The 127,850-nt window shown below is 37.2% G+C and overlaps 2 protein-coding genes across 2 annotated transcripts; one reads left to right on the forward strand and one right to left on the reverse strand.

The window, feature by feature from the left end:
• Positions 1–20,642: 20,642 nt before the first annotated feature.
• LOC120631554 lies at positions 20,643–22,013 on the reverse strand. Its single transcript, XM_039901186.1, has 2 exons — positions 21,792–22,013; positions 20,643–21,546 (listed from the first exon to the last, which is right to left on the reverse strand). Exons 1-2 carry the CDS (start codon positions 21,961–21,963, stop codon positions 20,696–20,698), a joined length of 1,023 nt encoding a protein of 340 aa, XP_039757120.1. The 5' UTR covers positions 21,964–22,013; the 3' UTR covers positions 20,643–20,695.
• Positions 22,014–42,801: 20,788 nt separating this feature from the next.
• On the forward strand, positions 42,802–114,491 carry LOC120631601 (neuroglobin-like). Its single transcript, XM_039901248.1, has 3 exons — positions 42,802–43,331; positions 108,729–108,960; positions 114,060–114,491. The coding sequence occupies exons 1-3, from the start codon at positions 43,138–43,140 to the stop codon at positions 114,222–114,224; spliced, it is 591 nt and encodes a 196-aa protein (XP_039757182.1). The 5' UTR covers positions 42,802–43,137; the 3' UTR covers positions 114,225–114,491.
• The last annotated feature ends 13,359 nt before the right edge of the window (positions 114,492–127,850 follow it).

A 127,850-nucleotide genomic window follows, 5' to 3' on the forward strand; every position in this document is an offset into this window, starting at 1 on the left:
CCTTAGAGTTTAAATATAAACAGGCAATTGTTTTTCATTCTGTCATTATTCAAAAGAATATAACTTGTGTAAGTTAATAATTCTTGGTAAAATATGAAAAATTATGTTACAAATTCATCACAACATTGTTTTGTTATATGGTAGTCAATTCAGTTCAACTTAAAAATTGGTGGACTGATTTTATTATTTTCGTTCTCGTCTTGTGATTCTTAACATAATTAATATATATTTGTCGTATTGAAACATATTTTGTGTTATTAGAAAGAACGTATTATTAAATATCATGAAGCATTTTCCATTTTGAATCATGTGTACTGTACCCTAGAAAATACCATATTTGTGCTTGTTACTAGAGAGTTATATGATCTATATCCCGTACCTAACAATTCACTGGTACTTGTAGCTAATGTTCAGTAGATAATTCCACTCGCCAGCTAGCTAGCATTATGTAAGCCAGTCATAAGGGTCTCCTACAAATGCATGCAAATGGAATTCCAACCAAGAATACATTATGCGACTCAATGGAAATCTATTCCAATTTTTATGTGTCCCAATTTTTTACTTTGTTGGTGTAAACATTGTTTTGGATGGTTAGTACAAGATTTTATAGTAAAACAGGACTTTATTAGACTTTGTTGTTTGTTTACGTTGGTTCAAAATCACACATCTAAATAAAATTAATTGAAGAACGATCATGTTCTTTTACGCCCCTGACGCAAAAACTTCGGCTGTTATAATTTTGACCCGTGTGTGTGTGGGTGTGTTTGTGTTGATGTGTTTGTGCGATTTTGTTCTTGTACTAAAGCTTGAAAGGTAAATTTGTTGGGAGTATTCTGAGCCATGTTTGATGAAAATCCAAGATGGCAGATGACCTATTTTATCACAACTTCCTCAATATGGGTACCTATCCAATAAAGGGTTTGACTAGTGTAAGACTATGATAAATACAAACCACAAAATAGCAAAAAATAACGCAGAACTTTTTTTGTAAATTATGGCTGAGTACGATTTTCTTGATAAGTGTGATTTGGCCAAAATTTAAGTTCCAAAATACTATAATGAATTTACAAATAATGTATACAATCCAAAATAGTCAACCATAAACAAGGTGCCCAAAAATCTGGTGGTATATCCCCACTGGATTGGAAGGCTTATCATTTAGGCTAAATAAGCACCAGGTCTTGAGAACTGAGAAGGTGTCTTCTATGCTCTTATTTATTACTTTATGTACTGGGAACCAAAATCCCAGATTTTTTAATTTGTACGATGTAGAACTATTTGTGGAATAATACTGTGTAGAACTAATTAAATTTTGTATGGTAATTTTCCGTGGAAATTGTACTTATAGAATAGGCAGAAATAGAATTCAGATCATTAAGAAAAATAAGTAAAATAGTGATATTTACGTGTGTAGTTGAAGTGAATAGCAGAGTTAAGAGCTATAACCCGTTTCTTTCTAGTAAACGTATCCGGTAAAATCTCTTGACTAAGTAATCATTAAATGTAATTCTACTATTCATAATTAGATAGCTATTCTCATTTCAATTTTAATTAGGCAGTGCGAAAACAGCGCAGCTGTCACTGAAAGATCTGGCTTTGTACTAAAACATAGCTTTCCAATTAATTTTATTATTTTAACAAAGGTTAAGTGGGGATTGTATAAGTAAATTAAAAATTAATTAACTACTTTTCCGACAACATTATAAATATAAATATTCTGTATTCATGTAGGCCTATCACAGGCACTTATGAAGCGTTCATACATATATGTTTACATAATTATGTAATGGTGATAACTTCGTTCGACAACTTAAACCAAACGAACGAGGGTTCCTAATGTACCCTAGTCTAAGAAGAGCCCACGACAAACTTAGCCGGGTAATTCTTTTTTGTTATCACCATCTAACAGTCAATTAATATTAAAATGTGGCCTATGAAATTTGAAGAAGAATAAGCATTTTATTGCACGTATAACATACAGTAAAATAAACAGTAAGAAGTTGACCGTAATACTCAATGTAGACATACAAAGGCGGCCTTATTACTGCAAGAAATCTCTTACAGGCAACCTTTGTAGACAGGAGTTACATCAAGAGAACGGAAAAGTGCCAAGAGTGTTGTAATACATATATACATAAATACCAAAATGTTATAATTATACGTAATATATAAATATATAACATACATAATATATATAAATATTTGCACAAGTAGATTATACCACATACTGACTATAATGAACGATGAACTAGCTTATGTCTGCAACTGGATAGGTATATGTATATCCAGGTTACAAGCTTTTTAAAATAAGATCAAGATTAAGACTGGTCATGTTGTTAAGCAGTTTTAAAATAAAACATTTTTCTAACATCCAGAAACGGTTTTTTGTGGGATATTTTTTTTTTTACTTTTAAATAAAGATATAAAAAACATTTTCCGACAATACACACATCGCCATCTAGCCCCAAAGTAAGCGTAGCTTGTGTTATGAGTGCTACGATGACTGATGAATATTTTTATAAATCATTTACATAAATACTTATGAAATACAGATAAAAGTGTCTGGGCACTGAAAACATTCATGTTCATCACACAAACAATTTCCAGTGTTGGGAATCAGACCCACTGTTTTGGACTCGGAAATCATGCTCATGAACGCCACCTGCCCCCTTGCTGAGGACCTCTGGGCGATGGATGCGGGGAATCCGTCACCCGTTGGACATAAGTCCCCTCCCCTATTGTAGGGAAATTTTAGTATGTCCCAGAGGAGGGCCTGCAATGGCGGGCGAACGAACTTCACGACGAATTTAGTTATCGCCCTTAACTCACTCCTATGTCATATTTTACCTGTAATATGCGCACCAAAAGTGTCATCTATGAATAAATATGCCGTTTTGAATGAAGAAATATTTGACTTGACTTGACTTGACAAAAGCAAAAATGCGGGGACGCAGAGGGGACCGCAGCATGAGAGCATCATGGCGTAATGTTATATCACGTGATGTTCGGTTATGAAGTTTGAAATAACGGAATATTACTAGTTGGTTTGACATCCAAGGTTTGCCAAAAGATGTTTCATATCAAAACCCGCAGGACCCGTCAAGGATTGTACACCGACCTTGACATAAATGTAACCTTTGTAAGCCATTGAAACCTTGAAAAGCATACGAAAGCGTCCAGTGTTCTCCGATCCCGGAATCAAACAAAGAGATTAGGGGTACTTTATTTCGCGGTAGTACGGGTCGGGCAGACGTCAAAGGCCCTGTGTTTTTGCCATATCGAATACTGAAAAAGCGCAAAATACCGGAGGGTCTAATTAAATAGAACCATAGGTACTTAAAAGTAATAATTTCGCTTTTCGTATTTGAATATTTCAAATCAGTGGATTGCGCTGGTTATAAAACGTTTTCCAATTTCGGTAACTGGATGGGTCAACGATATCGAAACGGTCTAAACTTCGTTTTTCAACTTTTTACTTGTCAGTAAAAGCACGTTAAGCAGCGTCCTCTATCTTTATTACTTAGTCGGTAATATAGCGTAACCTAAGTTTAGTAACTTTTCGTTTGTTAATTCCAGTCTTAGTATGTATTAAAATAGAGGTTTCCCGCGACTTCCTTCTTCCTCCAATATTCTATTACAAATTTTCATCCGCTATTCTACACCCGCGCGCCAGTGCTATTCAGTTGCACTAGGCGTTGTTACTTAAGTCCTAAGAGTCACAGGCGTACGACATGGAAGAGTGGGGCCTCCTGACACAGGTATTTTAATACTTACTAGGAGGTCTCCGCAACATGTATAATTTACTAAGTAAGAAACGAAATAAAAGATTTTTATTTTATTTGTTTACCTGCCACCACACACATCACCACGTCATGGAAATGCCCACCTATCAATAAGAGAGTTAACAAGAGCACCCTTTCTGTAAGAATATTTATAACTGACCCAAATAAGTTGACCTCATTCAAAAACGATAACAGTAAAGAATAAACCCCCCAAAATTTACACCCAACGATAATAATTGTTGTACTAACTCAAGATAAAAAGTCAATACAATATCATAACAATAACCCATGTCTATGAAATATCTGGAAAAGCTCTCTCGCTAAGAGAATTTCATCAGCCAAAATAAATACGACGCTTCTTTATAGTTTGCGCTTTAATATAAACGAATCAGCAACAGATTTATAACGGGTTTAGGAAAATAAATCGATTTATTTAACATAAATTGTATGTTAAATAAATCGATTTATTTTCCTAAAAAAAAATATTAATAAGGCAATGCACGATACTGAACATAAACCATATGTAAGTAAAGAACGGTACTTAGGTGGCGAGTTAAGTACGTACAAATTAGTATGAAATGGTTTATTTGTATGCACTGACCTAATATTCATATTACGTCGGTGTTTCTATTAGATTAAGAATTTACTTGAAGAGATTTATCTAAATCGAAAAATACTTTTTATAAGCCGTGTCCATATACCCCATCTTTTTCCCATAACTGCCACGCCATAGAGCCATCGCCTTAGTACGAGATTGAGCACTAGAGGTCAATCAACCCAGTCAACACTCGAACAAAGAAATAGTCGTTCTAAATCATGAATTTGTTAATTACATTCGTATGAAAACACTATTTTTTCAGTATTGGAGACTCAGATCGAGCCCCGGCACGCACTACTAACTTATCGGAGTTATGTGCGTTTTTTTTTAAGCAATTTAAATATCACTTGCTTTAAACGGTGAAGGAAAATGTCGTGAGGAAACCTGCATGCCTGAGAGTTCTCCATAACGTTCTCAAGGGCGTGTGAAGTCTACCAAGTCTGCCGCACTTGGCCAGCGTGGTAGAATAGGACCTAAGCCCTTCTCATTCTGAGAGGAGCCCCGCGCCCTGTACTGGGCCGGTAACGGGTTGATGATGAAGATGCAGAAATCATATTAAGGCATCGTAATTATCGTAAACTTGTGATAGTACACGTAAAAGGCTCCCAAACCAACTTTAGAGTAGAGTGGAGTATCTTTGCCCTAAAGACCTCTCTCCTATCACAGAGGAAGCCTATCACTGAGGAGGCCTATCACAGAGGGGGCCTATGACAGATAGCTTATGCTGTTGCCTAGCAGTGGGACTTTATTAGGCTGAGTGTGTGTGTGTGTGTGTGCTGTGGTCTGCGTTAGATTTTGGCGTTAAATGTAGAAGGTGCAATTAGGCTAGTAGTTGCAATTTCAATTTGTCATAACTGGCAGACGGTGACAATTTCGGTGATATATATCTCCCTTAAGTGTGCCAACTGTAGGACTGGCAATGGAGCAACGTCAGTGTAGCAATCCAATTATTATTTGAGTGAGGAATATTTGGAATTCGACGTGAGTTCGAGCTACAGAATATCTCGCTGGCGTGGATGTCGTAAATTTCCATCAAAATAAGCAACACTCGTGTATGAAGCAGACTCTTGGAGCATTGGCACTGATATAAACAATCACATTTCCAGATTCGGCGATTTCATAAATTATGTATACCCCACGCCCGGGGCGAATTGACATGAAACACGCGGGCTTGCGTAAACACGCTCGATTTGGTTCCATTAACGCAGAAGAGGTGTAAATAACAGAATTAAGAATACACAGAAACTGTGTACACGACTAATATTGTAGCATCAAAAACCACTCAACTTAAGATTCGTCTCTCAAACAAACGGTTGGTCATCAAATTCATATTCAAAATTCATTTATTTCAAGTAAGCACTTATGAAACATCCAGTCTGTCTGACTCTACCACCGGTTCGGAAGGCCGATTCCACTGAGAAGAGCCGGCAAGAAACTCAGCAGATTGCGCTTTTCCAACATCGTTTTATGTTAAACAATCTTTAGAATTTTTCTGTTTTGTGAGAGATGAGAGCGGAGTGGCCTGCTTCCAAGCAGCCTTGTCGTTAAGGAATTCATCAATCGTGTAGTAACCACGATTTGTTAAATGTGTTTTAATATATTGTTTAAACTTAGGTAAAGGTAGATCTAATATTACCTTCGGTATCATGTTATAAAAGCATATACCCATCCCCACAAAGGATTTCTGTACTTTTCTCAGACGATTAAAGTACAGAAATCCTTTGTAGGGATGGGTATATCGCGGTAACATAATACAAATAATCCCTACTAATATTGTAAATGCGAAAGTGTTTCTTTTTCCATCCTGTACGCCCTAACTAAGACACCAATTAACTTATAACAACGATTTCGGATAATATTGATTATTATTTTGGGCAATAAAGAATTAAAAAAGATGCCTGTCGGACTCAAGTGTTGGGGGTTTTGGATTAAAAAAACACATTGCCGTTTTATGTAGCCTTTAAGTTTAAATAGTTTACGTAAAGCTTTCACTATTGTAAAAAGAGAGAGCGAAGTTACAGCAACATTAGCCTTTTTTATTCACAATTTACTATGCTTATAAAAGCGGACTACACAAACAAGTAAAATGAAAATCAGCATAGAACAATAAATAGTTAGAAACGCGAGCGTAGCTGGACATTTTTGGTTATTCCTTTCATAAAATATGCTTACGAAGTTAGTGAAGAACATTCAATTACACAGTGCCATAAGGCGAGTGACGGCGTGACTTTTTATTTCATATCTCTGTGTATATCTCTCTCGTATATCTCTGTGTTTTGTTATGTTTATGTGGTGTACAATAAAAGTGTATTCATTCATTCATTCATAAAAATTCAGCCTCCGTATGTTTATCTGCCACCCTGGCGCAATAGTGAACTCTGTGGTCTTATGACTGGTAGGTTCCGGTTTCGACCCACGGCAGGGCAATTTGTGAATAGTTAATTTCTTAATTGTTCTGGTCTAGTTTGTTAGAAGCTCGTTGCTAGTTGCCGACAAAAACACGTCATCTGTTCATGATCGAACGACATGTTGTCTACGTAAAAAAAATATGGGAATTAAGCTTTTAAGAATCCCTCCACTATTTTCTATAAGCTTTTGCCCAGCTGTGAGATATTATTTCATGATGGAAAAAAGTTGAACATGTAGTCATCTTCAACTTTTTTTTTTATCTTCAAGTTTTATAGTTAAAACTGAAATATATAAAATTCTAATAATTCGTCGTAATAAGAAGTTGTTTGCAATAAGTGATGAATTATTTATTATTTCTATTATAACTTAAATTTATTTTTCAAATTTTGTGTAGCCCTATTTTTTAATATAACTTTAGTAATTCGTGGACCAAGATGGTGGTGGTTCTTGTGCTAGTGGTATTTTATTTTTTAAGTAAGTCTATTTTGTTATTTTGTGCATGACTGTCTGTTGTCCCTAATAAATAATAAAAAAAAAAATGATAAAACTGTCATTTTCACACTCTTTTGTCTCTTTGAAGTTTCGCGCTATTAGGTTAATGCTCGAAAATAATAAGTCCAGGTAGGCTGCGAGCACTTAACGACCTGTGTAATTTAGATATTTCGATAGTGTTATCACTTATCAGAGATATGGAGGCTCTCCCTTGTCTCTTGATGACAAAACGTAGATTGGGTGTTGATGGTAGAACCGAGAAATTTTATATGATATAGGGTGACCATGAAATAATTTTTATTTAGACATACTTTTTCAATGAACTTCTACATATCATCATATCAACCAATTACTGGCCCACTAAATGGCACGGGTCTCCTCCTACAATGAGAAAGGTTTAAGACTGTAGTCTACCATGCTGGCCCAGTCCGGATTGGTAGACTGCATGCAGGTTTCTTCACGATATTTTCCTAGACCGTTTAAGTAATTGATGTTTTAATTGCTTAAAACGCAAATTACTTTCGATTCGAACTCGGCGCCGTGAAAGTGAAGTTGAAGTCCTACTGGGCTATCACCGTTTCTACATATAAGTACATTAAATAAAAAAAAGACAAGCGATGTTTTCGAAACATGTTGACTTTGGAGAACAGTAATTGATAAGGACGTTAAGGAACCCTGCATAATTGAATTTTGAAACTCCCGCAAATCTTATTTATAGTGATAAGGTGATAACTATATACGTTATAATCACTCTCCTTTATTTTCTGTGAGTTGTACTCAGTCATTATTTCCAAAAAACAATATAAATAGGCTAAACTTACTTCAAAAATCGAAACTAGTGAAGTTGATAAAGCATCCAGTGGTTTTAAGTATCTTCTCCTCATTTCGTTATTTTTTTATCTATTTGCAGATGTTTTAAAAAAATATGAATTGCCCAAAAATCTGCCTCCCAAAATCACGAAAATGGTTGAACCAATTCTTATTATTTTTTTGTTTTGTTATTTTTAATTCAGGGGTACTAAAATAAAAAATAACTTGCACGTTGAATACAGGTATATTCAGTTCAGTAGGTACTAATATTAATACTCGGTAGTAGATAGTATTATCTGTAACATGACAGTCGCGACTTACAATAAGCCGGTGAGCCAGTTACTAATACGACGATCAACAGAGGTGAGTAGTTTAATCCAACATATACTTACCATAGCACATTATTAATTATTCGGGACATATACAAAATCCAACTTGAATATATGAATTTACCAGCTGTTGCCCGCGTTTTTTTTTTGTTTTCCCAAATTTTAGTCAAATCGCTTCAGGAGTTTTGCGTGAAAGAGTAACAAACATGTGACCATCCCTTAAAATTTTCGCATGTAATAATTTTGTAGAAAGAAAGGATAAAATTGTTATACACCACAGCCAAAACCAAATAAATAAATACATAAAGTAAGTTATACAAAGAGTAATTTGGCAATGATGGCGCTAATAAAAATTTTAAAAATAGTACCGAAGAAAATTGCTATAGTATTGTTACCCTAATACAAGACTAGGTATTAAATTGTTCAAACTAATTTAGTTTGCAAACGTAATCCCCTCGCACGTGTGGCTGTACAGGATATTTGTTGTATAACTTCTAACGTTTCTACCTGTATTACGTTAATTATAAACGTCGTCGTAGTAAACGTTTGGCAGTAGTAGAGCTTTTCTTGACGGAGCTGTTCCCGGGAAGTGCTACCACCATCCTTATTGCAGCCACAAAGCAGGATTGTTGCCAAGCAGTATTGTTGTTTTCCAGTCTGAAGGGCTTTGTTACAGGTAATTAAGGCTCGTAACCTACGCCTCAGATTGTTCGACATACTTTTCGTTCGGCACTTTTTTGTGTCTCTCGCATATCCTGCTAAGTGCTGCTCTGTTTATGGGCGATGGGTTTCGACTTACCTGATGGTAACAGATGGCCGACCTGATGGTGGGCTATCTGTTTTGTCCGTCAATTATTGCTATAAAAAACTGGACATAAAACATCATGTTATAACTAATAAACTTAGCATATAAAATAGTGTTATATGCTGAGGTTATAAGTTATAACGTGGCACCTTTATTTAGATTACTTTAATAAACCAACAGCATATCTAGACAACGGCCCTACTGATTGTCATAGACGTCTTCTGTCATTGGAGAGAGGGTTTTAGAGCTCAAATCTTCCACTAAACGTTCTCTCAGCTGCATTTTGTATCATCAATAACTTAAAACTGTCCATTGCTGGATTAAGGCCTCTTCCATCACCACGCTGGCCAGACGGGTTGGTAACCACTGCTGCCCTTTCTTTGTTGTATTCATTTTGCAGCCTCGCACAAGTCTCGTCAAGTCTTCAATTCGCCGATACCCCAATGCCTCAAGACGAAAGTCATAAACGAGTGTGTCCTGCCTGTAATAACATATGCAGCCGAGACGTGGACACTGACAGTCGACCTGATCCACAAATTTAAAGTCGTGCAACGCGCTATGGAGCGAGCTATGTTGGGAGTCTCTCTTTGGGATATAATTCGCAACGACGAAATCCGTAGAAAAACCAAGGTCACCGACATAGCTTAAAGGATAAGCAATTAAAGTGGCAGTGGGCGGGTCACGTCTGTCGTAGGACCGATGGCCGTTGGGGCAGACGTGTTCTGGATTGGAGACCGCGAATCGGTAAGCACAGTGTGGGACGACCTCCAGCCCGCTGGGCAGATGACCTTAAAAAGGTGGCTGGAAGCGGCTGGATGAGAAAGGCGGAGGGCCGTATGTGGTGGCGCATTCTTGTAATGATCTCTGTTGATGATGATGACCCACTTATAACACCCGCGGAAAGTGGAAGGTACGTCAAGGGGCATATTGTTTATAGCACAGATTTGAAAACATACAGAGTCCTCATTCAGCCATTATTACATGCAAGGCATTGTGTCCAAAAACAGAGTGGACGCGTTGATCACAGCTCACTAATTTACATCTGCAGAATGTTGCTAGCTCACAAAGTTTTGCTATTTTTCTTATTTAATGGTAAGCGTTTAGAACATTAGAGATAAAATAATTACTGTCAACTGAATGAAACAAAAGTGACTAAACGCCTGTACAAGAATCTCTAGTGAAGTGGATTGGATTTGGATTCTTCAATATAAGTTGTGTACACGGATTCTGTATCTTCTTATTTAGGTGGTTTATTCATTACAATAAATGTTTACCCAAATTAATCACCGTGAAGGTAAACTAAGGGTTATATTTGTTTAATTCTGTTGGATCTTAGTTATGGACCTCAATTTAACTGAACAAATAAATATAGAATTCAAATGTTTCTGATTCAATAATAAACGTTTTTTTTAACTCTACTACTACGCTAATAATTTTAAGGGCCAGTCATCATCATGATAATCCCATCATCGCTTTACTGGCCCACTACACGGCAAGAATCTCCACTCAAAATTAGTAGTGGTAAGGGCCGTAGCCCACCACGTTGGCCCAGTGCGGATTGGTGGACTCAACACACCTTTGAGAATGTTATGGAGAACTCTCAGGTATTTTTCCTCACGATGTTTTCCTTCATCGTTGAAGCAAGTTATATTTCTCATAGTAGCAAAGGACGTTAAATGAATCCCACACAAATTCCCGACGGGTGTTAGTGAAAAATCCGGTTTTTTCTCATATTGTATTTGTGAGTCACACCATGATTGAAAACGCACCTCGCCGGAGAAATTCCAATCTTCCACCGCAACTAAGTGGAAATTCTTACAGCATGACGCGTACAATTTTATTTGAGATAAATCTTTATTACCTGACTGAAGAAGAGTTTTTTAGCAGTCTACTCGTTGTACATATATATAATATCATAATTTTAGCAGTCTGTACCTTTTCATCACATTAAACCATTAACGGCCCACTACAGGGCCTCCTCCCACAATGAGAAGTGGTTAAGGCCGTAGTCCACCACGATGGCCCAACATTATGTAGAACTCTAAGGCCTGTGAGTGATATTTTGATTACTTAAAACGTACATAACTTAGAAAAGTTGGAGGTGCGTGCTGGTATTCGAACTCGGCCCACCGAAAGTGAAGTCAACCCCACTGGGCTATCACCAATTCTTCCTGTTTCTTAAATAAAATTATTATACATACTTATTAGATTGTGATAAATGGTATGGCTTCATAAACAGAAGAGCTTATGAATTCAAAGGGAAACCGGATATGATTATTTTTATTACAAGCTTTTATTATTCTTTGACGGCCAATTGGCGCAGTATGCAGCGATCCTGCTCTTTGAGTCCAAGGCCGTGCGTTCGATTCCCACAACTGGAAAATGTTTGTGTGATTAACATGATGAATTTCTTTCAATGTCTGGGTGTTTATATGTTTATTATATGTATTTATATGTATTATTCATGAAAATGTTCGTCAGTCATGTAATTATCCTTAACAGAAGCTATGCTTACTTTTGGGCTGGATGACGGTGTGTATATTGTCGTAGTATATTTATATTTATTTATTTATGTATACAGGTTTACTTACAATACTTTCCTTTCCTGTTAAAGCTACAGAAAAATAATTTTAATTGCTTCTAAATTTGAACACTCAGCTCCGAAAAGGTGCGTTCATAGGTGAGTGCCGGGGATTGAATTCGGTCTCTCTGAAATAGTGGCCGGTGCCCTAACCACTAAGCTATAACCGCAATTTTTCCTTCATATCACGTCTCCACTCCTTTCATGATATGTCACGTCGCATCTTAAAGTATGTTTCCTACCGTTATAATGATAATATTAAACCGCGAAGAGCAGTTAAATGTCCTACTTCTCACATCTTTTATGAAGTAATAAAATGGAATATTAAATCCGCTTCACTTTTCAGTAGAAATGATGTGATAAAACAGGTATTTCTGAATTTTAATATTTCTAGACATTGACATATGTAGACGGATCTGCTGGACAATCTATGTACACATTTTATTTTTCCAAAGTATTAAAGTAATAAAGTAATAATTTTAATGACAATTTAAGATGGTGATAACAAAAAATAACACCCGGTTGAGTTTTTTGTGCGCTTCTTCTTAGATCAGGTTTGGAACCCTCGTAGCTTTAGTTTTATATATTCGTAAACTACGAATATGGTTATCGACATCATCTCACTACCGTGTAAACATGTTTTGTATGCATCATAAGTACCATCTCTGGGCCTACTTGAATAAAGATATTTTTCAATTTTGACTTTTACTTTCCAGGACCAGGTCTAAATAATTCCATTTTTTATTCCACTAAACGTTAGCCCTTGAACGCAGTCTCATCATCATCATCAATTCAACCAATTTACACCCTCTGCTGAACATAGGTCTTTTGTAGGGAGTTCCACAGCGGCTTCTAACGACTTGCCTGATGTCGTCTATCCACCTCGTTCACATCATTCTCACCTAGTGGTAAATGTTGCAGTCTAAAACATTAGCAAGTAACAGTAAACAGGTCTAACGTTCTATGGAGTATGCCAGCGATATTTTACTTATAACTCTATAATCAGTTTCTACGAAATCCAATAGACACCTAAATGGGTGCTACGTTATATTTTGTACGAATAAATAAACTAAAATAAAATCCACAACTCCGCAGAAACTACACTCATCATTTCCACCCACTACATACTCGTAATACAGGGCATGGGTCTCCTTTCAGAATGAGAAGGGTTTAGGCCGCCGCCACCACGCTGGCCCAGTGCAGACTGGTGGACTTCAACTCCTTTGTGAATATTATGGAGAACTCTCAGGCGTGCAGATTTCCTCACTATATTATCTTTCACTATGGGGCTCATAAGTAGGCTCAGAGTCACTCAGCGAGCGATGGAAAGCGAAAGGAGAATTTCTAGAACCGAGGACCGTAGAAGAACTAGAGTTGCCGACATAGCTCAACGAGTCACGAAACTAAAGTAGCAAAGGACAGGGCACATAGGAGCACCGAAGCGTTGACCGTCAGCCAAATAGACAGACGACATCAAACGAGTCCCGAGGAGCCGCTGGATACAAGCGGCCCAGAATCGTGGAGTTTGGAACGCCTTACAAATTACCTTTGCCCAGCAGTGGGCGTCTATCGTTTGAAGTGATGATGATGATGATCCTTCACCATTAAATCAAGTGATATTTTATAGTATAAATTCAAATCGAACTCGGTCTCTTCGGAAGGGAAGCCGAAGCCGTAACAACTAGGCTATCACATTCTACCTTAGATTTTTTTTCGGCTGAGCTAAGCTAAACTTATGACGTCATTCCCATTTTCAGTACTGACAATATCATTGTGTAAGCAAACAAATAGATTAACTATAACAATTTCGTTTGCGCCATTTGCATAGTAACTATTGTGCCCGTAACAAATTCCACTAATGGCCGTACATCGGCTACTAACCGCAAGTTAATCGAGTGGTTTCAATTGCCCCAACGAATCATCACACACACGCCTGCGCTACGTATTGGCATAATAAATTGCTTCGAATGGACCCAATTTACATGATTCTATTACTTAGGTACTGAAATTAACTAATATGTTTGGTAAATGTAAAATAAACAGGTATGCATTAAGTCGATCGCACACTCCCACGAGAGGTAGATGCGTTACAAAAATAGAAAGATTGAGACAGTCAATCGTATCAAACAGTCAAGAGAAATGTAAATCAAACATATTCTAGATTTTACGCGTCTCTTTAAATCTAAAAAATAAGCGGATAAATTACACCAATGAAGTTTGTCTGAATATTACTATTTGCATAGTTAAATTCCACTAATGACCGTACATCGGCCACTAACCGCAAGTTAATCGAGTGGTTTCAATTGCCCCAACTACCCATCACCCACACACCTGCCCTACGTATGGGTGTAATAAATTGCTTCGAATGGACCCAATTTACCTGATTCTATCACTTACTGTAAGATTGGAATTAACTAATGTTTAAGGTAAAATAAAAAAATCTGCTTCGCATTAAGTAGAATGCAGGCAGATGTAACGGTCAAGAGAAATATAATTGACTTTAAAGAAAACCAAACACATTTCATTCGTCACGTGTGACTTTAAATCTTACAAATAAGCAAATAAATTACACCAATGAAGTTTGTCTCATAATAATATTTGCGTAGTAACACAATAATTGTCCCCGTGACGAATTTCACAAATGACCGTACATCGGCCACTAACCGCCAGTGGATCGAGTGGTTTCGATTGCCCCTACGAGCCATCACCCACCCACCTGCGGTACGTATTGGCGTAATGAATTGTTCATAATTAACATGATTTGCAATTACTTACTTCTGGTTTGGAATTATGTAATGTAAAGTTTCTCACGAGAGGCATTCTTAGAACTATCTAGTGTATGTTAGGTAAATATCCAATATAAACGGCTGCTTAAAGTTAATCGCACACTCCCACGAGAAGCGTAGGAGGCGCAGATAAACATATAAATTGAGCGAGTCAAACTCAGCTTTAGCAACGTTTTTTTCATTACGTGTGACGCTAGCAGCTTTTAACTTGTGTGTAACTTGTTTATGTGCATCATCATTAATAGCCTTTAACGACCTAATACTGCTCGACTAAAGCCCTCTTCTAAAGGAAGGCCTTCCATCATCACCACACTGGGAGATGGGTTGGTGATCGCAGTAAATGGAGGATGCCGTGGCCTGTTCTCCTTTAGTCGCCTCGTACGACACCCGCGGAAAAAGAAAGGTTGGTGACAAATGCACCACACAGCACTGTCAATGAGCTGATGCATTATAGCAATGAAGTTAGTGTTACTTTACAATACGTAACCAATTACAAATTCCACTAATGGATGTACATCGGCTACTAACCGCAAGTTAATCGAGTGACTTCAATTGCCTTAACGAGCCGTCACCCACACACGTGCACTACGTATCGCGTAATAAATTACCTGGAATTGACCTATTTCACTTGATTTCATTACTATATTGCCGGATTTGTACTTACATTACGCCCTAAGTAAGCAGCTAAACGAGTTGATTTTTATCCCGAAGTTAGTTGAGAGGACGGTGTGCACAGGCTACTTTGTATCCCAGGAAAAAAACCAAGGGGTTTGTAAAAAAACGGAATAAGAATTTAATGCTGATAGCGAAATGCTACCTGAAGTTGAGGACACATTCTCACAGGGCCCCAAATTTTTTAAAAATAATTTACATAAGCAAGAGGATGGCACGCCGCTTACATTTCATTTTTCATTAGGTACTCAAAATTTTAATTTATAGATTGGACGTACGGATGTACCTTGCATACGGATGTATGCATGGGCTTTGGTGTGCGATCTGCATTAATCCGTCTAGAGGTATTTGTATTAGATAGGCTATAAACAAATAAAGTGTCAGAAAAAACGATTACAATTCTTTATGTTTGATTCGCAAGGAACGATTAAATTCCCTTTTATAGAACAAGTTGTATGAATTTAACTTTGCCTTTCTAGAATTGCTTTAAAAGTATCATTATATTTTCACTTAATATATTATGGTTATTAGGTATGAAATGCAGCATGTAACCTAAGTCCTCTAACCACCATTAACATAACTTAGTGGGTTTTCTCTTTTATGTCCTACTTGTCCTTAATAATGACGAAACATATGCCCAGCGGTGGCACTAATTAGGCTGAAGACGATGAAAACTTAATAATAAGAGCAAAATACCTATTTAAGGTGTCTAATAGCTTTTTTTACCCTTTGATGGCTACAAGCTGTATAAGAGCTATACAGCGATTATACAGCTCAAATAGCGTTACACTTTACATGTACTCCTACTAAACTATTATAATAATAGTAATAAGCTTTCGCTTGGTTGTTGGATCAAGGGTCGGTCGTCGGATACAGGAGACAGTAGTCCTTGAAACGGCGCGTATTGTGAGGAGGTTCCTCACTCTGGAGCCCTGACCGCCGGTTGCTTGGGCATTGAAAAGCCCCGCAAGCGGAGGGTGAATGTTTTTTCTTATAAATTTTTAATAGTGTTTTTTTTTAATTTTTTTTTTTTCAAGCATTGTTAAGAATTGAGAAAAATTTAAATCTATAAATGATAGAGATCTAAAATAATAATAATAGTTTTTATTAGATTAAAAGTACATTTTTTTTCTTAAATTACCCTGGACTCCCAAACTAGGATGTCCCGTGTCTTCCCATATGTGCATCGAGATTAGAGAAAACCCGAAGAATGCATATTTAGAAGTTACATTAAATTACATTATCAACATTTTATTTTATTTTATTTATTAAGGCCCAAACAGTATACTTAATACTTAAAATTAGTACAAAGAAAATAACACATACACCAATTAAGTAGCCGCTAATAAATCTAACGAAATACATTAAAATTGACAGCAAACTTATAACATAATTATGAAACTATAAAATATGTATAAACACATATTATTGACAGATAATGTAAATAAGGGAATACCCTTATTAACAATATCCATCCAATCCAAGTGGATATGTGAAAACATAAGTAGAACTTTTACGTAGAACAATTAGAAGTTAGAATTTAGAATAAAGATGTTTTTTTAACTGAGCAAGAGTTTTTCTCGGATTTAGATTTATTTAATCTTATTAAATAAATCTAAATCCGAGAAATTATTATTATAGCTTTGAGTAGCTCTATAAATGTAACTATTAAGAGCGTATTTTGATCTGACTAAGGGCAAATAAAATGGAGGGGATTTTCGCTTAGATATAATATTCTTTGGACAAACAAAACCAATTCTACTAAGTAGTTTTGGAGTATCAATTTCATTCCTTAAAATTTTAAACAAAAAACAATATCACGAACCTGTCGACGAGCCTGGAGGGGTTTCAGACAGTCTGAAGTAAATGGATTCTGCCTGGATCCCGAAAAACGATACCCCAAGTGCTTAGACAATTTGTTTTGCAAGTTATCTAACATATTAATATAAATATTGTATCTCGGATTCCAAACAACAGAGCAATATTCCAATAATGGTCTAACCAAAGAATTGAAAAGAAGTATAAGAGTATTATAGTTTCATTCAATTTATTATCTAATTATAATTAAGAATCAAACGAACTTACCTTGTGATGTTTGATATCTAATTATACGAGCGTCTTGACCGAAGATGATTACTATTTACATGCAGCAGTACGCAAGTTTATGCTGTCCTAATCACACATTTAAAGTTATTTAACATTTTTAAATCGATAAATTAGTTGAAATTTGACTTATTCTAACTTATTACCTATCTCCCACCACTATGCACCCCGCCATATTTAATCGGGTGGACAGTCATTTTTCAGAGCCCTATTTTTTCGATTGATCTAGGGATATATAAGAGGTGGGTGGGTCTGTAATCATCTTCGGTCAAGACGCTCGTATAATTAGATATCAAACATCACAAGGTAAGTTCGTTTGATTCTTAATTATACTTCGCATCTCTCCCGAAGATGATTACTATTTACATGCAGATGTTTAGAGCATCGAAAAAATACAAGAGAAAAGGAACGAATCATTTATTTATTTATTTTTTGCTCTCAATTAAGAAATGGTAGACGCGTTACCTCAATACAAACAACAATAATTAAAATAATGCATCTACAAAGTCAGTTTGATCTGTTGTTACTAGATCTTTATTATAGTACTTTAAGAAAACATTTGAGTCTTTAGTCCAGCCTGCGGCTTTCCGAATGATTTCTAGATTAACGCCTGCCCTGTGAGCAGCCGATGTGGACGCGTGTCGCGTACTATGGGCACCGTATAGGGTTATATCAATGCCACTTTTTTGCAGAATTGATTTAACCCAATGTGATAAAGTTTGGGTGCCTATCTTTTTATGTGGTTTTTGATAACTGATAAAAAGAAAATCTTCTTGTAAACGTAGAGTATAAGTTCTATCTAGATACATTTTAAGACACAGTGCTGGACAAATTTTCGGGTTTTCTCTTATATATGGTAATACAATTAATGGTTGGAAAGCATTTGGCTTTGATGTTTTTATCAGATCATCTATTTTAATTTTAATTTTATCTTCTTCAAATGAAATATTTTGAATTTTCATTAGACTGAGTGTCTGCATTCTTTGGGCAGACGCTAATGCAATAAGAGTTATTGTTTTAAGAGATAAATCTTTTAGTGAGATCAGATCATTGGGGTAATAGTTCTGTAGATAATTTAATACTAGATTAGGATCCCAAGTGGTATCGTATTTCGGCGCTGGAGGTTTTTTACGATAAACGCCTTTAAAGAATCTTTTAACGTTATCTTGACAGGTGATTTCCTGACCTAATAGAATGGACAACGCGGAACGATAGCTATTTAATGTACTGTACCCGGCCCCTGAATTAAATTTTTCAGTCAAAAATTCAATCAACTGTGTGACATTGGAATCACAATAACTTAACCCCTTGTTGTTGCAATATAGCCACCATGATTTTAAATATGAATTATATTGATTTAGTGTTTTACTAGAGAAAGAGGCCATTACAATTTCTAGTGATATGATGGGAACTCCACGTTTCAGTAGCGACTGCCTGATAATTTCCCGGCCATCAGGGTCAGATCCACATGTAGAGGGTGATGCTCCCTGAAAGGGCAAATGAGCAAATTTTCATTAGGTTGAAAATATAGAACTTCCGAAACCAGCAGACTAGTCCATATCGGATACCACGGTTGAGCGGGCCAGTATGGTACTACAACCTCTGTCTTGTCGCATTTAATTTTGTGTAAAACTTTAGAAATTAAGCTAAACGGTGGAAAGGCATAAAACTTTATGTTTTCCCATTTGAAAGTAAATGCGTCAATAATTTCAGAATTAGGATCTAATTTCCATGAGGCGTACTTCTGACATTTGTGATTTTGGTTACTGGCAAATAAATCAAATTTAGGGGTACCAAAATATTTTTTTTTTTATCTGACTAAACGCGTAATCAGCTAGTTCCCATTCAGTATCTAAATTAAATGTTCGACGAGATTCAAAATCTGCGACTATGTTCCTATTAGATTGAATATAAGATGCGAAAATATGTAAATTGCGTTTCTCGCACCATTGCCATATGTCACGTGCTATTTTGTTCAGATGTGTAAACTGTATTCCACCCATTTTATTAATATACGCAATAGCTGTGGTATTATCGATCCTCATCAAAACATTGCAATTACTAAGTTGTGACGCAAAGATTTTGAGGCTATAATAGGCTGCAAGTAGTTCAAGAGTATTAATGTGCAGTGATAATTGTGAATTATCCCAGTCTCCATGAGCTGTCTCATCATTACAGGCTGCACCCCATCCTGAACGAGATGCATCGCTATACACTGTAATCGAATAGTCTTCGATTTGAAATGAACTACTGGCAGAGTCTATGTGATCTCTCCACCATATGAAATCATCTTTTAAATGTTCAGATAAGGTTACATACTTGTTATAATTATTAGAATAGTTGAGGGCTAAAAATTTTTCTCTTTCAAACATTTTTGTATAAACCCATCCATAGTCGACTGCGGGACACGCAGACGTTAACAAACCAACATAACTAGCAAGTTTTCTGATAGTGCATTGTTTTGTATTTAATAATTTATTTGTAAATGATTTTATACGTTTTTTCTTACTAACAGGTAAAGTCAAATACATTTTAGATGAATCAAAAATAAAACCCAAAAATAAACATCTTTTATGTGGGTAAATTTGACTTTTAACATCATTGATTAAAAATCCTAATTTTATAAGTAAGTTTTTTGTTGCTTGTACGTTATCTTTACAACTCTGAAACGTATTCCCAATGCATAAAAAATCGTCAAGAAAATTAACTGATAAATGGCCTAACAAGCGTAAATGGTGGAGAACAGGTTTTAGTAACTTTGTATAGACATAAGGAGCAGTGCAGAGGCCAAACGGTAAAACGTTGAACTCAAATAGTTGATTGTTCCACATGAACCGGAGGTATATTCTGTCACTTAGAGCAACTGGTAGTAAAAAATATGCATCCTTTATATCTATCGTGGCCATGAAACTATCTTTATTAATCAATTTTATTGCAGTGCGATAGTCTTCCATTTTAAAGTGATTAATATAAATGAATTTATTTAATTTTTTTAAATTTAATATAAACCGGTGCTTTCCGTTTGGCTTAGGAACTGTAAAAATTGGTGAGATGAATTGTTTTTCAGACTGAAAACAAGTCGAAACAAAACCTAAGGCTAATAATTCCGCAACGCACTCATTGATTATGTTTATTTCTTCGGAAGAATATGACCTACTTTTGACTTTATCTATTTGATAAGGAGCACTATGGAAGGGAATTTTATAACCTTTAATCCAGGACAAAATGGTATTATCATTCGTAATCTGCAACCATTCAGACAGAAAATACTGAAGTCTGCCGGCTGTAGGTTTATACGTCACTGCGTTGTGTACCTGTTGCGAAGGAATTAGCGTCGGCGACTTGACGCGTAGTATCTCGAGCGGTGAGTCGTCGGCGGAGGCGGCGCACGTCGGTAGTCGCGCGGCGCGGGCGCTGGCGCTCGCGCCGGCGGCTGCCGATGCTGGCCCGGGTACACTCGCGTCTCGGCAGCTGGTGCTCGCGGTGCCCCCCGTGCGTTTAAAGTAACCGGGTTGCGAGCCGAGTAGATCGGTTGTGAGCGAAGCTGATTCGTTTTAGCGCTGTTAAATCTCAACTCTGATGCGGAAGTTGATATAGCTTTTGATGACTTTAAGTGTTCAGACAAATTTGAACCAAACAAATAGTTATCTATTTTTGTATTTTTAATTACGTCTCTTTTTTGTTTACTAATACAGTTGACAATTGCAAAGCGTCTAGAGAGGGATTCTCTGTAGTGAGTGTCGCATAGCAATCGCCCGGCGTCACTCAAAGTTTTTATAACTTCTTGAGAACTTTCTTTTTGAGCTAAGATCAAGTTCAGTGCTTTGCCGATGGCAGAGATACAGCTTGACATTTGATTTTGCTTTTGTTCACTATAAACATCCCTCTTAACGTTAATCTCGGATAATGCAGATTTTATTTCAGAGTTTAGAATAGGTGCTTTCATATATAAACAGTTTTCAGGTGGTAGGTATCGTTTTAGGAGATCAATTTTCTCTTCCTTAAGCAACCCGTTAGTCAAAATATGTTTCCATCGTGAAGCTAAATCTTTGTGTATGTTTTCTCCAAAAGATTTGTCTTGTGTCGGGTCTGAGCCCAATAGTTGCAATATCTCTGGATCCAACTCGTCATTTTCCTCTATTAGCTGGCCTTCCATTGGTAGCTCAAATGGGACTTCGTCTGTAAAGACGACAAACCAATCAATTTGTACCATTTGAAAAACTCACACACGCTTTGCGTCGGAGCAGTTACAATAAACTAATATTATTTCATTATTTATATTTTTATCCACACACAATATAATGCCGGGATACAATTTCCACACACGTTTTACGTCGGGACAGTACATGAAGGTTTATTTAGAGTTATTAACAAAAACAAAACAGTAGCGGGTAAGCGGGTAAAAAACTATTATTTTTGCTAACCTTGAATTTCTCGGTCACCAGCTGAAGCTTCTGTCGTGGGTGATAACAAACTATCTTGATTCGACGAGTCTTCGGACGATGACGATGATGAAATAATTCTTTTTCTTCTTTTCACTAACTTTTTAAATATTCTATTTACCATATCACTTTCAGCTCGTTTTCTTTTCCCCATTTCTTCGAACTTTGCGCAAATATGGATACGTGTGACTCGGACAACACAAAATTACTTAATGACTGTCCACCCGATTAAATATGGCGGGGTGCATAGTGGTGGGAGATAGGTAATAAGTTAGAATAAGTCAAATTTCAACTAATTTATCGATTTAAAAATGTTAAATAACTTTAAATGTGTGATTAGGACAGCATAAACTTGCGTACTGCTGCATGTAAATAGTAATCATCTTCGGGAGAGATGCGAAGTATAATTTTACACGCCACGTTTTCCATGGCCAAGAGCTGTACAATAATATGAAATGTTCGTTCTGAGCTTTTAGTACAGGCTGCTTAGAAAACCGTCAATGGCATACAACTCAGTGCTGCCAACGTAACACAGCATCGAGAATCTCACAATAACGCCAACACCGTAACAAAAACGAAGCGAGAAGTACTTGCATTGAAAAAGCTTCGCTACTATTGTTACTAGCATATTCATTACAAAGTTTTGTAGGGCGCCATCTCTACTGCACCATCATTATTAACTATCTTCTTTCTGCGATGTTTTAACTATGTATTTCATAGAAACAGGCGTAACTTTGCGTATGTCTAAGATATAATAGTAATATTAATTCACGAGATTCGGAATTTTTAGTTGACCGTTATTGTTCCGATCGTCGTTTTAAACATCTTAAGAAGCTTTCGTTTGATTGTTGGATCAAGGGTCGGATACGAAGTCCTTGAAACGGCGCGTATTGTGAGGAGGTTCCTCACTCTGGAGCCCTGACCGCCGGTGGCTTGGGCATTCAAATGCCCCGCAAGCGGAGGGTGGATGTTTTTTGTAATAAATTTTCAATAGTGTTTTTTATTTTTTTAAACTATGTTGAGATAAAAAAAAAATTAAAATTAATAAATGATAGAGCATATTAATAAATAATAAGTAGTTTCTTTTATAATTTACACTGTTTAAAACTGTTTCTCATTTCACATCCGCGTTATTTTGCTATCTGACAAACATTTCCCATTTTACGCAGTTTATGGTTAACGTTTAGAACATTAGAGGTAAAATAATTACTGCTAAATAGAGTGAAGTGACTAACCCCCTGTATGAGATACACTACTATAGTGGAGTGGTTTTTGATGCTTCATAAGTCATATACACGGTTTCAGTATGTTCTTAATTGTGTGCAAGGCTATGCTAAAATATTGCTTAGTTAAAGTTAGTTGAAGTTGTTTGTCTGGTAGGAGGATTCGGCCGTGGCTACCACCCTACCAAGAGAGGCGTGCGGCATAGTGATATAGCGTTCCGGTACGGTGTCGCGTAGAAACAGATTAGGGGATGGGTTTCATATAAAATAAATATACTACGACAATACACACATCGCCATCTAGCCCCAAAGTAAGCGTAGCTTGTGTTATATGAATGAATATTTGTTTATGAATATAATCCACATCAATACTTATAATACACAGACACTGAAAAACATTCATGTTCATCACACAAACATTTTCCAGTTGTGGGAATCGAACCCACGACCTTGGACTCAGAAAGCAGGGTTGCTGCCCACTGCGCCACTCGGCCGTCGAATTAATATAACTGCATACTCTCTAACAGGTTAGCCCGCTACTATTTTAGACTGCATCATGACTTAATACCAGGTGAGATTGAAGTCACGGGCTAACTCGTAATGGTACAAAATACAATCAAACAAATCCGCATGCAACTTATAAGTTCTTCATTGTGTGTTGTTTAGTCAAAATGTCTCGAGTATGCTTTCTGTTAGAGCGAAACGTGCTTTACGACTATATTTGAAGATCAGTGTGGTGTGACTGTGTGTAACTTCTCCGTCCTTACTAATATTATAAATGCGAAAGTGTGTTTGTTTATTGGTTTGTTTGTTCTTTACGCCCTAACTAAGGAACCAATGAACTTAATATTTGGCATAGAGTTAAAAATACGGAGAGTTACATCCCAGGGAAACAAACGGTTTTCACGGGATTTGCGGCCCACGGCCATTAATTACACTGGCAACTACTCCTTTCAGAGTTGAACACACCAATGCTGCTTGGCAACAGAAATGGGCATTGCGATAGCACTTAAATCCGTCACATAATGTTTGTTACTAGGCTGTCTATTCCATGAACTTGAAACCGGAGCATCCTCAGGAGTCGTGACTTCACAATGTATAATTGTTAAGTCATTGTAATTCAATGATTTAACTTAAACTAGCGGACCCGCGCGACTTTGTCCGCGAATGACCCGACTTAAAAAAATATTCGTATGTTGTCGCCGACTGTTTTATTTTACGACAAACGGAATCGTTGTTTCTTTAAAGTTCTTTAAACAAACAACAATTCCGTTTGGCGAAACGTTTACCGTTCAGGCATAGCACGCATCAGAATCTCGCAAAAAGGATATTTTTTGCCGTTTTTTCCCGAGATTCCAACATAAATGAATCCTGGCTAGATATAATAGATCTTATAGAATAATAGATCAAGAAAAACTAAAAAAAATCGCTATTATGAATAAACTTAAAGAAACAAATTAGTTTAGTTTTTTACAAAGCGTGTTTTTTAGTTTGTTTGAACTATTTAATTTATTTCTAGCCCCAAAGTAAGCGTAGCTTGTGTTATGGGTACTAAGATGGCTGATGAATAATTATATGAATAATATACGTAAATACTTAACCGTTACTTAACGTTACTTTCTTGTCAGAAATTATGATTACTTTAAGCCTATATACTAAATTTCATGAAAATCATTGGAGCCGATTCCGAGATTCCAATTATATATATACAAGAGTTGCTCGTTTAAAGATAAGCTTCATTTTCATAATATGTAAAGCTTATGAGTTTACAGGGAGTCTTACTCGCCAATGACCACTCACTGAACTATAACCATGTGTAGGGTAAGAGTGATAAATTGGTTCGGAACACACAAAGCATATGACGTGCGCAGATTGAATCAACTTCCTCGCTTCCCGAATGATTGATGACTACCAGTTCGGAAGTCAAAGGAACAATACCAGCGAAAGTAACGAGTTGCTAAGGAACCTATCAGGAATGTGTAACTTTGTGTAGGTACAATAAACAAGACGTGCCTTTGTAATGTAACGAGGAAGAAAAATTTTGTAGGAGAGACCGGGTAATGTTGCCACAGGGGCCACTATACACCTTCATTTTCTATGTCATTAACTCATTACCTACCTTCCCCTGAGACTGTGGCGTGCATAGAGGGTATGCCCACGGTATTTAGATGATATAAAATAAACGAAATCTCCAGTACTAGTTAAAAATACTTAGGGGTAGGCTTTTTATAAAGCTTACAATCCTTAGGTTTTTCTATAACTTGTCTGGGAAGTATACAACGGGTTCCCCGGACGTCCAATAAAGCCAACGAGAGGGACACGCCGTAGTGGTTTTTAGTTCAGGTAAACGAGTCCCACATAAAGCTTTTCCACCACAAAAAAAAAAAAAAGGTTTTTTATAACTTGTACTGGAGATTTTCTTCATTTTATATCATCTGCATACCTCTATGCACGCCACTGCCTGAGACAACGCTCCGTTAAAGGGTTAAAAATCACACTTGTTTTTCAGACTAAGGTAATCGATTACGATATCAATTATAGTTATCTGCTGCATTTTTTGTACTTTTAGCCTTTTTACACCCGTTGTAACGTCCAAACGATAAGTCAATTTTGTAAAATTTCTAGAGGAGGTAAAAATTTCTATGATGTACCTGTAACATCATGAATTTTAAATATGAAACTAATTATTTGGATAAGTGTCATCATCATCATCATTCGATTGTACCAGTGGTCTGAGAAAAACTTGAACAGAAAGCGGTTATTTTAACTGAATTATAACAGTTAGACATATAGCCTTCGCTGACTTTCTTTTTTTACACGCTTTATATTAGCTTCACTTGTATGTACGTTTGTAACCGACTTCTTTGGGCGCGATTTTGACCCACTTTAAACGGTCAGATTTCTTTCAACCTTTGTAGACATATCGAGGACCGATGACAATACACTAATCTGAAAAGATTATTCCAATTTTCACTATAAAAAGCGTTAGCTGTTACTTTTTAATGGCCTGTTTTAAGTAATAATTAGAACTTTCATTTCAAGAGACGGACACACTATATCATCTATATTTTATCTCTTTAATGGTGGATGGGTTACAGATTAATTTTGCTCTAATAAAAATAATAGATCAAGAAAAACTAAAAAAAATCGCTATTATGAATAAACTAAAAGAAAGAAATTAGTTTAGTTTTTTACAAAGCGTGTTTTTTAGTTTGTTTGAACTATTTAATTTATTTCTAGCCCCAAAGTAAGCGTAGCTTGTGTTATGGGTACTAAGATGGCTGATGAATAATTATATGAATAATATACGTAAATACTTAACCGTTACATAACGTTACTTTCTTGTCAGAAATTATGATTACTTTAAGTAATACATGTAGTAAATAATTTTTATGTATCGTTGGTAATTTTCGCGGCTCACGCCAGTAAGCACACAGTCGGTTTAAATAAATAACCTATTTATACGGCAAAGTTTACTTTTATTCGTTCTTGAAACTAATCGATTGAGTAACAAAGTGAAAACACCTACACCTACAAAGTGGTAAGATAAAAATAAAATCTCATTTATTTTTATCTCACTACCTTTGATTGGTGATTAAGCTGTCTCGATGCCCTCCTCTTTAGTGTGAGAGCCTTAGGACGTTGGTGGGGTGGCTGGTACACATTTGTATAGGTTCCTCGGGCTTCTAGTAAATTCTGCAGTCAGCACCATTGTCATGCCGTGTGGTTTTACCCGGAAATACCTTATATGACCTCCGTCCTTTTTTTTTTTACGTGGGGAATCCTCATGGATACCAACACATCCGGGGAGGTGCAAAGGTTATGTCGGACTTTTACCGACTAAACCCCTCGGCGCTCAACACGTCGCCTGGTGACTGGGTTACGGAAACGCTTTCGCACACGACCGCCCAAAGGATAGAGGCAGCCATTCAAGTTTCCACCAAGCCAATCAAAAAGACCTGTTCCCCAGCGGTCGACGTCATTAGGGGAAAGGGGAGACATCAACCCTAAAGATGCCTCTTGTGAGACTAGGGCCTCTAGGGGTTAGCCAGGGCAGTAGTCTATTGGGACTACAGTTTAATCCGAAAGCCCCCGTGACCGGGATGAGACCTACTTTTACTCGTGAGGAAATCCTCATGAATAACACCGCAACGAGGCGAGGCACGGTGGTTATGTCGTCCTCGTACCGGCTAAAACCCCACATTGTCGCAACCAGTAACCTTGTAGCTAGGCCACGGGAACACTTCAAAACACACTTTAATTATGCAAACCAAGAAAGCATCGTACAGCTTCTCAATTTAAAAGTGTAGTATGTCGAAACAGTTCGTGAAATATTGACAAAAAGAATATGAAAGCGGGTAATTAGACATCCAACTCGACATCTGGTATCTAGGCAGTCTCGTTGTGACCACGATCCATGCGTCTGTGTCGAAATATCGACAGACCCAAAAATATTATCGTGGTATGTACTTGTTAAACAATCTGTTGGTATATATATGGGTCGCAGTGAAAAGAAAAGACGTGTGCACTGTTCGACTGTCTACTTTATATTGAAATAAATTCAGAAAAACATTTTACAAGAAACGAACAGAAAACAATGAGAAAAAATGAATGACGTAAAAGGTAGGAGTGAGTGTTGGAATGAATCATAGCCACAGACTATTGCACTTGTGTTTTTGGTATATTCCAACAGTCCCCCTCAAAAATACAAGTAATCAAACTTATCATTCTAGTTAATAATAATAACAATGATTTATTTAACTTAAATTTAGATCTTCATTAAATCAATAAATTTCTTGAAAGGTATCGCTTTTGTAAACAAGTCAGCTAGTTGGGTTCCTGTGGAAATAGATTCTAGCTTTTTTTATTAGCGATTTTTTCCCTTATAAAATGATACTTAACGTCTATGTGTTTAGACCTTTTATGATTTGCAGGGTTATTGGCAATGCGGATACAACTGTTGTTGTCTTCATATATTACTAGTGATCCCTTCACTTCAAAAGAGATGCTGCTTATTAGTGACCTTATCCAGACTGCTTCTTTAACAGCCTAAAACAAAGCCATATATTCAACTTCCGTTGAAGAGACAGCTACAGAGTTTTGTTTTCGTGTGTTCCACGAAATAGTTCAATTATCAAAGGCTTTAAATACATAGCCACTTGTACTCTTTCTATCTGTTTCATCGCCTCCCCAATCGGAATCCGCATAGCCAGTAATTACCTGCTTATAATCACATTTTTGGTACACTAATTTTAAGTCAAGTGTACCTTTAATGTAACGTAAAAGATATTTTAAACATTTCCATAATTCTATATTGTTTTTAGATTGAAATCTGCTCAATATACTAATTGCGGCACAGATGTCTGGTCGAGTACACAACATTGCATACATAAGGCAACCTATTACATTTTTGCATGGTGCATCGCATTGAATGTCAGAGTTTAATGCTAAAAAGTCTAATTTACAAGGAAACGGTGATTTCGAAGGATTACATTCGTTCATAGAAAATCTATTTAAAACATTTTGTAAATATGTGCATTGATCTAAAGATATTTTATTGCTTGATCTTTGTATTCTAATGCCTAGAAACAGCTTAATATCTTTTAAATCAGACATTTCAAATTTTTGCATTAAACTGTTTTTATGAAATTGTATAATTTCCATATTCTTAGTTGCAATTATTAAATCATCAACGTACAAAAGTATATATACATTTTTATCCGTACATTGTTGATCTAAAATATATAAACACGGATCAACTTCAGAGTTTTTGAATCCCATATTTTTAAGAATATGATCGAAGCGTTCGAACCAACATCTGGATGATTGTTTTAAACCATATAATGCTTTATTTAATTTACATACCTTGTTATCTTTAGCAATAATTCCTTCTGGTACTTCCATGTAAATATCTTCTTTTAATATACCATTGAGGAACGCAGTTTTAACATCCATGTGATGTAAAAGTAAATCAAATTGATTAGCTAAAGCCAAAATAAATCTAAGTGTAGTCATCCGAGCAACTGGTGCGAACGTTTCGTCATAATCCTGTAAGTACTCTTGAGTAAAACCTCGAGCTACTAAACGGGCCTTATACCGTGTAGGTTCACCCGATTCATTGTTTTTAATAGTAAATACCCACTTACAACTAACAATATTAACATTATTAGGGATTTCAACAAGATCCCATGTTTTATTGTTTCGAAGTGACTCAATTTCACTCTGTATGGCTTTTAACCATTTATCTGTATCAGTTCTGTTAAAAACATCATTGAATGACGATGGTAATAAGTTTGCAGATACGAGCGATAAAAATGAATCTGGGTCATTCATATGCATATAATCTTTAGACGATAGTTTTTTTAATTCTTTCGCTACGTCTTAGATTGATGAACTATCTATTGTGGGGTTTTCAGGATTTTCGTTCAAAGAATCTTGTTGTTGACTTTCTATTAGCTTTACTGATTCAAAGTCAGGTATACTAATTTTTGTGGGAATTTCAATGTCTTCACTAATGCTTCGTACAGGTCGAGTTTGTTCAAAATTTAACTTATCAAATGTAACATCGCGAGCAATAAAAACCTCTTTAGTATTAACGTTAAATAATTTATATCCGTTTGGATTGTAACCAACTAATATTGATTTAAATGATTTTTCGTCAAATTTACTTTAACGACTTTTATTATGTACGTAAGCAGTAGCACCAAACATTTTTAAATGATTAATTTTCGACCTTTCACCATGCCACATTTCGTATGGTGTTTTATTTGTCAAAGCTTTAGTGGGTAGCAGATTTGTAATATAGCTGGCTGTTAAAACAGCTTCTCCCCAAAATATTTTATCTAATTTCGCACTTGTAACCAGGGTTCTAGCCATTTCGGTTAACGTACGATTCATGCGCTCTGATACACCATTTTGCTGTGGGGTGTGAGGTACCGTTAAATGATACATAATTCCATTGTCAACACAAAATTCCTTGAACTCATTTGAAAGATATTCTCGGCCATTATCACAGTATATACTAACTACTTTAGAGTTCAGAAAATTCTCACTTTTTGCAACATAATCCTTAAAACATTTAAATACTTCCGATTTAGAATGCATTAAATAAATGACCGCATAGTGGGTATAATCATCGATAAAAGTAACAAAATAATTTTTATCATCGAAGGTAGCTGGCGTTATCGGGCCACAAACATCGGAATGTACAATGAAAAGGGGTCTTTTCGGATCGATTTGTCTTTTGACTTAGCAAAGGGTAGTCGTGACTGTTTACTAAGAACACAGGCTTCACAGAGTTCATTATTGGGAATAATATTATCAATTATATGATAGTCGTCAATAAACTTTTTAAGAATATGAAATATCTGTATGTTAATGTGTCCAAGTCGTTTATGCCATAAGTTATACGAGTTGGAGCTCTTAGTTACATGTAATAAGGACTGAGGTTTATTAACTTGGAAATATAGTTTAAAAAGATTGTTATCTCGCAGACCAGATATTAAAATTTTGTTATTTTTAGAAATGTGTGTTTGATCATTTTCAAAAATAATAGTCATACCTGCTTCTTGAATACGATTTACCGATAGCAAATTATACGGAACATCCGGTGAATACAAAATATTTTCGATTGTACCTTGATAACCTGAATTAGTAGTAACATTTATTTTCCCTTTACCAAATGCAGGAACATTGGTACGGTTTTTAGCTACACCTATCTTCAATGGAGTATTAAATTCTGAATATGATGAGAAGTAATCCTTGGTATGCACTATATGATCAGTTGCACCCGAATCTAAAAGAAAATAGATGTAATTAGTCATTGAGTTCGTATGAGAGTTAAGAAACTTACAATTTGAAAACATAAAAGCGAAACTGTCCTCGGTATTATTATTGTCGTTCATCATTGTGTTTGCATTAGACTGATTACTACCGTCGCTGTTACCACATTTTTTAATTCTTTTGTAGAAAATACAGTCTTTTATTTCGTGATTTCTCCGCCCGCAATGATCACAATATAACTTCGAGATTTTGTGTGTAGAAATTCCAGGGTATGATTTTTTGTTAGGTTGTGTATTATAATAAGATTTCTTATCAAATCCAGGTCGTCGTGAAAATTTCCTTGTAGATGTATGTAAAATTTTCAATTCGGTTGTTGTAGCGTTTTTTATTTTGACTTCTTGATCTAAAAGACGGGTCTTGACAAATGCTAAATTTAAATGTTCTTCTCCGAGTGTTTCTAACGCCGTGATTACACCATCATAAGATGTGGGTAGTGTTCATAATAAATGCGATATTTTATCCATCTCGTCTAATTTTGCACCCGCGGAAATCAATTCGGTAATAATGTTATCGAAATGATTAAAATGTTGGAATAAAGTAACATCCGGTTGCAATTTTAAATTAAGTAATTGTTTACGGAGTGCCAATTGTGTTGCCAAGCTTCTTCTCTCATAAATTCTATCTAGGTCCTCCACGATGGATTTTGCAGTGGCAGAATCTTTAGCAAAATTTAAAAATGCATCGCTTAAATATTCCACTATTGTGCCTTTAGCTATAAGGTTTTTCTTCGTCCACTCTTCGTCTGGATCGAGTGGAGTTTCTCCGTCAATAACATTAAGTACTTGCAGTTCACCCAAAAGAGATCTTATGCGAAACTTCCACGTGCCATAACGATCTCCATTGAATGGTTGAATATTTCTTTTCATTCGTGACTCCATATTTAAAAATAATCACTTGTCACTGATTTTAATATTTCAATGTTTTAAACTAAGAACTTTTTAACAACGTAGCCTGGGCCCATAACCTGTTGGTATATATATGGGTCGCAGTGAAAAGAAAAGACGTGTGCACTGTTCGACTGTCTACTTTATATTGAAATAAATTCAGAAAAACATTTTACAAGAAACGAACAGAAAACAATGAGAAAAAAATGAATGACGTAAAAGGTAGGAGTGAGTGTTGGAATGAATCATAGCCACAGACTATTGCGCTTGTGTTTTTGGTATATTCCAACACAATATATTAAAAAATGTCGATTTACCACGAAAATCTTACTTTAAAATCTTTTACTCATAGTTAACATGAACGACATCGCATGTAGAAACTAGTAGATTACGTTATAAAAATACCTCGCTGCCCATAAAACTGTTAGCCTGGGTGTTGTTTATTGACGTTATACATTATGCCCAATATAAACACGCTATGAAAAAAATATTGCTTTATAAACCACTACACTTTATTCACTATTTTTTTGTTGATGGAAGTGGTAAGATGGTTATTTTAATAACGAAGGTACCTAATATATAAAAATTAAACGGGCGTAGTTAGACGGTATTATGAAAATTAAGCTTAATTTGCTAGATTCCGCGAAAAGCAGGAGAATCTGTATGGTGTAATTTATTATTTCTTCAATCCTTATAATCCACACCAAACAGATCATATCATCCAAATTACCTAGTGTTCACTATAATTCACCACATATTTTACGTAAAAAGCAGTCCGGTTTACTATTCTTCAGGAGGCGTTGCGGATATAAATTACACCTATTTACGCCTAACCGTTTTCTTTTAGACATCAATTTGACTTGAGTACCCCACTTTACTACCAGCCCTCAGGTTGCCCCTTTAGTGTACTTGTTAGCCTGTTCGACCGCAGATCCTAGGTTCGAATCCCGGGTTCAAATAATGGAAGGTTCAGATATTGAATTCCTAGCAGTGGTAGACTCTTACTCTTCTTATAAATGTTGCTCGATCTTCATCCGCATTTATTGAAAAAATTTATTAGAAATTTTAGACGGCCGAGTGGCGCAGTGGGCAGCGTCCATGCTTTGTGAGTCCAAGGTCGTGGGTTCGATTCCCACAACTGAAAAATGTTTGTGTGATGAACATGAATGTTTTTCAGTGTCTGGGTGTTTATCTGTATATTATAAGTATTTATGTATATTATATTAATAAAAAAATATTCATCAGCTGTCTTAGTACCCATAAGGCAAGCTACGTTTACTTACTTTATCGCTATTTAAGGTTACATAACCTAAAGTATTCGTCAAGAAAACGGAAAACTTTTGCTGCTTAGCTCTTTCACGTAGCAACGGGGCAACATACTTTTTTGCATAGAGACAGTTGTTGATCTGAGAGTGACATAGGCATGTATCACGTGAAAACGCAACGCGGACAAAGTAGCGAGCAAATGCTGGTGCTGTATAAATATCAGAGGCGAGTATTGCAAGGGAAAGTTTAATAATTAAATTCTTGTACAGCAAGGGTGTTCAGCAAGCAATCTTAGTGAAGCTGTATTTAAAATTGAATCGTTACCCTCAGTATTTGAAGTCTGATACTTGGCAGAATATTGCAAAGTTCAATGATATATTTTCTTTTTGCTCTAAAAGTTAGCGCTTAGGGAATTATTACAATTTCTGACAACCCCTATGGGGCAGTGGTGAGTGCTGTGGTCTTATGAGTGGAGCTCCCGTGTTCGATTCCCGTCAGGGGAAATTCGTGATTTTATGATTTCAAAATTTCGTCTAGTCTTGGGTGTTAGGCCGTTGCTTTCTACCGCCCTACCAACAAATATAGATTAAGCGTGAATCCCACCGGGTAATGTTGCAGTCAAGTCTGTAGGTGTATTTATTTATTTATACTCTTTATTTGCACACTATAAGTTAAAAAAACAGAAGGAGAATGGAAAAAAAACACAGACAGAAGCAGTATACAAAAAGCGACCTTATCGCTGAGTAGCGATCTATGCCAGGCAACCTTAGGATAAGGAAAACAAGAGGATAACAGACTGCAGGTTGTGCATAATTAAAAAAATATATACAAATAATTCCATACTAATACTTGAACTAGATTACCCAAATAAAATAATACATAATATAATAAATATTAAAATACATATATACTGTAACAGTTAATACTATTACAAGTCGTCTGTAATGTAAACTATCGTGATTTTTGTGAGGTGTAATATTTGTATAGAAGTATAGATAGAAGCTAGATAGGCTGATAGCATAGTAAGGCTTCGGATTTCCACTGGCATTTCGGAGTTATGTGCGTTTTTAATTTAAGCAATTTAAACATCACTTGCTTTAACGGTTAAGGAAGACATCGTGAGGAAATCTGCATGCCTGAGAGTTCTCCATAATGTTGTCAACGGCATGTGAAGTCTACCAATCTGCACTTGGCCAGCGTGGTAGACTACGGCCTAAACCTTTCGTGCCCTGTAGTGGCATAGGTCTTTTGTAGGGAGTTCCACAATACACGGTCCTGGGCCGCTTGCCTCCAGTGGCTCCCAGCGACTCGCCTGATGTCATCCGTCCACCTCGTTGGGGGCCGACTTACGCTGCGCTTACCGGTGCGGGGTCGCCATTCCAGCACCTTCAGAGCCCAACGTCCATCGGTTCCCTGCCCATTGCCAGTTCAGCTTCGCGACTCGCTGAGCTATCTCAGCTCTCTCCATCGTCCGCGAGTTACTCTGAGCCTTCTTAAGGCCCATAGTTAGCGACCATGTTGGTGATGATGATAGATACTAACAAAACAAGCAATTTTGTTATTTTCCAATGAATATAAGGTCCAAACTAAAAAAAAAAAAAAGTGCATAAAGTTCTGAGATAATAAACAATACACTGAATTCGGAACGTGCTACTATTTTTGAAGTCGTTAAAAAATAATAAGCTAACTCTGTATAATAATGAAACTGTTTAACAGAGTAGTTCGTATTTCGGGTAGCATTTTGTTTCGTTATACCTACTGTTGTGTTTGGGAAAATTCGCGTAATTATTCCCTTTGTTTTGTTAATGCTTGAAAGTATATTAATTATGGCGACCTATTACGAAAGCGAGACTTCTCTACACAACACTGCTCACCTGAGACCTATTGTTTCAATTATTTTGGTAAATACTGCTTTTAAGAAATTACGCTACAATAAACACTTTTATGTATGATAAGAGGGCATTGCCAATTAAACAAACCCCATTTCATGTTAGGTATAACCGACAGTCCTCTGTGCAGAGCATGCAGGCAGATGAAACACCGACTAACATGTTGCTCCGATGTGAGTAGCAGCACAACGCGCAGTATACCTTGGCTCCCCAACATCACTCCGTGAAGCACTTGGCGATCTAGGCGGCCTGCTAAGCTTCTGGAGTGAGCTCGGCTGGTTGGAGTGACCCAGCTGGGAGCCGTACCAGTGGCACTACGTACAACGGAAGGTTTCGGCCGACCAAGTACGGAGATAAATAAATAAATATACTACGACAATGCACACATCGCCATCTAGCCCCAAAGTAAGTGTAAGCGGGGTCGCCATGTCAACTCCTGAGTACCCCTACGTCCATCGGTTCTCCGAGCTATGTACCCCGCGCATTGCCACTTCAGCTTCGCGTTTAATACTTCCAAGTTCTTCGTTCAATAACCCATTTAGCCCCAAAAAATAAATGCTTAGAATATACATATAAACACCCAGACACGGAAAAACATTTATGCTCGTCACACAAACATTTTCCAGTAGTTGGAATCGAACCCACGGTCTTGGGCTCAGAAAGCAGGGTCGCTGCAAACTGCGCCAATCGGCCGTCAAATTTTTAAGTCACAGCACAGCGCAGCGCTGGAGGGATAGCAAAGGTTTAAAGGCGCATTTGAACAACGCTGTTAACCGTACTTTTTTATCGGTTATAAAAATACACTCAGACTTTAATACAAAAAACCTCATCCCCTTTCAGGCCCTTCGGAAATATAAAATATTGCTGTGAAATATGATTACGTCCCTCGTTCGAGCGAAAATTTTTATTTTGTCGCGGGAACGAGCTCCAATTTAATTGGTCTCACGTTGACAAGGGTGCACAAATAGCGTGCGACAATATTTCACACCACCTTTATACGCTATGCTATGTGGAACACCCTGTTTTCACCGCCAATAAATAAATAAATATACTACGACAATACAAACATCGCCATCTAGCCCCAAAGTAAGCGTAGCCTGTGTTATGGGTACTAAGATGACTGATGAATATTTTTATGAATAATATACATAAATACTTAGAATATACATATAAACACCCAGACACTGAAAAACATTCATGCTCATCACACAAACATTTTCCAGTAGTGGGAATCGAACCCACGGCCTTGGACTCAGTAAACAGAGTCGCTGCAAACTGCGCCGATTGGCTGTCAAGTCTTATATCTATAATAATATACAATATCTGACAATCTCTTTTGTCAGAGCCTATACACCAATCTATCGCCACTTAATTCATTTCACAAAGTCAAAAATATCTTTATTCAAGTAGGCCCATAGATGGCATTTTTGAATCGTACATTACATGAGCAATTTGTACAAGGTAGTGAGGTGATGGCGATAACCATATTCATACAAGTTTTCAACTTTCTCGTCCTTAAATTCGCACTGGGCCAGCGTGGTAGAGTAGCGCCTAAACCCCTTCTCATTGTGGGAGGAGACCAGTACCATGAAGTGGGCCGGTAATAGGTTGAGATGATGATGATGATGAAATGTCGGTTAGCAGCAAATAAGCATAGATTTCAGGATAAACACTAAACAGCTATCTTATCATTGTGTACAAAAATTGTGTTTATAATGCCGACAAAATAGAATTATTTTAACGCGATAAAACCGACTCGGAAAGAAATGTTATACTGAGTAAGCAACGACCATGTTTAGTAACTAGCGGACCACCGCGACTTCGTCCGCGTATGACTCAATCGAGAAGCTAGAATATATCTGACGCTAACATCATAATTATCGTGGCTAGCTATGTTCTTACTATTATGTTACGTTGTATTTTAGTTGAAACATACATACATACATACATCCATCCATACATCCATCCTCACAAACTTTTGCATTTATAATATTAGTAGGATGGTACGCATGCATACGATCGTTGTCCCGAATGCCTTGCGACTTACAGTTGTTTGTGAAGAGTTGTGTTCTTTATCTCCGACAATATTTATCGGATCCATTTTATAAAAGACCATTTATGCTTGATAGTATACACTTTCAAATAACAAAAAACTTATTAAAATCGGTTCAAAGTTAACGAAGCTATGTTAAATAAGTAAAATTGATAAAAAATTTCATCCCATTTTCCAGAAGAAACTTATTGTTTATCGGGATAAAAAGTATCCTATATGTTGACCCGGAATATCAGCTACCACTATACCAAATTTTATTTAAATCCGTTCTGTAGTTTTCACTTGATGCCGGGATAGACAGAAAGACAAAAATTTAAGAAAAATCTGTTTTGGACTCAGTATCGATTATAAAGCATCCCCCGGTCAAAGTTTTCAAAATATATTCAATGTACAGAAAAATTCTTGTTACAGATTTATTATAAGTACCTATAGATAAGGAATGGAAAGTAAAATAGATTGTTAAAAAGTGTCGTTAAATGTCCCCCGGATGAACGGTATATATTAGTTCCTTTATAAACTTTCATTGTTAATATCTGTACATAATATTATTTAGCTTAACGGTTTGTTTGTAAGTCTGCAATTTGAGTTTCTTTGTTATTTAATTTAAGCAACTTAAATATCAACGGTGAAGGAAAATATAGTGAGGATACCTGCATGCTTGAGAGTTCTCCATAATGTTCTCAATGGCGTGTGAAGTCTACCAATCCGTACTTGGCCAGCGTGATATACTACAGCCTAAACCCTTCTATTTCTGGGAGTAGACCCGTGCCCTGTAGTGAGCCAGTAATGACTAACCCAGGCATCATAAAATTTTGCATATTCAGCTTGCCTTCAAGACCGGCAAAACGCAGGAATTTTAAATCGTCATTATCAACTCATTACCGGGTTGAAAAAAAAAAGTGCACGGGTCTCCTCTGATGTCATGAGAAGGGTCCACCACGCAGTTACCTCACGATGTTTTCCTTCACCGTTAAAGAAAATAGTATTAAATGACTTGAACTGAAAACGCACATAGCTCCAAAATGTTAGAGGTACCGGTTATCGTACGCATTCCCCTGAAGGGGAACCCGAAGCCTTACCTGAATTTATAATAACCGATTAAAATGCAGTAGAAGTCGCAGGCATCAGCTAGTCTTGTAAAACGCTCAAAAAGCACAACCTTAAGTAGATTTCATACATTTCAAATTAAACAGTAAAAAGTACCAAGTACTCTTTGTTCGAGCGTTAAGGCCAAACTTTACAGAACTTCGCTAACTTGACAGTCTTTGCCAGTTATTCAAGCGGCGCCGCGGACAGACAAATTAATCTTGTTAATCAAGTTCCCGGAGACTTGTCCTTAATCAAGTTATATCTGCATAGATTAAACTTTAATAGTTTTCTTGTTAAACTCATTTTTCTTGCTAAATTCGGGTTTTTTTAATAAAACCAGACGAAGATTATTTGGCTGGGTGTTCAGTGCGTCACTCGTGACTGTTCATTTTATGTGTTTATAGCTATATATATTATTAACAACCCGTTAGCGACCCACTACAGGACACGGGTCTCCTCCTAGAATAGAAATAAATAAATAAATAAAATAAATATACTACGACAATACACACATCGCCATCTAGCTCCAAAGTAAGCGTAACTTGTGTTATGGGTACTTAGATAGCGGATGAATATTTTTTTTATGAATATAATACACATAACTTACAGTATACTTATAAGATACAGATAAACACCCAGACACTGAAAAACATTCATGTTCATCACACAAACATTTTGCAGTTGTGGGAATCGAACCCACGACCTTTGACTCAGAAAGCAGGGTCGCTGCCCACTGCGCCACTCGGTCGTCAAATAAGAAGGGTTTAGGCCGTAGTCCGCCACGCTGGCTAATTGCGCATCGGTGGACTCCACACACACATTGAGAACTTCATAGGGAACTCTAATGCGTGCAGATTTCCTCATAAGGTTTCTTCGTAAGGTGAATGGGCGACATAAAACGGGACGGTGGATTTTGGATACAGGTCCAGCAGTGGCCGTTGGTTGAGTTGATCATGATGATGGTAATGCTAATATAATATATCTTTCAACTATTGTTATACTTTGGGGTTCCGAGGTGCTGGAATGGCGACCCTGCACAGGTAAACGCAGCGTTGGTCGACTCCCAACGAGGTTGACAGACGACATCAAACGAGTCGCAGAGAGCCGCTGGAAACAAGCGCCCAGGACCGTGGATTTTGGAACTCCCTACAAAAGACCTATGTCCAGCAGTTGACTTCAGTCGGTTGAAGTGACGATGATGATTGTTATACTAACAAAAATGTATCGTATTCAATAATGTTAGTAAGGAGGTTGCAAGTACGTTTGTTTTTTAAAATTTTGTTTTTTATTAAAAATAATTAAATCGTTTTGTGCAGCTTAGCGTTTTTTTCGCTATTCTATGCTTCGACATTTATTTGGAAAGCCCAAACGATTTTTATTAAAGCCAAAAGAAAATGTTATTATATTGAAACGACCACCGACGGAAAATAACAACGGTGAATCATTTTTGTATATACGAAATGAAAAATGGCTAAATGAAACTGCCGGCTCTGTGAAAAAATACAAATAAAATGACAAATGCTGTAGGGACCTAAGGTACTGTTTCATTGCTGCACACAGTTCGGAATAAATGCAACTGCCGAGTTTGGAAAAGAGCAACTGCTGAGTTTCTTGCCGACTTCTTCTCGGTAGAATCTGCTTTCTGGGCCGGTGGTAGAGTCACTGCAAAGAGTCAATTATATTAGGCCTACTGGAAATAAATAAGTTTTGAAACAAATGAGTTTTGAAATAAAATAAATTTGAATTTGAATTTTGATTATGAATTTAGAATTTGAATTTTTAATTGGAATTTAGAATTTGAATTTTCATATTGATACGAATCTATCCGTGCGCATAACGAACGTTAACAAGCAACTTAGAAATAACCCTCAGCTATTCCATGTTCCAGTGATTTAGCAGGTGGTCACGCTATTTATATCCCTTTTCAGGGTATATAATCGGGGGATATAATTTTTATCTCCTGCCCATGCTAGTTGTGGGTGAATGGGCGCACGGCGAAACGTTGCGGGACATTTTACCCTGTGAAGTGTGCCTCAGTTTATAGGCGATAGTTATCCACCTACCATCAGATAAGTTATCTGCTTGGCCGGTTAATTATTCCGAAAAAAAACGTAGATTTACATACTTGTAAAGTTACTAACAGGCTGTGTTCTAACCTTTCATTTAACCTAACCCGGTCCGCGTAAGGCAAGGCCGTAAGTACAAACAAACTTAGTCTGCTCACGTATTTGATTATGGCCAGCATTGTTATAAATCTTGATATTGTTAGTAAATGTGAATCCCACCATTTCAGTTGTTTCAGCCTTAGCTTAAAACTGCATAGTCAATTATTTAAAAATCATAACTAAGCGCTTACTTGTTTTGCATCCTATTTATCATTGTATACTCCTGTAATGGAGTCGTAAGGGTCGGTCATGACGGCTTATTGGCGCAGTGGGCAGCGACCCTACTTCCTGAGTCGAAGGTCGTGGGTTCGATTCCCACTACTGGAAAATGTCTGTGTGATGAACATGAATGTTTTTCAGTATCTGGGCATGGGCATGTATATGTATATTTCAATTATTTATTTATATATATTATTCATAAAAATATTCATCGGTCATCTTAGAAGGTACCCATTACACAAGCTACTGTTAGCGGTTGCCCACCTGGCTGATACCTACGCTACGTCATAAACATGTTGTGACGTCACTAAAAGATCCATTAATATAGAATTGCTTTAATATTACTACTTTGCTTTATATAATTCGTAATAATACTTATCTAAATATTAAATGTTATCCAAATAGAATTATAACAATATATTTTGTGAAATAACTTAGCGGAAACTAATATCGTAAAATATTATTACTGGTTCGTTTTATTGTCAACATAGTAAACGGTACCTGAGCCGTATAAAAGTAGAATTACCTTCTCAAGCATTCATTCTGTATCAAGTAATTGTAGGGGGAAACTCTGCTCGATTATAACCTTGATAATTTTTTTTTTTTTTTTTCAATTTTTTTTGGAGAACGTTGGGATAGGATTACATTTGACATATAATTATATAACAATACACCTACTTTGGAGCGAAATGGCGATGTGTGTATTGTCGTAGAATATTTATTCATTTAGTTATTATTTAGTTCTAATATACTTTTTACGCTTAGTACAAAAATGGACCAAACTAAATATGTGCCTGCGCACAGAATACGCAGAAATGGATCAACTCCTTTATACCTTTTTCATACAAATTTATCCAACAAATGTTAATATTCCCACAACGCAATACACATCATTCAGCGACGCGTCTGAGAGTGGGCATGGCTATGCATCAGACAAAAAAGTTCTGACATTACTTGCGAACGAAATTGCAGTTCGTCACACACTCAAAATATTAATACGTCTCTCAAACACAGCACTGCAATAGCGTTGCGGTATGACCCCAATACTATATTGGGGTCACACGTAACGGCAATCAAAATTCGTATTAATCAAGGTTCGACGTCGAAATGAAGGTAGAATTTCAGTCAGTTCGCTTTAAGCTTCCAAAAGATATGAAATTATATGAAAATGATCAAGGTTAAACTGGACATCAAACATCGCATATCGTGTGTTAAAATCCAAATAGTCGTATTTTAATACATTAAATTCTAAATTAATATACAAGAAAAATACACACATCGCCATCTAGCATCATCAAGTAAGCGTAGCTTGTGTTATGGGAACTAAGATAGCTGATGAATACTTTTATGAATAATATACATGCATGTCATTTTCCAGATGTGGGAATCCACAGGCCCTTGGAAGCAGAAAGCGGGGTTTATGCCAACCTTAAGTTTTTAATCATCAAGTTTTCCTTAAGACTGGAGATTTTCTTCATTTTATATCATCTGCATACCCTGTGAATACCCTTTATGCACGCCACTGCTTGACTCAACACCGTCACCAATTATTTTATCACAGAGGTTCGTCCTGGAGTCGGATATATTTAATATCATTCACAGCAGGGAAAACAGAAATTTTTCCCTCAAACAACTTTTAATCCCCGGAAAGTAACCCTAAATCCTAAAAAATGTATTAAAGGTTTATCGTAGGAAACGGATTTCTTCCTAACAATTTTAATTTAAAAAATTGTCCTTAGCATCGTGTAATGAGTGTTAAAAGGACTCATATAACTTCTATATTTTGAAAGTTAAAGACATAAAAAGGCCCAGCTGGGTTTTAAGGTTTGCTTCAGCAATAAGTCACGTGGGTGAAGCTACAGGCTTGCATATTTCAGTGATATTGTACTTTTCGGTATTTCGACCAAAGTGAACGTTATGTTAAGCACCTCCCCTTCGAGAAGACAAGTTGCTTTTTGCGTATAACGTTCAGAGACTTCACGATCTGCTCGCCTCTTCCCTCCCAAATCTCATTACTAAACAATTTTCTCTTTTCACAGGTAACGCAGACGTCGCCAGATTAGATTAGATAACCGAAGATGTACTCAGTGAATCGGCGAGACATTATTTGTGGAAACACGGACGGAATTTATAAACGTCTAAATAATTTACCCGAAACGGAAATTCTTTTAGATGGAATTAAATTGAGGAAGTCTCAATAAATATTGATTGGAGCTTTTCTAAAAGACTCTTTTGAAGTATCTGTAGTAAAAATAAGTATTTAAAAAGTGCGGTGAATGTTAATAGATACAATTAAAATAACTGAACTATTTTTAACCTTAACTATATTTAAAAAATGACGCAACTAAAAATCAACGTTAAAAAGAGAAATCAATGTATATAATGAAAGAGTGACACAACTAAACCAGTTCAGTGCAACAGTGAATTTTAATAAACGAAATATAAATTTAAAGAGTGACCTAACTAAATTTTGTATTAAATCGATGATTTTTAATAAGAAGTGACGATATCGACTGAAATTGTCAATATAATAATAGTGGAACAACTACAAAGAAAAATAATGTCAGTGAATTAATAACAGTAGACTTAGTAGTATAATAATATCATCTCAAAAAGGTGTTGGTTAAAGAAACCAAATTCTGAGGTTAAAGTTCGTGTGGTGCAGAAGATGTCCATTCAGTGAAAGTGATAAGCAAGCATGGGGTGTCAACTGGGAAAGTTGGCCGCTTCGGAGCGCAGGGTCAATAATACCCAGGCCGACCTTGGCGATGGCCCTCCGCCAGCGACAGATCCGAGGCTGCCCTTGACAGCGAAACAGAAGTACTCGATGCTGGCCTCCTGGAAGGGCATCTCGAGGGCCATGGAAAAGACTGGCATCTGCATGTTTATTAAGTAAGTTTAGGATAAGAAATTTCACGTCACAGTGTACGAACAACATCTACGTTCTACTGCGCGGAGGAGAGAAAACCAAAGTGTTACACCTTATTATAAGCAACTTGGCCTTACTACCGGGCTGCCCTATGCCTTACATTTTATGGTCTGATACGGGAATTAAAACGATGACCTCGTGATTCAATTATGCCCACCACTAAACTAACAAGGAAGTTTCAGATTAATTTTCCAAAGAACATTAGAAGCAAGGGAACATTAGAGGAAATAACATTAGTCTATGGATAAAAACCAAATAGAAATAGAAAATATTTATTAGAAAAACTCAGTACAATTAATCTTTGGAATCCTGTACCCTAAATTAGGAAATCCCGTATCTTAGGGGCCAGTGCCTTCCCAAACATTGATTCAATCATTCAGATAATAGTGCACTTTAACAAAGGAAATAGTGCACTTTAACAAAGGAAACTTTCAAAGGTGTTTTGAGTTCTCTAACGGTTTAGTGAGAATAGCATGCTGACTGGAACGCATGTATATGTGTGTATTTGTGTGTGTGTGGTTATGTGTATGCGTGCGTGTGTATGGGTCTGTGCGCCCATCTGTACGTGAATGTTGTGAGTGTGTGTGCGCACGAACTTCCGTTTATATCACGATGTTTTATCGTTTCACATTATTTTATAAATAAATTTATGAAGTTTGACATTGGGGTTTCCCATAAGTTAATTATCTTATTGTCAGCTCGTTAAGCCGTCGACGGTGCCCTGTAATTACCATTTACATGTTATTATAAAAATTTGCGCCCACCAACCTACATTGGAACAGGGTGGAGGCTCAATCCTCCTATAAGAGATGAGGTCTGTCCCCAGTATTAATTAACATTAGCTGAAGAGGATACAAGTAACCATAAATATAAATAGCATGTAATTATTACGTCACTTCTTTCTTCCGTGCGATACAAATACGAGTCTTTTGTCATATAAAATTCACGTGACAAAGAAACGTGCATAATATATGAGAACGTCGCTTCTAGAGTAAAAGCCGTGTCAGTTAAAATATACGCTGACAGCCTCTGGCGTTGGCATTGAGTGTTTTCACAACTGCATGATAATCAGTACCTCAAGTTTCTTGTTTTATATGTTATGTTAGTAATATTGATGGATGAATTGTATAAACGATTGGCCTTGAATGGAATTCCTGCGGAGATTACCCAACTTAAGCGTATTATTCATAATATTTTTCTAGAGCTATCCTGTTCGCGTACAAAGAAATTAGAACTGAACTAAGCGATAGACAGAGCGATATAAACATAGAATACAGAAATATAATTATCTACGAAACCCGTTGCAACTCGTTCTAGTTATTATTACGTTACAGAATTATGTTACTTATATAAAGCCGCAATATAAATAATATATAACTAGTGTAAAGTGAAGTAGCGGTACACTGGCAATTTGGTTAATTCAGCTGGCATGAAACGGTTATAAAACCAACGATAACAGAACTATAGGTGAAGTTGAAAATTATATTGGTTTTCTACAAAAGGCTATCTATATTCAGTATGTACAGGTAGGGGCAGAATAGATATTTGCGTCTTAAATAGATCGGGTAGAGGAGATACGGGCTCTAAACGGTTACGGTAAAGGAAAAGCCTAGTGTCTCGTTGATGTTTTTTCTAGACTATTGTAAGACTAATACAGTCGCCCTTTGAAAGAGTTTAAAAAATCGTGTGTGCAGAAGGTTCTTTTTACGTGATACCTTCTACCACGTAAATAGAATGTCAAAGAGATTTACATAAACAATTGTTGTTATGATTGCGAAATTTGTTGATACCTACGAAAAAGTAATTGCTAACGCAACATATAGTCACACAATATATAGTATAACATAAGTCAATAAATGAAATTCGAATTGAAAGTTCTTAGCACTTATTTATTGTAAAGTCAACAACTCCTGAGGATGCTTCGGTTTCGGATCGAAACGTGCGTGGAGGGTACATTGCCGAAGATCTGTTTGGTGTGGAGTATAAAGATTGAAGAAATTATAAATTGCAACATACAGGTTCTTCTGCTTATCGGAGAATATATAGCAAATTAAGCTTAATTTTTAAGCACAGTTCCTAAGATGCTGGCAGCATTGTCTCTTTGGATAGCCAAGCTGTTATTTATTAGTTATTATTATTATTCTCATTGTTTAGTTTAGAGTGGTATTATAATAGACAGATAGATCGATAGATTAGATAGATAGTCCCAAGGTAAGCGTAGCTTGTGTTATGGGTACTAAGATGACTGCTTCATATTTTTTTGAATAATATACATAAATACTTATAATATACAGATAAACGACCAGACACTGAAAAGCATTCATGTTCATCACACAAACATTTTACAGCTGTGGGAAACGAACCCACGGCCTGGACTCAGAAAGTAGGGTAGGGTCGCTGCCCATTGCACCAATCTGCCGTCTAAAAAATGATTTATAAAATAAAGTTAAATAAATAAAGATTTATAGAACAAAAAAAAAAAAAGTTATATAAATAATAATTACTAGGTACATGACCTAATAAAAATTTTAAAAAGCTATCCGCTTCGTGGCTTTATCCGGAGATGCTGAGGAATTATTCATGTATCTGAAGGTTACAATATTGTCTTTCTTAGCTCTGTCCTATGTATCAATAATATATTATCTTTGAAGCTGGCACTTGCACGCTTGTCATCGATTTTCTGCAGTTTGCCGGCGACAGTCGCACTTATGAATAGTAAATAGGTGTGTCGGAGAGAACCGAAACAGAGACTTGTGTTTTCAACTGACAAGTTAGTTTAGCATATTTTATGATTGTGGAATACGAAATTACAAAACCTGCGCTAACTTTTCGAAACGCGGCGTAAATTCATGAGATAAATAATGTAGAACTTGCTCCGCTCGCGTTGTTTTTTTTTTCTGATGGACTGTTAGTCGAGCTACTTTAACATCAAAATAAAAAATCCTGTGCAATTTATTCATACACGGCAGAAGTGTAACTTCTGAAAAGTAAACGAGAGATTGAGGTGGCTGTAGAGTATCAGAACTATTAGGATAAATGTAAGGTTTCTATGTATGTCTCACTCTGTCCTATACATTTATGTTTTTGTTTCTTTATCTCGATATTATTCGGTTTCCTTGGTAACTTAAATAGGAAACATAATGTTTAATGTATTCTATCTCATTCCCTCCCACACATGTGTCGTCTATAAATCTGTCTCTTTCTTAATCGTGAAGCATTTCGTTATATCGAGTTTAAAACCACAACGGTTATAATTTCCCTTCAATAATTATTACACAAAGCAATGCAATATAACTCCGTAGTAAAGGGCGTGCGCTGTACCAAAGAGTTCTGTGGACCACCATTTAGGAATCTCTGATGTAGAACATGGTAGCAATAATTTAATTTGCTTGGAATATAAATAAATATTTTTTTCTGATGTGCACGAAATTCTCGGACACGTTCCGTAGAACTTTTTGCGTTTTTTTTTTCTTTTTTTCCGCCAGTATTCCCTTTTTTTTCAAATTTAGTTTTTGGCATAATTTTAAAATTAATTTATCAAGGAGATTAAAATATTGACACAAATAAAAAATTGATCAACAATCAACACTTATACGCAAACACATGGAGTCCGAGAACGTGTGATGTGTTCTATCTCATAGCCGGCTGAATCCTATACCTACTTTTATGTGTTAAATGGCTGCGGTTGATGATGACAAATAGCTACCAGTCGCGAAAAAAATAAGTACTTTGATAGAAAAAGTGGGTATATCCCGATATGTTAATAACCGATATGTAAATTGCGTTACCCTATCGAATGCGTTGCGTTGTGCGATTGTGGAAACATTGCATATTCATGCAATAGCATGTTTCGCGGTTGTTTTTCTTTTTTTTTTAAGAGTTCTATTGTGTGTCTCTGAGACTCTTCATCAGGTCTATGTGAAATTATAATTGGTCTATTTCAGAATAAAACTTTTCGTTCATAAATAATTGTCAGCAAATCCGTCAATAAATGATGGAGTTATGCTGGAACATACCCATGTAAAGCTCCAAGCTCCTAGGGACAGAGATGAATCACCGCCAATTTCCAAACTCCGAGCTGGTATTAAGAATTCCGATTCCTGGTACAAATTCAAACATATCATACCTATATGTGTGACCTTTACTTAAATTTTCGCAAAGTATCAGTATAGTACACTATATTAATATCATGTCTTTTATAATGTTTAATCTTTCATTCATTTGTCTTATAGTTATCCATAAATTATGTAGTTTTATCTAGTTAGTGTAAGTGGCCCTGCCGTACTAAACAGATGTAAAATAAATAAATGGCTTCATAAACTTGAGGTGATGGTGATAACTACGTTCGTTAACTTTAACCCAAAGCCAGGAGGGTTCCAAACACGCCCTGGTGTAAGAACAGTCAAAAACAAACTTCATCATCATCATCATGATCATCATCACTTCAACCGATTGAAGTCCACTGCTGGACATAGGTCTTTTGTAGGGAGTTCCAAAATCCACGGTCCTGGGATAAAAACATAAAGAGAATGGTGACTAACCAACTTAGCCGGGTTTAATTTTTATGCTATCACCATCCGCAATCAATGCTAACCACTAGACCAACGAGACGGTAATTTTCATTGAAATACGTTACAAATCAATTCTCAAATCCAATCCAATAAGTAATGATTTATTCTAACCACCTGCCAATAGATATTACCTATCATTTGGCAGCTTTTACTCGTAAATATAATTGTTCCACTAATGCAAATATTTGCTCGCATGAGTTCCATTTGCGGTTCTGGGAATCACCTACACGCCGAGCACATGTGTTCCCTCACCGTTAGAGATATAGCCGGCTTGTGGAAACAGAATTGCGGAATTCATATCTGGCCTTAAATATTGGATCAAAGCAGGCGTTACTTTGCGGAATTTCATGAAATTCCGTGATACATATACTCCGCGAAAAGCAGGAGAATCTTTAGATTGTTAATTTTAATTTCTTCTCTCTTTATATTCAACACCAAAGAAATCTTGAAATCTTCATCAACGTACTATCTACGCACGTTCGCTCCGTCATCGGAGCATCCTCAGGAGATTTTAACTTTACTTCTGCTAACTTAGCTGCATTTACCAATACGGAGTCAAAATTCCGGCTCGTTGGGACCCCAATGCCCATCAGTTCTCCTAGCTATATGCGCATTGCCACTTCAGCTTTGCGACTCGTTGAGCTTTGTCAGTTACTGGCACTGAACCATTTTGGTCGAGAAGATGTCTCGGACTTTCTCGAACGTTGCTCAGCCGTGTTGGATTAGACTTATTATGTAATCTTTACTTATAATAAAACTGTAACTGGACGGCTTATTTACATTTTGAAAATTTTAAACAGGAATCGCTTTTCATCGATTAAAAGAAAAAAAAACTCTGGTATATTAATGATCATATTGGACTGCAATTCGGTAGGGATACTTTGAGTTAACATTTAGGATATTTTTCATCCCGAAAAAGATAAGGGGATCCTTCTGTATAAGAAATTAAATATTTTATCGATGTAACTCCGTCAAACTTGAACCGATTGTGACAATTGTTTTTTAATAAGGTTGTAGGTGTTATCATTTCACGACAAGTCCTAACACTTGCACGTAAATGAGGGGTCTTGATTGCTAAATACCAGATTAAGTTATGGGATTATTCAAGGTATGGGTAAAAAGATCCTTAGAAACTGGATTTTCTTGGTAAACCTTCTGCATAAGAGTCAACTATGAGTACGATGACGTTTTAGTAAAAACCGAATGCCACCTTAAAAACTCTAAAGTCGGTTTCCGACTCAATGTTGCACGTTGCTTATGCCACACATCTCTTGTCACAAATTTGTGATGTAATACTTAATTAAAGTTATGTTACAGTACATTTATAAAGTGGATAAATAATTAAACTATTGATAACTATAAATTCATATTTGCCAGATATTTATGTTAATGACATTGAGTTGGTGGGTATTTTGATATAAATAGGACTGCATTATCGACGAACCGCACATTCCGACTCGCGCATCCGTTCCGTACGGATGTCTGTCTCGCAACCGATTGCTCGAGGTGAAAGTGTCAGTGGAAATCAGTGTCCGTTTCTGCGTTGTGGTAGTGCAGTGTAGTTCTAGGGTCTAGGATTCCTGTAAGTACACGTGTTATTATTAGCGTAGTTTAACACCCTCGTCACCTAAAGGCGAGGCCCCATAGGGCCACACCCTTTTTTTAGGCACACACCTCCCTGCATGGCAGGGAGGTCAACCGCTACCCCGGGGGCCGCCATGGCCCTCGCCGACTCCGACCTTAATCTGGAGGCCCTCTTAAAGGACCTCCAGGAGAATAACGCGGGTTACCTAAACCGCTTTAGGACTGTTAGGCCTAGAGTGTTCACGGACAGCCCGCAATCCCCGGCTCCCGCAGAGCCGATTACCGACGACCCGGTCGCTATCCCTGCGATAGCGATCGAAGAATCTACCTCCCCGGCATCATCCGAGACCGACGACGGCTTCACCGTCGTCGGTGCTAAAAAGCGGAAGCTTAAGGCTTCCAAATCCAAGGCGAACCCGCCAAAGAAAGTGGTAACGGACCGCCCAACTAAGACCCAGTCCCAAGCGCCCCGCGCAGCGCCTCGCGCAGCGTCCCAGGCTTCCCCTGCGGACGAAGACGAGCCCGAAGACTCCCCTATGGAGGAGCAACCCCAACCCAGGGATAGAATCCCACCTCTCTTCATCCGCGACAAGCTCGCATGGATGAAAATCATCCCGCTTCTTGAAGCGAACGGCATCGGCTTCACCGGTGCCCGATCCACCGCTATAGGCATTAGAGTACAGTGCCTATCCTCCGACGACCACCGTCGGCTAACTTCAATGCTCAGAGAGCATAATATAGGTTTTCATACCTACGCCCTAAGAGACGAACGCATTCTCCGCGTCGTCATTAAAGGATTACCGAAGGAGATTAGCTCCGAGGTAATAAAAGCCGACCTTTTGTCGCAAAATCTACCTGTCCTGGAGGTACATAGGATGTACAATACCAGGACGAAATATGTCTACGAGATGGTTCTCGTTTTATTAGAACTTTCCCCCGAAGGTAAAGAGATTTACAATCTCGAAAAAGTGTGCCACCTTTCAGGACTCACTATCGAGAAGCCCCATAACAGAGGCAAGGTCGGCCAGTGCCACCGATGCCAACTGTACGGCCATTCCGCAAGGAATTGTTTCGCCCGCCCTAGGTGCGTCAAGTGCCTGGGCGACCACGGCACCGCCGATTGCTCCCGACGGGACCCGACCGTCGACGAACCACCGAGCTGTGTACTCTGCTACACCCAAGGGCACCCCGCGAATTATCGCGGATGCCCAAAGGCGCCGCAGTTTACACGGCGCAGGGGTCCGCCGCCGGCTCGGAGACCCGCAGCACAGCCCGCCCAACGCTTCGTCCCAGCGCCGGTACCCGCTACCAGCGCATGGGCCAAGCCCCTTAACGGAGCGCCTAGCGCCTCCGCCCCCGCCCCCGCACCGGTGCCGGTAGCCCCTCAGGCCACCGCACCGGCAGCGGCCCACCCGGCCTCAGCGCCCTCGCCCATGCACCTATCTCCGGATATGGACCCCCTGGACTTCATCCAGTACCTCGTGTCTGCGGTTGACATGAACGAGGTAAAAGTATTCTTTGCAAAGGCAAAGGTCTCCCTCAACCAGGCTATGCGTGAGCACTCTAGCCTCCTAACAACCATCGGGACTATCCAAAAAGCAATCCGTTAATGGGTAGTACATATAAAGGTAGGGTAAAACCACACTCCCTGGCAGTCAGCTTCTTTAATGCAAACGGCATTATCGATCAAATGCATCAAATCCGTGAATTTATATGTGCACAACAAATCGATATCTTCCTAGTGCAAGAGACCTTCTTAAAACCTAGTAGAAGCGATCCCAAAGTTGGAAATTATAACTTAATTAGAAATGATCGGACCACCAACCGGTTGGGTGGTACCGCGATCTATTACAGAAGGGCTCTTCACTGCACTCCTCTCGATCCTCCACAGCTTACCAACATGGAAGCCTCCGTATGTCAGGTGGGTATGACCGGCCATCCGTCGATCATACTAGCATCCGTTTATCTCTCACCGAACAAAACCTTTTTAGAGAGTGACTTACTCGCTCTCCTCTCCTTAGGTGACTCTGTCATTTTGGCTGGCGACTTCAACGCTAAGCACACCGACTGGTCCCGCTCCACTAACGCGCACGGACGACAACTTAACATACTTGTCAGACGACCCGACCTCAACTTTATCGTAGTTGCCCCAGACTCGCCGACTCGCTTCCCGATGTCGGATAGTTCGATCGACCGACCGGACATACTCGACATAGCGCTCCTCAAGAATATCACCCTTCAGGTGAACTCTGTGGAAGTGCTATCCGAGCTATATTCGGATCACAGACCTGTCAAACTACAGCTAGGCCCCGTAGGCCCCGCGATCCTCCCGACCCGTAAAGTCATCGACTTCAAGAAGCTCTCCGGGCTACTCGAAGCGAAGGACTCTGTGCACCTCTCTAAAATTCCTGACGTCGTAGAGACATTAGAGCAAGCCCAGGCAGCCTCACTGCACCTGACCAACCACGTTTGTGACGCTACGAGCGAATGCTTCCGCGAGATGCCGTGCGGATTTTACCGCATGGTACTCACGGAGGACGCGCGAGAGCTAATCACAAACAAGAATAGGGCCCATAGGGAGCATGACAAATATCCGACACGACAGAATCGGTTAGAACTCTGGAGAGCCCAGAGGAAGGTAGTGTCTATCATTACCGCACTCCGACACGGACAATGGGACAGGTTCTTGGGGGAGCTCTCGCCATCGCGTAGTGCGTTCTACAAACTGGCGAAGGCTCTCAAAATGACCCGCGCTCCCGCCCTCCCCCCGTTAGCACGGCCCGACCTTCCGCCCGCCTTTGAAGATATCGATAAGGCTGAATGCATGGCTGACTGCCTCGAATCCCAATGCTCTCCGAGCACCGTATCCATTGATAGGCCCCACGTCTTGCGAGTCGAAAGCGAACTCGCAACAATCCTCTCGACCCCTCCCGATGGTGAACCTCTCGCCCCGACGACCTGCGATGAAGTTCATACTATTATCAAGGGTTTCCACTCTAAGAAAGCCCCAGGACCCGACGGCATTACCAATAAAACCCTAAAGTTACTCCCAGGACAAATTATCAACCTACTAGTGGTAATTTTTAATGTATTCTTGGCAAACTGCTACTTCCCCAACCAGTGGAAGGAAGCAACAGTCATAGGTATCCACAAGTCGGGCAAACCCCGCGACCTTCCCTCCAGTTATCGCCCTATAAGCCTCCTCAACACCTTAGCAAAGGTGTATGAGAGGGTAATATTACACAGACTGAAGGCAGTCGTAGAGGAGAAAAACCTCCTTAACGACGAGCAATTCGGTTTTCGAGCCAAGCACTCTTGCGTCCACCAAGCGCACCGCCTCACGGAGCACATACTGGCAGGATTCAATCGATACAGACACATGAGCCCCACTGGGGCCGTGTTCTTAGACATTGCCAAGGCCTTCGACAGGGTCTGGCACGCCGGCTTGTTGTACAAGCTGCACCATCTGGGCGTGCCAGCTAGTCTCGTTCGTTTGCTGCGAGCGTATCTCACCGATCGCACATTTCGCTATCGTCTAGACGGTACGCTCTCTTCCCCTAGACCCATACGAGCGGGAGTCCCTCAGGGCTCCGCGCTCTCCCCACTTCTATACGCGCTCTTCACGAGCGACATTCCCCGCGACCTACCGGCGACGGTCAAACTGGCCCAATTCGCCGACGATACCGCTCTCTTTGCGACCGATCCCAAAAAGAGCAACATTGCAAGTCGACTCCAAAAGGCGCTCCACCTGCTGGGCAAGTGGTTCCGCCTCTGGAGGATCGAGGTTAACCCCGAGAAGAGCGCAGCGGTGCTCTTCACGGGCAAACCGAGAGGCCGCTTCACGGTAAACCCCGCAGAGGTCACCCTCTACGGGCGTCCCATACCCTGGCAAGACAAGGCCAAATACCTGGGAGTAACGTTCGATCATAGAATGAGCTTCACCGCACACATTCGCAAGGCCCGCAACAAGGCTGCGTATGTGATGGGTCGTCTCTATCCGATGATTTGCCGCAAAAGCAAATTATCCCTCCGTCACAAGGTAACCTTGTATAAAACGTGCATACGTCCCATTATGACATACGCCAGCGTCGTATTCGCCCATCGCCCTCACAGCTCCTACAGGAGCTTTCAAGTCCTGCAGAACAAATTTATGCGTATGACCACGGACAGTCCGTGGTACATGCGCAACGTAGATCTCCACCGAGACCTCGATCTTCCCACCATAGCCCAGTACATGAAAACATTATCAAAGACCTACTTTGAAAATGCAGTCCGACACCCCAACCCCCTAGTGGTCGAGGCGTCCACTTATACCCCCGTCCCCGACGTCGAACCAAAGCGGCGACGTCCGAAGCATGTCCTTGACGACCCTGACGACAAAATAACTACCGACAACGTGTCCCAACAACACACACACACGCAACATTCACAGCGTCTTCGCCGGCGAAGACGAGGGCCCCGATTTCTGACGTCATCCGGACGTGGATCCTTACCACGGTCACGGGGGCGTTCGGACTAAACAATGATTAGTCCAAAAGTCCACCAACAGTCAGATTAACGTCGAACCGAGCCGAGGTCCGAGTCCTCGCAGGAGGCACCCTCGGGTCGACGTCTCCCATACTCCCCCCGATGTCGTCGAGCCCTGGGGCTCTTCTCATGGCGAGCTTTCGCGCTCGCCCCACTCCCCCGGTGACGCCGTAGCAACCCCTTAGGTGGTTATCGGCAAGTGTCCTTCCGAAAAAGCAAAAAAGACGAACCGCAGTCCTACATGGACTCGAACGATGCAAAGACACCTCCCGCTGTCTTAGTCGTTTAACAGTTACTTAATAGGAAAGGTAAAATAGTAGCAGGTTCGCGGGGCGGTCATTTACGATTGCCAATATTTGTATTATTGTTTCGTAGTATAATTCACACAATCTCTTTTTTAACTTCGTTTGTGAATTGATTGAGGATTGGAATTAATTTTAGTTTTAAGATTAAACTCATACCTGCATACGTGGCAAGTTAAATAAAAGTTTGCATGAAATGGAGTGCCTGCGATTTTGAAATATTCAGCTCATAATATGATCGACCTCCTTTGAAATTAGGTTGGAAATATTCATAACGTATATTTTAATATGAACCTTCTCGTACTTGCATTAAATAGAATACTTGACATGGTAATTGAGTTCACCTACGAAGATACAAAATCAATACTTGATAGTACGAGCCATACCATATATGCAATAGGTATCGTGTAGATGAAACTTAGCTATCTAGGACTGTGGTATAGAAATACATATAGACTTCTTATCTAAACTAATATTTATTTTAATATGAGGAAATACATTTTTGTTTACTTATACCTAATAGGCTTCGAGAGTACTGGACCGATTTTAACCATTAAGTTTAGCATACAATAATAATATAGTTTAGATTCTCAAGATGATGATAATCTTTTAAAACAGAAAAGCACTTTTTAAAACGACAATTTTTTTTTATTTTTTTATTATATGTTAAGGATATATTATTATTTTTTTTTCTGAATATTTATTTTATGTTTGATGCATTTGTGCTAATAAAATAATAAAATAAAAATAAATTGTAGTAATAATTGCAAACCAATGTTAAGTGTCAGCAACGTAAATTGTAGTTGATTCATATCAACCCATTACCGGCTAACCCAATACAGGGCACGGGTCTCCTCCCACAATGAGAAGGGGTTAAAGCCGTAGTCCATCACGCTGGCCCAATGCGGATTGGTGGACTCCGCACACCTGTTGAGAACATTATGGAGAACTATCAGGCATGCAGGTTTCTTGCAGAAAATTATATTGTAATTATTTAAAACGCACATAACTTAAATAATTTAGAAGTGCTTTGTGGAATTCGAACTTAGCCCCCCGAAAGTGCAGTCGAGCTCCTATCCACTGGGCTATCGCCGATTCCTAGTTCTTAGTTGATTCATCATCATCACATCAACCGATAGACGTCCACTGCTGGACATAGGTCTTTTGTAGGGAGTTCCAAGTTCCACGATTCTGAGCCGCTTGGATCCAACGGCTACCTGCGACGCGCTTAATGTCGTCTGTCCACCTCGTTGGGGGTCGACCAACGCTGCGCTTACCAGTACGGGGCTGCCATTCCAGCACCTTGGGACCCCAACGTCCATCCTTTCTCCGAACTATGTGCCCGGCCCATTGCCACTTAAGCTTCGCGACTCGTTGAGCTATGTCGGTAACTTTGGTTCTTCTACGAATCTCCACATTTCTGATTCGATCGCGTAGAGATACTCCGAGCATAGCTCTCTCCATCGCCCGCTGAGTGACTCTAAGCCTTCTTATGAGGCCCATAGTTAACGACCATGTTTCAGAGCCATAGGTCATCACTGGCAACACGCATTGTTCGAAGACTTTCGTCTTCAGGCACTGAGGGATTTCTGACGAAAAGATGGCACGGAGTTTCCCGAACGCTGCCCATCCGAGTTGGATTCGGCGGTTCACCTCCTTCTCGAAATTGGACCTACCTAACTGGATCGTGTGTCCTAGGTATACGTATTCGTCAACAATTTCGAGTGCAGTGTTCTCAACGATTACTGGTTGAAGCGGAACATGAGCATTAGACATAATCTTCGTCTTGCTCATGTTCATTCGTAGGCCAACCTGTTGAGAAGCTCTGCTGAGGCCATCGAGCATCGTATTTAGGTCTCCCAGAGTCTCTGCCATTATGACTACATCGTCGGCAAACCGAAGTTGAGTGATGTACTCGCCGTTAATTTTGATGCCAAGTCCGTTCCATTCCAGAAGCTTAAAGACGTCCTCCAACGCAGCGGTAAATAGTTTCGGGGAGATAACATCCCCCTGTCGCACGCCTCGCTGCAATTGGATTGGTCTCGTAGTCTGATCCTGTATACGAACTGACATAGTGGCGTTTTTGTACAAACACTGCAACACTTGGATATACCGGTAGTCAATTCGGCATCTCTGCAGTGACCTAAACACAGCCCAAGTTTCCACCGAATCAAAGGCTTTTTCATAGTCCACAAACGCTAAGCAAAGTGGCCGGTTATACTCTTCAGTCTTCTGTATAACCTGCCGCAGCGTATGAATGTGGTCTATGGTACTAAAGCCCTTACGGAAACCGGCTTGTTCGGGAGGCTGGAAGTCATCAAACCTACGAGCGAGACGATTCGTAATGACTCTCGAAAACAGCTTGTAGATATGACTCAGCAGCGAGATGGGTCTGTAATTCTTCAACAAGGTATTATCACCTTTTTTGAAGAACAGAACCACCACACTCCTGTGCCATGCCTCTGGCGTTGTGCCTTGGTGAATAACGGAATCAAACAATCGCTGAAGGACTTTCAGTATCGGTTTTCCACCTGCCTTCAGGAGTTCTGCCGTTATTCCGTCATCACCCGGCGCCTTGCCATTTTTAAGCTGCTTGAGAGCCACACTAATCTCGTTAGTTGATTATGTATATTTAATTCAGGAAAATATTACACTTTCACTTTCGCTGTTAAAATATTAGCATGGATTTGAATATATTACGAGTTGAAAATAAAATATGCAGACATTATGAGCTGCGGGGACTTTCTCACACGAAACTTCGGTGCGCGATTACCTTGGGAGGTGAAAAAGGAAAAGATTGCCATCTAAGTTAGTGAAGTTTTATTGCCAATTATTTCGCATGACTTCACTTTTTGCGAGTATTTTGAAGTTAAACTTCTTTAACGTACAGTAACTCGATGTACTTGAAACGTGGTGCCGGAGGCGACTGTTGCGAATACCTTGGACAGCTTTTCGAGAACTTCGATCCTGAAGGAACTAAAAGTCATAGAGCGATTATAGTCGACTGTGCAGATACGAATCCTCAAATTGTTTGGACACATTGTTGTGAATAAACACTCCATGGAACGATTTGTAGTCCAGGGCAAAGTAAAAGGCAAACGGTCACGCGGTTGATCACCCACTCGGTTGATCACCCTCGCGATTAATCACCCACGTGTTTGACAGCCCTTATAGAAGCTGAAACACTAACCTACGTAGTCCACAAGACGTCCAAGATGATAACAAATTGCTGACTGGCTAACGGCCTATTCGTATTGCTTTGGGGCTACATAGCGATGTGTGTATTGTCGTATTAAATTTATAATTTAAAAAAAATATATATAGAGGTGCCTCGCAGCGACTGCATAAGCCAGAGTCAATGCATCATCGTCAAGCACGATCACTCTGTCAAGAGTGAACGACTGAGTTATTTCATGATTTAAATATATCCATACTAATCTGTACGTATTAAAGAAAAAGTTTTTCCCCGTGTCTGCACTCTTATATCGTAAAAACTACGCAACGGATTTCAAAGTAGTTTTCAGCAAAAGATAGAGTATTTCAAGAGGAAGGGGTATGTGTCGTAAATATGCATATTACAGTACATAAAAGCCAAGAAATTTGAAGATTTGTATTGTGTTGTCATAATAAACATATTTTTGTGCGCTTGCATATCAGTACTCCGGAATACGATCCGTCCCGGTTGTCAGCGGCCGTGCAATGTAGTGCACGTGAAGCCTTTTCTTTTTTTTTTTCGTAATGGTAGACTTTTTTGTGACAGAGCTCGTCCGGACAAATTTTACCGCTTATTTATGCCGCTAAGCCGCATTGCTGTGTTCCGATGTGAAAGACGTGGCTGCCGATGTAATTACAGGCACATGTGGGCTTAACCTAGTCAAAGTCAAATATTTCTTTATTCAAATAGACACATATCACCTCTTTTCTCCCTCTTTTCTATGTTTTTTTTCCTTTTACGCCATTGGTTGCCTGGAAGAGATCGCTATGTAGCGATAAGACCACCAAATTGTACTCTCTTGATATGTATTTATATCTCTGTAACTACTTTTTTTCTTTGGTGTACAATAAAAGTGTATTCATTCATTCATTCATTCACATAGATGGCACTTTTGATCCGTTGATTATATACAAAATGTGTACATAGCAGTGAGTAGTGAAGGCGATAACTACAATCGTAAACTAAAAACTAAAGCTACAAACGCGCCCCAGCCCACAACAAACTTATCTGGGTGTTCTTTTTGTTAACATTGTCATTAGAAAATATTTAAGAAGCAACCTGGTTAGAGCAATTGTTCACACACAAGCTGTAAAAGGTACCCAAAGGTTGATGGATATTGAGTGGTAATTTAGGACTTGTAACTGGCATGCCCTGCGAAGTATTGCTATGTTTATAGGTGAAGTTATTACATGCAGTTAGAATATACTTACTGAGGAAGGATGCGTGTGCCAAATTTACAAACACAATAGTCATTGTGAGAAAAACCGCGGGTAGAGTTTATGAATTACTAGCATTTGCCCGCGACATCGCTCACGTTAAGTTCATTTTTGTATTTGGTAAATTAAACTAAAAATGTTTAAAAAATGTGTTGCTGCTAAAAGAAAAATAAGAACGTAAATTACTTATAAAAATCAGAAAATAAAATAAAATTTCATATAAATAAATTTACATCGTTGATACCTTTGGGAGTTGGAATTTTTATTTTTTTGAAACACGTATTTCTTTTTTCCTTAATCGAAAACCCTAAATCAAAGTTTCATGGATTCAAACTTGAAACATAAATTGATAAATGAAGAATTTTATACTAAATTTTCATCCCCCATTTAACCTTTTTCCGGTTGGAATTTTTAACTATACTTTCTTTGCGAATGCCTACGTTGTAATAACTATCTCTGTGCGAAATTTCAGCCCGATCCGTCAAGTGGTTAGAGCTGTCCGTTGGTAGATCAGTCAGTCAGTCAGACACCTTTGCCTTTTATAAATATAGATATACATTCAACATGAACCTAAAAAAACTTGCAGTGTTCGTATCTCATTATTGTGACCTCAGTATCGTTCCCAATGACCTAGAAACCTATATATCTAAGTTGCCCGTACCTTCCACTGAACTGGATATTTTTTCCAACAGTAAAAATTGTTGGTAGAAATATATCGTCGGTATTTTTTGAACCGTCGATGCAAAAAGAGATTCAAAGTTGCACGTTTGGCAGATTTTAGACCGATGGATGAAGTGCATCTTCCACCTTTTTGCATTTTAAAATAAAAACAATACAAAACTCCATCCTAATTTCATTTATTTCATACTAGCTGTTGCCCGCGACTTTGTCTGCGTTTGGTTTTTGATGTGGCATTAAATTTAGTTGTAGATCTAAAACAAAATTTGAGTATTCAGTATCGCTAAGCCTTAAATGAGGGGTTTGCTGCCGTCCGCCGAGGAGTTCTGTCCTCTATCTCCAACCACCCTCTATAGTACAAAAATAATTATATAAATCGGTTATCATTTGTCGGAGTTATGGTGAAAAATATCAAAGCACTTTTACCCCTTTTCCCAAAGGAACCGAGCTTAATGTCGGAATAAATTTATCCTATATTACTTCTATCGCTTCCAAGAATATGTATACAAAGTTTCATGAGGATCGGTTAAGTAGTTTTTGCGTGAAAGCGTAACAAACAAACTTACATTCACATTTATAATATTAGTAGGGATAACTAGTGAGTGGTTAGGTATTGCATGGCATGTTACATTTTATTTATCAGATTTTGTGATAAAGCTCGTCCGTAGACGCTATGTTTATATCTGCCGTGCTCCGGTCAAAATGGCGTAGTTACCGGTGTAATTGCAGGCACATTTGGCTTAACACATACGCTTCAGGTTGAAGGACACAGTCTTTGATGTTAAAAAAAAATAGAGTGCGCGCCAGGGATCGAACTCGGTCCCCCTGAAAGAAAAGCCGAAGCCACTAGGCTTTCCCGGCTTTATCCATGTGTGCGTGTTATTAAATACCTATGATATAGTAAAATAAAATCCCTGACTTTCAATTTACTGTACTTTATTCTACTAGTCAAGCCTTTTCATGCGATACCCATATTGCGGTATATAAATAAATCCTCAAAAAATAAACCTCTCACACAACACACACACACACGCACAAACACACACACAGTCACAAAACATTTGTCTAGGCGCTTTGCAAATTACAGGATAGCAAAATAACGGGCGAACGAACGAGTAATATTTCCGAATGAATAAACCAACGATATCCCCAATTCAATCGTCATTCAGTCCAGTCTCGACATGGTTATATGCTGTGATACAAACATGTCTGTATATACTTAGCCAGTGGCGTACAAACAGAGAATACATCTGACGGCCGATTGGCGCAGTGGGCAGCTACCCTGCTTTCTGAGTCAAAGCTGTGGGTTCGATTCCTACAACTGGAAAATGTTTGTGTGATGAACATGAGGTTGTGGTTTTTCAGTGTCTGGGTGTTTATTTATTTATTATAAGTATTTATGTTTATTCATAAAAATATTAATCAATTATCTTTGTATCCATGACTACGCTTACTTTGGGGCTAGATAGCGATGTGTGTATTGTCGTAGAATATTTATTTATTAAGCTGGCAGATGATATAACATAAAGAAAATCCGTACGAGTTATAAAAACTTCACACTTACCCTTTAGTTTTTTTGTAAGCGGTGAGCGCAGTGGTTTTCTTTTCAGTTGTAGGTCCCTTGTTCGATTGCCGCAGGGGCAATTTGGGAATTTATGCCTCTTGGCCTGATCGGCAATGGTAGCAGCCGCACCTACCATTGACGAGGTGGCCTGGATATGTGATGCAGCTAGGGTATCAACACAAGTTGCATCCCACAGAAGTGAACTTCCGAGCCTCCAAGGTATGAGCGTCATACCATCAGGTCTCTTGCCATCGAAACGCGCCAAACCAATAGGTTCTAATACAGCCGGCACGTGAGCGGTAGCAAGAGATCGTCGGATGATGTCGTTGATGGTGCTATGGCGAGAGAAGCGACTAGCGCTTCTTGAACAGGAGAGTCCATGGTGACCGTAGGTGTCAACGCTGTCACCGCAGTGGCATCGATGAGGCTGAATTATAGAGGCGCCAAGCCTAAGACCAATCACCACCGACAGAGTGGTGTGGTCAAACATAGTGCCCAGGTTAGATGAAGGGAGAGCATGTAGCCAGTAGCCGGACTCCTTAGCAGAGAGAGCGAGAAGACGAGCAGTCTCTTTTAGATGGCATTTGGTCTAAAAGTGTGGCAAAGGTTTTTGTGCAAATAATGTCGTCCCACTGTCTCTGTGAAGAAAAAGAAACCGGCAAAATACTGGGACTAAGAGCAGACCAACTATTCCTTGCCTCTGCCAAGTATGACACTTCTATGGAACCCAAAGAATTGGATATAATTTTTTGAAAAAGAGTGTGTGTACTGTACACAGAGGAAAGAAAAGCAGGCAGCGAAACACTCGAAATTTTGCGAATTCCAACACCGCCATACCCTATCGGAAGTGAGGCCTGGGTCCATGCCTGATGACTTATGGACAATTTAAAATATTGTGAAGAATATGTTTTATAAAAGCATTCAATATTTCCATTAAAAAATGAAATTTCCAAAGAGGTGAGCATCTAAGAAAATACATAAATTTTGGAACAAATAAACAAAACCGAATAATGGTTAGAGCCATATGTCGATTAATTTCGAATAGACGATCGGAAGTGATGCTAAATTTGGAAATTAAATCGTCAATAAACTGTTGGACTGACGTTTCCAGTATAGGTGCCCCTAGGAGACGAAGTGATATATCATTTAAAACTTTGATGCCGGGAGCCAAGTTATTAAATTGTTCTAAAATGTGCAGTTTCGATTCATCCGAAAATGAATTTGGAATGAATATTTCACATTTATCAAAGTTAAGCTGTAAGCCAATCAGTTCAAATTTTGATATGATACTCTTAAGATCATCCAAAACTGTGTTCACTTTGCCACCTAAGGTCCCAGCATCATCATCTCTTATTTTATAATAAGTTGTACTCGGTCAATTATTATAAACATAGAGTTGATTCTAATACAAACCTCCCATTTGTTTGCAAAACCATCTAAGTAGGGAGGGATACGACCGACGATTTTGTTGCATTTTTCACCTATATCACAAGGCAAAGAGACAGGTGAAGTAAAGTTTTAATTAGCAAGTAATTTACCTACATTGTACTAATATGCAACCCTTTACCCTTATATATATTACTATCGCTGTTAATTATATACCTATTATTTATTATGCCGTTATTGATATTTTGGTCTACTATAAATTATAGTACAGGAGTTTTTTAAAGTTAATATAGAATGCAATTTTACGCATAGATTGACCGATAGTTGACAATCTGTTCTTACCACACTACCGACAAAGACGTGCCGCTGAGCGATTTTACGTTGCGGTACAATGTCTCCTAGAAACCGATTAGGCGTTTGACTTCCATACTCCCTAACATCAGTGGCGTGCACTTCATACATTCGTAAAAGCAATGCCTACCCTAATCTCTTGATATAACTCTTATAGTAGGATGATTTTTCCATTCTGTACCATCTTCCTGATTTATGCCTAACCTGGTCATAAAGTATATAAACGCGACTGCCTAACAGGTTAGCTCGCTACCATCTTGGACTGCATCATCACTTACCACCAGGTGAGATTGCAGGTAAGGGCTAACTGTGCTGCAATGCACACAACTGTAATTCGACTTCATCCGCACAACTTCTGCTGCAAAGTATTGGAACTGGCAGTGTGAGCGTTGTTTTTTAAAATTTAAACTCAAGATAAATGTGGATGAAGTCGCGGGCAAGAGCTACTTTATTAAACAAATAAAAAAATATTCTAAGACAATACACACATCGCGTCACATTTTGAGTCTTTGGTTATTGGATGAAATCGCTATGTAGCGATAAGGCCTCCAAATTGTACTCTCTTGCTCTATGTGTCTATAACGATTTTTTTCTTTTGTGTACAATAAAAGTGCATTCATTCATTCACATCGCCATCTTGCCCCGCAGTAAGCGTAGCTTATGTCATGGGTACCTACCAAGATGACTGTGGAATAATTTTATGAATAATATACATAAATACTTAATATTATACGGATAAACACCCAGACACTGAAAATCATTAATGTTCATCACACAGACATTTTCCAGTTGTGCGAATCGCACCCACAGCCTTGGACTCAGAAAGCAAGATTGCTGTCGTTCTTAGTATGGATATACTCGTATCTATAGTCAAAGTAGTGTTGGGTTGTGTTGAAACGGCTCGTTTTAAAAAGTAGTCTATAAAGTGAAGAGAAAAATACCAGGTACAAAGCTTTATTGCGATCTGTTAGTGGACTAGTACAACAACGTACATCATTGATTTTAGGACAGTCCATGATGTACGTACTTATCCTACTAATATTATAAATGCGAAAGTTTGTATAGGTAGAGGGATGGATGGATGTTTTTTACTCTTTCACGCAAAAGGTACTGAACCTATTTAACTAAATTTCGGAATTGAGATAGATTAATAATATTAAAAGCCTCAAAATATTTGGAATTTGCTTACAAGATTACGTTGTTTCAGTCAACGGTCTTCTCGCGAAAAGTTTCGACCAACATCGTAAGAAGCTTTCGCTTGGTTGTTGGATCAAGGGTCGAGTGTTTTTTGTTGAAAATTTAAAGAATAATGTACATAAATGAATGATAGCTTTATTTTTCCTTGCAACGGTTTACATATAATTTTATATAAATTTAAATTAAATTTTCATAATTAAATTCTAAAAACAATAAACTGTTTAGGTTAGTTATGTTACTTAAAACTATGTTAGATTTAATATTTGTTGTAAGGACCGCCTTTGGCGTTAAAAGCCTCCTCCATGAGTAGCCAGGATTTACTGCCCATGGCTGCTCTTGCCCATGTTTATCCTGGTATTTATATTATATCATAGGACCACCTTCTTTATGGTCGCCCTCGTCTGCGCTAACGGGCTCCTGAGTACCAATTGGTAATTATGTGTGACCACCTCTCGTCTTTGACTCCTTGTTTTATTAACACATAGTCTGCTTTCTGTTCCGGGACAATGTAAGGTTCCCACAGGATTCGTGAAAAATCAAAAAACTGCGTACGTAGCCGCGGGCAAACTATAACACTACAATAATTCAATATCTACTACTTCATTTAATTCACAATTAGAATGACTTAATAAATACGAAGTGGCTTTTATGAACACAATATATGAGTTTCGCAATCAACTTTGAAATGCTGATTACAAGTTTATGTTAAATGTGTTATACCTAGATCCATATTTAGATATTCTACACATTCGAATTGTGCCCTTATCGAAATTGCATGAATAATTAAATTCGAAATATATATCAAAAGTAGGTTACTTCTGAGTTAAAGTAATGCTGAATGTTGGGAACATCGCTTCGCTTCGTTTAATTTTCGAAAGTGCTCAATTAAAAGTGGAGAGCAGAATACCAGGTACAAAGCTTTATTGCGATCTGTTAGTGGACTAGAACAGCCAGGATTTAAGTTATTGATTAAGGGACAAATTAAATTAAACTTGCAAAAAATCTGATCACCTGATTAATTAAACTCTCTGGCTTTGAAAGGAGATTGGGTATGGAGCTTGAGTTCTAGTTTGAAATTGTTGTACATTTGATAAAATGAAGGTAAGGATATTGCTTATTTTCAGAACTTTTAGGAATATTTTATATATTGTAATTCTATACTGATTGGTCAAAGTTACTTGACTTTAAAAGCAACATTTTATTCATTAATATGCAGTGGCACGTAGATATTTACTCTTAACTATTATGAGTGTTTTCCTACTGAGTGCAAGTGAGTGAGGGAAGTGGGTGAGGGTTATCACACAGTGTTAAAGTTTCATGTTCAAATTTGGATTAAATTCATGTTAAGTTCAAGCTTTTGTGTCACTTTATTATTAAAATTTAAAAGGTGACCTTTTGTTATTAATATAACATAATAAAATTATAAAATCTTTAAAATTAATTTTGAATTGACCCAATTTGAGTGCGAGCTGTGATCGCCCGACTTCAATTAAGTGCAAACGTGCAATTTTCAAAAAAAAATGTACGAATCACATTTTTGTTCTGTCGTCTAACGCATGTGCACCAACGTTTGTTATTTTCAATTTATTAAGTTATTTCCATTAAATTCATACCCTTAATCAACACGCTATATCACTGGCTGGCACATCATTTTAATTAAGGTGGTAACTAGCCAGAGCTATCAAGATGAGTGGAGTCCCAAGTGGGACTCCCGTAACACCACAGCGCTAACTATAGCGCCAGGGAAGTGCAAATTATGGATCATAAAAACAGCTTTTATTTTTTTGAAACGAGCAATATTTGCGTTCAGTAAAAAAATATGTGATAAGATTACTTTTTCTTGTTTTCATTGTTCTACGTATAGTAAGTTTAACTGGTGGTCATTCATATTATAGTGATTTGTTGTAAAGTACTTTATTTATTGCTATTTTCATTTACAATATGTTTTTTTTTTTTTTTTTTTTTTATTTATTTATCAAATAAAGCAATTACAATAAAATGGTTAGTATAAAAACACCGAAAAAACCGCAGAGGTTTGTCCTCGGTGCCTATCTGCAACGATTACCAAGAATAAAAAAGTGTTAATTAAAAGAATAAAACCAGCTGTGGGAAAAACATACTGCTACATTGTAGAACGATAGGAACCAAGTAAGACTGTCAATTTTAATTTCTAATAGTAGTAAGTACCAAAATAATATAAACTATACGAGATACAAAAGAGTCAGCCAACTAACTTCGCTAAAAAGTATTCTTTGAGTTTACGCTTAATGTTTTTAATATTTACATTTTGGATCAACGTTGAAGGAAGTTCGTTCATGAATCGCGGAACCAAAAAGGCGGTCGTACGCTCACCGTATGTATTGTTAGCGCGCGTAATGAGCATGCGGTTGGCAGTCATCGTCCGCGTATGTACAGGATGTTCATTTTTCCGGAGTATCTTCTTATTAAAGAACTCATTTTTCAATAAAGTATATTTAAACTGTTCCTGAACAGGTAATGTTTTACAATGATTAAAAAGCCCTAGATCATTACCGTCGTATTTAGATTTAATGGAATGTGAGACAATAGCTTTTAATATTCTTAACTGTAAGCTATATATGTTATTGAGATAAGTTTTATAAGTACGACCGTAGCTACTGAGACCATATTGTACGTAAGTAAGAGCGAACGAGTTATATAGCATTAATTTGATTTTAAATGGAATCCGTCGATTTAAAATAGTTATATTTGCGAGAAATTGCCTCAGTTTATTACATACGTAGTCTATGTGGAAACTCCAGTTGAATTTGCAGTCAATAGTAAGACCAAGATAGGTATATCGGTCGACTAGCTCAATCGAAGGGCACTTACATGAATTATAATTTACACTGTGTAGACAAGCATGATCGTGAGCTATAATATTTTTAAAGGGAATGAATTTTAGATATGGTGATCTAATATGAATCAGTTTGGTTTTTTTCACATTAAGAACTAAGCCCGCATCGTGACACCACATGGTCAGGGTGTTAAAATCCATCTGCAATGCTTCACAGATCTTGTCAGGGTCCCGACCAGCAAAGATGATGCAAGTATCGTCCGCGAATTGGTAACATGAACAATGCTTTATACAGTTGCTCATGTCATTCACATACGTCAAGAAGTGCAACGGGCCGAGGACGGAACCCTGAGCCGTGCCTTCACTAACCACATGAGTGTCGCTGTAGGCGTTATCAATCCGTACACTAAATGTGCGTTTGCGAAGGTAGTTTGCGCACCAAGCGAGCAAAGGACCGCGGACACCACATGTTTCTAGTTTACTTTGAAGAAGATTATGGTTCAAAGTGTCGAAAGCGCGCGAGAAGTCTATGAACAGTGCAAGTACATGTTTTTTTTGGTTAAGCTGTTCATTAACTTCGTCAGAAAATATTGAGAGAAGATCTATTGATCCCTTTCCCTGCTGAAATCCATATTGGTTGCGGTAAATTACTTCGTTCTTCTTATAAAATGTATGAATTTGTTCGCAGACAAATTTTTCCACAATTTTGTCTACCGACGATAAAAGCGTGATTGGTCGGTAGTTTAAAAAATCATTGCGTTTCCCTTTTTTAAAAACTGGTCGAACACATCCTTTTTTTAAATTTTCAGGGTAGAAACCGCTTTTGACACTGCTGTTAATTAGATTTGCTATAGCTAAAGAAATTTTATCCCTAGCCGTCTTTATGTGGCTAACCTTAATGCTGTCCGCTCCTGGCGCTTTACTTGAATTTAAGTTTTGAATAATCTTAGAAATTTTAGTGCATGTCGCTTTCTGAAATAAAATGGAGGAGTTCACTGACTTGGTATACAAACAAGGGTCCAATAGCTTGGAATTGCAGGTCGGAATTATCGATTTAACAGCCTTGTCGAATTCGTTTGCAAAACCATTAGCAATGGCGTTACTGGATAACCTCTGTGATTCAAAGGCTTTTAAAATGGAATCATCAATAGATAAGGATACACGACCCATCATTTCATTTATTAGTTTATAAATTTTTTTAGAGTTATTAAAGTTGGTATTTATACGTTTAACATAATATAAATTTCGTCGGTCTTCTAGTACTTTATAAGCTTTATTACGTGATTTTATATAGTCTAATCTTAATTTGGCATCATTAGGATTTTTTTTCCACAAGCTAAACAGTTTATCCCTTCTATCGCAAAGTTTTATAATGTTAAAGTCAATCCACGGAGCCCTAAAATGCTGATTCCCTCGTTTATGGGTGCTTTTTTTACTAGCTGAGGTGATAGCTTCCGTATGAGAATCGGTAATAAATTTAAGAATTTGATTTGGACAATTCATTGTATTAGTTAGCGTCCAGTCAACTTCATTTAGTTTATTAAATAAAACCTTGTGATCAAGGAACGTTTTCGAAGCAACCTGTACATTGCTAAGAGTACGCACGGCATGGCTAGCGCACGCGAACACAATAGCTCGATGATCCGCCAGTACGACATCCAGCGCAGCGGAGTACGGTTCTAATGTACGATACGGTATCATAGTTCACTATCTAGGTATGCAGTACCTGATAAAAAACTTGAAGTGTTGACGTCAGCGCGTGAATATCAGCAGTTTGTCTATTTAAATAAAGCTAAATTTTCATAATATTTGTTAGAAATAAACAAAAAGTCAATAACTGAAAAGGACTTTCAGTGATGGATATATAATTTACGATTATTAATTAATCTATTCTTATTTATATTATTGTTATTTATTTGTTAATTAACTCTTACGTTATCGTTCCGCTACTATTTATTTCGTTGTATTATTTACCTAAAAAAGTTACATTTTTGTTTGTTTGAACGCACTAATCTCTAGAACTACGAGGAAGATTTGAAAAACTATAAGAAACAGTCAAATTTTCGAGACATGTTTACGTCTTTTTACATCTCACTTCGGCCTTTAGGAGCACACCAAACTGCTGAATTCATGCGACGCGGTAGGTTGAGGTTTAGTGAACTTGTAACAATAGTTCGCAAAAAAAATCATGAAGGCAAGCGGATAACTAATTTAATGTTTCCGTATTCATCGAAACGAGATTACTTCGAGTGCGAGCGCGGTAATCTCATACGCATACCTATAGTATATTTTTTTATACTTGTCTTACTGTGTTTTCTATTATTTTTTCATGTAAAATATTTTTTTAAATACTTTATATAAGGATATTAACGCATTTTGTGTATTAAAGAGCACTGGGTAACTAAATCGCAATTGGCAGTAAACATCAATATAAATAAACGTGTTATTTATTCATTGATTTTAAAACATACTTCAAATTAAAAATTCACGAAAAAATTGCTTAAATTATAATTAAAATCAAAAATCTTATAAAAGTGTACAATTTTGGACAGTTGTTAAAAGCTTCACGCCGCCTGGTCACCCGATAGCAAACAGGCAATTCTAATAACGGCTCGGCCGGCTCCCGGCGAACTGGGTCGGAAAAACAAAACGGTCCGGATTTTAATTGCCATGTCCGAGGGCTGTTCTCCGCGTAGACACAATGGGGCTTGCATTCAGCATTGCAAAGTTACCTTGTTGGGGGCTTCGGTGCTGCCTGGTGATATCCTAGTTGTTCTGCCCCGGTTCTGGGAGACAGAGTTCGATGTGCGTTGCTTTAAATTTTCGAAATTAAGTGCGTTTTACGCCGTTAAACTTTCTTTAACTTTGAAGAAAAATATCGTGAGGAAACCAGTAGGTATGCCTGAGAGTTCTCCTTCTTGTTCTCAAAGGCGTGTCTTTTTAGTAACTAAAATATTACTTCTTAAGCTTCAACGCTGAAGGAAACATCGTGAGGGATCCTACATGCCTGAGAGTTCATAATGTTCTCAAAGAAATGTGAAGTCCACCGTTCCGCACTGGGCAAGCGTGGTGGACTACAGCCTTAACCAATTTTTATCGTGGGAGGAGACCCGTGCTCTGTAGTGGGCCTGTAATAAGTCGATATAATGACGGTGAGGTACATAAATCGCACTGCCTTTGCAAGAGTAGGTCAGACTCAACTTAAACTCTTGACACAAAATTTGTCTTATTAAAAAGTTATTCCAATTAGTTTTGAGTTGGCTTCACGTACTTTGAACGCTGATGCGTATAACTTGTGGAGCGCCGTCACCTCGCTCTTTGCCGAATGTTTCCAATCCCATTACAAGCTGTCGCTAAATTGACTTTCGCTAGGGATGCCTTCGTGTTTGATAAGATCATAATATCGATAAACAAATCTTGTGGTTCATTAAAGCTAGCATGCGTTACCCGTATTTTTTTAAAGTGATAGATGAGTTAATATGCAGGAATAATTTTCTTGTGCGCATGTCTTCTTGTGCACAGATCCTCAAAAATAGCCCAACCGATTATCAAAAATAAGCTCTACGCACGTTTTTCATGCAACTATTAGGAGGTGGTTTAACTGGAGTGGTATAAATTAATATGGTATTTGATTATAAATATAATATTTATTAAGTATTAAAATAGGATAGCCTAGATTACGCCATAGACATTTTTATTCAAAATCAATCAACACCAATATATAATATAGCAAAACTAATTCCAAAATTAACGCGCAAAAAAAATTACAATACCTACTTATATAAAACAACAAGAAAGAGGCATCCAACGCCAATGCGGATACTAGTAAGCTGATTTAGTCTTATCCAAAGGCATCAAAATAATATCGACAATTCTTTTTGAAATTAAAAAAGTTTACGGTCTAAATTGTCTCATAAAAATTAAATCAAGATGGTGGTCGGATCTCCTCAGCGTTGTACGGCTAATAGTTCACAATAAACGCTGCCTTTTTGAGCAATAAACTAAATATAGGTCAGTAGAAGAGGTCAGAGTTTAGTGAAAGATCTCGTCAGGGAAAGTACTACCGCCATGCTTAATTCTGCCACCAAGCAGTAATGCTGTGCCAGTAATGCTGTGCCAGTAATGGTGTGCCTGTCTGAACTGTTGCCAGGTAAACTAAATGCACATGAGACTTCTAGATGATGGACATAGGGACGCCATTTGCAAAACGTGTTCCTTGTGAGCAAAGTGCTGCTCTGTTTATAATGGTAATGGTTTTCAAGTTACCATCAGACCACCATGAAGTGGCGATAACGCATTGGGCAGGAGGTCAACTTTACTTTTGGCTGAGTTCAAATCCCAGCGCAGCAGGCAGCTGTAACTTTTCTAAGTTATTTATTAAAATATCACATGCTTCAACGGTGAAGGAAAACATCGTGAGGAACCTGGATGCCTAAGAGCTCTACATAATGTTCTCAAAGGTGTGTGGAGTCCACCAATCCGCACTGGGCCAGCGTAGTGGACTACAGCCTTAACCCCTTCTCATTGTGGAAGGAGACCCGTGCTCTGTAGTTGGCTGGTAATGGGTTTATATCATGATCATGATGATGATCAGGTCACTTGCTTCGTCTGCTAATCCTTACAAATATTATAAATGAACAAGTGTGTTTGAAACCAATCCACTTGATTTCTGGCATAGGCTAGGTTGAAAGTACACAGAGTAACATAGCCTACTATATATCCATATACATATATAACCGTAATAAAAACGGACGAAGAAAGTGGGTAACAGCTAGTTATTAATAAAAAAGGTACGATAGTAAAACCGTAAACCGCGCAACCCTAGACCTACGCTATCGGAAGTGACGTCATGCCCCATTAAAGCGTATAAATGCGCGCGTAAAATGTACAGTTACAAGCTTTACGATCGCTTTACGACACATGCCAAGTGTAAGCGATAATGGCGAATTAATTTTTGGTATACCAACATTTTCCGTTTTTTTTTTTAATTAGTTAGACCACTGTCATGCTTGATGGAAAGCAATGATGTCGTCTAAGTTGGAGCGCGCTTCCTTAGAAAATACCTATTCACTCTTGCCTTGAAGGTATTGAGTTATATGTAACGCTGATGCCGGAAGAGCGTTCTAAACCTTAGCGATACGTTTCAGAAACATAGATGAAAAGAGTTTCGTACGTTTTAACTAAATGCCTTCCACATCAGGATGCCACCGTTACCTTCGTCCTTTTGGCATGAATATTTATTGATGTGAACCATCTATTAGCGCAGCCTGGCAGTAAATTTGACGCGTATGCCGTCACGGGAAACGGTATGACGCTTTCTTAAGAATATCTATAATGAACTTTTAACCAAAATTTTAACTCGGTTGCCGATAGCTTAATGGCAATTTTAAAGTCCTGGATCTGTTCAAAAATTGTTAGATATTATGTTTTTCTGTTTAAATAAATTTCAGCACCCGACTGGTGTTCGGAAATTAGTTATGTGAACCGAGCTCACCTTGAGTCGTCGATCCCGGATATTATCACGCATTGGAACAGCGTGATGGCTCCATGCTCTATAACTGATAGAGTCACTACAAACATACTTGATTTTCAAAAGTGCTTATATTCGTCCTACTTGAAATATTTCAAGTCTCTCCTATGAAACAGGAGGCCTATGCCCAGCAGTGGGACCCAAACAGGGTGCGGGTGATGATGATGATCAATGTAATTAAGGCCAGCCAGCTCCAAAAAGTACCAAAGAGTTTTTATTACAGGTAAAACATTATAAATACAAGTCAAATTATTTAAATATCACTGTTTTAGAAAGTTGAGAGCTATTGGATTGGATTGGATTGGATTGGAGGACTTTATGGATTTGGGTTGATGGATTCTAAGCATGTATAATTTAAAGGCCTTTTAAATTTACTTCATATACAATCTATAGTGTCAATCAATTTAATGACATACTTCAAGTATCGTCGAATTCTAAAATATTTTTTTTTTCTGGTCTCTCATATATGATATTTCTAATATATTATGATATGAGCCGTTTCCTGCTTTAGCAGAATCGTTGATGTAAAACGTTTCGTTTAAGTTTTCTGGATGTGTGAATGCTTCCGCTCACTGAATATTATTCCTCTTTTTCTTCACAAGCGCTGATAGCACATTGGACATGAGCTCGAACTTACTTTCGGGGGGCCGAGTTCCAATCCCAGCACGCCCGTCTAACTAGTCTAAATTATGTACGTTTTTATTGATAGAAATAGCTGGAAAATCCAAAAGTGCACGCCTCATTATCTCATTCTCATTTAATTTATTAAATAATAATTAAACTACATCGAATTATACCGTGAACGTAATAGGCTTTTATTCCTCAAATTACTGAAGCCTATAAAAAAAAAAACAACTCGATAAGTGAAGTATTTCGCTAGTTATCGTGACCACAAGTAACGGGATCCGCACATACAGACACACGGACGTCCAAGACAGAACTTTTTTAAACAATGCTTTAATAAGTTTAAATATTAAAAAGAGATTTAAAAATATTTTATAGTGTTTTTTCTCAACATTTGTCTATTTATATTCACTTATGAAAGCTACTAATATTATAAATGTCAATGTAACCGATCCTCATGAAACTTTGTACACATATTCTTGGAAGTGTTAGAAGTAATATTGAATACTTTTTATCCCGACATTAAGCTCGGTTCCTTTGGGAGAGGGGATGCAAAGTGTTTGACGATTTTACACCATAACGCCGTCAAAAGATAACCGATTTAAAAACCTAACCTAAATTGCATGCCACATGTGTTTCGAAAAACAAAAACAATCGCAGACGAAGTTGCAGGCAACAGCTAGTAAACAATAAAAACGTGATATTTTAAGTTGGAGAATCACTCGGTGTGCGTAAACTTACAGTAATACCCACCTCTACGCTTCGCTTATGAGGCGTGCAATATCACAACATTATATGAATATACTCATAGATATCGGTTGCCTCAACGGGGAAGTAAAACAACGTGATGAAACCTGCATGCCTGAGAGTCCTACATAATATTCTCAAAGGTGTGTGGAGTCCACCAATACGGCCTTAAACCGTTCTCATTGTGGGCCGACAATGTGTTGATGTGTTAATGTACATTTTTCAATTTTATTTTTTTTGTGTTTATTTATTTTATTTATTTTTATTTATTTGTGAACAATAACATATCTTAACCACTAATGAATGAAACGATGATCACTGTAAAAGTATGAAACTACATAAAAGTGATCACGCCCACCTCCAAAACTTAAAATTTACCACTGTTCACTTGATATTTATCATTATATTTGTAACTACAATGTATATAACCATCCATCATAACCATATGATGATGCTTTTTGTAACAAAAAAGGGGTAGGTTTTAGTGTAGATGTTGTTACGTAAACGATTAAAAAAAGCTTGGGTGTAACTTATTGCTCTAACGAAATCGCTTCTTAAATATTTTCAAATGACAATGCGAGATGTAGAAAGGTAGAAATTTACATGCGGAACTAAGATAAGCATAACTTCTAGGATATTTACTATTGATAGTAATAATTGAACTTACAAACTGTCCGTCATACTTGTATCACGCATTGCGCTGTCACGAATTGCTGTTAGCACCTCTTAGATTTGCTTTCAATTATATTCGAACCATATTAATTTACAAAGTACTTCTTATTTTTTAAATCTACACTTTGCTTCCTATTTTGTCGACCTCCCTGGCGCGGCGGGTAGCGCTGTGGGTTTAAGTGGCAGGTCCCGGGTTCGTTCCCGGCAATTTATAATTTCTGAATTTTCTCTGGTCTAGTCCGGTGGGAGGCTTTGGTCGAGGCTATTTACCACCCCAACGACTTAGACGTAATCGCTAAGCGATTAGCGTTCCGGTACGGTGTCGCGTAGATACAGATTAGGGGATAGGTTTAATATAACTGCCTTAACAGGTTAGCCCGCTACCATCTTAGACTGCATCATCACTTAACGCCTGGGGATATTGCAGTCACGTGCACAAACCACGTATATAGCCCACGGTAAGTGGGTGGTGAATGGTTAGTGGGAAACTATCCCACTTATGTTATAAATCCAAAAGTTTGTATGGATGAATGGATGCTTGTTACTCCCTACTACCCTTGGGCAGGACGGGGTCCCCCCCCTCTGAAGGAGGTATACCCGAACTAAAAACCACCGCATGTCCCTTTTGTTGGCTTTGTTAGACGCCCGGAGATAGATTATACCCTGGATTAACATAGGCTACTTTTCATCCCGGGTAACTAACTGTACATCCCGCAGGATTCATGAAAAACCAAAAAACCGCGTATTCCTGAGGTCCGTGTTATTAAATATTTTTATAGGTACCTACTTGTTTCCACTTATATGGAACCCATTTTTAGATTCCTATAAAAATTGAATTTCTCCGTAGTCGGGTTTTAATATTCCAATTTCTCCGTAATCGTGTTTCAATATTTCAGTAAAATTTTTATTATTTTACTCCAGTTTTGCCTTTACTTTGACTTACACGCGCGACTTCTGTCCGGTGTCTCGTGTCGGGAGGACGCATTTATTTTTCTGTTTTCCATATAACATATGTATGTACTATGTATTTCACCAAACTGCACTTGGCCGGCGTGGTGACTAACGTCCTGAACCCTTTTTCTTCAAAGAGAAGACCATTGTAGCGTGCTGATAATTGGTTGATAACGATAGCGATGATAAATATATGTTTGTATAATCAATCATGTATGTTTTAATAAACAAACTCATAAGCAAATATACGCAATACATCCTACCAGTTACAAACCGATTCCAACTTTGTCACAGGCATGCAAATAAAACCAGTTGGAATGCCTATTTGCTTAACAAAACAAACTTTCTCAACGAACTCTGAGCTAAGGCACTCGTAATTAAGTTGACTTAGGGCCTCTGAACTTTGAAGACTTAATCGTTTTAAATTCCAACCCATGTAGCTGGGCCGAGATTATGTATGAAATCGTAATAGAAACAACACTCGCAATGCAATTTGCACCGTTATACAACATGGAACAGAATTACGAAATAATATTGAAGGATGTAGTAGTATATTTCGTAAGGAATCACCCTGTAAAGATATTAAATCAAAAGAAGCATATTTTTCTTTCCATACAAACGAATTCAAAACATTCTAAGCGTTTACTTACGACAACCCTATTGAACATATTGACCGACACGCGCATAGTACCTACGCTACGCGGCGCGTACTTGATGATTTTAATTTTGCATGTTAGGGCTGTACCTGATTTATTTCAGTAAAAACTATGGCAGTGGTTTTTTATTAAAAAAAAAATAGGTCTTTTGTTTCACAGATCAGTCTAAGAGACAGAACATAATGTACCTCTAAAGCCATTGTTTCTATTTTTATTTACACGTTGTATATGACACACCTTTATACTACAGTTATCTTATAGTCAAAACGTATGTTATCGTGTACTGATAGACGTAAACGTACCACTGTTTGGAGATACTCAGTACTTTCAAAACCGTGAAACATTTTATGTTTCTTATTTTTTTAACCGAAAGTAAAGATATACTTAAATCAATATGGAATGTATGAACCAACGTTCGAAACGGCTCACTCACACAGATGCACGTACCGACGAGGCCCGAAGCTATCGCAGGATTCTAGTTGGGGGTACTTGCTTTAAAGCCACGTCGGTGCGCTCATCATCTGTGAGTGTGCTGTTTCGATTGTTTGTTCGTAGTTGCCATACTGCTTTAATATATTTACTGGGCCGAAAGCCATATACCAAGTTTCATGGACAAAACTAGAAAAATTACTTCTTTGAAATTTCTTTTCCGCTCCACATTAGGGGTACAATTAAATAAAAAACATTTCCTTGTACAGGGTTGTGCTTCTTTAGGGTGCTAAAAGAATATTATCTTAAAATTTCAAGTTTAACTACGTCTTCCCGTTTTTGATGTGGATTGTCTGTCACATAGTCAGCAGCAAATATATGATCTAGGTAAACTAATATGACAAACCGATAATTAATAGTAAATAAAAATAAAAATTTACTATAAATATAGGTTGATTAATTATTCTTAAAAGAACATAAATATTTCTGTCCTATTCAATTTTCTTTCTAAAAATTTCTAGGTTATCTTAAAACATGTCAATGTCAGGCTGTTGTATATCGGTGGTAAAGCAATACCGGCCTCCTCCCACAATGAAGGCGTTAAGGCCATAATCCTTCACGTTGGCCCAGTCCACACACCTTGGAGAATATTATGAAGAACTGTCAGGCATGCTGGTTTCCTCCCGATATTTTCCTTCACCGATGAAGCAAGTGATATTTTAATTGCTTAAACCTTACTGAGATAAGTTAGACGTGCGTGCTGGGATCCGAACTCAGCCCCCCGAAAGTGAAGCCGAAGTCCTACCCACTACGGCTATCCCCGCTTCGAAACTATTTACTAGGCGATTAGAGCGAATCGGCCTAGACTACTATAATATCTCATATAGTCACTGTGATTTTACAATTCCGATAGACAGGCAGCCTTGCCGGTTCGTTAAAAAGAATTCCCGGATTTCCGGTTCAGAATTATTTTGAAATGTAATCATTCTACGTCGATGTGGGGCGGAGATGATCGATGGATAATCGAAAGGCGAGGGAATGTGTTTGCTTGGAAACGGCGGAATGGTTTCACAGGAACTACTGTCGTGGTTAATTTTTAAATATTACCTACATCTGGCTGCATACTAAAAAGCGAAGCCCTGTTTTTCAGCCAGCCCCCTTAAAAAAATCCCCTAAAAATAAATCTAGTATTTTGAGAAAATGGTATTATGATAAAATCTGGTATTTGAGGAATCTTGTATTATGGTAAAAACTGGTATTTTGAGAATCTGGTATAACGCTCCCTGTCCTTTTTGTAACACGGAACATAATTCTACATCTTCCTTTTCAGTTTTTATACAGCATCATACTAAAACCGATGTGTCTGTAGTGTCTATAGTACCTATCTAACTTAGACTAACAAAGACTTAAACAAGACAGAATAGAAAGTTAGAGCTATGTAATACAAAGGAGCACTGCTAAAATTACTTCACGTCACAAGATTTTAGTCTTCAAACCTCGGTAGTTCACGGAACTAGAACATCTCGCCGCATGTCGCTAAGCCACTAATTAATACGTTCATACCCAGACTTTAGTGTGTTGTTGTAGTTCGCAAGATATTTAAATAAGTTACTAAATATGAAGCGTTGATGCCTACTAGGATAAGGCTTCGGCTTTCGTTACGTGGAGACCGAGTTCGAGCCCCGGCACGCACCATTTACTTTTCGGAGCTATGTGCTTTTTTAATTTAAATATCACTTGCTTTAAACGGAAACATCGTGAGAAAACTTGCATGCCTGAGAGTTCTCCACAACGTTATTTTAAACCTATACGCCTTATCGGTCTCTACGCGACATTGTGCCGGAACTCTAAAGTGCTTAGCGGCACGTCTACGTCGGTCCCTACCGACGTAGATGGAAGTCTTCGGCCGAGCCTAGTTACCACCCTTGGTAACTAGCCTCAGCCGAAGACTCCCATAAGACAAGGCCAGAGAAAAATCTGAAATAATAAATTTCCAAATTGCTCTTGCTGGAGATCGAACCGGGTACCGTCCACTTTAAACTACAGCGTAAAGTTAACGAATGCAGTTGTCACCACCACCTCACATAAATGGAGACATGCATTGCACTAGGGCCTGTGGAAGAGCTACATGTTTTTTTTTATTAATTATTAATAACTTTTCTTTTTTATAATTATCTATATTATTCTCTATTTTATTATTTTATTTCTGCCGCCCTACCAGTTTCTGCCGCCCTCAGTTTGGTAACTTTTGGTTACCAAACTGAGGTGTAAATGTTAAGCCTCATGCGCCTGTTATTACAGCGGTGACCCCCTCCTTCAGAAAAGAACACAGCATTGCAACAATGCTGGTTAGCGGCAAAAATAACCATAGCGGTAGTACTACTCCGGACACGCGCTGTTACAAGAAACTCTACTAGTACTAAAATACCCGGCTAAGTTTGTTGTGGACTCTTCTTAGACCAGGGCGCGTTTGGAACCCTCGTAGCTTTAGGTTTAAGTTGGCGTACGAAGTTATCACCATCCCCTTACAATTATGTAAACACATATGTATGAACGCTTCATAAGTGTCTGTGATAGGCCTACATGAATAAAGAAATTTTGAATTTGAATTTGAATAGACTTTGGACTACAAAATATCTATGCCCCGCTGTGGAAGTCAATCGTTATATTATAATGATGATAATACACCAGCATATACAAATAACATCGCGAGTATAGTTCCCAGATGTTACTTACAGTGAGTTTTATTTCCAAATAAGCGATCAATCAAAACGGTTTAGAGACGAAAAATGATAAATTGCTACGCGTCACGGCATATCGTTCCGAGTAACTGAAATATTGAACAAAGGACAAACCTCAACTGATAAACCTTTGTGATCTACTTTATAAACGCTTTGATGCTAAAGTGACAGCTAAAGACAAAATCCATAGATTGTACCTAGTTTGACTTCGCTCTGACTTTAAGACATAGTTATAACGAGACAAGGTTATAAATCATGCCAGCTTCTTTTGGTTAGTAACTACTCGTAAAAGCAAAATATTGTTCTTTGTTTTACCGGTACTCTATATGTATTCTATAGAACCAAAATGAGTAATAGCATTTAACCGCCATTACGAGATATCAGCTTGTCTAAACTCTCGTCTAAAAAGAAATTAAGAGAATATCTTTTCCAACAACAAAACATTTGAACAAGAGGGCCTACGTGTGTTTATTCTTTTTTATTTTACATATTTGTATCGGTCTGATCGACCGATTGAGTAAAACAAATCTTTTATATTATTTTTATTTATTATTACACATTTTTCTTTTTTTTTAATTTTATAATACTTTTAAATTATATTATTTTATAGCATATCCATAGTTTTTAAGCGTCGCTCTGTCGTTGCCTACCGTCCAAACGTCACGTCTGGCTTCACGGAAGATCAGCGCTGTGTCTTTAACAGGCACTGCAAACATGCTGAGTGAAGACCATTTTGAGATCACACCGTTCCTATAATTGTTGTGTAGACTATTAAGTTGTATTTTAATTCTGTATATCCAAATAGAGCTTTCTTTCTTTCTTTCTTACCAAAATAACCTGCTTACGAGAAAGGAAGGGTCTTTCGTCACTACGATAAACAAGTCCATCATAGTCATCATCATATCAACCCATTACCGGCCCACTACAGGGCACGGGTCTCCTTCCACAATGAGAAGAGTTTAGGCCGTAGTCTACGCTGGCCCAGTGCGGATTGGTAGACAATAGTAATATATATATAATATATATATGACGGCGGTGACAGCTGATTGATGATAGACAGCGACAGGAAGCGCTGACGACACGTGTACCGATCGTTAAATATATTCTGTGACATTTTTCCTTAGATGACATTCTTGTCAGATAAGTTTTTTAGTCTATGATTAGGGTCTGACCGATTCGGTGCACGGACCGTGGTCTATCATAACAAACCGCCATTTTACTTTTATTTCCATAAGTCAATACTGAAATTGTTAAGTTAATTTAGTATTTTGTGATTTGTTAAATGACAATTAAAATTATGTTCTATCGCTCGTGATCATCTCTAAAGTAAATGCGGTGAAAATCGTAAGAGACAAATTAAGTTGTAACCGGCTCAGACTTTTGAAGTGATTGAATAGTTTGTGAATAAACCAGAGTTATTAATTTAGTTCTGATGTCAGGTCTTACGCCTACATATATATATATATATATATATACATATGGTACATTGGTATTAATGGTTGCTGCTCTATTTAAATGACTAGATCAACAAAACTGAAACCTTAATGATGTCGATACCCATTATTTTGACATTAATCTGTCTCGTATACAACTACCGTCCACTTTCTATATCTATTCAATCTAACCGTAATCTATAGATGAATGTTTATTGCCAGAATATATCCATACAATTTTTAACAAATTACTTTTTTTCTACGCAACTTATCAAAAGATTACAGATATGTTGAATGTCTGATGTTGGAAAAGAGCAACTGTTGAGTTTCTTGCCGGCTTCTTCTCAGTAGAATCTGCCTTCCGAGGTAGAGTCACTACACACAGCCAGACTTGACGTTTTAAAAGTGCTTATATTAGGCCTACTTGAAATAAATGAATTTTGAATTTTGAGTAAAGTTATGAGTTTACTCAGACTTTACAGATCTATAGCGATAAGAGATCTAAAATGTATACTTTGCTATTTTATATTACTCCACAATTGAGCTGAGTTTTCCATTTTGATAGGATAAAAATAATTTGTTATTTAATTAAAATTGATGATGACGATAAAGATGACTATAAGATATCTAATCTATTCTATTTATATACCAACATACTATAATACTATACAAACTCCGTATTGAAACGAATTATATATTTTTATTTACTTTGCCCCACTTTAAATATTCAAATATCTCAAAGGATATTATTTTATATCATGTATCCTTAAAGTCATAGATAGCCTGAAGTCAAAACAGTCACGAATATGCATCAAAAGTATTGACCGAAATATAAAATTGTGATTTTTATATCCTTTTTCCTTAACCCTCATTATAGATATGTTCGATTTAAATGTAAAATTATTTTCCTTTTCTACGCGAGTAGGTACTGGGTTCTCCTGGGATAATAATATTATAATTATTATGATTCACCGATTATGAGACCCGATCTTAAGTAATTATAACACTACGACAACACAAACATCGCCATCTAGCCCCAAAGTAAGCGTAGCTTGTGTTACGGGTACTAAGATAGCTGTTGAATATTTTTATGAATATAATATACAGATACACACCCAGACATACATTTTCCAGCTGTGGGAATCGAACCCACGACCTAGGACTCAGAAAGCAGGGCCGCTCCCCACTGCGCCAGTCGGCCGTCAATTACGGTGATGAATAGCCACATTTAGCCCCATGGGGACCATCTACCTACGGATTATAGCCCACCACTCTCTACGTAATGTACTTAACTTCTCATTAAGTATTCGATGTTAGTGAGCTTCGAAAAATATCTGAAAGTAAATTTAATATCCCTTGCTGCGCACACAGTTCGGAGAAATGGTTCTACGTTGGGTTCCGAAGGTGCTGGAATGGCAGCCCCGAACGGGTAAACATATCGTTGGTCGACCCCTAACGAGGTAGACAGACGACATTAAGCGCGTCGCAGGTAACCGCTGGATCCAAGCGGCACGGAGCCGTGGAATTTGGAACTCCCTACCATAGAGTTATGTCCAGCAGTGGACGTCTATCGGTTGATATGACGATTGGGGTATATGGGGCATTTACTATAGGTATTATGGGAAGGTTTAATTTACATATGAAAATCCATTTCTATTTTTATATTATAGTTTTTTTTACAAGACCCGTGCCCTGTAATGGGCCGGCAACCGCACTCTACGGACCGGATCATCGCTATTTAGCGGCAGAGATAAGCATGGCCGTACTCCTCCGAACGAGCTCTGTCACAAGAAGCTCTCCTACTGCTAGAAGTTCAGGGAATCATATAAAATTTACAGCTTTTGAAACAGAGCTGTATGTCCGAGTGACCCCGATACAAAATACCTTATATACCTCCATTAACATTGATTGCCCCCCTAAACGTCATTTGTCTCTATTAGCTGGCATAAACTCCGCCATGAAAGAAAACTTTTTACAACTCTCCATGACATTTTCGCCCTTGGGCCATTATTTCACATCAATTATTTGTGAATTAAAAATAATTGTTTTCCTTAAATCTTCATCGGATTTAAAAGCGTGACAAATTGCATATTCAGCGGCGTAAACGTTAGGGTCTTGCCTCGCCCCATCGTTTACTAAGGTAAAGAGTGGTGGGGCATATTTTGTACAATATTGTGTGGGTTGATGGCCCCGATGGGGTTCTGCGGGGCCATGCCGCTATTATCTGCCGTAATTGATACACTCCTCGGAGCCAAAAGAGCAGGTGTCAAAAGAACAAGAAGTTACTGTGCATGAGCTTTGTATTTTAACTATTTTTTATTTATTTTAATACAAGTTTGTCCTCGAATGCGATCTCTCCTTGTATGGCAGTTATATTAAACCATTACCTCTTGTCGATATCTATGCGACATCGTATCGGAGCGCTAAATTCTTAGCAGCACGTCTTTGTCGGTAGAGAATTAAGAAACCACATCAGAAGCTTCCCACCAAATCAACCAGAGAAAATTCAAAAATTATGAATTCCCAGATTTCCCCTGCCAGAGATTGAACCCGGGACCCCCAGTTAAGCCCACAGCTCTTTCCGCTGCGCCAGGGAAGTCGTCAAAAAGTATTACAAAATACTGATCCTCTAATGTAAAGCCTGTAAAAGGTCTTGCTTTTGATGAAATATTGAAAAAATTCGCGTCCAGTGAGTTATATATAAGAACAACATTGTAGACTAGGTTTTGCGCTTTCTACCTAAAATCATCTGATAGGATCGAAAAAAAAGTAATAAAGGTTTTTTATGCTATCTATCTACTTTTGCCATAAGTAGTAGAGCGTTTTGTGACGGAGCTCGTCTGGGGAAATAATAAGAATAATAATAATAAATATTTTTTTTATTGGCTACATTTCGTTTACCTTTTCGTTTTTCTAATCCGAAAGTTGCCTGGCAGAGAGCGCTACTTAGCGATAAGGCTGCCTTTTGCATCCTTCCATTCTTTTTTTTTTTGTTTTTCTAAACTGGGTGTACAAATAAAGAGTATGAATAAAAATAGATAAATAAATACATCACTGGATTGGCCTCAGGTTGATACACAGAAGGCACTTAGTATGACGTGATCCTTGTATAGTTTTTTTCTGTTTATAGACGATGTTTTTCCACTAACCATCAGGTGCGCAATGTGCTTGGTCCGACAATTATTACTTTAAAAATTAAAGCACTAACAATAAGTGTCATAAAGTTGTTTGAGTCAGAAGTAGCGTGCATAATTTGATAAGGTTTCCAAGGTGGGGTATAATCTGTAAAATATGTAGGTCGATGGGACTCATGGGGCTACGTGAGGCAAAGCATTACCTTAATTGATTCTGTCCGCTGCGGCATAGGTCTAGGTTAGTTTCACTAGAACTATGTAATTTTCCCTTCTGCACCATAAATTCCCATCAATTATGTTTCCTCCTTCTGTTTCAATCAAATGAGTCTGAGGGAAAATGTGATCTATTTCTGCTATCAAAAAATAATACATTTGCTTAGCAGTGTGAAATTTAAAAGGTTAGTAATGATAATGGGAAAAATATAAACAGATGTTAATTGAGTTCAGAACCAGATTGCATAATTTGATCGCAGATAATGTTTCCAAGCTGGATATAAACTGTAAATAATAATAATAATAATAATAAATTTCATTTTTATGACAATTAAGGCCCATTTGTTAGTAGTGCAACTTAAACGCCTATGTTAGTATATATACTTATATTTTAGATTAGAATTATATAAAAAACTTACAAGACTTAAAGTTTAGTTCACCGTACAAGCACCGACATAAATATGTAGGTGAATCATGATGCTATGTCAGACCATGCATTACCTTAATTGATTCTATGCCTGTCGCGATTCTTGCTCTTATATTTATTTTATTTATTTAGAAAAATGAAGCAGGATAGAAAAGGCGGCCTTATCGCTAAGTAGCGATATCTGCCAGGCAACCGTATAGTCCATTAATTCCCATCAACTATTTTTGAATCCGTAATAATGTTATAAATTTTTGTTTATTTGTTTATACTTACTTACGTATTAAATAAACGTATGTACTATACGCCCTAACAACTTGTACTTGGCTTCGGCCAAAACTCAGATTTTTCTGAGATTAGACCCGTTCCCCATAGTGGGCTTTCGATAATGACAGAATAAAATAGAAAAACTCTATTGCACTAAAACACAAAGAAACAATACAAGGAAATTAGGAATAGTGCTTAGTGTTATAGTGCAAAGGCGGACTTATCACTAAAAGTGATCTTTTAAAGACAAACTGAGCGTGCGAAGCCCATAAAAAGGTGGAACATGGATGGAGCGCAAAGTAAAAAATAAAATATATTTACATAAAAATACATCCAATATTTTCGACATACAACGTGTAACAGAATTACGAAATAATTATTTTAAATTGAAGGATGTATAGGTATATTTCGTAAGTTATTTAAAAGATTTTAAATCAAAAGAAGCATATGTATTTTTTTTCCATACAAACGAATTCAAAACATTCTAAATGTATACTTTAGAAACAACTCTATTGAAGACAAAAGTACCTAATACCTACGCTACGCGACGCGTACGTAATAAAATGACAGGAGTCACTTTAGTAGGTACGCCTTCGAATTTTGCGTGTGATGTTTAGGGCTATATCTGATTTCTCTCAGTAAAAACGATGGCAGTGGTTTACTCAAAAACTATTAGGTTTTCGGTTTCACAGATAAGTCTCAGAGTATGTACATAATGTACCTCTAAAGCCTGCAAAGTATTATTTCGGGTTTCATTTACACGAGCAATGATAATGACGATGATGTTGATGGACCTCAGAAATCTCGCTTTACCCCATCAATTATCCCCATAAAGAGCGGTGGGGCATAATCTGTACAATATGTAGGTCGATGTGCCCCATGGGGCCGCGCGAGGCCAAGCATTACCGTAATTGATAGACTGCCCGCTGATGCGACAAAGGTCGGGCACGTTTTAAATTGAAATTACTGTGTACTGAACTTTATTAAATATAGCTTGTTATATCTTATTCGATAACACAGTTTATTGCATAGTAGTATTATATATGCTGAATATATGCGTGTAGCGGTGATAGCCCAGTGGGTAGGACTTCAACTTCACTTTCGAGGGGACGAGTTCGAATCCCAAAAAGCACCTCAAACTTTTAAGTTGAGTGCGGTTTAAGCAATTAAAATATCCTTTAGCGGTGAAGGAAACCTGCATGTCCGAGAGTTCTACATAACCGCGTCTCATTGTGGGGGGAGACCCGTGCCCTGTAGTGGGCCTGTTATTGGTTCATATGATGATGATTATAGATAAACTAAAAATTTAGGGATTCATTATTTGAAATCGAATAACAAGAGAAAACTCTTGTCACTATTTCAGTCATACAAATTTTTTGTCACCTCTCCTTAGATTATGTCAAGTTTATAACAAGTTAAATATTGTAGACGTACATTGTGGTTCACTGGCCGAATTCCGCAGATCAATCCAATTAGCTTTAAGCAAAGTAAAATAATTGTTTTCATTCAATTTACTTATTCTTAATTGTATATACTTAACTAGCTTTTGCCCGCGGCTACGCTCACGCTAAGTTCAATTTGTGATTTGGTAAATTTTAACTACAAAGGTTTAAAAAATGTCTTGTGCTAATAGATAAATATGAAGGTAAATTAATCAGAAACTTTCATATAAATTTTCATTCCTCTATTTGATGCCTTTGGAGTTGGAACGTTTAAAATATGCGATACACTTATCACTTTCAGCCCGATCCGTCAAATGGTTAGAGCTGTACGCTGATAGATCAGTCAGTCAGTCACTCCCCTTTGCCTTTTATATATGTATATGCTTATATATACATATATATAAAATATATATACATTGGTTGGCTTTTTATGATAACATAAAAAAGCAGTAGTACCTACAACAAATTGTTTTGATGGCCTGAATGGAATTTTCTACATTGCCTACACTGGATATACTTTTATCTTGTTTGTGTAGGTATAAGTTATATTTAAATTGATTTTTAAACTATAACTTATGTATAATAAATTAGCTAAGTAAGGTTGGAGTATTTTTTGTTGTGCTTAAAGATAAATTGCATTAATTTAGACCTAAATGTTCCAACCGAGTCCTATCTCATCGGTGTTGGCAAATCGTTGCAGCACTTGCTAGCCGCAAATTAAAAACTTCCCTTGAAAGCCACTGTTTCAAGCGTCAGTGTGGAAATACTAGACTAAATTTAATCAAGTTTGTGGTATTGACTATATTCTTTTATGAAAGCCGAACTAAAAGTATAAATGTAATTGTTATTTATTTATTTTCATTCCACTACAAGTTAGCCCTTGACTGCACCTTGTGGGCTAACCTGTTAAGGAGTATGGATGTCCTACCCTCAGGGGAATCGATTTAACATAACTGCTAGGTTAGTCCGCTATCATCTTAGACTGAATCATCACTTAACACCAGTTAAAATTGCAGTCAATAGCTAACTTTTTTTTTGTTTTTCTAAACTTGGTGTACAAATAAAGAGTATGAATAAAAATAGATAAATAAATACATCACTGAATTGGCCTCAGGTTGATACACAGAAGGCACTTAGTATGACGTGATCCTTGTATAGTTTTTTTCTGTTTATAGACGATGTTTTTCCACTAACCATCAGGTGCGCAATGTGCTTGGTCCGACAATTATTACTTTAAAAATTAAAGCACTAACAATAAGTGTCATAAAGTTGTTTGAGTCAGAAGTAGCGTGCATAATTTGATAAGGTTTCCAAGGTGGGGTATAATCTGTAAAATATGTAGGTCGATGGGACTCATGGGGCTACGTGAGGCAAAGCATTACCTTAATTGATTCTGTCCGCTGCGGCATAGGTCTAGGTTAGTTTCACTAGAACTATGTAATTTTCCCTTCTGCACCATAAATTCCCATCAATTATGTTTCCTCCTTCTGTTTCAATCAAATGAGTCTGAGGGAAAATGTGATCTATTTCTGCTATCAAAAAAATAATACATTTGCTTAGCAGTGTGAAATTTAAAAGGTTAGTAATGATAATGGGAAAAATATAAACAGATGTTAATTGAGTTCAGAACCAGATTGCATAATTTGATCGCAGATAATGTTTCCAAGCTGGATATAAACTGTAAATAATAATAATAATAATAATAAATTTCATTTTTATGACAATTAAGGCCCATTTGTTAGTAGTGCAACTTAAACGCCTATGTTAGTATATACACTTATATTTTAGATTAGAATTATATAAAAAACTTACAAGACTTAAAGTTTAGTTCACCGTACAAGCACCGACATAAATATGTAGGTGAATCATGATGCTATGTCAGACCATGCATTACCTTAATTGATTCTATGCCTGTCGCGATTCTTGCTCTTATATTTATTTTATTTATTTAAAAAAATGAAGCAGGATAGAAAAGGCGGCCTTATCGCTAAGTAGCGATATCTGCCAGGCAACCTTATAGTCCATTAATTCCCATCAACTATTTTTGAATCCGTAATAATGTTATAAATTTTTGTTTATTTGTTTATACTTACTTACGTATTAAATAAACGTATGTACTATACGCCCTAACAACTTGTACTTGGCTTCGGCCAAAACTCAGATTTTTCTGAGATTAGACCCGTTCCCCATAGTGGGCTTTCGATAATGACAGAATAAAATAGAAAAACTCTATTGCACTAAAACACAAAGAAACAATACAAGGAAATTAGGAATAGTGCTTAGTGTTATAGTGCAAAGGCGGACTTATCACTAAAAGTGATCTTTTAAAGACAAACTGAGCGTGCGAAGCCCATAAAAAGGTGGAACATGGATGGAGCGCAAAGTAAAAAATAAAATATATTTACATAAAAATACATCCAATATTTTCGACATACAACGTGTAACAGAATTACGAAATAATTATTTTAAATTGAAGGATGTATAGGTATATTTCGTAAGTTATTTAAAAGATTTTAAATCAAAAGAAGCATATGTATTTTTTTTCCATACAAACGAATTCAAAACATTCTAAATGTATACTTTAGAAACAACTCTATTGAAGACAAAAGTACCTAATACCTACGCTACGCGACGCGTACGTAATAAAATGACAGGAGTCACTTTAGTAGGTACGCCTTCGAATTTTGCGTGTGATGTTTAGGGCTATATCTGATTTCTCTCAGTAAAAACGATGGCAGTGGTTTACTCAAAAACTATTAGGTTTTCGGTTTCACAGATAAGTCTCAGAGTATGTACATAATGTACCTCTAAAGCCTGCAAAGTATTATTTCGGGTTTCATTTACACGAGCAATGATAATGACGATGATGTTGATGGACCTCAGAAATCTCGCTTTACCCCATCAATTATCCCCATAAAGAGCGGTGGGGCATAATCTGTACAATATGTAGGTCGATGTGCCCCATGGGGCCGCGCGAGGCCAAGCATTACCGTAATTGATAGACTGCCCGCTGATGCGACAAAGGTCGGGCACGTTTTAAATTGAAATTACTGTGTACTGAACTTTATTAAATATAGCTTGTTATATCTTATTCGATAACACAGTTTATTGCATAGTAGTATTATACATGCTGAATATATGCGTGTAGCGGTGATAGCCCAGTGGGTAGGACTTCAACTTCACTTTCGAGGGGACGAGTTCGAATCCCAAAAAGCACCTCAAACTTTTAAGTTGAGTGCGGTTTAAGCAATTAAAATATCCTTTAGCGGTGAAGGAAACCTGCATGTCCGAGAGTTCTACATAACCGCGTCTCATTGTGGGGGGAGACCCGTGTCCTGTAGTGGGCCTGTTATTGGTTCATATGATGATGATTATAGATAAACTAAAAATTTAGGGATTCATTAATGAAATCTTATAACAAGAGAAAACTCTCACTATTTCAGTCATACAAATTTTTTGTCACCTCTCCTTAGATTATGTCAAGTTTATAACAAGTTAAATATTGTAGACGTACATTGTGGTTGACTGGCTGAATTCCGCAGATCAATCCAATTAGCTTTAAGCAAAGTAAAATAATTGTTTTCATTCAATTTACTTATTCTTAATTGTATATACTTAACTAGCTTCTGCCCGCGGCTTCGCTCACGCTAAGTTCAATTTGTGATTTGGTAAATTTTAACTACAAAGGTTTAAAAAATGTCTTGTGCTAATAGAAAAATATGAAGGTAAATTAATCAGAAACTTTCATATAAATTTTCATTCCTCTATTTGATGCATTTGGAGTTGGAACGTTTAAAATATGCGATACACTTATCACTTTCAGCCCGATCCGTCAAATGGTTAGAGCTGTACGCTGATAGATCAGTCAGTCAGTCACTCCTCTTTGCCTTTTAAATATATATATACATATCCATATAATTTTATATATTTTATATATATATATATATATACACATTGGTTGGCTTTTTATGATAACATAAAAAAGCAGTAGTACCTACAACAAATTGTTTTGATGGCCTGAATGGAATTTTCTACATTGCCTACACTGGATATACTTTTATCTTGTTTGTGTAGGTATAAGTTATATTTAAATTGATTTTTAAACTATAACTTATGTATAATAAATTAGCTAAGTAAGGTTGGAGTATTTTTTGTTGTGCTTAAAGATAAATTGCATTAATTTAGACCTAAATGTTCCAACCGAGTCCTATCTCATCGGTGTTGGCAAATCGTTGCAGCACTTGCTAGCCGCAAATTAAAAACTTCCCTTGAAAGCCACTGTTTCAAGCGTCAGTGTGGAAATACTAGACTAAATTTAATCAAGTTTGTGGTATTGACTATATTCTTTTATGAAAGCCGAACTAAAAGTATAAATGTAATTGTTATTTATTTATTTTCATTCCACTACAAGTTAGCCCTTGACTGCACCTTGTGGGCTAACCTGTTAAGGAGTATGGATGTCCTACCCTCAGGGGAATCGATTTAACATAACTGCTAGGTTAGTCCGCTATCATCTTAGACTGAATCATCACTTAACACCAGTTAAAATTGCAGTCAATAGCTAACTTGTAAAAACTTCCTGGGGTCCCAATTTAAAATCATAATTTTCACAAATATTCCTTCACAGCTACACCGATTACGGCGGAAAACGAACAAAATTAGAGCCGAAGTCGCGGCATAAATTTAGTTCTCTTTCTATCTTACGAAATGAAAGATCTAGAGTAGCATATCAAATATGAAAGATCGTAGCCAAATGAAATAACAGATAAAAACGTAAGTCGGCTCGAGTTAAATTGCATTTTTCAATAACGACTCTGCGAGATAGCTGCGTTTACATTATAAAGCAATTTCTCATGAACGGGATAGCTTGCTTCAGCGTTTTCCTCAAAGTTATTTGATTAGGAAAGTAAATAATAAAATAAAATTGCACGAATGAATGAATGAAAGGACGAACGAACACTTTGTAAAGGGGGACAAATAATTGATACTGTCCTTGAATTAATGTTTTGACAAGTAGGCACTTTGAAATCGTAACACAATTATCTTTGAATTCATATTTATTCCTGACATATTTGTTTACAAAACTGACATTACGGTTACGGAATTAATTCCGTTACTTTTTTAAAGATTACCTGCTACTATCTTATACGATTATCTTTAAACGAGCAATTCTGGTATATATATAATTGGAATCTCGGAATCGGCTCCAACGATTTTCATGAAATTTAGTATACAGGGGGTTTCGGGAGCGATAAATGGATCTAGCTAGGAGCTAGCTAGCCTCTTCTCATTGTGGGAGACCCGTGCCCTGCAGTGGGCCGGTAAAGGGTTGATATGATGATTGAAAATAAATTATTATTACGTTTTAAGGTTCAAGGTAAATAAAACAGAGGTATTGTGATAATCTGATAACCTTCCTAGGAATCTTTTGGAAGTCATATGAAAAAAAAATCACAAACAGGCTTCATACTGAAACAGTTAACTGAATCTGGTTTGCAGTAATTTGACTGCAATATAAAACCTTTTATATTGCAGACGGCCGAGTTTTTTATCTTCTATGGCCAGTATATGATAAAACACGGTTTTCAAAACGCTATGAATTTTACATAGCTTTTTTTAGGGCCACACGTGTAAAGTCAAGGCGGGTAAGGATCAACTCAGTGAAGCAGAGATAAACAAAAATAGACCAATCAGATTATTAACAGATGACGTGATAATTCCATTACGCTATTTCTTAACAATGTCATTCGTCTATTTACTATGTATCTCCCCTCGGCTTCATTCGAAAAATAAAACTCGCCGTCCAAGTTAACTGATTAAAAACCATTTTTTAACTCCCAACGCGAAAACGACTAGATGTTGAGATAATAGTTTGACGTGTCTGTGTGTTTGTTTGTGACATCGTAGAGCCCGAACGAATGAAAATATTTTGATTTTAGTTTATTGTTTGAAAGGCAAATCTGCCACGAGTGTTCTTAGCTTTGATGAAAATCGGTCAAAAATATCCGCCGTCACTACAAACAGACGGACTTGAAATTTCAAAAGTGCTTATTTAGGTCCTGCCCAAGTGAACGAATTTACGAATATGAATTTAGGTGAAAGTCATAAAAATTAAGCCTAATTTGCTATACTCCGCGAAAAGCAGGAGAATCTGTATGGTGTTATTTATAATTTCATCAATCCTTATACTCCACATCAAACAGATCTTAGGCAATGTAGGGTACATTGCCTAAGATCTGTTTGATGCCTAAGATCTGTCTAAGCACATTTCGCTCCGAAACCGGAGCATCCCCAGGAGATGTTGAACTTACAATGAATAATTTTTAAGTCGTGGATTTCCGCAAAGTAAAGCCTGCTTCTATCCAATACTTAAGTGAATGTCACAAATTGTACAGCTTAATCGAAATATATCTTGAAAGTTTAAGAATGTGTTCCTTGGTGGCCAGTATATGATAAAACACGGTATTCAAAACGCTATGCATTTTACATAGCTTTTTTAGCCACCCGTGTAAAGTCAAGGCGGGTCCACTAAGTGAAGCAGAGATAAACAAAAATAGACCAATCAGATTATTTACAGATGACGTAATAATTTCATTACGCTACTCGTATTTGAAAGAAAGAAAGAAAGAAACATTTATTTTTTACTTCCACACATTACAATATTCACAACACCACATATGTTATGTGTGGCACAACCTAGAAAAAAGGTGCCAGCTCAGCATTGTGCTGCATGCGCCAGTGGGAGCATACAGCGCTGATTTTCAGTTGGCACCTTGTACCAGGTAACACCACGGAAATACGTAGCCATCTACTGACCACATTTTAAGCTTAGTTTAAAAAAAAAAAAAACTAACTAAATAAATCCACAACAATAATAATAATAAACTAAAGTAACATATATTTATATAAACTTGAAAATAAAAACGTACATATATCATAAACTTATTAAGATACACAGTGTAATATAATAGTGATAAAATTTTTAAGTGGTAAAGTAAAGTATAGTAAAGTATACAGACTGTCTCTAGAGAAAAGATGACTCCGCCACATGTTCTTGGAATTCCACCTGTTTGGCCAATAAATATTGTTTAATTTGGTTCTTAAATCCAAACTTACTTTTAAAGTTCTTGATTGGCGGAGGAATATTATTCCAACACTTCGTGGCGGAGTACGTGAACGAGCCCCTAAACGCAGCAGTACGATGAAGTGGGATGCGAAGCTGGTTTCGACTGCTTCGAAGCTTCCTTTCATCGTCACTAACCCAATTCAGTTTATTTATTAAATACAAAGGCTTACCTTGCTTTATTAAGCCATAGAGAAGACCTGCAAGATGCAACTTCCTTCTAGAACCCATTTTTAACAAGTGATGATTGTTTAAGAAAGGAGTTACATGGGTTCTAGGAGGTATGTCGAAACAAAACCTCGCACATGCATTCTGCACTCTCTGGATGAGACGCTTCGTACGGCACAGCAATCGAGGACCGAACACAACATCCGCGTAGTTTAGTTTAGACAGCACCAAAGCCTCTACTAGCTGTAAGCGCACTTCTACTGAAAGATACTGACGGACCTTGTAGAGTATCTTTAGTCTGTAGAAACAATTGCGAACTACTTCTGCTAAGTGTTCCTCGAACCTCAAATCTGCATCCATGAGCAATCCCAAATTTCGAGCTTTGCAGACTCTCTCTATGGCGCAGCCCTCAATATCTATACTAACACCGGATCGAAGCTTATATAGTTGCTTTGCAGAACCGAATAGTATATACTTCGACTTTGACGGATTAAGTACAAGAGAATTACGGTCTGCCCAAGCCCCTATTCGGCCCAAGTCTGCATTAACAAAACGAACAGCGTCATCGAGGTTTTCTGCCTTGAAATGGTAGTAGAGTTGCAAATCATCTGCATACATATGATATTTACAGTGTAAGATCTGCTTAGCAACATCAGCAGAATACAATATAAAAAGAAGAGGACCAAGGACTGAGCCCTGTGGCACGCCTCTATTGACTGGCACCGGCGCCGAACGATGCACCTTACCATCCTCGAGTACAATTTCCACAATTTGTGCTCTTTTGCTAAGATAACTCTCAAACCACTTGACAGTATCAACAGTAAAGCCATAATGCGATAACTTTGATAATAAAAGTGCTGTATTGATACTGTCAAATGCCCGAGAGAAGTCAAGAAGCACCAACAGTGTGCACATACCCAAATCCTGTGCTCTAAGAATGTTGTCAGTCACATCCAACAGTGCCGTAACAGTACCACGACCAGCCCTAAAACCTGATTGATAATCCGGCAAAATTTTTTGCTTCTCAATATAAGCCGACACCTGAGAACACACATCTTTTTCTAATACCTTCGATAAGCAAGGCAAAATACTTATAGGACGAAGATCCTTTGGCGTGAGAGGGTTAGAAATTTTCGGGAGTGGACGAATTAGTGCAACTTTCCAGTCATTCGGAAAAACAGAAGTAGTTATAGACGCGTTAACAATGGATCGAATGCTATCTAAACTTTGAGGAAGTGACATAAAAATCATATCTAATGTTATTTTATCTATACCCTCAGCATTAGAATGTAACCGCTTAAGTATTTCAAAGATTACGGTATCAGAGACTGTGTTAAGATAAAAAGTGTCCTCATATAGTTTATTGAACTCATAAAAAGTTAATTGAGAGAAAGAGACGTGATTCGATCCTGGGACATTAAGAAAATGTGCATTAATAGCATCTGCATTAGTGAAATGTGCCGGCAATTGGTTCGGATTATTAGGCAGGACTGTCCTTTTTAAATTTTGCCATAGGACCTTTGGATATTTAAGCTTACTGTTAATGTTTTGTTTAAAAAAAGAACATTTCTCATTATGTATAGCCTCCACAGCCAAATGCTTGTATTGTTTATAAGATGTTTTATTAACGTCTGATTTATCATGCCGCCACCGAATATGCGCATCATCTCGCAATTTCATCATAAGTTTTACGTTAGATGTAATCCAAGGACTGTATCTCTCTCTGAAAACTCTTGTTTTTTTTGGTGCATGTTTATCAAACAATTCATTTAAACAATTATTAAAAACCGATAGCATGTCATTGACGCAGTCCGCAGACGAAACGTCAACCCATGGTATAGCATCGAGATCCCTATTAAAAGTATCCATGCATACACTCTTAAGAGGCCTGTACACAACAGTTTTTGGGCGAATTTTTCTCTTCTTGATACACAAAACACAGTCTAGAAGGGCGTGACTACTCAAAGACGGGATAGATGTTACATTTACACTTCTAACAGGGAGATCCGTAACTATAATATCTATAAGTGTTTCACTAGAATCAGTAAAATGTGTCGGGGAAGTAATTAATTGTGTCAATTGCAAATAATTAAAAAAGTCTGTCAGCTTAATGCTTTTAGTTTCATTACTGTTCAATAAGTTAATATTAAAATCTCCTAGCAGTATAATATGCTCATAGCTAGACAATGCCTGAATAGTATCTGTAAGGACGTCCAAGAAAAGATCAACATTTAACCACGGGGGCCTGTAGGCTGTACCAATAGCAATATTAAGCGAGTTGACGGCGAGACCTAGCCACATTTGCTCAACAGTTTCGTGCCTGGGGAACGGACAGGGCCTCAACTTGAGTCCCTTTCTGATATAAAAACCAACGCCTCCACCACGGCCACTGCGCACTGTAACCGGACGAGGAATATGCAAAAGTCTATAGTCGGGGACAGAGGGCGCACGGCCTTCCTCGCCATCATGAAGCCAGGTTTCATTGATTGCCATGATGTCAACCTGAACACGACCCATAGCAACTAAGAATTCATCGTGCATAGTTCCTAAAGACCCCGCATTGAGGAAACCTATTTTTATAAAATTATTATGGTATTTCAAAACATTTATAAGAATATATTACGTATACAAGCATTGTCATCCTATAAGCACACAAAAATAAAATAATGTAATATATTGTAAAATGTAGATTCATATAATAGAAAATAAAAAATAAAATACAATTATTATTACTTCCGATCATTTTACACCCACTCTCACACATAATATATACCGTTATAATATAAATAAAATCAGGCATTGCTGCTTTACTATACTCATAGGTTTTAAAATATTCATAATAATTAATAGATACTTTTGTAAAAAACAACAATTGTGGATTGTTATTATCTAAAAATGAAAAAACACGCCATAGTCTATTTATATACAATGATATAGCCTTATCGCATCCTAAAATCAAATAGATACGCTTCCAAAAAAACGCTCAATATCTGCTTCAGTGCGAACACGATGTACGGGCGCTGAACTCGTATGCCGAATATATATACGTCCCCCCTTGGTCCACACATATTTCCAGTTATTTTTGCGGGCTTCCTCGCGTGCTTTATAAAATAGTTGCCTGTTCATTCGGCTAAGATGCTCATTAACATAAAAACGTCGTGGAGCGGAGTCAGATATAATGCCCGAGGTATCAGCCCCTCTGCGCACGCGGGCCGCGTGCAACAAGTTGTCTCGCACCGCGCGCCGAGCGAGACGCACGACTACGGGCCGCGGCCGCTGGCGCAACTGTACGTCCGCATCGCCGACGCCGGAGCCTACTGAGACGCGCCGCGGGCCCACGCGCTCCGCAGAGACCACATCACGATCATCCACGTCGACTCCTAATTTTTTTCCTACCAGGCTAATTAGGTTTATAAGGTTCTCACCGGCAATTTCTTGCAAACCCAATATTTCCACATTATTTGATAGTAAGTCTTGATCCCTTTCATTTAGTTGTTCTTGAAGATGTGAAATAACAGATTGCACATTATCTTGGTCACCTAATTCGCGCGACGTAGATTGCGCCTCCAATTGTGAGAGCCTAGCCTCCATTTTCTCCACCCGACAGTTAAACTCGATTATACTAGCATTCAGTTGTGCCATCTCCCCTCTGAAGCAGGAGATTTCACTTCGCAAAAGTCTGAGCTCGGCCACTATGCTACTTGCAACATCATCGTGCATACTAGGGTTCCCAACGGCCTGGGCTACGGCAGCCGCAGCCTGCGATGGATTAGGGGAGCATGGCAATTGATGGTTCGGAGTGTCTGGAATTCTTGAGGTCGCCACTTTTCCCTTGCCTTTAATACAGGGACAACAAATCCATTTCCTGGGAATGGGGCCGCTAGGGCTTAATTTTGCGCATTCCCGATGGAACAAAGAAGAACACTTCGTACATTTTGCTACGACATCTGACGTTGGGGCTACAAAACGCCCGCACTGGACACAGTTCTTGCTCATATTAATAGCCAACTCCTTTAGTAGTACAGAGCTGAACTAATAGATGGCGCTATAACCAATTATTGATTATAATATTGACTTAATGCGTGAATAAATAACCCACACACTCCAAATTTGGCCTATTCCATTTTTAGAAACTATAATATGATAGCCAGCCACTAAACGCAACACTTTTTATTGGCACTGATGAGTTGAGGGTATGCAACTAATCACTTCTCACGTTACGTGAAATTTCGTCAAATTTTTCCAAAAAAACGCCACAAAAACCTCACTTAAGATCACTTCACGTCAAGACAGACTCAGACTATACTTTAAGAAAATTTCCTGAGCCTAAATCAGTGTAAAGCAATTTTATTTTAGTAAAAACCTCGCAATGCAAATCAGAAACTAGCTACGTCCGTGACGTCACCTTGAAGGATCTTGAGGTGGCAATTCTTAACAATCTCAACATATCTCGTCTATTTACTATACCTATAACTATAGAGAGTCACTACACACACAGACTTGACGTTTCAAATGTGCTTATATTAGGCCTACTTGAAATAAATGAATTTTGAATTTTGATTTTTTTTTTTAATTTTGAATTTTATACCTATACTATACCTATAACTGTATTTTTCTTGCAATCATCATCATCATTGTCAAACTATTACCGGTCCACTACAGGCCAAGGGTATCCTTTCAGAATGGGCTGGGGTTAGTCCAGTGATCCGTGGTGGACCAACAGAGGCCGTTGTCCACCAAGCTGGCCAAGTGCGCTTTGATAGACTTAACAGGCCTTTGAGAACATTATAGAACTCTCAGGCATGGTTTCATCACGATGTTTTCCTTCACCGTTAATGCATGTGGTACTTTAATAGCTTAAATTAAAAACGTACATAAATGCGAAAATCGATCGAACATGGTCCCCTCTAAAGGGATGCCAAAGCTCTAACCACTTGGCTATCACCACTTAACTACAATATCGTTAATTAATGTAGTTAAGTGGTGATGGGCAAATACCTTGGTTATTTTTGAGTACACTTGGCCCATCACGCTATTCCAATGCACGTTGGTGGACTTTAATGAAGAAATAAATTTTGAATTTATTGATTTATTATCACAATATGTTAGTGATAATATTCGGGACTAAAGGCTTAACGATTTCTTTACTAAGATTTCCTGTTATACTGAGATTTTTTAAAAGCCAACACCCATTTTCAAACAGTTTTTGTATCTTGCCGGAAATCGTACTCAGGACCTCGCTATCCATAGTTAAACAGCCACCTGACCAATGAGGCAGTTACCCCTTTTAATAAGGGACCAAATATAATTTAGGTTATTGGTGTTACAGTATTGAGTTTCGCTTCGTTAAAAAAAATATATATACTCAAAAAGTCATCCAGCTTTAACTCTAAAATGTAACGAAAAATATGCTTTAATTTAATAAATAAACTAGATTAAAAGGTTGGAGGTTTTGTCTTTTATTACAACTTAGTTGAAAGGTTGAAGTCTACTTAGATAAAAAAGAACTAACAGTTTCTTTGGCCGGAATATTAAATGAATTATTCAATGCGGAAAACACTATGTTATTCAGATAGGAAACTTACATTTCAGCGAGTTCATATTATGATAGAGATTTAAAGCTTTATTTATTTATTATTTTAAAACCTATGACTTCTGAGAGCATAAAAATATAAAAGTTAACTTTTACTTTTGGACTCAATAATTAATCTATGGCTACTATCATTTGTAAAAAGTCATCAAAATTATAAACCTATTACTATCCTACCTGTTCCTTGGTCAGCTAACAAGGGCCGTAGACCACTACGCTGGTACAGTGCGGATAGGTAGGCAAAACACGCCTTTGAAAACGTTATGCAACGTGTAACGGAATTACGAAATACTATTGAAGGGTGCATAAGTATATTACATAAGGAATCAATCACCCTATAAAAATATTAAATCAATAGAAGCATATTTATTTTTCCCTACAAACTAAATCAAAACATTCAGTGTTCACTTATGACAACCCTATTGAAGATAAAAGAACGACACGTGCATAGTACTTAGGCTACGTGTACCTGATAAAGTGACAGGAGTCACTTGATTCTTCTTTTGCATGTGGCGTTAGGGCTGTAGGCTTTTTTTCTTTCTGTAAAAACTATGGCAATGGTTTACACAAAAAACTACTAGCGTTTCGGTGTCACAGAGAAGTTTCAGAGACTGTTATTAGTGTACCTCTAAAGCCTCTGAAGTATTGTTTCGTTTACATGTTGTAGAGGCAACGGTCAGGCATGCACATATTTAAAAATCCGCATAGCTCCGAGGTGCTTGCCGGGGTTCGAATTCGGTACCTCCGAGAGGGAGGCGTATATATTTAACATATAATGTGTATTTCACACTGGCTTTCTCATAAAACAACATAAGCGGAAATAAGGCTTATGTAACCTACGTTTCCCTAAAGCCGCAGTAAGCCGACCCTGAGCCGGCGGTGACTGAGGCCCTTTGCGGAACTTGCTGTGATATGCTGGCAAAAACAAAAAAAAATCTTTTGGCTTTTTATAGCTAAACTGTTAAGCAAGGTTTTTCTTATTAGCTGCGGTTAAAAAGAACAAAACCCTTTAAGCTCGTGAAATGCAGTGACGATCAGTGTGGTGATGGGCAGTACAGTAAGCGAAACTTATGTTTGTCATATGATCAGTACAGTAAACGTTAACGTTTACTCGCACTTACACATACGCACTCAGAGAAAAAACACACACGCACACACGCACACACGCACACACACACCAACGCATGTACACAAATACACACACAACAAATACAAACCTCTTTGGTAAATCTTCATAACTTTATATTACACATTAACGATCGATCTACTTATTTATATCTATTTGTATATAGTGTTCTGGAAGAGTGGGGAACTTACTAGGATGACCCCAATTATGATGTATTATTTTTCAATTGTACGAAATCTAATAAATATTTATTTTTTTTATTTCAAAGTTGAAAGCTTTTGGCTTATTCGAGACACCTAGTAACATTAAAACTGTGATAATCATTTTCATTAATTCTCGTAATTTATCTTGGTGGACTTTATACATTTAAATACCTCACTCCCCAAGGATCCTTTGCAATCTAATTTCAATTTTAAGTTATATCTTAAACATTGTTAGCCATTGAAATGATCTGGCCATCCTGAAAACCTTTCCTTCAGATCGTTACGAAAGCAATAATATCCCCGACCGCTACCTGAGTGCCCTTGACCCTATTGTAAATGGAGGGAACGCTAGGGATGCCTCTGATCATGAGAAAGTTGAGAAAATCATAATAATTTAATTTCTAGAAATAAATAAATCATAGTAAAAGATTTTGTCTTGACTGAAAGACAATCTACAGTCCAATCGTTTAAACTTCATAATAAATTAGAAATTTAAATGCCAGTGCCAAGTTTCATTGGAATTCAGTCAATAGAATTGGCGTGTTATGCGCAAAGATACAGACAGACAGACCAAATGAAAAATAATTATTTTGGCTTCCACCAAAACATTTCAAAATATGTTAAATGTATAGAATTGTAACAATATTATTCTTATAATGATTTCAAAAAATAATAAAATCGCATGACAAAGTGACACCCCTGAATTTGTCTGGATGCTAGGTATAAAGCACTCTAAAACTACAGCATAGGGTTCAAACTGGCGTGCATTATAAACATCAGGGTTTATGTGATTCAATATCGCCGCGTATATCTTTTTTGTTGATTTATTATTCACGCTCACGTTTGCAAGTGTTCAAGCTTTTGAGTACTCCTGCTACCCGACAGACAATGTGATGGTTGTGTGTTTTAATTTTTATTAGTATACAAATAGTTACCAACTATATTATTTCACATATTTTCCTGAAGCTAAATACTTGGTACCGTGTTGTAACCTAAGGAAGTATAAAGGACAACGGGCCGTCTCTGTGCTACAACTGATGCCCGTCTGCCAAGCGTGGCGATTATCAACTATTAAATTATCAACCTTGCCGTTGGACAAGTAGAGCCTTTAGTCCGGCAATAGACTGTTATAGGCTACGGATGATTGTATTATTCTCGTTACTAATATACAGAAACTGAGTCTTTGTCACCCACTTGTAGGGATTTTTCACACGATACCGCTCACCACTTTGAAAATTAGTAAATACGTAGCTACGCCGCGCGTGCTAACTCCTATGCAATCGTTCTCACGATGCCGCGCCTAGCCACCACGATGGATTTACTACGTCACTCTTGCTTCTGTTGCTTTCCCACTACGCTACTGGTTCACGTAGGACTGGTACCAATGCGACGTGTCTTTCTGGCTGTCCAAAATATCACATTGTAGCATTTAATTAAAACTATATATAATTAATTTATTTTGTTTTATTAAAAAAAATGGATATACAATGATATGCAATTTAAATTAAAGTTGTACGAAATGCTGTTAGGTCTGTTTTGATGCAATTAGGATCATCATCTCAGTACAATATAAAAAAAACATTAAAAGTGCCTTCTGTAGGCTAAGTTGCATAATTTTTTTATTTTATTTGACTTCTACTAACCGATCCGATTGATAACGCAATGTGGCGTAAATATTGATTTCCAATATAGTAGGGGAATTCCTGGGAACACCTATTTTAATTATCTAATTAAAAAAAATTATACAGTTTATTTTTTCTTGAAACTTCAAATAATGTACCGTGGCCCTCCTCGAAGTATAAAACTCTTATACATCTGAACAATAAAGAAAGAGTTACCTTTAATTATTTCACAGATGCGGCTCTGTCAATGAATTCATTCACATCCATAAGAGATAGAGAAAGGCCATGTTAAACTTTCACGAAACGGTGATAGCCCAGTGGGTAGGACTTCGACTTCACTTTCGAGGGGACAAGTTCGCATTAAAATTAAATTAAAATAAAATTAAAATTTTAAGTTATGTGCGTTTTAATGAATCAAAATATCGTGAGGAAACCTGCATACCTGAGAGTTCTCCATAATGTTCTCAAAGGTGTGTGAAGTCCACTAATCCACACGGGGCCAACGTGGTGCCTCAACCCCTTCTCATTGTGGAGGGAGAACTTCTAGTGGGCCGGTAATTGGTTGATATGATGATGATAATGATGACGATGATAATCAAGTATATTATCCATATCCATACTCACGATTTTCCTTAATCGTTATACTTTAGAGCGAGGTGGTACAGAGAAACTTTTCGGAGTTATGTGAGTTTTTTATTTAAGAAATACAGACTCGTAATTTCTTCGCTACATAGGTAGGTACTTATTTAAATTGCGTATCTACTTATTTACTGTGGGGCAGTGGCGTGCATAGGTGTGCAGACGATATAAAATGAAGAAAATTTCGAGCACGAGTTATAAAAAACTTCAGGATAGTCATTTTAAGAGTTATAAAAAGCCTACCCTCAGGTATTTATAACTCATACTGGAGATTTTCTTCATTTTATTTTATCTGCATACCCTCTATGCACGCCACTGCTGTGGGGTGACCTATATTACTATTTCCACTGACTTATTTCATTACACTGTGTTTAGTGGCAGAAAAAATCAAACATGGCGGAGTACTTCCCCAGGCGAGCATTGTCTTAAAACCTTTACTACTACGGATTTTATGAGTGTAAATAGATAATTATTAAGAATATGGTTGTTTTTTTTTATGAAGGATCGCGCTTCACTTCCACCTAGAACAATCAACAATTGGAATAAAAACTCCGAATTATTCTGCGGTAAGAAATAAATCTTGGTTTCTGCAAAATCATTAAAAATGTAAGTTAGTTACAATTGGCTTGAAAATAATATTAAAATAACATTGTTTTCTTTGTATAGAAATAGTTTGGTTTACTAATATTTTTTTCATATAAAAATACTTCCTTCTCTATTTAGCTATAACATAGTTTTACTGTAGAAGTTTTAGAAGTGTTTTCTTATTAATAAAGCTTAAGTCTGGTTAGTCTGAGCCTCTAAAGTGGGAGGTCCAAGGTTCGATCCCCGGCGGGGGAATTTCGTAAATTTATAATTTCTTAATTTTTCGCAGTCTCTGGTAGCTTCGGATTGTAACCATCTAATCGACAAAGAAGTGTCAACCGATTTAACGTTCCGGTACCATACATACCGTATAGAAACCAAAGGGATATGGGTCCAAAATAACAGGCACATCTATCAGGTTAGCACGCTAATATCTTAGACTGCATCATCACTTGCCATCAGGTGAGATTGCAATAGGGGGACAAGGTTGCAACTTGTAAAAAATACATAATTTCTTAATTTATATAGATTTTCCTGTAGAATTACGTAGGTGTAGCAAAATACTTTGAACTCATTTAATGACATCTCCAAGATGTAATTTAAAGTTCATTGTAGTAAAGTATATGTTCAAATGAACTATTTATAACAGACTAACTGTTGCCCGCGACTTCGTCCGTGCGAACATTTGGATGTAGCCTGGAATTAGAAGAATACCGGGACCGCGTATCTCAAGCATTAAGTTCCTGAAAATCAGTTACAGGATTTATACGTTATCAGGTCACCAACAGACAGGAATACATACTCTCAAGTTCATAATATTACATCGGATGTGCGTCTCAAGGTGATTTAAGCGGATGTCAGATTTCCCGTGGGCTTGAGAAGATTCCATCTTGTACATTGAAAGAAAGCTACCGGCGAATTTCAAATGTCCTTAAAAGCCGTTTTACTTTAAAAGTCTTTTCACCCTTATTTCAAAACTTTCCAAATAATTTATATAGATTTTTATAAATGCCAATTTCCACATATCTAACTTTAAAAACATAGGACTTTCATTTAAAATTTCATCCCCTTTTTCACACTCTTCAAGATTATTTTATGAGACAAAAGATATGTCCATCTTCAGGATTAAATCTATCCCCTTGCCAAGTTTCATTAAACTCGGGAAAAGGTAATAAACGAACAGACTGACAGACACAGTTACGTTCGCATTAACGATAATCGTACAATATTAGTATGGATATGCTATGATATTAAATTGCCAATAATTTAATCAAAATGTACTTAAAGTATAATTTGTTATTTTTTCTTTATATTTTCTCAAGACCCAAATCAAATATTGTTTGTCAGTAAGAAACCAATTTTGTTTGAAAACAAAACAAAACTGAATCTAAGTCGTTTTCTCTCAAAACACTAAATCCGGAGCTTTTGTATTTCTTTGCAAGAATAATGTGGCTTAAACGGTTTAGATTGAAAATAAAACAGCCTTAACTGGTTTAAAAAAGGCTAATTTAAGTCGGTTTTCTTTTGTAGTAGTTCATATTTAACTTCCAGCTTACTGGAACAAAATATTTATTCCAGTAAGAAATTGAGTAGATATCTTCTAAGAAGTAAATAAAAATACATATTTAAATTATATAAAAACTATGCCTTGAATGCCACAGACAGATAGACAAGAATCAGGTCACGGGGTTCTTGTAGTTCCAGGTCTGTGGGAGCTTTACACATCCCTTAACCAACTTAATATATTCGTGATGAACATGAATCGTTTTCAGCGTCTTGGTGTCTGTATATAATAGGTATTTATGTATAATATTCATCAAAATATTCATGAGTCATCTTAGTACCCAAAACACAAGCTACGTTTACCTTGGGGCTAGATGGCGTGGTGTGTATTGTCGTGGTATATTGATTTATCTTATATCTTTAAGCGAGCAATTCTTGTATATATATATAATTGGAATCTCGGAATCGGCTCCAACGATTTTCATGAAATTTAGTATAGAGGATGTTTTCCGGGGCGATAAGTCGATCTAGCTAGGATTCATTTTTAGAAAATGTCATTTTATCTTATATTTTTAAGCGAGCAATTCTTGTATAAATATAATTGGAATCTCGGAATCGGCTCCAACGATTTTAATGAAATTTAGTATACAGGGGGTTTCAGGGGCGATAAATCGATCTAGCTAGGATTCATTTTTCGAAAATGTCATTTTATTTGTGTTTTCCGGTAATAACCGATTTGGTGCAACAAAGTTGCACGGGTCAGCTAGTTATTATTAACTTACCATCAAAAATCAAATCATTCAGACAGTCGAGTGGCGCAGTGGGCATAGACCCTACTTACTGAGTCGAAGGTCGCGGGTTCGGGTTCTTTTCGGGTCCCACAACTGGAAAATGTTTGTGGGATGAACATGAACGTTTGTCAGTGTCTGGGTGTTTATCTGTGTATTATAAGTATTTATGTGTTTATACTCATTAAAAAAATATTCATCAGCTATGTTGGTACCCATAACATAAGCTACGCTTACTCTGGGGCTAGATGGCGATGTGTGTATTGTCGTAGTATATTTATTTATTTATCAGGTTGCTTAATCCGTCAATATTTCTATAAAAAAATTCTTAACATACACACACAGACGAACACAAACGTGCGTTAGTTAGAGGTGCGTGCCGGGGAGTTAACTCGGTCACCCCGAGGGGTCGGGGCCGTAACTCTAACCACTTATAGGTACGTATAATAATATTTTCAATGAAAAGAGGACCTCTTCAATATCAGCCGCTCCACCTTTTAATAGATATAAGAAAATAGCTCTAGGTATGTAATTTTCTTTTCAATTGGCCACGGGAATGACTTTCTCGACCGCAATAAACCTTTGAAAGACTTATTGCTTTCATAATTTTTGAATGACCGTCTCCTACAAAGGCCTCTAGATTGTTCGGTATTTTAGATGTTTTATAATAATGACAAGATAAAAACAATTTCTTTAACAGTCCGAGTGGAGACATTTTAGATTTTTTTCACTCTTATCTTTAAAGATTGAACATCATCATCACATCAACACATTACCGGTCCACTTTAGAGCACGGGTCTCCTCCCACAATGAGAAAGAGTTAAGGTAGTCCATTACGCTGGCCCAGTTTGGATTGGTGGACTCCACACACCTTTGAGAATATTATGTAGGTCTCTCAGGCATGCAGGTTTCCTCACATTGTTTTCCTTCAACGACGAAGCAAGTGATATTTTTAATTAATAAAAGCGCACGTAACTTATAAAAGTTGGAGGTGCATGCTGGGATTCAAACTCTGCCCCCGGAAAGTGAAGTCACGCTCCTACCCAATGCGCTATCACCGCTTCCACCTCGCACATTTGCACTTAATTAGTTGGTAGTCAGCCGAACTATCAACATAATCATATCACCCGACTGACGTCTGCTGGACATATGTATTTCGTACGGAGCTCCTAATACCACAGTCGTACCGCCAAAGATCAAACCAGATACTAGTCACAAATACACCAAATTGCCCCTGTCGGGGCAGGGTCGAACCCGGGACATTCTACTTATAAAACCACCGCACTTACCAGAGAGGTTGACAAAGGTTCAGATTCTAAACAAGCAAAGGTTCTCATGTTGACTCACTGTTGCTTGCTTGAGTAATTTAAATATCAAAACAACGTCTAGAATCTACATGTTACATGTACCATGTACAAGCACCGTTTGTATTTGCTTAGAAAGTTTCCCTCAATCATGGCAGTCATGATAATTGGCTGCACACTTCATTGTCCAAGCAGCTTCAGCTAAACAGAAGGCGCCTCCGCTCGCTCGTTTCACTTCACGTGATGAAGAATCTCTGTATAAAACTTTCGTAAAGAAACTCTACCTCAATAATCTTCGTATTTTCATTTTGTTTTGTCAGGCGAATTCATAATTGGATCGCAAAGGTCATGTTTAAATGTTTTAGACATCTCCTTGAATATTTTTCTTACTTTATTTTTGCTATTGTATTGGCTAAGAGGTATTGTGGGCGATCCCGCCTAACATAAAAAGCTAAAACTCTGTGTCGGGAATACCTATTTATAAATAGATTTACAAAGGAAAGATAATAAATCAATAATCAGGTTATTATTTAGAGATTTAATATGCCATCTATTATTTTTAGAATCAGTACTCGTAACTATTTCCCCATAATGCAGGCATCAGAAAGCATTATTCATACTAATTAATGTTATAAAACAAAGAACACTTTTATTTTTTCGTCATCATCAAACCATTCCCAATCCACTAAGCTACGAGTCTCCGTTTAGAGTGACAAGGATCATGGACAATGACAAGTGTCCATCACTCTGGCGTATTGCGAACTGGTGGACTTCACACGCAGTTGAGAACATAATGGCGAACACTCAGGCGTGCAGGTTTCCTTACGATATCATCCTTAACCATTACGGTTATTTTCGTAAGCAGTTTTCCAAAAATGTCACAAGCATAGCTATATTAACGTTACAACTTAAAAGTAGGAACTTAAAATAAGCTAGATGTATACAATAAAGAAATCTAATGCCTTCATGTTTCTAAAGCAGTAAGGTACCACGTACCCAAAAGGCTAGCAGCATTATTTCTTTGACTAAGGCAGCATGTCTTTACTCAGCTCTTTGATCCCCGGATGCCTCGATAAGCCTTTTCGGAAAATCTTTAAAAAAGGGCTCAAAATGCTGGCCCTGGAAACCTCTAAAAAGCACAAAAAACAAGCGAATTATCTCTCGCTCCTCGGACCGCTATTATTTAATTATATCTCGCCAGTGGCTAAAAAAATAGCATATAGGAATATTATTTATATATGGGAATATTTTCTGTGTCTGGGTGTATATCTGTATATTATAAGTATTTATGTATATCTATATATATAAAAATGGTATTTTGGTTTGTGTACGCTTCAAAAACTCAAAAAGTTCTGCACCGATCGAGCTGAAGTTTTAGCATGATATATAATCCGCATCAAGGATTGTTTTTATCTATTTTTTGCATCAGTCGCCGCGACTGCAAAGATACAGCTTTTTTTAACGACCGATGTACCGTGACAACGCCATCTATCGAAAGCGAGAAAAACACTCGCTGACATATGTAATGTATTCTTTGTTTTGTTTCTCATTTCTCAACCATTTCATTAAAATGAGCCACAGCGAAGCGTGGCAGGGTACAACTAGTTATTCATAAAAATATTCATCAGTCATCTTAGTACCCATAACTCAAGCAGCGCTTACTTTGGGGGCTAGATGGCGATGTGTATATTGTCGTAGTATATTTATTATTATTAATTTTTTATTATTATAATATGAAAGTGACTTATTAGCTGCAGCTTTGCAAATTCTTCTGGATATTAAGATATACCATCTCAGGGAAGAAACAAAAATTTTTAGAATAACATTTTGATAAACTATCAAGAAATGGTAATTTGTTTGATGCCTCCGCTGTAGATAGTTTTTATACAATAGCTCTATTGCTCTGCAAAGAAAAAAATTGTATGCATCTTAAACTTTGCCAGTAACTTGTATAACAAAAGTGAAGTGTGTTAAAATTAACCAAGATTATCCACAGAGTTTCAGAGTTCCAAATAATTAACATGATGATATTGTTCACAGATTATTCGAAGAGAATCAAGATCTGCTAAACATGTTCGAAAAGTTCCGTCAATACCGGACGAAGGAGGAGCAAATAAATTCCATGGAACTCGCCGAGCACGCGAACAACGTTATGAACACGCTCGACGAAGGAATTAAAGGGCTAGATGATTTAGACAATTTCTTTGAATACATACACCAAGTCGGTGCTAGCCATAGACGGATACCTGGTTTTAAAGTAGAATATTTTTGGGTAAGTTCAATTGATTGTTATCTTTCACCGCTAAAGCACGATAGTAACTTCATCATCATAATAATAATAATAATAATAATAATAAAATTCTTAATATTGTTAATACAAGATTAATAACTAAAAGATTATCAATTAATATTAACAATATGGCAAACTCAGCCTTACGCTGTGCATTAGCAACAATGCTCAGGGCTGATTTTCAGTCTGCACCAGTATCAGACTGAGCAAACAACCGCGACGCCCGTTGCGTTATTAATATAACTAGAGTACATTTAAGTAAGAAATTTAAATAAAAAAAAATCCAAATAAACTGTAAAAGAGAGCAAATAAAACTAAAACTAACACAAACTTAAATTAAACAAGTAGGTAAATAAAAGTAATTAAAGAAAATAAAATAAAATTGTAGAAAAAACAAAAAATAAACACATAGAAAAAAAAGAAAAAACAAAACAACAAATATATCTAACTGATTAAATGACTTCCTGTTTATTCAATTATTCCAAACAGAACTCATTTTGCATAGACAAATCTCGCTGCTTCAATTTGTAAGCTAAGGTATAAATTTTTTAGCTTGTGTTTAAATACTATTTCGCCAAGAATATTATCATATGTACGGAACGGAGGAGGAAGATCATTCCAGATCTTGGCCGCAGCGATTCGAAAGCAGCCCCTAAACCCTGACTTTTTGTGTTTTGGGGTGGCTAGTTTCCATTTATTAATAACCCGCCTTGTATCATTATCTCTTTGCCAGTGCAGTTTCTCGTACAGGTACGTTGGACACTTACCATGCAGTATTCTGTATATCATCATTGTCAGGTGCAGGTTCCTACGTGATTTAATATTTAGAATTTTGTGACTGGTAATGACTGTTTGTGATCATCATCTTCAACCGATTATGTCCACTACTGGACATAGGTCTATTGTAGGGAGTTCCAAAATCCACGGTCCTGGGCCGCCTGTTTCCATCGGCGCTTGATGTTACCTGTCTGATTTGTGGATAGTAACATATTAATGGCAAAAGCTACAGCTTATATACCTATCATTTATGTATTTCAGTCGCGAACAAAAATTTTAAGAGTTCAATTGAGTCTTAATGCTAAATTTTGAAATGTAACACAGCTTTTATGCAAATTATATTGATTTTTAGGTTTTTTTCATTTTATATCATCTGCATACCCTGTGCATACCCTCTAAGTAAAGTAGAGTAGAGTCAACAAAGTTCCGAGAAATTGTGGATTGATTCATCTGGAACTTCTATTTTAATATTATTTTAGTACGACCCTTGGTATTATGGTTCTAAACAAAAGTCCCTTTTATCGGAGTCCGGGCCAAAACATTACGCAGGGCCCTGAGGTCAATAAAAACAGATATCCGTGAAACACATTAAAATAAACTTTTATAGGTTTTATCTTTTGTGATTAAGGAATCCTTTGTAACATAGTTTAGGCTTTATATTAAAAGACCTTTACCTATATCTTTTGCAGCGCAGCTAAAGCGTGTATAGGTGTCAAGGTATAAAGTTTTTTTTTTTAATATGTAATTTCATAACAAGACTCCCCTCAACTCAATAGGTACTGACAGAATACCAGTGTTGTGGGTACACTAGTATCCGGAACATTAAGCTGATTTATAACCTTTTTATTGGCATAGAATTAAACCATTACTAATTAAGAATAAAATTTCTAAGTTACTCCGTATGTAAGTCTGTTTGTGTTGCTCTGGTAAATAAACAAATTGTATTATATTGTCTTCTATTCAAGGCATGATACCAATAAAAAGAAAGGTCAGTACTACGGTGCAATATAAAACTAGTGTAGTAGTAATATTCTTCTTTACGATGTTGGCATCTTTTGGGTACGAAGCCCAAAAAAAAAGTCGAACCACCAATGTTGACATTGCCGTTCATATAATTCCTATGAAGCCACAAAGACAGTTATCGAAGTCATAAAACATTATTTATTAATCTTTATTTTTTAAATTCTAAAAATTTATAGATAGTAATAGTACCTACTCCAATTATCATCATTAGCCTATAACAGTCCAGTACTGGACTGTTATAGGCTATCACCACGCTGGGCAGTCGGTTTGGTGTTATGGTAGTAGTAGCACAGAGGACGCTGCTGCTCGTTCTCCGGTATAGATAATAAAGAAATAAATATACTACGACAATACTCACACCGCCAACTAGCCCCAAAACATAGCTTGTGTTATGGGTACTAAGATAACTAATGAATATTTTTATGAATAATACACATAAATAATTAAAAAATAAATATTTATTTATTGATTTATTTATTCCCATCTTACATTTTTGTCATTACACGAAAAGGTTATCCTAATACGACAATACAGCATGTTATGTAAATTTTAATAATATATATAACTATCTATAGTGTATATGATAAAATCCAAATCGCTATATTTGTGAGTTCACTCAGAGTGCAACAAAATAAATCCGTCTTCTCGGCTAACACATTGAGGGTACGGAGTGCGCGCGTCAGTGGCGCCTCCTTCAGTAGCTTGGTGCGCCCGTTCGGCACCGCCAGCAGCGATGGCCGGTGCCTCCGCCAAACATACCGGTCCGGCGCACGCAGGCTTACCAGGCGTAACACATCAGCATTACATATTTGTCCCCTCAGTACTCTAAAAACATACGTTACGAGTGTAAGCTCTCTCCTTACCCAATTATATAAACAACCAGACACTGAAAAACGTTCATGTTCATCACACAAAATGTTTCCATTTGTGGGATTGGATTCAGAAAGCAGGGTCGCTGCCCACTTCGCCAATCAGCCGACATATTCTCTTAGTTGCCTCGTACGTCTCGAAAAGGTATTGACAACTGTATCATCTGCCGTCATCACACGGTATATACCTACTTCATTAATACCTATAAGTATGAGTCAGCGACAACTTTAATGGAAATAGGTACATCGTTTTTTCAAAGGATCGTAATAAACTTTCTTTTTTTTTTTTAACATACGACTAGTATTACAGGACTTTTCCTAATACACAAGCATAGATTCCGATGCAGCTATCAACCTACATTATAAACTATATTTTACTAACCTACATACGAAACATTATCAATATAACAAATGCACCACCGAGCAATCTTTGTGAGTTGAGTCAAGTCAACAAAACAGATCCGTTCTCTCAAATATGTCGTGCAATATAAAACTAGTGTAGTAGTAATATTCTTCTTTACGATGTTGGCATCTTTTGGGTACGAAGCCCAAAAAAAAAGTCGAACCACCAATGTTGACATTGCCGTTCATATAATTCCTATGAAGCCACAAAGACAGTTATCGAAGTCATAAAACATTATTTATTAATCTTTATTTTTTAAATTCTAAAAATTTATAGATAGTAATAGTACCTACTCCAATTATCATCATTAGCCTATAACAGTCCAGTACTGGACTGTTATAGGCTATCACCACGCTGGGCAGTCGGTTTGGTGTTATGGTAGTAGTAGCACAGAGGACGCTGCTGCTCGTTCTCCGGTATAGATAATAAAGAAATAAATATACTACGACAATACTCACACCGCCAACTAGCCCCAAAACATAGCTTGTGTTATGGGTACTAAGATAACTAATGAATATTTTTATGAATAATACACATAAATAATTAAAAAATAAATATTTATTTATTGATTTATTTATTCCCATCTTACATTTTTGTCATTACACGAAAAGGTTATCCTAATACGACAATACAGCATGTTATGTAAATTTTAATAATATATATAACTATCTATAGTGTATATGATAAAATCCAAATCGCTATATTTGTGAGTTCACTCAGAGTGCAACAAAATAAATCCGTCTTCTCGGCTAACACATTGAGGGTACGGAGTGCGCGCGTCAGTGGCGCCTCCTTCAGTAGCTTGGTGCGCCCGTTCGGCACCGCCAGCAGCGATGGCCGGTGCCTCCGCCAAACATACCGGTCCGGCGCACGCAGGCTTACCAGGCGTAACACATCAGCATTACATATTTGTCCCCTCAGTACTCTAAAAACATACGTTACGAGTGTAAGCTCTCTCCTTACCCAATTATATAAACAACCAGACACTGAAAAACGTTCATGTTCATCACACAAAATGTTTCCATTTGTGGGATTGGATTCAGAAAGCAGGGTCGCTGCCCACTTCGCCAATCACACTACTAACCTACATACGAAACATTATCAATATAACAAATGCACCACCGAGCAATCTTTGTGAGTTGAGTCAAGTCAACAAAACAGATCCGTTCTCTCAAATATGTCGTTAAGGGTGCGAATCGCATGCGTCACAGATGATGTATTATCACATAATCGAACCCTTTCGGATTTAAGAAAAAGTATAACCCTTATTGAGAAAAAGTTCCGCCCAGTTTCAATATCAATTCCCTTCGAACTGATGACCTTTTGACGGATTTGCCTCGATTTGTAATATCATGGCCTCCCGAAATATTGCTGGGTTGACATAATATTATTATCCGATGAATCGGGATCTTCTGTGTATAGAATCACTATATTTGTAAGCAATTATGTGGGGAAATATATAATTTCTTTCTTTCTTTCTCTCTTATATAAACGGTGACTTTTTGTCGTCTTAAAAATGTGTCCAAGTTAATGTTGTCCAATGTCAAAAGAAATATTTACAAAAAAACCCGGTTTGTTATAAAACTAAAACGTTTTAACAACCTGGTCAATGGTGGGTGTGGCTGCTACCAGTGGCAAGCAGGCCCAGAGGCGCAATAAAACTAAATACATTCAATCTAAAACGACTTCGTTACGCCACAACAAGGCATAGTGTGTAATGCAGGCAGCATTGACGCTTTGAATGGCCAAACTAATTCATTGGCCAAGGTAACTGTCAGCTTTAGGATCACCGGTATATTCGTTAACCCTTTTTACCCCAAAGTTCCTACTCCAAAGTGTATTTGTAGGTACGAGCAAATAATATATAATTATACTTATCGAAACAGCGACACCGATCGCTAATCGATAAAACAGCTTGTGGCAACTCCACTTGTGATAACAATTGTTAGAACTGAAAGCTTTAGCTGAAAGTTTCACTGGATATACTAAATTTCTTATATTTGTTCCAGAAAATAGAGACGCCATTCCTCGCGGCTGTCGAGGCGACGCTTGGCGACAGGTACACGCCGAACGTGGAGAATATATACAAAATCACCATAAAATTCATCTTACAAACGCTCGTAGATGGCTACGAGAAATCCGCGAAAGCCGGTGCGAACGCAAACTCTACGTGAGCGGGTTGTTAGAGGAAAATGATTTATATTTACGAGTATATTCGAGATGCGATTTGAATTTCTTGGGGCTTAAGCGCACGGGGGAGAAAATATGCGGACGTTTGAATTCGCATGCGGTTAAACATTATGGTAATTATTATGGTATTGTATTTACATAGGATATAATAAGTCAATGTTCCAAAGGTTCACACATAAACATATATAAAATTCACTATAAAGCTGTATATATGTTAGTTGACATAGTTAGAATATTTATTTACAAATTAATGCTGGCACTAGTGTGCTTTGAATGTACTGTCATTTCTGTTTTCTAAGCTTGGGACTTTAAGAATTATCGCACCTCGAGAGAGGTTATATATTTGGTTATCCACCGCGTAGGTTTACTCTCCACCTTGCCACTATTAGTTTTTTCAGGTGCAAGTCAAGAAGGTGACCGAGAATATTTTAATAACTAATACTTAAGAGTAATAAGTGTTAAGTGTTTTAAGGTTTATAAGTTTGTTTTCATAAAGGCCGTGCCGAATATTATCTTTATATAATAATAATCTTTTTTTATCAACGCTGAAAATTAACGTTGTTTACGAGTATATATGTGAAATTAATAATTTGTACACGAATAGTAAAAATGTACAAAACTTTTTCACTTTAAATTGAAGATTTGAACTTTCCGTTCGAACTTAAGACAGTTTTTAACACATCCGAAAACCTGTATGACTCGGTTACGAACAACACGATTTTACTCCCCCGTGCGTAAAGGCCCTTTAAGAAACTTGATTGCCGGTTACCATTTTGGAACACAAAAATATCCTTTATCATATATTATTCCAACGTTTGTTCGCATCGAAAACTTTTATTGAATTAAATCTAATGTATTATGTTTGATGTCGATCAGCTCTTTGTACGAAAGTTTATAAAAACAATACGAGCATAACGAAAAATAATAATTCTGGCCGTTAATTAATTTCATCACATCCTGTGTACGCACGGTCCTATGCACTGATGTTCCTCAGTACAAAACGGACTTCCTACCTAACTACTTTTTTATTAAAAATAATAAAATATTTTCCGTTACCTCTTCGTTCTCGATAATTAATGCTAACCTAATCCTACTAAGCGATAAGTCCTTTCGTATTTATTTCTAACTTTAAGTTTCTATTTAAAATTTATTTCCTTTACTCTACCACTGTAAAATAAATGAAGAGTATAAATAACACTCTTTGGCAGAGTGGTCGTGGCTGCTGAGATGAATTTCATGGCGCTAGACATCACTGGATTGCACGCGCGAGTCTTCTCCACTTTTGGCGGTTGGTAGCATGTCGAAAACATTCTACCACAGTTGTCTGGGTCAACGATTTCTCCGTATCTATCCAACGAGTAGGTGACCGCCCTCTTGCCCTTTTTCCTTCAACCTGTCCTTGCACCACCAATCGTTCAATCGACCCCTCATTCCTTGAGATGTGGCCAAAAAACTTGAATATGCGTAACTGCACCGTAGACGAAAGTCGTTCCTTGATATTCAGTTCTTTTAAAATGGAATTGTTGGTGCGGAATGCAGTCCAAGGGATCTTTAAAAGGCGTCTCCAGCACCACACTGTGAACTTACACAGATTTTAAGTTGGTAATTTTTTCAACTCTGTTTTTATATTAAAAAGTTGTTTAAACAACATCAACGTCAATTAATCAATACAACCAAAAATAACCGTATACCATTACCCAGATGTAAATATAAACGTTCTAAATATCACTGTTTCTTTTTAATACCGTCTTTAGTTTAAAAAAAAAAGACAAGAGTAGTAGTTATTTTCTCCTTTCTTTTAAATAATAACATATCATACACCATAAAATATAAGACAGCCTCCGACAGCCCGATACTTCGTTACGGTAAAATTTCCGGTTTCCCGTGGAACCAGGTTATTCCAACATACAAAATGTAATTAATTTAACGTCACAAGTGTTATTTTTTTAAAAAAGCTGTACTTAAGAAATATTTACTTAAAAGTCGTAAAGTATATAGCTGTTTTAAAAGTACTCCGCCCTTTCAACTAACTCTATGCCAAAAATCAAATTGTTTGTTTGCTCAGTTAGGACGTAAAGAAAGTACAAACAAACACACTTTCTCATATAATACTACTAGCTTCTGCCCGCACCTTCATCTGCGTGGACTTCAGAATCGAGTCGTTAACAATTTTTAATCCTACCACGGGAACTATTTGAGAGAACGGTATAGAAAGTACATGTCATTTTCCATAGCAGAAGTGACATGCACACCAAATTCCAAAGCTGTCTGCCCGCGGCTTTTTAATTTTCTATAATAGGTAGTTATGTTCTTTTCCATGTCAAACTTCATCCAAATCCGTTCATCCGTTTTTGCGTGATTGAGTAACAAACTTTCATTATATAATATAATATAATGATATGTAATATTTTAGTAAGATAAGTAATATTAATTATTCTAAAGATGACGACTTATTTGTTCAAAAACAAAAGAACATCCAGAAATTTCATGCGGCTAACTCGAAAACCATAATTTTCAAACCCCACTTCAAGCATCCACTGTAAATGATCACTCTTTTACAATGCTTTCATAATCAGTGGGCCGTGCAATAAATGGCTTTTATATTGTACATAGATGACAAGTAACTCAATAACCTCAATACCGAAGTAAAAGTGTCGTTTGTTTAGGACAAGATAAACACGTCATCCGAAGTTTTGCGTACAAACTGTAACCGCAGCCTAAACATTAGTTTAGGCTGCGGTTATAAATCACATGATTTTAATTGTGCAAGTGATGTTAGGTCTGTATCTGATTTCTTTCAGGTAAAACTACGGCAGTGGTTTACCCAAAATCTATTAGGTTTTCGGTTTCACAGATAAGTCTTAGATACAGTACATAATGCACCTAAAGCCTGTGAAGTATTATTTCGGTTTTCATTTACACGTATTGTATCTTTTTAAAAACATTGACTGAATTTTGTTATGTCATTCTTATTAGAGACCAGGCAGTGAAGTTTCAAGTCTTGCAAGCTAACGTAATGAAGACTTACGAACGCTTTTATTGTAAGTTTATTCTTGCTGTCCAGTCTTGGTTTGCTAAGCTCTAACTAACTTGTAAACTTAAACCTTGGTTGGAATCAGACACTAATTATTTTCTAGACTTCAACCAGCTGTAAAGATATCTTTTAGAGACTTATCTCAAGACTTTGCTGTACACGGCTAATTAGACCTAGCCGTAAAGAAGTAACAACCTTAATTATCTAGCCATCAGGCATTATTAGGGGTCCCTCCGACTCCATCCCTGTAAAATTTCTTACAAATTATATATACTATTCTACGACCTACTTCGTCACAGCGCTCGCTCATTTTATTTCGTTTACTCGCCTCCGTGTGGGTCATTACACTTTTTGAAACTAGCCTAGGAAGCCTGACTTCCTAGGAAGAGGGCTATTTTTTCATAAACTTTATTCAAATGTCTGGGAAAATTAGAATTAGCGCATGACAACAAACAAACAAAAACAAACTCCTCCACTTTATTATTGATTACTAAAGCATAAAAAAGATCTTTCTTTCTAAATGGAATATAAACTTCTTTGATCTTCATACGCTCGGTTTTTTGTATTGTATATAAAACTCTAAGCATTCGGCAATCCAACCTAAAACTTTCGAAATCTAAAACCCAGAACGATCTTTTATATATAATAAAATGTTAAAGATCATTATGTATCTTTGTAATGTGTACATTGGAAATATGTATGTTTTTATGAAAAACTGTTACGATACTATAATTGTAATTAAACTTTACTTTGTATTCAAAAATGTGTAAAATTCTCATAATTTAAGGTATAGATTGTGTCACGTATAAAAAGTGCTGGAGCGACCTGTAATGTCTACTTTTTCTTGCTGAGTAAGGTTATATTATCCTTCGCCTAGTTCGATCACTGGCACCTCGAACTTTTTGGAGGTACATGCGTTTTTCTTGATTTATGCAGTAAAATATCATTTTCTTTGGCGAATCCATCGCGGGCAGAAAACCGGCATGCTTGAAAGTTTACAATAACGTGTGAAGACTCCCAATCTACACCGGGCCAGCATAGTAAACTACGGTCTAAATCCTTCTCATTCTGAGAGGAGGCCCCGATGGGTTGACAATGACGAGGATGGTCCCAACCTAAGTTTAATGTATATAACTGTAATAAGTTGATTATTAATATTCAATGGCTACCTCAATGATCTAGTAAAGCCTTTCTGGCATCGATTTCCTGTCTTGTCAATTTTCAAAGCTAAAAGCTTTCACATCAGAAACGACACAGCGAGGGTCTAAGACCTAAATCCTTTTCTCCAATAAGGAAATAGGCCTGTACCTATTATAATAGAAAATTCATAAAATGCAAGATGCTCTCATTCGCATTCTGTGATCGCGTAAAGCACCCAATGCGCGGTAAGATCGTAAGCGCTCTTTTAACTTGACACGACTTATGCCTATTAAGATAAGTATAATTTCTACTTATTCAAGTTAAATTAATCTGATCTGTTTTAGATTTTAGATTACAAGTATTAATAAAAAAGTATTGTTTTTATATTGTAATAGGTATAAATGTGTCAAGGCTGGTATTCATTTCGTACAGTTAATTGCGGTTTGTGGCTTTGCGAAAAATATCCGCAGTAAATTATAATCGCAATGATGTAACCCACTGATTAATATTTATTTACTGAAAATTTACAATTCAAGGAATGAATCTGTGGTTTTATATTACAAAGTTAATGCCATGCGGTACAGAATGTAAACCGTTACAAATAAAATCCTGCTGCGATATATCGCAGTGTGAAATTCTTCCTTATTAACTCCCCAAGCTCATTTGTACTACAACTCTGAAGTAATTTATTGTTTCGTGATCGGTTTACAGATTTAATGCAAATTTAAATAAAATACTGTGTTTCTATAAACAAAATAATAGTTTAAAATGATAGATTACTTCCTAAAAAAAATACGCCATAATATTAAAGTTCAGTAATTTTTGCATCTTTTTCCCATGCAGTATACCATTTTGTATGTGTAATCTGTTAGTCAAAAAAATAAAGACAGGCGCGAAATACATACTGTTTTTGCGTTTTAAAATCCTTTTAGTTCGGACGATTTTGAGTGCTGACCCGAAGACCATTTCTGATGAAAATTCTGCAAGTACTTAAATGAGACATAAAATGACACACAAAAATTACGCCAAATTTCTGTTTGCAGTTGTGAGCGTTGCACGTACATTTTAAGAGTCCTAAACAATTTAGATTATTCGACATCACCCTTAAGCCATTATACCAGCTTTGACGAATTGTAAATAAATAATGCAAAGTTAATTATTAATTTTGTCCTATTTATTGTAAAAATATATAAGTACGTAATAAAATTATTAAAATGTTAGAATAACACTATACCGAAGTCTGACTGTTGTACAGTAAAAACTATAAATACAATTATCCAAAAAACTGCCTTCATTTTAAAACCAGTATATACGCTCCTATATTTTATTACAAAAAAAGTGTTGCAAAATCACCTTTAAAGTAGAGTGTGGATTTTTTGATTTTCATCCATAGATTGTATAACACTGTATTTCTGTATAATATTATGATCAAAAACGTTAAAATCACTAGAAATCAAAAAGTACCAATAGTTTAACATTAGGGAAAGGTGGAAAATATTTTTCAAATTGTAAGAATAATGGACTACTTATCTGTCATATTAGGTCTTAGTTTTAGAATTTAGTGCAAATTGTTGAAGGAAAAATAATATTACCTATTTATAATTATTTATTATTATAGAATCCTAAATGGTTTTACGAGTATATTATCGTCAGTGGTATTCATACTTTAAAAACATTTGACATTTCTCAGTCGTGATTTTATTAATGTACCTACGCCAAAATAGTAAATTAATACTAACTCAATTATTTCCTGTTCTATTTGATAAACAAACGAGTTCAAGACTAAGGAACCTGGTTTTAAAACTATGTATTGATAAAAACACGCCTTAGAAAGTCTGGAGTTCTTAAAAATAATATACCTATATATAATTTAAGAAGCGAGTCAATTCTTAAATAATGCAGATGCTACTCTGCCAAAGTGTATCTCAAATTGCCAATAACGTCTTTGTGAAAGAACATTGAACAAACGGTAAACGAAAATAAAGCAAATTTCAGCCTGAAGTGGGCCCCACTGCTTTCTTGATTTAAAATCCCTTTTGGCATAAAAATTGCCATTTCGATTTTCTTCCACAGAATAAATGTAAATTACCTGCGTGTACTTTATCATTAATTATCGTGGTTCTCGGAAGTCTTTTTTCAGGGAAATGTTTTACAATGTTTAGTAAATTTATTTTTTTCCAAGAATTTAATATCGCCGATGTGAATAAACGAGTCGCAAAAATTTTGGTCATAGCAAAAAATATTACGTTACGATTTTCATATTCGTATGTATTTCTCGTATTCATTCATTCCTGAAAATTATTACATTTCTTCGCTTAACACACAATTTCATGTACTTTTATTAATACACATTTATTTCAATGTACGACTTTTTTTGTTTAATCATAATAAATACATTTACTTTTGACGACCTCTCTTGCGCAACGGTGAGCTCTTTGGTTTTCAGTTGGGGGTTCCGGGTTCGGTTCCCGGCAGGGGATCTGGTACTATGTCACATAGAAACCGATTAGGGGTATGGTTTAATATAACTACCATACTCCTTTACAGGTTAGCCCGTAACCAACTGAGACTGCATGATCTTTACCACCAGGTAAAATTAGCAGTCAAGAGCTAACAGTAAAAAAACAATTAATATAATTGCAGCGGAATAAAAAAAAAACTTCCTAAAATAATTCTACCACTTGAGCTTTGAGAACTTAATTCTATCTCAATTCTCTTAGTTTTAGAAGTTTATATGCAGGCCGAAGATATTGATGAGCTATACGATTCCAATGTTTTAGAATCTGGAAAAAAAATATTCTAAATTCAAAAAATTCATAATTAATTTATTTCATTTCATTTTCTTAAAAAAAACAAAGCACTTTTGAAGCGTGGAGTATGTCTGTCTCTACCAATGGTTCGGAAGGCAGATTCTACCGATAAGAAGCCGGCAAGAAACTCAGCAGTTGTTCTTTTCTATTTCAAGATGAACCTAATAGCCAGAATGAACCCTAATAAAACTTTATGAAAAAATGGAAGATGGCAAAAAATAGTAAGCTAATGCATATTCGCATATTCTAATAATAATTATAAATAAATTAATATACTACAACAATACAGACATCGCCATCTAGCCCCAAAGAAAGCGTAGCTTGTGTAATGGGTACTAAGATGACTGTTGAATATTTTTATGAATAATATACTAAAATACTTATAATATGCAGATAAACCCCCAGACATTGAAAAGCTTTCATGTTCATCACACAGACATTTTCCAGTTGTGGGAATCGAACCCACGGCCTTGGACTCAGAAAGCAGGGTCGCTGCCCACTCGGCCGTCAAAAATTATTAAAACCAACATGTTTCAATATTCTTTTACGGTTAAGGAAAACCTTTTGAAAATCTCTTTGTCACGTGATCGGAATAATCCCATATTACTTTGAGGATTACTTAGCAATTTGGTCTCTTTTCCTCCGGCAGCCGTTCTTACTTTTGCCTACTTAACTTAGCTCGTGGCCCTCTGACTTTTTTTCGATAAGCAAAAAGCCCAGAATTACGTCTCGGCGTTATATAAGTAATCTATTTTTTAATTAACGTTAATTCAGATAACTTTGTTCCTTCAGAATTTAAAAGGAGATACTGTTTGTTGCCACAGAATTAAGAACATACAAAACCCTCATTCAGTCATTATTTTATAAGTACATTGTGCAAAAACAGTAAAAAACCCCCGCGCACGTCTCACTTCAGACTCACGAAATGAAGCTAGCCCACCAACTTTTTCCATTTTATTATTTAGGTAAAATGACAATTGCTAAATGTAATGAAGTTACTAAGCACCTGTTCAAGAAACTCTACTAAAGTGGAATGGTTTTTGAAGCTTCAATATTAGTCGTGTACACGGCTTCTGTATGTTTTTAACTCTGTGTTTTTTACAATAAAATAAATAAATAATTAAAAATAAATTAAATAATTTTACAATGCAATTCCTATATGACTTCTTCGACTGTAAAGTGAATTAGTCTTAAAATTGTGATTGTGATTGTGGTGATATTCGTCATTTGTTCGCAAACAAAACAGTGTGCTGAGTACCTAAATACAGTTTTCTTAAGTCATAACGTTTTGACTAGTTTTATTTTTAACATAGACCAATTAAAATATGACTCGCTTGACATCACGGTAAATGAAAACATTGTGAGAAAACCTGCATGCCTGACAGTTCTCTAGTAGTCCGGTAAAGAGTTGATAAAAATGATGTTATTTAAAGTTAGTTAAAATATATAAAAACAAATAAATTATTAACAGATATTACATTTGAATGCATATTTTTTTGAAATATACCTACTTTACAGTAAAAAGCAATGAATAGGCCCACTACAGAGCACGGGTCTCCTCCCATAATTAAAAGGGGTTAAGTCCGTAGTCCACTAAGCTGGCCCAGTGCGGATTGGTGGACTCCACACCTTTGTTAACATTATGTAGAACTCTCAGGCATGCAGGTTTCCTCACGACATTTTTCTTCACCGTTGAAGCAAGTGATATTTTAATTACTTAAAACGCACATAAATTAGAAAATTTAGAGGACTTGCCAACAAACTGGTTAACCAATTTGGCGTGAAAAAAAAATTAAGTAACTTTTGTGCATCTTTTGATAAAATTAAAATTTAAAAAAAAAACAAAAAGTTGCGTTAGAGGCTCGAAAGTGAAGTCGAGGTCTTACCATATGCGCTATCACCGCTTCACAAAATTGCCTAACGTAAAATTGAATTCCAAAAACTGTGCTCGCGAACGAGTGTGATGGGTGACAAACGTTCGCGATGCCCTTCCAGCTTCCATTTTCCCCAGTACATACCTTTAAATCAAGAGTGAATAGGCATCTTCTAGGCAACTGCGCTCCACCTTAGGCTGCTTCGCTTACCATCAGGTGTGAGGTGTAATTGCAGTCAAGCGCTCGTCTATAAACATAAAAAAAACGCTTGCTATCGGATGCATATTCTTTAGGCTAAATGAGCTTTTGGGTCACTAAATTTTACTCAGATTTTGTGCTATGCAATTGTTTTAACTCCTGCGCTTCTGGTGTCGCACTGGGTGACTCAGGGAATATAACAGAGATCGGACTCTGTCTGTTCTAGGTACTACTGCGATCACCAACTCATCTCCCGTGGTGTATCTGGGCAAACCCTTGCGATGGGAGAGGTCTTGTTGCGAGGCCAGTTGTGGACTAATTGTTGCATTTCAAAAATTTATTAGTGAGAGTCAGATTAGAGTCAGGGCGTGTGCAACGTATGGAAGGCCCGAGAGCCCCAAAGAGGTTGATGTAGGGCACTTTGGAGGGGCGTAGAGGCCGAGGACGACCTAGGGGTCAGTAGAGTGATGGAGTTGAAACGGATATGAGGGTTCTGGGAGTTCGGAGCTGGAAAAAAGCAGCTTGTAACCGCCTCAAATGGAGAAATATGCTTGACCAAGCCAAGGCCCACCCAAGGCTGTAGAGCTTTGATGATGATGATGAAAACAATCTGTATTCATTTCACCCATTTTAATGTGATTAGATCCCAATCTTCGTATTGTATATTTATAAAAAAAAAACTGTGAGTAGATGTGTAAGCTATTTACCAAAATGTGTACTGTAATATTTTAGAAATAATATCTTTTTTATGATTTTTTTGTTTCCAAATAGTCTTAGGCAATAATAAAACTGTACTTAATGTGTACTTGCGGGTGAATTTAAATGTACTATAGTGATGGATGTTTGTAATTTGTATTATAAAAGTAAAATTGGTGTACTTAAGTGTTACATTACTTTAATAAATATTATTTAAAAGTGTCGTTCAAATTATTGTATGGAATTTATTTGGCACCCAGAAAACCCTTTATTTTACTTCACGGACAAAGACTTGATATTCCGCAGCATGTTTAAAAAGTTACGTACGAACAATTAACGTGAATCGTGTTCGTTTACTATGGGCCACATAAGAAGGCTCCGAGAATCAGATTGATCGAATCAGAAATGAGGAGATCCGTAGAACTAGAGCTACCGACATAGCTCTGCGAGTCGCAAAGCTGAAGTGGCAATGGGTGCGGTACATAGCTCGGAAAACCGATGGTCGTTAGATGGTGTGCACAGATAAACGCAGCTTTGGTCGGCCACCAGTGAGGTGGACAGACTATATCAAACTTCGCTGGAAGCCGCTGGATTTGTGAATTCCCTACAAGAGACCAGCAGTGGAAGGCGAAAAAAAAATTATAATAATAAAAAAGATAAATAAAGGTAACTTAAAACCTTAGATTAAATTTTGATCTTAAATTTTTTGTCTAAATAGTTAAGATATTGTAGTACACGGTCGTAGACTTTGCAGAATGTAGCAGCTGCATACCAAAAAAAAAGAGCAACCAGAAAGCAATCTATGTAGCATATATTCTGAGTACCGCCCTAGAACGGTCTTCGATCCCAATGTCGAAGAAAAAAAGGAAGGAACACAAAAAAAAAACTATTAGATACTTTCTAATCCATATCGATAATCGACGCGAACCTAAGTGCCTATTCGACTTTATCCGTACTAGGTTCGTACACAACTATAAAATTTAGAACGTATTTGTAAACAGCGCGATACTTTCGCTTTTATTTTTATTGCTATCATTTCCGGAATAAGTTATCCCGGAAATATGGACGCCTCAGAAATAACAGTTTTGACTGTTGGAACTTGTTCTCGCCGTGAATACATATTCACTTATTTGAATGCGTAATCCGTGGACCCCGTTGGTCTAGCAGTTAGAAGGTTCGACTGCAGATTGCAAGGTACCGGGCACAGAACTCTAACTATTATTAATAATAAGATTTATTGCATAAATACACGTAAATAATAATCAGACGTTACAATTTAGCGTTTTTATTGAAACCGTTTATTACCATAAGTTTGGCGAGCAACTCACAATTATATAATATTCACAGTTACGTGCGTTTTAAATTCAAACAATTAAATATCACTTGCTTTAACTGTGAAGGAAAACATCACGTTCTCAAAAGGCGTGCGAAATATACTTCCATTTGATCGGATACAAAAACGGGATATTAGATTTGTTGACAATCCCAAATGGTCTTGGCGTTTGGAGTCCCTGGGGCACCCAAGAGATGTTAGCTACCTTTGTGTGTTGTATCGACACACACAAAATGATTGTAATGATATATAAACTTAGATCACGCGAATCCGTTCGTACCAAATTTGAAGAAATAGGTATACATACTTACAGTAGCCTAACAATATATTTATAATAATATAATCTTTATTAAACAAAACATAAGTAATTATAAACAAAAAGTCGATATAAACAGTCGACTAACTAGAAACGGACATCAATTAGTGATATCTGCATATCGTCTGAGTAAAGTATAGAAATCCTTTGTGGGCTTATATGCTTTTATAACATGATACAGAAGGTAATATTAGATCTACCTTTACCTAAGTTTAAACAATGTATTAAAACTTTTTACTACACGATTGATGAATCCCTTAACGACAAGGCTGATTGGAAGCACGCCAATCCGCTCTCATCTCTCTCAAAACAAAAAAAAATGATGTTGGAAAAGAGCAATCTGCTGAGTTTCTTACCGGCTCTTCTCAGTGGAATCTGCTTTCCGAACCGGTGGTAGAGTCACTACAAACAGACTGACTTGACGTTTCAAAAGTGTTTATTAATTAGGCCTACTTGAAATAAATGAATTTTGAATTTGAATTTGAATTTAATGCTTTCTGCGTAAAAGCCGTGGGTTCGATTCCCACAGCTGCAAAAAATGTTTGTGTGATGAACATGAATGTTTTTCAGTGTCTGGGTGTTTATATGTATATATTATAAGTATTTATTAAATTCTAAAACATATATTTATCAGCTATCTTAGTACCCATAACACAAGCTACGCTTACTTTGGTGTTAGATGGCGATGTGTGGATTGTCGTAGTATATTTATTTATTTATTTATCAAGTCTATAATGGAGAGTGTACTGAAGAGTTGTTTGCATTGATACCTCCTTCCCTGTTCTCTGACCGCATCTCACGCCGTAGAAATAAATTCCATTCTCATTGGATGCCTGGTATTCTAATTCTATTCGCAATACCAGATCATTCCTACCGCGCAATTAAAAAGTGTGGAACAATCTCCCATCAGGTGTTCCTTCCAAACTACAATTAAGGATTATTCTAGGGGCGGGTAAAAAAAAACTTAAAAGCCATAGGTGGCTCCTCTGCTGCTGCAGATGTTCATTGGCTGCGAGTCAGTCCGCTATTAATAATTTTTGACTACCTCCCTGGCACAGCGGTGAGCGCTCTGAATTTTAGTAGGAAGTCGCAAGTTCGATTCTCAGCAGGGGCAATTTGGGAATTTATAATTTCTGAATTTTCTCTGGTCTGGTCGGCCTTAACCCTTCACATTCTGATAGGAGACGCGTGCCGTGAAAATGATCAGTCGGCAACCTGTGTCTAACGAAATACCTTCTAATGTGACTCAGACTTCAGTAGGACTAATTTGAGGACAACTTTCTTTCAATTATGTAACCGTTTGGAATACAAAACGCATTATAGTTCCGATAAAAATCAGCGGTATTGTTCTAAGGAATTAGAAGGAGCCAACTGCGACATATGAGCCTTATACACATGCCATAAGGCTCATTATCCCTTCTGGTCGGGACCAATGTATCATTTAATGACGTAGATTGCCATAATTTCGAAAAAGGGCACGAATATTATCATACAATTGGTTCGCGCGTCATAAAAATTGTATGACACTAGTTGGGTAAGTGTTGTACTTGAGTTATATCGATATATCGATGTTCGATGATGTGGCAACTACGGGAATGTACCGGAGAGCATCGTCTGTGCTACTACTACGATCTTCAACCATCCAGATTATAAGCATAGCTTTTGGGCCCAGGGAGAGAGGCTTTTAGTCCAGCAGCGAACTGTTATAAGCCTTTTTTTTTATTCGACTACAAGTTAGTCCTTAACTGCAATCTCACCGGGTGGTAAATGATGACGCAGTCTAATATGGTAGCGGGCTAACCTGTTATGGAGTATATCTATACCCCTAATCGCTTAGCGACACATCTTTGTCGGTAGGATGGTGACTAGCCACGGCCAAAGCCCACCAGACCAGACCAGAGAAAATTCAGAAATTATAAATTCCCAAATTGCCTCTTCTGTGATTCGGACCTGGGACCTCCTACTTAAATTCACAGCGCTCACCGTTGCGCCTGGGAGGTCGTCGAGCTATTGATGATGAATGAATTAAAATCATTTTTTTTAGATTGACAGGATGTGCCTCTCACGCTCTACTCAGTCACTAGCCTCCTTCCTCTTTAATAAGGGAAGGAATGCTAATTAAGACTCCCCACACTACTCCAATAACTGTTGTAGGCTTCTGACAGTATACATGCAACTACGGGATTATACACATAATTTCTTGGTAGAA

This window comes from Pararge aegeria, chromosome 18, assembly GCF_905163445.1.
Source record: "Pararge aegeria chromosome 18, ilParAegt1.1, whole genome shotgun sequence".
In the NCBI taxonomy this organism is placed as follows: Eukaryota; Metazoa; Arthropoda; class Insecta; order Lepidoptera; family Nymphalidae; genus Pararge; species Pararge aegeria.

Excerpts from the sequence above, each read along its gene's own strand:
- LOC120631554 (XM_039901186.1), bottom strand. The coding sequence starts at position 21,963 with ATGGGGAAAAGAAAACGAGCTGAAAGTGATATGGTAAATAGAATATTT. Across the intron at positions 21,547-21,791 it reads TGGTGACCGAGAAATTCAAG|ACGAAGTCCCATTTGAGCTA; the intron begins GTTAGCAAAAAT and ends TCGTCTTTACAG.
- LOC120631601 (XM_039901248.1), top strand. The coding sequence starts at position 43,138 with ATGGGGTGTCAACTGGGAAAGTTGGCCGCTTCGGAGCGCAGGGTCAAT. Across the intron at positions 43,332-108,728 it reads GGCATCTGCATGTTTATTAA|ATTATTCGAAGAGAATCAAG; the intron begins GTAAGTTTAGGA and ends TATTGTTCACAG. Across the intron at positions 108,961-114,059 it reads TTAAAGTAGAATATTTTTGG|AAAATAGAGACGCCATTCCT; the intron begins GTAAGTTCAATT and ends TATTTGTTCCAG.